This window comes from Oncorhynchus keta, chromosome 4, assembly GCF_023373465.1.
Source record: "Oncorhynchus keta strain PuntledgeMale-10-30-2019 chromosome 4, Oket_V2, whole genome shotgun sequence".
NCBI classification, from domain to species: Eukaryota; Metazoa; Chordata; class Actinopteri; order Salmoniformes; family Salmonidae; genus Oncorhynchus; species Oncorhynchus keta.
The window spans coordinates 38,757,767-38,901,945 of NC_068424.1; the positions used below are offsets into that span (position 1 = coordinate 38,757,767).

The 144,179-nt window shown below is 43.9% G+C and overlaps 2 protein-coding genes across 9 annotated transcripts in view; one reads left to right on the plus strand and one right to left on the minus strand.

Moving 5' to 3' along the window:
* The window catches only part of LOC118374643 (zinc finger protein 438-like), a 107,500-nt gene extending 102,371 nt beyond the window's left edge, over positions 1 to 5,129 (minus strand). For 4 of the 8 annotated variants that reach the window (XM_035761107.2, XM_035761114.2, XM_035761121.2 and 1 more), the window contains exon 1: positions 4,829 to 5,129. The gene's annotated coding sequence lies outside the window, so the exon portion shown is untranslated. Of the gene's footprint in view, positions 1 to 856; positions 959 to 4,759 lie in introns of all 8 variants that reach the window. The other 4 variants (XM_035761130.2, XM_035761161.2, XM_035761137.2 and 1 more) reach the window with 3 other exon arrangements.
* Positions 5,130 to 27,797: 22,668 nt separating this feature from the next.
* LOC118374690 (zinc finger E-box-binding homeobox 1-like) lies at positions 27,798 to 118,951 on the plus strand. The gene is made up of 9 exons (XM_035761173.2): positions 27,798 to 27,954; positions 92,456 to 92,611; positions 102,185 to 102,343; positions 103,508 to 103,710; positions 103,982 to 104,087; positions 104,554 to 104,996; positions 105,687 to 107,039; positions 114,804 to 114,984; positions 115,916 to 118,951. The coding sequence occupies exons 1-9, from the start codon at positions 27,897 to 27,899 to the stop codon at positions 116,824 to 116,826; spliced, it is 3,570 nt and encodes a 1,189-aa protein (XP_035617066.1). The 5' UTR covers positions 27,798 to 27,896; the 3' UTR covers positions 116,827 to 118,951.
* The last annotated feature ends 25,228 nt before the right edge of the window (positions 118,952 to 144,179 follow it).

The following is a 144,179-nucleotide window of genomic DNA, read 5'->3' on the forward strand; positions in this document are numbered from 1 at the left end:
ACACACAGGTGGATTGTATTTATTATCATTAGTCATTTAGGTCAACATTGGATCATTCAGAGATCCTCACTGAACTTCTGGAGAGAGTTTGCTGCACTGAAAGTAAAGGGGCTGAATAATTTTGCACGCCCAATTTTTCAGTTTTTGATTTGTTAAAAAAAGTTTGAAATATCCAATAAATGTCGTTCCACTTCATGATTGTGTCCCACTTGTTGTTGATTCTTCACAAAATAATACAGTTGTATATCTTTATGTTTGAAGCCTGAAATGTGGCAAAAGGTCGCAAAGTTCAAGGGGGCCGAATACTTTCTCAAGGCACTGTATATACTGTACTCTATATCATCTACTGCATCTTTATGTAATACATGTATCACTAGCCACTTTAACTATGCCACTTTGTTTACATACTCATCTCATATGTATATACTGTACTCGATACCATCTACTGTATCTTGCCTATGCCGCTCTGTACCATCACTCATTCATATATCTTTATGTACATATTCTTTATCCCCCTACACTTGTGTGTGTGTGTATAAGACAGTAGTTTTGGAATTGTTAGTTAGATTACTTGTTGGTTATTACTGCATTGTCGGAACTAGAAGCACAAGCATTTCGCTACACTCGCATTAACATCTGCTAACCATGTGTATGTAACAAATAAAATGTGATTTGATTTGAAAAAAGGGAGTCTCCTCTGTTGTTTGGAACTGGTTTGGCTTTAAGATATCTGACCTCGACCAACAAACAGTACTGTGTAAGTTGTGTCAAGCATTGTGCTAACGAAAAGTGGAAACACCAGCAATCTTTTTCACCACCTGAAAACAATGCATGTCTGCGAATATGAAGAATGTACCAGAATGCGTGCAACAAACCGCAGAGCAGCAGAGCTGAAGACATCTTCAAGCCAGATCCGCACTCAGCTATCACTCAAGGTATCATTCGTTAGTGGTACTCCCTATGACAAGAAGAGCAAGTGGAATGAGATAACGAGTGCAATTACATATCACATAGCGAAAGACATGGAACCAACTCAAAATGTGGAGAAAGACGGTTTCAGAAAGTTGATTCAAACTCTAGACCCAAGATAAGAGATCCCGAGCTATAAATACTTCAGCAAAACATGTCTGCCAAAACTCTACACAGAATGTTGGGACAGAGTTGCCAACGAAAGCAGGAATCAAGAGGATAAAATGGTCAGATTTGCCAAATGGAGGGCGAGGGAGAGCTTTGTATGCGTCTCTGTGTGTGGAGTAAAGGTGGTCTAGAGTTGTTTTCCTCTGTTTGCATATGTGACATGCTGGTAGAAATTAGGTTAAACGGATTTAAGTTTTCCTGCATTAAAGACCAGTCACTAGGAGCGCCGCTTCTGGATGAGCATTTTCTTGTTTGCTTATGGTCTTATACAGCTCTTTGAGTGCGGTCTTTGTGCCAGCATCGGTTTGTGGTGGTAAATAGATGGCTAATAATAATATAGATGAGAACTCTCTTGGTAGATAGTGTGGTCTACAGCTTATCATGAGGTTTACAGCTTATCATGAGGTTTTCTACCTCAGGCGAGCAATACCTTGAGACTTCTTTAATATCAGACATTGAGCACCAGCAGTTATTGACAAACAGACACCCCTGCCCCTCGTCTTACCAGACGTAGCTGCTCTGTCCTGCCGATGCACAGAGAAGCCAACCAGCTCTATATTATCCCTATAGTCGTTCAGCGATGTCTCTGTGAAAGATAAGATATTACCGTTTTTTAATGTCCTGTTGGTAGGATAGTATTAATCGTAGATCGTCCAGTTTGTTTTCCAATGATTACACATTGGCCAATAATACGGATGGTAGTGGTGGTTTACCTAGTCGTCGGAAAAATCTTACAAGGCATCCTACCCTCCTCCCACATTTTATTTTCTTCACGCGGATGATGGGGATTTGGGCCTTGTCTCGACAAAGCAGTATATCCTTCGTGTCGGACTCATTAAAGAAACAATCTTTGTCCAGTTTGAGTTGTTCTGATGTCAAGAAGCTCTTTTCAGTCATAAGAGACAGTAGCAGCAATATTTTGTATAAGATTGAGTTACAAACGATGCGAAAAAACAAACAAAATAGCAGTTGATTAGGCAGCCATCCCCTCCGGCGCAATTACCTTCCATCTTCTAAATTAAGTTCCAGACTCATTTAAATGCATCCTCTGTGTTTTGATCACCCTTTTGTGAACCCTTTTATTTGTATAAATATGCCAGCCTTGCCTGGTTTAAGACATGCCTCTGTATTGAATCTCATTGTTCCTCATCATTGTCATCCAACCAGCCACACCTAGTGATTCATTACATAGGCTCATTTAGCAAAATGGTAATACTGAATTTTTCATTGTGTAAATTTAGCTAAGAATCATACTGGGGTATAACCATTTTGACAGCAAGATTACACCATCAATGACCATATCATTGAGAATGCATTACACACAAAATACAGAATGTACTGTGTATGTGTATATTTTTGCATGTAGTCTCACCTTGCATAGCAGCTCTCAGTTCATACCATGAAATGATACTCTTCCTGTATAATCTAACTATTCTCCAGAACTCACTATTCTCCAGATTTGGCACGCGTCTAACATACTTTCTTGTTCTTTCATTTAAAATGTACTGACTGCATTTAAGATGAGTAGAGTTGATCTCTAGTTCAGGGTTGTACTAATTAGTCCAAACACCTCAAATGTTTTGTTTTGTAACTAAAATTAGGGTTTCTATTAGACAAATCCAGGGAGGTCCTTCCTGGTTTCGTTCCGTTTAAGAAACATTTTGCAACAGAATCGGTGGAATGAATACACCTCTCCTTTCTTTCTTGAGATTTGGGTTGTGATATAGTTGAGATTCAAACAGTAGAGTTGAGCACTAGTTCAATTTCAGTAAAGCAATTTCTGTCCTACATCATGCAAGCGATATTGACTTGGTTATGATTGACCGGAAATGTTATATAAACAGCCATTCCTCCTTAACTCTCTCTCCCCTCCCTCACTCCTCTCGCCACATGTGAAACCACACTGTAGCGCCTAACATGCCAAAGTAAATGACTCACATCTTTCAAACAGTGTGTTTACACTAGATCAGAGTAAAACATTTCCACTGGATAACACTGTACTGTATCTGACCTTCTTACTAAAAAACTGAGGGAATTTATTTTCAGTGTTACAGGAAAGCAATGCGTTAGGCATAATTACAAATACTTTATCATTAGCAATTAGCATTGCATGCTATTTGTTTGCCTGGCTACCCAAACGTTATGCCACGACAAGTTTCTTCTCCATAAGGAGTCTGGATCTGATTACAACCCCGACGACATCCCATTGTAGACTGTCTGATTAGTCGCAGAAACCGATGGGTTGGGCCAGAGCCAGAACACACGTGGGTAAAGCGGCGTTTAAAAATGTGTCATTGGCTTTGATATTCTGATAGGATAAGGTTAGATATTATCCAATCTCTTTGTTCTGTACAACACTCCTCATTTTGATGTCACCACAAACGACTTCAATTATAGCAGTCTCACACGGACGTATGCTAGCTAGTGAATGATAGAGCAGCAGAATAAATCAGTTTGAGTTGTCAGGCAAGCTATTCGTAGGACTGTGGTCCATTTGATAGAGGTAGAAGTAGGTATATTTGTCCACATGCTGCTTGAGGGAAAGCAAAACAAACGCCATAGATTTGTAAGGAAATCACCCTGGAACACAACACAAACATGTAAGGAGACATTGTCATCACTCTGTCCAGGGCTAAGATTTGAGATGTCTTTCCCATTAGTGGAAAGTTCTCCCCTGCCATCATAAAGCCACCTCAGTGAATCACACCATAGCCCTCCCTTGCAGGGAACACTGACAGTGCATATTCAGTGTTGCTCCAGACATTTAGGCCTACTGCCATTCATCTGACTGCATGCTGTTCTTTTCCTTTGAAATAGGACATGCAATATTTTAAGGGGGGCATGTTTAACAATAACATGTATCATAATAAATTAACATTGCGCTAACAAATGGCAGTACCTTCAGAGTACTTCAGAGACGTAACCTCTTCCCCAAGCTAATTGCACATGCGTGGAAGTGAAATCATCCCGTGAGAAAAGCCTTGCTACAGGTGGGCCTCCAATTCTCAATTACAAAACAACTTAGTGAACTTTTCTACTGTGTTTTATTTTATTAGAAAAAGGTACGATTGAATTAATCGTACCTATTAAACTATTGCACGGGGGATTTGTCTATATAGGCCAGGCAACCATCAGTGCAAACAAGCATTTCGCGACACTCGTAATAACATCTGCTAACCATATGTATGTGACCAATACAATTTGATATTTATGGCACCTGTAGCCCTATAAATGAAGCGCGGCGTCATTTATAGGGCTATGGCACCTGCACAGGTAAATGTAGTATCAGTATACAGTGCATAAAACTACCCAGTTACATTATTGGTATCATATAGATTTTCTAAATGCAACTACGAATGGCATAAAGCTAATCTGTTTTCTTATCTTGTCTGATCCTGAAAGTGCCATGGACGACTGACCTATATGACGTGTGCTGATATGACTGTAAATACACGGCTGTCGTGTTTGCAAAGGAGAGGAAAGCACACATTCGCAAATATTTCGCACACCTAAATAAACGGATAGTACAATGGTTATTTATGATTTCCTGATATACAATGTTATGGAAAGGCCTAAGCCTGCTATCGCTCTCTATCGTTACAGTCCTATTGGCTGACATTACCTCCGCAATACAGCAAGCCCATTGGATTACGCTTTGACGAAATTGTCGAGGTATTTTAAGACATCTCACCTGTATCCCCAGTTGTTTTGGAGGCTTCTTCGTTAATTTGTAAATTGCGACATGTTCAATTCTTGCAGAACGGCCGATCTTCCAAACTGTTTCTCGACAGACATTTTGAGCAGTACCTCCAGCCAGGGACGGCAGGTGAGAGAGTAGTAAGTAGACCGTTTTTCAATCCAAATTGCAGTCAAATGTCTGTTTTTAATAGTGAGAAAATGCGAAACTGTAAATATAGTATGCTTTGATTACGATATGTTTCATGCATTTTGTAAAGAATGGCATGTGTCGCAGTCGCATAGTTTCCCGAAACCCTCTTTTCGAGTGGAATGGTATGGCTCGTAGAATGTAGCCAATGAGCGGCGTTGAAATGCAAACCTCCAATATTGTCAAGAGGAAAGGGGTTGTCCTTTGCCTGACGCTTGCACGTACAGTGGAGTGAACAGAGGGGAATGAGTACATGTTTCAGAGGACAGCTTCACATAGGTATAGGTCTAGGTTTAGGTTTATTAGAACATCTTGGTAAATACTGCAGAAACATCCATAAGTGACTGTAGTTGGACCCCAAACAGTTTGGGTGTCATTATTTTTCATAAAAATAAACACTACAGTAGGTTTAATCAAATAATGAGAAGCCTTATTTTTCTGTTATGTTAGTAAAGTATAGTAGTTGTAGTAGTACTAGTAGTGATAGTGATAGTAGTAGTGGTAGTACTAGCAGTAGTAGGCTATTCTGATGACAGTTCCATGATAGACGCACACCATGTTGCTTCTGTAACATGTATGTGTATTCAGTTACACACACACACACACACACACACACACACACACACACACACACACACACACACACACACACACACACACACACACACACACACACACACACACACACACACACACCAACAGAACACACATTCGTTCACAGCTTCTGGGTCCCTGGCAGCTCCCTGAGGGTGTAGAACAGTATGCTGCTGACTTCCTGGATGTATTCAGGCGTAATGTTTTTAGTTTTGCTGCGATCAGAGTCACTTCAGGCTACACATGTCCTGTTCAGTTAACCACTGTCACAGGCTTTAGTGAATGGTCCCTGGCAGGTGGTGTTGCTCACTTCTGCGGCTGTGAAGTGAGGCAGAGAGAGATAGAGGGGGTCTTTCAAAGTCTGAGCGAGAGAGACACGCTGGGGCTGCCCTGCTGCTGAGGAATCCCCTTCACACAGACATACATGAACGCAGGCACATGCACGCAAAGAGGCACACACACACACACACGCATTCTCTCTCACTCTCACATACAATATAAGGTGTACAGATGTTATTATCGAAAACACATATTTCAGACTAAAGCATGGTTTGCTTCCTATAGGATATTTTTTGTGTTGGTGAAATACAGTTACAGGTAGTGTATAATGAATGATGTGGTCGTTATCTTTCATGCTGATAGCGATCCAGAGGCAGCTTATCAATATTTCACATCTCCCAAAGCAGCAAGTGAAAAACATAGGTGACTACCTTCTAATGACTTACTGAGACAGCATTCATTTTTCCCTCAGACAGATTATTGACGTTGAATAGATTACCATGCCCAGCGATCCTATGAAATTATTAATATGTTTCAATATGAAATTCTATGTTACTATATATTACTAGTCACCTATTTTGAGCAAAGCCATGCATAGAGTTCCTGTGCCTATGCACAATAGAATTGGGGAAAGTAGGTGGCACTATACAACTTTTTGTGATCAATACCTAAATCTTTGCTTCATCACTAAATAGAATTAAGAATGGGAAGTGCTGTGGCAGTAATGACAATATTGATCGGTTCACAGAAGCCCTTTCAGGTGTTTGGCTGGAAATCACAAAGTGTCTTCCATGGATGGATAGGGTGAAGGAGGAGTGAGAGACAGAGACAGGAGGTTTGCCAATTTAGTCAGGCAATGCTTCCCCATTACGAGTCACATACATATATTCAGACCCCTTGACTTTTTCCACATTTTGTTACGTTATAGCCTTATTAAAAAATCCTCAGCAATGTATACACAATACACCATAATGACAAACCCGAAAACAGTTTTTAGAATTTTTTTATTTTTATTACAACTAAAAAACAGATACCTTATTTACCTAAGTATTCAGACCCTTTGACTCAAAATGGAGCTCAGGTGCATCCTGTTTCCATTGATCATCCTTGTTTGATGTTTCTACAACTTAATTGGAGTCCACCTGTGGTAAATTCAAATGATTGGACATTATTTGGAAAAGCACACGCTTGTTTATATAAGGTCCCACAGTTGAACATGCATGTCAGAGCAAAGACCAAGCCATGAGGTCGAAGGAATTGTCCGTAGAGGCACAGATCTGGGGAAGGGTATCAAAACATTTCAGCAGCATTGAAGGTCCCCAAGAACACAGTGGCCTCCATCATTCTTAAATGGAAGAAGTATGGAACCACCAAGACTTCCTAGAGCTTTCCGCCAGGCCAAACTTAGGAATCGGGGGAGAAGGGCCTTGGTCAGGGAGGTGACCAAGAACCCAATGGTCACTCTAACAGTGCTCTAGAGTTTCTCTGTGGAGATGGAAGAACCTTCCAGAAGGACAACCATCTGTGCAGCACTCCACCAATGAGGCCTTTATTGAAGAGTGGACAGACGGAGGCCACTCCTCAGTAAAATGCACATGACAGGCCAATTGGAGTTTGCCAAAAGGCACCTCTCAGAGAGACTCTCAGACCATGAGAAACCAGATTCTCTCATCTGATGAAACCAAGATTGAACTCTTTGGCCTGAATGCCAAGCATCACGTCTGGAGGAAACCTGGCACCATCCCTACGGTGAAGCATAGTGATGATGGCAGCATCATGCCGTGGGGATGTTTTTCAGCAGCAGGAACTGGGAGACTAGTCAGGATTGAGGCAAAGATGAACGAATCAATGTACAGAGAGATCTTTAATGAAAACCTGCTCCAGAGCACTCAGACTGGGGTAAAGGTTCACCTTCCAACAGGACAATAACCCTAAGCACGCAGCCGAGACAAGTGGCTTCGGGACAAGTCTCTGAATGTCCTTGGGTGGCCCAGCCAGAGTCCAGACTTGAACCCGATCTAACATCTCTGGAGACACCTGAAAATAGCTGTGCAGTAACACTCCCCATCCAACCTGAGAGCTTGAGAGGATCTGCAGAGAATAATGGGAGAAACTCCCCAAATACAGGTGTGCAAAGCTTGAAGTGTCATATCCAGGAAGACTCGAGGCTGTAATCGCTGCCAAAGGTGCCCAGACGGCATCCCCAGCCGCGCCCTCAGAGCATGCGCAGACCAGCTGGCCGGTGTGTTTACGGACATATTCAATCAATCCCTATACCAGTCTGCTGTTCCCACATGCTTCAAGAGGGCCACCATTGTTCCTGTTCCCAAGAAAGCTAAGGTAACTGAGCTAAACGACTACCGCCCCGTAGCACTCACTTCCGTCATCATGAAGTGCTTTGAGAGACTAGTCAAGGACCATATCACCTCCACCCTACCTGACACCCTAGACCCACTCCAATTTGCTTACCGCCCAAATAGGTCCACAGACGATGCAATCTCAACCACACTGCACACTGCCCTAACCCACCTGGACAAGAGGAATACCTATGTGAGAATGCTGTTCATCGACTACAGCTCGGCATTCAACACCATAGTACCCTCCAAGCTCGTCATCAAGCTCGAGACCCTGGGTCTCGACCCCGCCCTGTGCAACTGGGTACTGGACTTCCTGACGGGCCGCCCCAGGTGGTGAGGGTAGGCAACAACATCTCCTCCCCGCTGATCCTCAACACGGGGCCCCACAGGGTGCGTTCTGAGCCCTCTCCTGTACTCCCTGTTCACCCACGACTGCGTAGCCACGCACGCCTCCAACCCAATCATCAAGTTTGCGGACGACACAACAGTGGTAGGCTTGATTACCAACAACGACGAGACGGCCTACAGTGAGGAGGTGAGGGCCCTCGGAGTGTGGTGTCAGGAAAATAACCTCACACTCAACGTCAACAAAACTAAGGAGATGATTGTGGACTTCAGGAAACAGCAGAGGAACACCCCCTATCCACATCGATGGAACAGTAGTGGAGAGGGTAGCAAGTTTTAAGTTCCTCGGCATACACATCACAGACAAACTGAACTGGTCCACTCACACTGACAGCGTCGTGAAGAAGCGCAGCAGCCCCTCTTCAACCTCAGGAGGCTGAAGAAATTCGGCTTGTCACCAAAAGCACTCACAAACTTCTACAGATGCACAATCGAGAACATCCTGGCGGGCTGTATCACCGCCTGGTACGGCAACTGCTCCGCCCTCAACCGTAAGGCTCTCAGAGGGTAGTGAGGTCTGCACAACGCATCACCGGGGGCAAACTACCTGCCCTCCAGGACACCTACACCACCCGATGTTACAGGAAGGCCATAAAGATCATCAAGGACATCAACCACCCGAGCCACTGCCTGTTCACCCCGCTATCATCCAGAAGGCGAGGTCAGTACAGGTGCATCAAAGCTGGGAACGAGAGACTGAAAAACAGCTTCTATCTCAAGGCCATCAGACTGTTAAACAGCCACCACTAACATTGAGTGGCTGCTGCCAACACACTGACATTGACACTGACCCAACTCCAGCCACTTTAATAATGGGAATTGATGGGAAATGATGTAAATATATCACTAGCCACTTTAAACAATGCTACCTTATATAATGTTACTTACCCTACATTATTCATCTCATATGCATACGTATATACTGTACTCTATATCATCGACTGCATCCTTATGTAATACATGTATCACTATCCACTTTAACTATGCCACTTTGTTTACTTTGTCTACATACTCATCTCATATGTATATACTGTACTCGATACCATCTACTGTATGCTGCCCTGTACCATCACTCATTCATATATCCTTATGTACATATTCTTTATCCCCTTACACTGTGTATCAGACAGTAGTTTTGGAATTGTTAGTTAGATTACTTGTTGGTTATCACTGCATTGTCGGAACTAGAAGCACAAGCATTTCGCTACACTCACATTAACATCTGCTAACCATGTGTATGTGACAAATAAAAGTTGATTTGATTTGAAGTACTGAGTAAAGGGTCTGAATACTTCTAAAAATATATTTGCTAAAATGTCTTAACCTGTTTTTGCTTTGTCATTATGGGGTATTGTGTGTAGATTGACGAGGAAAAATAACAATGTAATCAATTTTAGAATAAGGCTGTAACATAACAAAATGTGGAAAAAGTCAAGGGGTCTGAATACTTTTAGGGGGCACTGTACATGCCTAACTGACTGATAGGGCACCATCTGGCAGTGTACCGCTCTCTTCTCTTTATCTTACCCAATCTGGAGTGTTTCTCACCACAACGGCAGTCCTGCTACTTATGCTGAATGCAGTTTCTGGCACCGTCCCTTTTTTGATAGTCCCAGCCTATAGACAGAAACTAAAACAGGAAGCGCCCGTGCTCAGATCTGTTCAATGCTGGTCCGAACAATCTGATTCCACGCTTCAAGATTGCTTCGATCACGTGGACTGGGAAATGTTTTCCGCATAGCGTCGGACAATAACATTGATGAATACGCTGATTCGGTGAGGGAGTTTATTAGCAAGTGCATCTGTGATGTTGTACCCTCAGCGTCTATTCAAACAACCAGAAACCGTGGATTGATGGCAGCATTCGCGCAAAACTGAAAGCGGGAACCACTGCTTTTAATCAGGGCAAGGTGACTGGAAACATGACCGAATACAAACAGTGTAGCTATTCCCTCTGCAAGGCAATCAATCAATTTAATCGTCAGTATAGAGACAAAGTACAGTCGCAATTCAACGGCTCAGACACGAGAGGTATGTGGCAGGGTCTACAGCCAATCACGGACTACAAAAGGAAAACCAGCCCCGTCACAGACCACAATGTCTTGCTCCCAGACAAACTAAACAACTTCTTTGCTCACTTTGAGGACAACACAGTGCCGGGTACCAAAACCTGCGGATCTCCTTCACTGCAACCAACGTGAGTAAAATATTTAAACGTGTTAACCCTCGCAAGGCTGCCGGCCCAGACGGCATCTCCAGCCACGTCCTCAGAGCATGCGCAGACCAGCTGGCTGGTGTGTTTACGGACATATTCAATCAATCTTTATCCCAGTCTGCTGTTCCCACATGCTTCAAGGGGGCCACCATTGTTCCTGTTCCCAAGAAAGCGAAAGTCATTTAGCTCAGTTACCATTGCCCCGTAGCACTCACTTCCCTCATCATGAAGTGCTTTGAGAGACTAGTCAAGGACCATATCACCGCCACCCTACCTGACACCCTAGACCCACTCCAATTTGCTTACCGCCCAAATAGGTCCAAAGACGACGCTATCGCAATCACACTGCACACTGCCCTAACCCATCTGGACAAGAGGAATACCTATGTAAGAAGGCTGTTCATAGACTACAGCTCAGCATTTAACACCATAATACCCTCCAAACTCGTCATTAAGCTCGAGACCCTGGGTCTCGACCCCACCCTGTGCAACTGGGTCCTGGACTTCCTGACGGGCCGCCCCCAGGTGCTGAGGGTAGGTAACAACATCTCCACCCTGCAGATCCTCAACACTGGGGCCCCACAAGGGTGCGTTCTCAGCCCTCTCCTGTACTCCCTGTTCACCCACGATTGCGTGGCCATGCACGCTTCCAACTCAATCATCAAGTTTGCGGACGACACTACAGTGGTAGGCTTGATTACCAACAACGACGAGACGGCCTACAGGGAGGAGGTGAGGGCCCTCGTAGTGTGGTGTCAGGAAGATAACCTCACACTCAATGACAAGAAAACAAAGGAGATGATTGTGGACTTCAGGAAACAGCAGAGGGAGCAGCCCCCTATCCACATCGACGGGGACAGTAGTGGAGTTGGTAGTAAGTTTTAAGTTCCTCGGCGCACACCACGGACAAACTGAAATGGTCCACCCCCACAGACAGCGTGGTGAGGAAGGCACAACAGCGCCTCTTCAACCTCACGAGACTGAAGAAATCCGGGCTTGTCACCAAAAACACAAACTCACAAACTTTTACAGATGCACAATCAAGAGCATCCTGTCGGGCTGTATCATCGCCTGATACGGCAACTGCACCACCCATAACCGTAAGGCTCTCCAGAGGGTAGTGAGGTCTGCACAACGCATCACCGGGGGCAAACTACCTGTCCTCCACGACACCTACACCACCCGATGTCACAGGAAGGCCAAAAAGATCATAAAGGATAACAACCACCCGAGCCACTGCCTGTTCACCCCGCTATCCTCCAGAAGGTGAGGTAAGTACAGGTGCATCAAAGCGGGTACCGAAAGACTGAAAAACAGCTTCTATCTCAAGGCCATCAGACTGTTAAACAGCCACCACTAACATTGAGTGCCTGCTTCCAACATACTGACTCATCTCTAGCCACTTTAATAATATTTTTTTTTGTGATAAATGTATCACTAGCCACCTTAAACAATGCCACCTTATATAATGTTTACATACCCTACATTTGTCATCTCATATGTACATTGCTCAAAAAAATAAAGAGAACACTAAAATAACACATCCTAGATCTGAATGAATGAAATATTCTTATTAAATACTTTTTTCTTTACATAGTTGAATGTGCTGACAACAAAATCACACAAAAATTATCAATGGAAATCAAATTTATCAACCCATGGAGGTTTGGATTTGGAGTCACACTCAAAATTAAAGTGGAAAACCACACTACAGGCTGATCCAACTTTGATGTAATGTCCTTAAAACAAATAAAAATGAGACTCAGTAGTGTGTGTGGCCTCCACGTGCCTGTATGACCTCGCTACAACGCCTGGGCATGCTCCTGATGAGGTGGCGGATGGTCTCCTGAGGGATCTCCTCCCAGACCTGGACTAAAGCATCCGCCAACTCCTGGACAGTCTGTGGTGCAACGTGGCGTTGGTGGATGGAGCGAGACATGATGTTCCAGATGTGCTCAATTGGATTCAGGTCTGGGGAACGGGCGGGCCAGTCCATAGCATCAATGCCTTCCTCTTGCAGGAACTGCTGACACACTTCAGCCACATGAAGTCCAGCAATGTCTTGCATTAGGAGGAACCCAGGGCCAACCGCACCAGCATATGGTCTCACAAGGGGTCTGAGGATCTCATCTCGGTACCTAATGGTAGGTAGTCAGGCTACCTCTGGCGAGCACATGGAGGGCTGTGCGGCCCCACAAAGAAATGCCACCCCACACCATGACTGACCCACCGCCAAACCGGTCATGCTGGAGGATGTTGCAGGCAGCAGAACATTCTCCATGGCGTCTCCAGACTCTGTCACGTCTGTCACATGTGCTCAGTGTGAACCTGCTTTCATCTGTGAAGAGCACAGGGCGCCCGTGGCGAATTTGCCAATCTTGGTGTTCTCTGACAAATGCCAAACGTCCTGCACGGTGTTGGGCTGTAAGCACAACCCCCACCTGTGGACGTCGGGCCCTCATACCACCCTCATGGAGTCTGTTTCTGACCGTTTGAGCAGACACATGCACATTTGTGGCCTGCTGGAGGTCATTTTGCAGGGCTCTGGCAGTGCTCCTCCTGGTCCTCCTTGCACAAAGGCGGAGGTAGCGGTCCTGCTGCTGGGTTGTTGCCCTCCTATGGCCTCCTCCACGTCTCCTGATGTACTGGCCTGTCTCCTGGTAGCGCCTCCATTCTCTGGACACTACGCTGACAGACACAGCAAACCTTCTTGCCTCAGCTCGCATTGATGTGCCATCCTGGATGAGCTGCACTACCTGAGCCACTTGTGTGGGTTGTAAGACTCCGTCTCATGCTACCACTAGAGTGAAAGCACCGCCAGCATTCAAAAGTGACCAAAACATCAGCCAGGAAGCATAGGAACTGAGAAGTGATCTGTGGTCACCACCTGCAGAACCACTCCTTTATTGGGGGTGTCTTGCTAATTGCCTATAATTTCCACCTGTTGTCTATTCCATTTGCACAACAGCATGTGAAATGTATTGTCAATCAGTGTTGCTTCCTAAGTGGACAGTTTGATTTCACAGAAGTGTTATTGATTTGGAGTTACATTGTGTTGTTTAAGTGTTCCCTTTATTTTTTTGAGCAGTGTATATACTGTACTCTATACCACCTACTGCATCTTGCCTATGCCGTTCGGCCATCGCTTACTCATATATTTTTATGTACATAGTCTTCTTCATTATTTTACACTTGTGTGTATAAGGTAGTAGTTGTTAAATTGTTAGATTACTTGTTAGATATTACTGCATGGTCGGAACTAGAAGCACAAGCATTTTGCTACATTCGCATTAACATCTGCTAATCATGTGTATGTGACAAATAAAATTTGATTTGCATATATGCAATCAGCCATTCATATAATTTAATTTGACCCAAAACCAAAACAAGGAGTTACTTTTCATAGCAATTGTTTTGCAGCTTTATGCAGGTAGAGGATGATCTTGCAAAGATTCCCATGCCAATTCTCTCTTACCACAAATACAAATAATTTAGGCTCCAGTACCATGCTCATTATGTCAGTGTAGTGAGGGGGTTTTGATGTTTGGAGATGAAATGCTTTGAGATTAAATATGCATTTTTAGGTTAATTATGTATATATGTGTCCACTGTCAAGTTGAAACCCATGCTCCTGTGATGGTGTTATTTCAAGCGCACCTTTATGCCAATGGTGCGGAATACATTATAGGGATTTCTTAGGTAAACTCATATGCAACCTTATGGTAATGAGGAGAGTGTATAACACACCTCATTGGTGTGTTTCAAACATATTCTATCTATGGACAGTTTTGTCCTATCCAAGCCATGCTGTTAAGGTGGGTTGAGCTTTAGATATTTTCCGTGGGGCCATGTTCAATAACAGATCTAGAGGCACTGAAGGAAACAGCATATTGACTCAAATAGGGATGTCTATTCTAGAAATTATATTTCTATGGCCGAGAGGCTCAAACATCTGGGACCTGGAGGGATGAACAAAATTAGATTCTGTCCCCACCGCCTCTTTCTGTCCCTCTCTCTCTGCACCTCTATTTCTCCTCCCAGCGATCAAGGCAAGGCAGTATGCCCTCCCTCGATCACACTCTCCAGAGCTGTAAAACATTAAAATGAAACACTTGACTCTTCTCAACTTTTGACATTTTCAGTGTGCCGTAATAGAGAGACTATTGGTGTATGGCTTGCGTTACTCCACGGAGTGTACATATACTCAGTTGGTGGTCATGGTTTTACTCTTTAGGTGCAGGTCTGTGTTGAGTGAGTGTTTCACACAACTTATTACAAACTGTAAGTGATCATTTTGAAACATAAAAAAACAAATTTAGTGCTGTAGAAGGTTTCTATCCCACTTCCTGTCAACCAATCCATGAGTTATTGGGAGAGGCTGGATTAGGCACCAATTATAGAATTCATGCACTGCTGAACTTCTATTTTTCCCCCGTTTACCATCTTTATTATGAATAATAAACGAGAATATCATTGTAGGATGTTTATTTCCAGCTAGCCCTTTGACAATGTTGTGTTATTACAGTCGTTTCCTGTTCTGGAATTTAAACTGTGGCTTAGGGTTTCCCTTACTACCCATACTCCCCGGCGGTCCCGTGTAACCCTTTCAGCACCTCGCCGGTCGGTGCTTGTAAAGGTGTGGGTGGTCGGGCTCAGTCTTAGTCAGGGGTTTGGACCCTGTAGCGGACGCGTGGACTTTGAGATGTGAAATTGCATTAAGTCGCCAGTTCTAAAGTCATAATGGTAAGGCGAGGAGCCCAGGCAATCCTCCCTTTAATGAAACCTAAGTTACTTTACAGAGTAGAGGACCAGAGAAGGTCTGTTGGAGTTTGGCAACTGGGATTTATAAGGGGGAGGTTAAATGGAGGGAAACTGCAGTCATTCACATGCAGTTATGCCCATGGTCATCTAAGACGAACACATACTTTATGACTCGGAACACTACCTCCGTTACAACAGCATATAGAGTAAACATGCAATGAAGCCACGGGAACGGATTTGAAATGTCTTACTCTTGTGGCACATGAACGGATCTGAAATGTCAGTGGATGTTGTTTTATTCTACTCATCATAATCATACATTTGGTTGTTTTGTGTGGTCGTACATGCTTATACCATGGTAACTGACCGTAAAACCATTGTGGAAGACCCTTTCCCATCGCCACAACGGAAAAGAACGGAGCTGCAGTCAGATACGCCATTTTGGAAGACTCTCATTTTAGCACGGCAGATCAATATTAAAGTACGGGTGAAGGGAGAAAGAGAAGAGTGGTCTGGGAAAATATCCTTCCTTCTGCCTGTAACACCTGAGTAATAATTTCCTTCTCACTACATCTCACCCCACAGGTATTATTTCATCGCAGAGCGATTTTAAAATGCGAGAAGATGCCTCCAACAATAACACCTTGATATACTGAGCTTGACGTCTTTGCAAAACGTAAGGGTGGCCGTTCCAGGAGCAGAAACAAATGAGCAGTAAAATACAACAGGCGCTCCAATAAACACAGTATAAATTTAAAACAGTGGTTTCCAGGGGACGGCTGTCTCTTTTGACAATCACAACAGGGGGAAGACTGAGGAAGGAAAGATTGTCTGGGGCTCAGCGTCTGAGGCACACGTACACACATGCATACACACACACACATATGTATGCACACAAACACACGTGTGCTTTCCTTGCCATAATCGAAAGCTCCAAAGTCTCCATTCACGACACACACGCATGTACCACACACTGTCACAGAGCGAGCGAGAGAGCGCTGTACTGAGCGGCCAAGGTAAGTATGTATCTTGGATAGTTGGGCTGACAGACGTTACTGTATCCACCCTGAGGTTAGAAGACCTCAGTCACTCAGCTAATGACACAGTCAGTGTAAATTCATACAAGTGAGTTTGTGTTTGTTTATTTAAGTGTGTGTGTGTGTGTGTGTGTGTGTGTGTGTGTGTGTGTGTGTGTGTGTGTGTGTGTGTGTGTGTGTGTGTGTGTGTGTGTGTGTGTGTGTGTGTGTGTGTGTGTGTGTGTGTGTGTGTGTGTGTGTGTGTGTGTGTGTGTGTGTGTGTGTGTGTGTGTGTGTGTGTGTGTGTGTGTGTATAGATGGGTGATATTGGTCCCTTATCCAAAACCTCTTCAGGTCTCATCTTATACAGAGAGAAAAATATGAGGCCATTTGAATGTGATTCCCAAATGAATAGAAGGTGGTGCACTCAGATGACCAGTGCTGTCCTGCATTACTTCACAACAATGTGTGAATGCCCTGGATCTTTCCCCCTGTCCTGTCTGGATTGTTTGTGTCAGTCAAATATTTCCTGTTGAGGAGAAAAATCCATAGAGCAGAAAGGAAGGTAGCCAAGCGGTTAGAGCGTTGGGCCAGTAACCGAAAGGTCGCTTGTTCGAATACCTGAGGCCACAAGGTGAAAAATCTGTCAATGTACCCTTGAGCAAGGCACTTAACCCTCATTTGCTCTAGTACTACTATTGCTGACCCTTTAAAAACAACACATTTCACTGCACCTATTTGGTGTATGTGACAATAAATTAAATTAGGTCATAGCAGACAGGAAGTGAGTTCAGAATGACCTGGCGTTTAGGAGGGAAACGGACTAAGATTGAAATCTAGTCCTCAAACATTGTTGGGTTTGCAGGGTGTGTGTGTGTGTGTGTGTGTGTGTGTGTGTGTGTGTGTGTGTGTGTGTGTGTGTGTGTGTGTGTGTGTGTGTGTGTGTTCAATAGTTATGGTATTTGTTCTGGAATGTCCCTTCCCAAGGGTTGGGTTTGACCTGTGAGACTCGGTCGGAGAGTATGGATGAGAAACATTTGCAAGAGTATGTATGAGATAAATGTGGCAATATGATTTGTTTATTTGTGTCATTTATTGTTTGTTCATGACAAACTATCCAGTAATATACATTTGTATTTTGGTAGTAGTAAATATTATTGCTTATTAGTAGGGACGTCAAAGGTGTATAGTCACTATGGAAGCTCTAGTCTAGAGCCCCTGGTGGTTAAATTGTATTTAGGAGCATTTTCTTTATTCACTCCATGATTAAAGTAGTATGAAATATATGTCATTGTTGGAAACATTATTTTGACATATTGTATTATTTTATTTTACTTTTATTTCCCCATGGTGGCGCAGGCTGACTTTTTTGAATTCGCTGGAATTAACCAGTAGAAAAGTGTTGTATTTCCTTCTGTAAGACTTGTTCTACTGGTTAACTTCAGTAAATCATATTCTCACGTCGATTTCTAAATAGCGACAGGGGCTAGCATTCATTTGAGTGATAATTTGACCCTCAAATCCGTATGTGTTATTAAGGCCAGAGACGTTTGTAGGAAGAGCGCCGCCATTTTTCTTGTGACCGTAGTCCCAGTTCCATTGGGCCGATTCGATTATGCTGAACCATAGGGCACTAGTCTATGGCCTGAGACGTGAACGGGCAAAAGTGGTGAGGGAGGAGCGCACTTTTCGAATCAAACAGTGGTCTGTGCCACTCAGTCATGTTGTCAACATGGCAGCAATGTGCGTCGTCCAGAAACATAACTATTTTCCATAAAATATTTGTTTTAATTTTCATAACAGTTTTCATTGAAGGCAGATAAAGCATTTGTATTGAAAATCAGAATCCTACTCATTACTCCACAAGCTTAATTACGTCGCTTTTGTTTGTTCCTTTCCGACTTCGCCAAAAAAACAAATGCAATCAACTTTCACCCGGTGCAAAACACGTCTACCAGGACGCCCGTGCCAGATTAATCGAATCCCCTCATTGATTTCAACACCAATATCGACGTGAGTGATTAATTTGCGCACGCTATTGATTACAGTAGAACAAGCTAATCAATTCCAGTCTTGAGTGACTGCCTGGTAAATGTTGAGCAGTTTATAATGTACTAATTAAGCAAAATACAAGTTATCTGAACACAAGTGTGACACGTGTGTAGGGAGTCCTTTTTATGTCTTTGTCTTTACAATATCAAGACATTTCAGCATATTGATTATGCATTTGGACATTTAAAACCAGTGTTTTGACACTCGGCTATAAATGAAAAGGAATATAGGAATATAATTGGTACTTTAACATTACTTTCAACAGGATTCTACTTAATCAGGTCAAATCTACAGAAGGAGCCCAAATATGTGCTGTGATTGATTGATGTTGATGATATTAGTGAAGTCTTGAAAATGAGTTTGTCTGGCCTATTATTGGTAATGGATCTCTCTATTATTATCAATAACCATCTTTGCCCCACCCGGGCAGCTGGGGGTGTGCAGTACACTCTCCTCTAGTTTGTTATCATCTATCACCACGACTCTGAGTCTGGTGTGGTGATGTAAGGGATGTGTAGAGGAAGGCCTGGGCCTCACATTTAGCTGTGCTCTCCTGGGAGAGATTAGCCTGTTTAGGCTCTGGTGTCTCTCTCTCTATCACCGCCACACTTTGACTGCTCACTGCTGCTGGCCTCTTTGTTTTATAACCAACGGTGTGTTATTCTCTGTCTCTGCTCTCTTTTTGTGCTTTCTGTTTCTCTCTTCTTTGCTCTCTGTTCCTCTACTCTTGCTTTCCTTCTTATCACGCATCCCCATTTGTCACTGTCTCAACCTGAACTGTTTCTATTTTCCTTTCCGTGTCTATTTCTCGCTCACTCCCTGCCTCCCTCTCTCTGTTATCTTGAAGTGTGCCAACACTACCCCTTTCTCATTTTAGCTCCATCTATTCCTCTCCCTCCCCCCCATCTCTCTCTCTCTCTCTCTCTCTCTCTCTCTCTCTCTCTCTCTCTCTCTCTCTCTCTCTCTCTCTCTCACTCTCTCTCTCTCAGTCCCTCCCCAGCAAAGCTGATGCTCTTAACTGACAGCCCAGATGGCTTGGTGGGGTCCAGGCCCAGACTGGGCCCCTCTCTGCAACCCAATCCCACACCAGGTCTGTTGTTCTGCTCCAGAGCCCTCTACTACAGGTCTATCTCAAAATGGAACCATATTGCCTATATAGTGCACTACTTTTGTCCAGGGCCCTGGTCAAAAGTAGTGCACTATATAGAAAATAGAGTACTGAGCCCTCCTTCACAGAACCCCAGGCCCACCGGCAGGCTGCTAGCTATGTTCCTGTCTCCTGCCTCCTGCTCTGTCTAGGCCGGTAGGAGCTCCACTGCACCACACCGCTGTTAGCATAAAACTCCTAAACGACCCCAGCCATAAGAGGATCAATACTGTCTCTCAACAGGAGCCATCACAAGCAGCTCTAGTCATCCTTTTATTTCTCTCACTTCCTGGGATGGGGTTAGTTAGTTAAAGACAATATCCTCTTTTATTGCTGATGTCATTATTTCTGTGAATTGTGCTAGTTTAAGAACATCTGTAGTAGGTTATTCCGTGTTGGGAGGCTGTTCGTGAATTTTAGATTCATGAGAATGCTGTATCTTTCAATATCTGTATTAATAGCTACAATATTGCTTTTGGTCCTTGGTGCCAATTTTTTTTATAAATGAAGTCCATGCATTGTAATTGACTTCTTTGAACCATCTTACTCTAGCTGTAGGGTCAACTTGAAGGGTGTCTGTATATAATAGCATAACCATCAGTCTTCATCCCCCAGTATATGAATTTATCCTAATACTTCTGCCAAAGAAAATAAATTGACCTGTTTTATTCGAGTTGCTTTTAAACACACCAGAGAGCACTCTCCCTCTCTTCAGACCGTTTCATTATTGGTAGTCATATTATTATTATTCTTTGTTTTCCACAGATGTTTCGTTTAAAAAATGACTTCACGCTAACAGTGGCATAATCCAAGGAAAATGGGAAAGATTTGAGAGAGTTTCCATTGGATAACAACCATCTCTTTTTCCAGTCAGTCGTCTTTGTATTGCACGAGCAGGGTATGAACAGGAACAGAACGTGGTTTAGCTAAACGCCTCATCATTGATCTTTGCTGATGTAGACTGTTTCTGGGCCTTTTTTCAGCAGGGATGGAGGGAGGGAGGATGGGGCGTGGGTGAAACCGCTCTACTCTCACCTCCCCCATCCCCTATCCAACATGGCCTGGCGGGTTGACTGCCGTGGGAAACTGAAACAGGTTAGGAGGGACTCATTGGGTATGCTAAAACTATTATTCCCTGTCAGGACAACCGAGGCCCCACCGCATGGCCGTTCCTGCAGTCACATGAGCAGTCAGTTTATCTCTAGTTTTCTAATTAATCAATTGCAAGTGAGATGTGACTCTTCAAGAGGTGTTTGACCAAACAGTGAATGATATAGGTGACATGATAATAGATGTGTGGTTAGTTACAAGCTGAACAGGTAAAATATATTTGCTGTAAAACAATCTGAGTGTAAAATCTGTCTTATGTTTAAAAGCTGAAATGTAGTTTTTTTTTTTTTACCTTTTCGCTCTTGGTTAAAATATACTAAGTAGACATAATGCCAAGCTTTCTCTCTCTACACAAAAGGAATGCCTCAAGTCTGTGTGCAATAAACCCTATAGTCTGTAGGTATAAGAATAGCTTGGCCAAACAGCAACAGTTGCTCCTGTGTGTGACCTATAATTGCCTGCCTACCATGGGACCTCAAGAAGAATTTCATTTTGACCTTAGCAAGCAGGATTGTCCTAAATCCAGAATTGAATTGAGAATGCCTCATCAATTCCAATTCAATTCTTGAATTTAATTTTAATTTAAGTGGTAAACAGGATACAGAATTGCAATTTGAATTAAAAGGAAATATAATTCAATTCAATTCAATTCAAATGCCTCTTCTATCCCCCTTTCCAGCGCTCGACATCACCGGTCTAATAACCACCAGTCCTGGCACCATCATTACACACACCTGATCCCCATTATTATGCACACTTTGACCTCATCATCACCTTGATTACTCTCCATTTATTTAGCCCTGAGTAGCCTCAGTCATCAGGCTGTATTGGTTTGGTCTCGTTTAGTACGCTACTCCTGTTTTGTTTATCTGCGTTTTATAATGATTAAACTCACCTTCTACACCTGCTTCCTGACTCCCAGCTTATACATTACAGAATAATGCCTCACAAACTATGGAAGCAGCAGAAGAGAAAGACATCTCCCAGATGGTCGGAGAGGGACACCTACCCGCCAACAACACAATCAGCTAGCGCAACTGAGTGCGGCTATGGGTGAAGTCCTCCGAATCGTCCACCCGAGAGGATTCGCCTCCAACTAGCGGAGGGCCTCCTACCACGAGTCGTTCCAGCAAGCCAGTCCCCCAACCTAACCAGCAATCTGCCCAGGGAGGCGATGCCTGACCGTACCTCCCGGACAAGTATGACGGGACGCCATCCAAATGCTGTGGCTTCCTACCCCAGTGTTCCCTCTATTTCGGCCATCAGACGGGAGCCCCCATCACTGAGAGCGCCAAGGTGGCCACAGTAATTTGCCTGCTGACCGGGAGGGCGTTGGAGTGGGCTACAGTTGTCTGGGAGAGTGGAGAGGAAGAGCTGAGTTCCTACGAGAGGTTCATGGCTCTGTTCAGGGCGGTCTTCAATCATCCACCGGATGAGAGAGGGAGGTGAGCGACTATTCCAACTCCGACAGGGTGCCCAGACCGCTGCTGAGTACACCCTCAACTTCCAGACCGTGGCAGCCTGCAGCGGATGAAATGAACCGGCGCTCTGCACCCTATTCCAAAGAGGACTGCGTGAGGAGGTCCAGACAGAGTTGGTGTGCCGGGATGACGACCTTTCCTTAGACGCGCACACTGCGATGGCCATCCGTCTGTACAAACTTTTTCAAGAATGCTGGCACCTCCCTTCACCCCTCGCTTACATGAGGCAGAGTCTGAACCCATGGAGGTAGGGCCCACACCACACACCTCTCCACGGCAGAGCGGCATCACCAGAGACAGTTGGGGCTGTGTTCCTATTGCGGCCAGTAGGGGCACCAGCTTCAGCGGTGTCCGGTGTGTCCCAACTCGGGGCGACTGGGCAGAGGGGTGGCCCCATGATAATCCGTCTCCCAGGGTAGGCATGAGTATTCCATCATAATGTTTTTCCTCCAAACCCTTCCTGGTTTCCATTTTACTGGCTTGTCTGTCCCTCAGCTGTTGTCTCTACAGCTCTAGTGGACTCATCAGGAATTTCATCGACCAGGCCCTCGCCTCCTCTCTGAACATCACCTCGTACCCGCTCTCGTCTCCTTTACCGGTCCATGCCCTGGATAATCGACCATTGGGATCCGGCACAATCACGCACATCACTTATGTCAGTAACCTCCGGTAGCCGCTAGATGCAGTTGCAATAAACTTAGTGGTTTCTGTTGTCTTCCTACAAATGTAGCTCCATATTTTGAACAATAATATGACCCCATCACTGAAAGACAAGACTCTCAGGTACAAAATGTTTTCCTCTACTATTCCCACAAGCCGTTAGAACCAAGTAGACAAAACCAAGCACTAAATCAAACTGGGGGGAAAAGAATATCATTTGTGCAAGTTCTCCCAATTAAAAACATGAGAGAGGCCTGTAATTTTCATCATAGGTACACTTCAACTATGACAGACAAAATGAGAGAAAAAAATCCAGAAAATCACATTGTAGGATTTTTAATGAATTTATTTGCAAATTATGGTGGAAAAGGCCTCCCGGGTGGCGCAGTGGTTAAGGGCGCTGTACTGCAGCGCCAGCTGAGCCATCAGAGACTGGGTTCGTGCCCAGGCTCTGTCGTAACCGGCCGCGACCGGGAGGTCTGTGGGGCGACGACCAATTAGCCGAGCGTCGCCCGGGTTAGGGAGGGGTTGGCCGGCAAAGACGTCCTTGTCTCATCGCGCACCAGCGACTCCTGTGGCGGGCCGGGCGCAGTGCGCGCTAACCAAGGTTGCCAGGTGCACGGAGTTCCCTCCGACACATTGGTGCGGCTGGCTTCCGGGTTGGATGCGCGCTGTGTTAAGAAACAGTGAAGCTTGGTTGGGTTGTGTATCAGAGGACGCATGACTGTCAACCTTCGTCTCTCCCGAGCGCGTACGGGAGTTGTAGCGATGAAACAAGATAGTAGCTACTAAAACAATTGGATACCATGAAATTGGGGAGAAAACGGGGTAAATAAAATTAAAATTATAATAATAAAATAAAAAAATATGGTGAAAAATAAGTATTTGGTCACCTACAAACAAGCAAGATTTCTGGCTCTCACAGACCTGTAACTTCTTCTTTAAGAGGCTCCACTGTCCTCCACTCGTTACCTGTATTATTGGCACCTGTTTGAACTTGTTATCAGTATAAAAGACACCTGTCCACAACCTCAAACAGTCACATTCCAAACTCCACCATGGCCAAGACCAAAGAGCTGTCAAAGGACACCAGAAACAAAATTGTAGACCTGCACCAGGCTGGGAAAACTGAATCTGCAATAGGTAAGCAGCTTGGTTTGAAGATATCAACTGTGGGAGCAATTATTAGGAAATGGAAGACATACAAGATCATTGATAATCTCCCTCGATCTGGGGCTCCACGCAAGATCTCACCCCGTGGGGTCAAAATGATCACAAGAACGGTGAGCAAATATCCCAGAACCACACGGTGGGACCTAGTGAATGACCTGCAGAGAGCTGGGACCAAAGTAACAAAGCCTACCATCAGCAAGGGCATTGAAGATAAAACGTGGCTGGGTCTTTCAGCATGACAATGATCCCAAACACACCGCCCGGGCAACGAAGGAGTGGCTTCGTAAGAAGCATTTCAAGGTCCTGGAGTGGCCTAGCCAGTCTCCAGATCTCAACCCCATAGAAAATCTTTGGAGGGAGTTGAAAGTCCGTGTTGCCCAGCAACAGCCCCAAAACATCACTGCTCTGGAGGAGATCTGCATGGAGGAATGGGCCAAAATACCAGCAACAGTGTGTGAAAACCTTGTGAAGACTTACAGAAAACGTTTGACCTCTGTCATTGTCAACAAAGGGTATATAACAAAGTATTGAGAAAAACTTTTGTTATTGACCAAATACTTATTTTCCACCATAATTTGCAAATAAATTCATTAAAAATCCTACAATGTGATTTTCTGGATTTCTTTTTCTCATTTCGTCTGTCATAGTTGAAGTGTACCTATTATGACAATTACAGGCCTCTCTTATATTTTTAAGTTGGAGAACTTGCACAATTGGTGGCTGACTAAATACTTTTTTGCCCCACTGTAAATTGGGGTGGCAGGTAGCCTAGTGTTTAGAGCGTTGGGCCAGTAACCGAAAGGTTGCTGGATCGAATCCCCGAGCTGATAAGGTAAAAATATGTCGTTCTGCCCCTGACAAAAGCAGTTAATCCACTGTTACCCGGTAGACCGTCATTGTAAATAATAATTTGTTCTAAACTGACTTGCCTAGTTAAATACAATATTTTAAAATACTCTAAATTAAGCATATACTGTCTGAGGATCTGTTACTTTGTGAACCGCTCAATGCAGAATAGTGTGGGCATTCCCTCAGAAATGTATTTTATTCAGCTACAGTGCATTCGGAAAGTATTCAGACACCTTGACTTTTTCCACATTTTGTTATATTACAGCCTTATTCTAAAATGGATGTAATATTTTTTTTCTCTTATCAATCTACACACAATACCCAATAATGACAAAGCAAAACATGTTTCTTACAATTTTCTTACCATTTTTTTACAAACAGAAATACTATATTTACATAAGTATTCAGACCCTTTGCTATGAGACTTGAAATTGAGCTCAGGTCCATCCTGTTTCCATTGATCATCCTTGAGATGTTTCTACAATGTGATTGGAGTCCACCTCTGGTGAAATTGATTGATTGGACATGAGTTGGAAAGGCACACACCTGTCTATATAAGGTCCCACAGTTGACATTAAATGTCAGAACAAAAACCAAGCAATGAGATCGAAGGAATTATCCGACACAGGATTGTGTCGAGGCACAGAAGTTTGGAACCTCCAAGACTTCCTAGAGCTGGCCGCCTGGCCAAACTGAGCAATCGGGCAATCGGGGGAGAAGAGCCTTGGTCAGGGACGTGACCAAGAACCCGATGGTCACTCTAACAGTGCTCAAGAGTTCCTCTGTGGAGATGAGAGAACCTTCCAGAAGGAAAACCATCTCTGCAGCACTCCACCAATCAGGTTTTTATGGTAGAGTGGCGAGACGGAAGTCACTCCTCAATAAAAGGCACATGAAAGCTTGCTTGGAATATGCTAAAAGGCACCTAAAGGACTCTCAGGAGTGGCTTGAATGTCCTCTGGCCCAGCCAGAGCCCGGACTTGAACCTGACCTAACATCTCTGGAGAGACCTGAAAATAGCTGAGCAGCGACTCTCCCCATCCAACCTGACAGAGCTTGAGAGGATCTGCGGAGAGGAATGGGAGAAACTCTCCAAATACAGGTGTGCCAAGCTTGTAGAGACATACCCAAGAACACTCAAGGCTGTAATCGCTGCCAAAGGTGCTCCAACAAAATACTGTGTAAAGGGTCTGAATTCTTATGTAAATGTGATATTTGAGGGGTTTTTTTTCATTAATTTTCAAAAATGTCTAAAAACCTGTTTTTGCTTTGTCATTATGTGCAGATTGATGAGGGGGAAAAAACGATGTAATCCATTTTAGAATAAGTCTGTAACGTAACAAAATGTGGAAAAAGTCAATGGGTCTGAATACTTTCCGAAGTCATACAGTAAGTGGGGTTAAATTTTTCTTTTGATTGGAAAAAAAGTGTTTGGGAAGCCCTGCCCTATTCCCTATCTAATGCACTACTTTTGACTAGAGCTTTTGACCAGGGCCTTTAGGGCCCTGATCAAAAGTGGTGCACAGTCACACAACTCTTATCACCCACATGTTGCATCCCAAATGGTTGCAATTGTGAGACTGTGGAGGGTCAGGAGGTGGGATTTGCAGTTTGAGAACTAGCCAGGCAAACTCAATCAAGCATAGATAAAGTAGTTGAGGTGATTTTGAATAGTATTTGAAACCAGGTGTGGGCCCTGTTGTCCCCAGCGCTGCGGTGAACCCTGGTGCTACAGGAGAACAGCCAGACCTTTCTTTTGGTAGGAGGCAGGAGGCTTGAATCACCGCTGGGCTGGCTGGCTGGCTGATGGTCTCATGACCCCCTCTCTCTCTCTCTTTCTCTCTCCCTCCCTCTCTGCAGTCTCAGAACAATCGCATCGCATTCCTTCATCCTACACGTGCCCTCTCTTCTCCCAGAGAGTAAGGTATGAGATTTGTGGAGAGAAAAGCTTGTTTAGATGCATCATACATTTGATGGTATCCTAAGCAAATGTATTCCAATTTTGGTGAAAAACCTCTGAAACATTCTTCATTTATGTTATTATTTTTGTTTAAACAATTACAACAATTCTATGTAAAAATATATACATTTATTTTGTAAGTCTTTTGCATTTTAAAATGTTTTTTTGATTGTTTCATCTTGCTCCATGTTATAGCCTTACTCAGTCCATGCGACCAAAAACAACACCCACAGAGGAGTGATATAACAGGTGCAAGCTGTTAAGCTCCACCCACCACTACATGTACCAGCTGTGTCACTGTCATAATGAACCTAAATTAAAACATAAGCTCTACTAAGGATTTTTTTTAACCATAAGACTCACTAGAGTCTTGGTCAATTACTTTTAAGCTTCCATAATGACATGGCCCCAACCCTACCAGAAACTCAGAAGAGTTTATATATATATATATATATATTTTATATAAGCATGTTGAAAAGTGCGATGATCACAGGCAGAAAGAAAGCATGGAGTAGGAGTTTAGGTTTCTTGGTCCTATGGTTTGGGTCACTAGGGTCCTTAACCTTAACCCTTACCCTAACCATAACCCGTACCTAACCCTTACCGTAACCCTTTTAACTGTAAACTTCATTGGGATAGGGACGTCCCAAGGATCCCGGATACCATAGGACGCACCCTAGGGTTTGGGAGGTGGAAGGTAATGTCGTAAAGCAGAGTGTCGTAAACCAGGTGCAGGGAGGGGAGGTGAAGCGGGGGGAGTGGGGGAGAGAGAGGAGGTGACTCTCCAGCAGCATTTAGACACAGCGAAAGGATCATGGCGGATGGCCCCAGGTGTAAGCGCAGAAAGCAGGCAAATCCGAGGAGGAATAACGGTATGTAAAACTACTTCAATGTCCCTTCTTTTCGTGTGGTGAAATGGACTATAATATGTTCTATCGAATTCTCTATTCTCCGAAGACTTTAGTACCTCCGGAGTCCCAGTTTTAGTGGGTCAAAGTGCTGGAAAGTAGCAAGTAAGCGCACCATTATAGCCCTATGTGGCGTACCGTTATACCTGTCTCGCGACTCTCCCTCCGCCTAGCGGTTGAGTGCACCACCCTGGACCGTTATACGCACCTAATCCCATCACTTCACTGGCTTTTGGCTTTTGTTTCCCGTTCAGTCCCTTTTCAATTCTATTTAAATTCACTTTTCTTTTTTTTTTTTTTCAACTTGAAAGCTTGTTTCACCGTCTCTCGCCTTTGGGTAGCTTTTTGAAACCTGTGTCTGGGAAAATAACGTTACCTGGTTGTTTTTGCGGACTGCGGTATTTTTTCCATCAATATGGAATATAGATTGATGTTCTGAAATGAGTGAATATGTGTATAAGGCAATGCACTTTCGAGAAAAATAACTGTTTCTGTCGCTTTTCTCTTTGTCGTACTGTGGCAGGTAGCGCGAGTCATGACAAGACACTGTTGCTACATTGAGGGCTCGGGCTTCAGGAAATGTTTTTACTGTGGAAATTGTGCTGTTCTGCTGCTTCATATAATATTAAATGGATGATGTTATGTTTATGTAGACTACACATCTATTTTCTCACTACTTTTATTTGTAAACGATGTGTCGGCGCGATGCACGCGTTTTCACAATTCAATTGGTTTTCACAATGCAAGTGTGCATTTACAAATCATTCGAAAAGTTATTGCTAAGATAAGTAGACAATATGCAGAACAAGGTAAAGTAGCTATAATTAATAAATGCAAATGAACTAAGAACGAAAAACGTTGTTTCTGTAGCATGCATTGTTGGGTAACGTTTCAGAGAATGGGAAGAATATATCAAGCGCTGTTTGTGTAAACAAGGCACAGCCTATATAAACAAGGCACAGCCTATATAAGGAGTGTGGGTTTACATCCACAGTCCTGCGCTGGGAATTCTGATTTTACACACTCAAGGTTTGGTGGTGTGGGAGCGAAACTTGAAGTTGGAGCCAATCTGTTCATCCAGAGTTTCTATACTTAAATAATTGTTATTATTTTGTTTTTGTTTGTGCTTTTGTGTTTGTGTGTGTGGTTAAAAGGCTGCATTGTAGGGTCGTCCGGGTAGCCAGTGCGTTTCTCTGAATAGTTTTTTTTCTCGCCAGTAATTTAATACATGTAATAGTGGAAGGCTTTTATCTGGAAATCATGTTAAACCCTATTTGACTTGCAAAGATCATGATCTTCGGGTTGCTTGTATTTGCCTTGTGCGTTTTATTAGTCTCGTGTGTTCTCATTTTATTTAGTCAAGGGACTTGTGACTTTTGTTTCAACATCGGAGGTGGTAGTTTTTCACACATAGGAATAATGTTTGTGTTGTAGGCTGTTTGGAGGCATATGGGTTTTTCTTCTGTAGGCTAGCTGACGACATGCGTAGTCTCCTTACAGCCTGGTGAGAACAGTCACCGGCACAGCATCGCAAGTGGTCGAGCCACCCAGCACAGCTTGCAGGAACTGAGAACATGTTTACCTGATCCGGAAAACGGGTATTTTGGTCTTTGTAAACACCCCTCTGTCAAAACATAAAAACAAACCAGCAGTCTGATTTCGGGGGACTGAATACGCTGTTAGATTCCCGTGAGACGATTCCTTCTCTATCTTCCCTTTCCAAAGCAGCGGAGAGCGGTCCCTGTGCCGTGCGCCGCAACAAATGGCAACTTGTGCAGGTAGAAAAAGCAACGGTGTCTGTAGGCGCTGCATGCTGTCATCATGAGTGCATTTGCTGTGATTTTTCTCTTGGAGTCGCTTGTTGTGCTTACTCTCCTTGTTTGTTGTCGCTTACTGTCATTGATTGTATGACAAGGACATATTTCGTGTGCTCCTTATTGCTTTTTTTTGTCTGAAAAGGTGTTGGTCACCGGTCCATATCATGTCAGCTCTTGATTGACGACGGTTCATTTTGTGCATTCTGTAAGGTACACACCTTATAACGGACCTGTTCTAGCGCATTTGCACCTCAGTCATGGTAGGCCTACATTATTTATAGCCTAGGCTACATTTACAACATTTTGTCACTGTCAACTTTGTCCATCTGATGTGCATTTCAGAAATAAATTGAGATCTGTTTTATTCCTTATTCTTTGTGTTCATGTTATCCATTTTAAATGTTCTATGTTTTCAAATACATAGACTACAATATAATACATCAAGAGGGGGGGATCGAACATAAAGTTCAGGAGACCATAGTGATGTTTTAATCATGTGATATGGGTGCATCAACCTGCTGAGTGGAAGAGCTCAATATACTGTACCACTACAATGAGAGACAGAGAGAACCTGGGTTGATCTAATACCTCATATTTGTCGGGGGTGTTATGTTTGTCATCAGGTTAAAAGCCTTTTTAGGAGCAGGTTACTGTTGGTTACTGAATCCAAAAGGTACTTAGTTGTCTGGCCCTGTCCTGTGTTGGTTGTCTTCCTGGGTCTGACAGAGCAGAGCAGGCTAAGACCAAGGTGAGCTCCTGTCACAGCTGTAAACATGGAGGCGCTAACAGCCGACCAGCTGGCAGGACGACAGGTGTTTGCAATCTGTGGGATACTAGTGTTTCCACTGGCTTCCTTTGTCACTTCTCCTATCCAGTCCAAGTCTGGCTCCCATCAGGAATAGCAGTGACCATTTCCTGGAATGGCAATTTAACACGTCAAATTTGTGAAAAGAGGAATGTGACACTGTATTAACCTTAACAGTCTTGGCCCGTATTTTGTAGATGAGTGGAGGGTATTGGGCCTACATTTCAAAGGAACTGAGTATACAAAACATTCAAGACCTAGACTGACCAGGTGAATGCTATGATCCCTTATTGGTGTCACTTGTTAAATCCACTTCAATCAGTGTAGATGAAGGGGAGGAGACGGGAGAAGGATTTTTAACGGGATATGGTTGTAACTGGTTTGAATGTGTCAAGAACTGCAACACTGCTGGTTTTTCACACTCAGCAGTTCCTCGTGTGTTTCAAGAATGGTCTACCACCCAAAGGACATCCAACCAACTTGACACAACTGCGGGAAGCATTGGAGTCAACATGGGCCAACATCCCAGTGGAACACTTTCAACACCTTGTAGAGTCCATGCCCTGATTAATTGAGGCTGTTCTGAGGGGAAAAGGGGGTGCAGCTCAATATTGCTCCTAATGTTTTGTACACAAGGATGGATTTCTATTTCTTTGAATTTATCAAAGGAGTCTCTCTCTCTCTGTCTCTCTCTCTCTCTGTCTCTCTCTCTCTGTCTCTCTCTCTCTCTCTCTCTCTCTCTCTCTCTCTCTCTCTCTCTCTCTCTCTCTCTCATTCTCTCTCTCTCTTGCTCTGTCTCTCTCTCTCTTGCTTTCTCTCTCTTGCTGTCTCTCTCTCTTGCTGTCTCTCTCTTGCTTGCTGTCTCTCTCTGTGTCTCTGTCTGTCTGTCTGTCTGTCTGTCTGTCTGTCTGTCTGTCTGTCTGTCTGTCTGTCTCTCTGTCTGTCTCTGTGTAACACACACACATACAGTACAAAACAGTTTTGGAAGTTTTTTGTCTCAATGCTACAGAAGAAGAATGGGTCTGTGGGTCTAGTTTTGGCTACTGTAAAGCTGTATGATGTAACAGAGGATGTTTATTTGGCTGTCAAAAGTATAATTAGTGTGCTGGACTCATTTTTCACCCTAAATAATATTGAATGTAACCACACGCTGTAAAGTTGTGTGAGAACAATAAAGAAGCACTGTGGTTAAGCTAACACTCTTAAGAAAATAAGATGTTTTGGCCATTCCAAAGGCTTCAGGGGGAGAGGGGTGGTGTTCTGTGGGCCGGCATGCTGCTTTAGTGTTTTAAAAGCCAGCTGTTAACATTTAAAAGGTCTACTACCCCTGGTGAGTGGAGTTTAGCAGGAGAGGAAATTTTCATTTATCAGTTATTTTGCTTTGGAGCAACTTCCTCTGCTGCATATGAAAGTGCCAAGTGAGAGGAAAATCCCCCGCCCCCTCTTCTCATCACCCCCCTCTCCTCCACCAATCCTTTATTCCAGCGGGAGACACAGTAGCCAGGGATGCTGTTGATTGCCCCCTGACCTAGGCACCCATGCGTGCCTCCACTATGACTTCACTTTCCCCCCCTGTGCCATTGTTGGGTTCCTTCCAGCATGTCCAATTGCGTTTGTGTTTAAGTCCTTTCAATAAAAGGATCCTGAGGGGTAAAAACCCTTGTCCCAACTCCCTCAATCCCTCTCGTGTCTCCCTCCATCCCCCTGACCAGTACAGCCCTTCAGTCCTGTGGAGTTTGGTGGGGAGGAAGAGGGACAAGGGAGAAGGATAAGGGGGGAGAGGGGCTGTGAGAGCTGGCAGAGTGACACTTAGGTGCTGCTGGAGACGAGAGCCAGTGGGAAGAAAGGTGGACACTCACTCACTCTGTCAAACATGACAGCTCCTTTTACATTAGAATAGTGTGAGTGTTTCTTATGGAACGGAATGGAGAGGATTCATTTAGGTTAGTGAGGCAAACTATAGCCTTGTCTTGCCTTGTCTTGAAAGTCTTTATAGACTTTCTGTCTTTTATAGAGGTTCTGTCTTGTGTCTTGAATAATCCGTTTCTTTGTTATTGCTTGTCACTTTTATGCATCTCCAGGCTTTTTCAAATGTATGATATGAAATTCTAATTTACACCATTCAATTCACCATGTCACACAGTTCAATGATTTCCCAGCAGACAATTCTGTTTGTGCCCATAATCTGAGGTACCGCACTCAAACCCTTTCCCACTGTTGTTGAGGGAGCTTAATGATTAGCAAGCTCCTATAGGGGCATTGCATTACCCTATAAAAAGGTGCTTTCTCTTGCCTTAGAAAAGCAGTTTTAAAACCCAAGTCAGTTTCACTAACCCCCTTAACTGTGTTTGAATGTGCTTTATTGGGGTTGTATGTGGATGAATGCTTAAATGAACCATTGTGTGTTAAGGCTTTGGTTGGAGAAAGCCTGAGGAGAAAGAGCCTAGTTACCTTTGCAGTCTGCCTGCTCTACTTCATACACTTTCAGTGGAGGAAGAAAAGGCCCATTGAGTGGGGCTGGCGTGGGGAGGGAAAGGCCTTTTCACACTCTGCTTGTGGGAAACTTCTATCTGTACTGGGCATGGCCATTTGCATATGACCCATTCTCTTCCCAGAGACCCCAAGACTGACAGAGGAATCTGTGGAACACTCTGAGAATTCATCACAATCTTCCTCAGTCTCACGACACGCAATGCTCAGGTTCTTGCGTTTGCGTGTGAATTTTTTGGGGGCATATGCGCACCCCTCTTTTGTTTTGAGAATGTGTTTAGGCTATTTGTCTGTGTCGTGCACACTTTTTTGCTGAAGGCTTGTTTGTGTCTACTGCCGATGCCTCCTGACTGTGTCATTTGTGTCATGTGTTTTGTTTTTCCTGCGTGTCGTCTAAGCCACGTATTTAGTGTGTTAAAACTGAGGATGAGTCCTATGTGCTCCAGCAGCAGGCAGGAGTACCCCTCTCTATAACCCGTATAGGGCCCACGACGGAGCTGCGTGACTGGGCTGCCAGGGCTGGAGGTGCCGGGGGGCTATGCGGGGGCCAAGGCTGACATAATGAATGAGGAGGAATAAGCAACGGAGTGTCAACACTGTTGTTGAAAGGACAGAAATATTGTGTAGTTATTCAGTTGGGGGTTGGCGGGACAGTGAGGGGGAGAGGGAGGTGTGTGTGTGTGTGTGTGTGTGTGTGTGTGTGTGTGTGTGTGTGTGTGTGTGTGTGTGTGTGTGTGTGTGTGTGTGTGTGTGTGTGTGTGTGTGTGTGTGTGTGTGTGTGTGTGTGTGTGTGTGTGTGTGTGTATCAAGGGGAGTAGGCTATGCAGCGAGGCATCAGGTCCACTGAACTGAACAAAAACATGCCGGGGGGGCTCAGAAGGATCGAGAGGGAGACTGGGCTCCAGAATAGAATAGGATAGCTCCTTGTAGCTAGATCAGGTCAGGAGCCTTCCTCAGTGGTTCAGATCCACTCAAGGGACTGAGAATGGGACCTTGAAGGAAGCAATGAGATATTGTCAAGCTCCCTGCTATCACTCTATTGAGTGATTCATATAGGCCTATTTTCCTATTTTTGTCCATCAGCAACTGAAAAAAATGCATTGATTTGACCAATGACATTTCCTCCTCTCCTCCTCCACTCTGACATGCCAGACAGGTATGTTGGTAAGATGACCTCACCCAGCCCACAGGCCTAAGGATTTGTCATGTATCCCTTCTAAGGGAAATAAATTCAATGTCTACTCTTCCCTCTCTCTCTCCCTCTCTACCTGGATAGTGAGACAGATGGGAGTTGAAATTACAGTCCAAAAACATATTAAGTGTCTGCACCTCCCTCCCTCCCTCCCTCCCTCCCTCCCTCCCTCCCTCCCTCCCTCCCTCCCCCCCTCCCTCCCTCCCTCCCTCCCCCCTCCCTCCCTCCCTCCCTCCCTCCCTCCCTCCCTCTTTCTCTTTTGTTCTCTCTTTCCTCCTACCTGTTCCATATTACATAGAAACAGGTGGGAGTTGAAATGATAGTCCAAAACCAAATGAAGCCTGTTCCGCAGACCAGTGTTTCCCAAACTTTTTCACTCAGGCCCCCCCTTATATCATTGGGGAACATCCCACGCCAGGTGGGAGCTGAAATTATAGTGTACCGTTGTGTATAGCCTATACCTGGGGGAGATGGCAGCTCTAAATTGCCATCCTTTGGGGGTTATTCATTGTGAGCAGCTTGGGCTTGGTTTATGTGTCTTTTTTAATAATGTGTTTGGTGGCTGATCTTTAGGCTGGGCTAGTCCTGTTGGGTGTTGACACTACTGTCTGTAGCTTCAACCTCCCCTTTCCTCCCTCTACTCTACCCTCCCCTCCTGTCCTCCCTCTTATCCCCTGTTCCTCAGTGTCTTTTGCTTCAGCCTCTCTTCCCTCTCTCTCTTTCCCTCCTCCTCTCCCATTCTCCCCCCTCCCTCCCTCCTCACTATGTATTGCCTCAGCCTCTCCTCCCTCCTCCTCTCCTCCCCTGTTCCCCAGTGGAGCGGTTAATGAAAGGCCTGTGTTAACAATAGGCAGGCAGCAGGCGCTGGGCCGCCAGCCCTCTTCATGCCAGCTTGTGTTTGGGCCACAAACTCATCAGTGGAATCTTTGTTCCTCACATTTAACCTGACAATTCACTACCATTTCTTCCCCCCTCAAAACTTGACAATGCACAACTGTTGAAACAATATGTCGGCTGGTATGTATGCAGAGATTATAAAGTTGTGTACCTGCATCACATTTGTTTAAGTTACTATATCATTAACCTTTACTGCAGTGGGCTAAATCAGGGTCACACGGAGTGTTTCTTGGTAGTCTTAAACAAATCTACTTTGAAACAAAAGTATACACCTCACACACATGGTTATGGGTTTACATAAAATAACACACCTGTACCATGTCAGATGTAGAGTTGACATGTATTCAATGTTGAGTTTGCATCCCAATATTACACTTTATATACATCACAGAAGACTGAAATATAACAAAACTGTTTGTTGCTTTTCTCTTCCTGAAGCAGACTGATTGATCATGGGAGTCCCAAATGGCAACATAATCTCTATTTAGGTACTACTTTTGACCAGGGCCTATAGTGGCCCATAGTGCACTTTAATAGGCATAGGGTGCCATTTGGGAGGAAGCTTTAATGACAGAATGTGAGAGCAGTCTTGTCTCACACACTGACTACACCTAGCATTGAGCTCTGCTGAAAAATACTATTCACCCACTATATCTCTATCGCACTGGCAGGGCCAGGCCGGGCCGGCACAGCTGCTCACTCGCTCACTCGCTCACTCACTCACTCACTCACTCACTCACTCACTCACTCACTCACTCACTCACTCACTCACTCACTCACTCACTCACTCACTCACTCACTCACTCACTCATTAGTCCTGTGTGTTGTGATGTTTACAGACTCTGACATTCAGCGTAGCAGCCAGCCTCTCTCCTCTCCACTCCTCTCCGCCTGACTTACAAAACAAGGTGACTCAGGGTTTCTGTTAAAGCTGAAGGCTGGCTAGCTACCTATCACAGTGTGACTGTGTGGCCCTGTGTTAGTCACTCACTGTATCCTGGGGACAGGGACATCACAGGGGCCATTTTCGTCTCTGTCAACATTTTCATATCATTAGGATGGCTCTGGATACACACATCCCTCTGGCTGTGTCCCAAATAGCACCCTATTCACTATATAGTGCTCTACTTTTGAGCCCTATGAACCCTGGTCAAAAGTAGTGTAATATATAGGGAATAGGGTGTCATTTGGGATGCAGCCCGGTTGATGAATGAGTTTGGTCTAGAAACAGCATTATAAGCTTCATTCACCACGATGCCTGTTGATCAGAGGCTGTATCGTCTCATTTGCTTACGGTCCTTAATTTGATCAGGTTTTGGTGTGTCTAACTACCGACCTAATACTCACCTTATGTCATTGACTCGAGACTAGAGCAAAGTACACCTAGTCTGTCCAAGCTCCAACCCCTCCAACTCTCCCTGCCAACTCCGGGAACAGAGAACCCAATGTGAACCAGTACAGATGATCTTTATTTAATCCTGCAGCAATTATGCAGCAATTATGTGGATTATATTAATGGACATTTTTGTAGGGGCTGATAATTTTTTTTGTATCTATCGTTCAGGTGTTGGCTATCAAAACACACCATGGCCTCAGCCTCGCTACACACGTTTCACCCACAGAGTTGGGATGGACTGAGACTAGGAGTAAAAACGAGGTCAGCCATATAGCCAGACAGTACCACATCTGTCCTCCTCTTACTCATAGAGATATCATCCTGGTCATGCTCATTATTCTGACAGACTGGCACCCAGCCTCCTGTCTCATTTAGACAGAGGGAGAGCCAATTAACTGTGGGTTCTAATTTATCATGTTTAGAGTCATATGACACCATTTATTTAGTGCTTGTAGTCTTTGGGTGTTTGTTTGTGTGTTGGTTAGTTGTGTCCTGCTGTTGATCTATGCACGCCTACCACCGTCGTTACGCGCATCTGCACTTCATGAGACTCACCTGGACTCCCATCACCTTCCTGATTAGGAAAGGGGGGGATACCAAGTCAGTTGTACAACTGAATGCCTTCAACTGAAATGTGTCTTCTGAATCAGAGAGGTGCGAGGGGCTGCCTTAATCGTCTTCGGCGCCCGGGAACAGGGTTAACTGCCTTGCTCAGGGGCAGAACGACAGACTTTTACCTTGTCAGCTCGGGGATTCGATCCAGCAACCTTTCGGTTACTGGCCCAACGCTCTATCCACTACCTCCCTTATATCTGTCACTCCCTTAGGTTCTTTCCTTAGGCGTTATTGTTTCTGTTCCTGTGTTTCATGTCTCTACGCTACTCTCATTTCTTGTTTTGTTGCATGTTTAATTTATTTATTAAATTCACTCCCTGTACTTGCTTCCCGATTCTTAGCGTACATGTTACACCCCGGCATCATTAGGTGTCTCATCTGTTAGCTGCGCAGCACTGAGTTAACATCACATGCCCGGTGTTGCACTAACTCTGTCTGTCTCCATCTCTCGATCGCTCTCTTTCCAAATTTCTCTTTCTCTCTTTCTTTCCCCATCTTTCTCTCTGTGTGTGTATGTCTTTCTCCATCTCTCTTATCTCTTTCTCTCGGTCTTTCTCGCTCTCTCTCTTCCTCCTTTCTCTCTCTCTTCCTCCTCTCCCTCTCTCTGGCAACTGCCAGGGTTATCATACTCCAACATGAGCAGGTGCTGCGGGCACCAGAAACTCACTACAGCACTCATAAATAACACCTAACAAAAGTATGAGAGAGTGGGAAGGAGGGACAGAGCGAGAAAGAGCGATGGGGAAAGAGATTTAAAGTTTCGTCTGGCAGTGGAGCTAGCCTAGACCAAGCAGGGTGTGGCTCATCTCATGGTCAGGCAGTTCCTCAGTCCTCCTGCAGAAGGATATGCTGCTGATCACTGAGAGCAATGTGAGCTTCTTAATATCTTCTGTCAGTTTGAATGAAGTGCCTGCCCTTCTCAAATGTATTTGTTCACTGCTTCCCCTCCCTTTTTCTACCAACTACCCATAAAACGTTTCAGCTGTAGCCTACTCTTTCATGCCACATCAAATTAGTCCCAAAAAAACAACTTTTAAAATGAAAAGGGCACCACTTAGTGAACACACAAAGAGGAAGTTGGTAGAAAGAAAGACGTAAAGTATTGTCATTCAGTTATCTTTTGCTGTCATTACGAATCTAAGAGCTTCCGAACAATGTTAATTGCCCAGTGCTCTACAAGAAAATGAAGTGGTCAGAAAGGAATTACATTTAATGCACACTTTAATAATCTCCCACAATAATGAACCTTTTCCCCAAAGAACTGAACCCCATAAATACATCTAAATGGAAGAGTATTAATTAACATTAATGAAATGAAAAGTATAATGCAAGAACATGTGTTTATACCCTAGGCTACTTCAAGTCTTTAGTCTGTCTTCAGCCACTTCAGCCAATCACTTCTCTGAATCATCACCCTATGAACACAACCAGGAAGTCTGTGTGAGATTGCAGCTCAGGATACAACCCTGAAAGGGCTTTATCTCTGTCAAAACAACAGTCTTCCTGGCCTGGGGATGTTTCCCAAATGGCACCCTATTCCATAGGCCTATCCAGTGCTAAGGTTTATTCAACGCTGGTCTGACCAATCAGAATCCGTGCTTTAAGATTGTTTTGATCACAAGGGACTGGGATATGTTCTGGGTTGCCTCTGAGAATAACATTGACGTGTACACTGACACGGTGACTGAGTTCATCAGGAAGTGTATAGGGGATATTGTTCCCACTGGGACTATTAAAACCTACCAAAACCAAAATCCGTGGTGGATAGATGGCAGCATTTGCGCCATAAAAGTAACATCCACCGCATTTAACCACGGCAAGGTGCCTGGAATATGGTTGAATACAAACAGTGCAGTTTATGCCCTCTGTAAGACAATCAAACAGGCAAAACGTCAGTATAGAGACAAAGTGGAGTCTCAATTCAACGGCTCAGACACAAGACTTATGTGGCAGGGACTCCAGACAATCACGGATTACAAGGGGAAAACGAGCCACCTTCGCTGGCTTTGACACACAGTGTCACCGACGTGGCCCGCTCCCGAGGTCTGTGGACCCTCGTTCTCCGGGGCAGACATTAGTAAGACATTCAAGCCTTTTAAACTTTGCAAGACTGCCAGCCCAGACGGCATCCCTAGCTGCGTCCTCAGAGCATGCGGAGACTAGCTTGCTGAGTGTTTATGGATATATTCAATCTCTCCATATCCCAGTCTGCTGTCCCCACTTGCTTCAAAATGTCCACCACTGTTCCTGTACCCAAGAAAGCAAAGGTAACTGAACTAAATGACTATCGCCCTGTAGCACTCACTTCTGTCATCATGAAGTGCTTTGAGTGGCTAGTAAAGGATCATATCACCTCCACCTCACCTGACACCCTAGACCCACTTCAATTTGCATACCAACAGTTCCACAGATGATGCAATTGCCATTGCACTGCACACTGCAAACTGCCCTATCCCATCTGGAATACCCACAGTATGTAAGAATGCTGTTCATTGACTACAGCTCAGCCTTCAACACCATAGTACCCTCCATATTCATCATTAAGCTCGGGGCACTGGGTCTGAACCCCGCCCTGTGCAACTGGACTTCCTGATGGGCTTCCCCCAGGTGGTAAAGGTAGGAAACAACACCTCGACTACTTTGATCCTCAACACAGGAGCCCCACAAGGGTGCGTGCTCAGCCCCCTCCTGTACTTCCTGTTGACCCAGGACTGTGTGGTCTTGCACACCTCCAACTCAATCATCAAGTTTTCAGACAACACAACAGCAGTAGGCCTGATTACCAACAATGATGAGACAGCCTACATGGAGGAGGGGAGGTTCCTGGAAAATAACCTCTCACTCAACATCAACAAAACAAAGGAGCTAATTGTAGACTTCAGGAGACAGCAGAGGGAGCACGCCCCCATCCACATCCATATTCACAGGACCGCAGTGCAGAAGGAGAAAAGCTTCAAGTTCCTTGGCATACACATCACTGACAATCTTAAATGGTCCACCAACACAGACAGTGTGATGAAGAAGGTGCAACAGTGCCTCTTTAACCTCAGGAGGCTGAAGAAATTTGACTTGACCCCTAAGACCCTCAAACTTTTACAGATGCACCATTGAGAGCATCCTGTTGGTCTGTATCACCACCTGGTACGGCAACTGCACACCCCGCAACCGTAGGGCTCTCCAGAGGGTGGTTCGGGCTGCCAAACTAGTCACTTTAATAAAGTTTACGTACTGTTTTACTCATTCCATATGTACAGTGCCTTGCGAAAGTATTCGGCCCCCTTGAACTTTGCGAACTTTTGCCACATTTCAGGCTTCAAACATGAAGATATAAAACTGTATTTTTTGTGAAGAATCAACAACAAGTGGGACACAATCATGAAGTGGAACGACATTTATTGGATATTTCAAACTTTTTTAACAAATCAAAAACTGAAAAATTGGGCGCGCAAAATTATTCAGCCCCCTTAAGTTAATACTTTGTAGCGCCACCTTTTGCTGCGATTACAGCTGTAAGTCACTTGGGGTATGTCTCTATCAGTTTTGCACATCGAGAGACTGACATTTTTTCCCATTCCTCCTTGCAAAACAGCTCGAGCTCAGTGAGGTTGGATGGAGAGCATTTGTGAACAGCAGTTTTCAGTTCTTTCCACAGGTTAAATTTTGGTTTCATCTGACCAGAGCACCTTCTTCCACATGTTTGGTGTGTCTCCCAGGTGGCTTGTGGCAAACTTTAAATGACACTTTTTATGGATATCTTTAAGAAATGGCTTTCGTCTTGCCACTCTTCCATAAAGGCCAGATTTGTGCAATATACGACTGATTGTTGTCCTATGGACAGAGTGTCCCACCTCAGCTGTAGATCTCTGCAGTTCATCCAGAGTGATCATGGGCCTCTTGGCTGCATCTCTGATCAGTCTTCTACTTGTATGAGCTGAAAGTTTAGAGGGACGGCCAGGTCTTGGTAGATTTGCAGTGGTCTGATACTCCTTCCATTTCAATATTATCGCTTGCACAGTGCCCCTTGGGATGTTTAAAGCTTGGGAAATCTTTTTGTATCCAAATCCGGCTTTAAATTTCTTCACAACAGTATCTCGGACCTGCCTGGTGTGTTCCTTGTTCTTCATGATGCTCTCTGCGCTATTAACGGACCTCTGAGACTATCACAGTGCAGGTGCATTTATACGGAGACTTGATTACACACAGGTGGATTGTATTTATCATCATTAGTCATTTAGGTCAACATTGGATCATTCAGAGATCCTCACTGAACTTCTGGAGAGAGTTTGCTGCACTGAAAGTAAAGGGGCTGAATAATTTTGCACGCCCAATTTTTCAGTTTTTGATTTGTTAAAAACGTTTGAAATATCCAATAAATGTCGTTCCACTTCATGATTGTGTCCCACTTGTTGTTGATTCTTCACAAAAAATACAGTTTTATATCTTCATGTTTGAAGCCTGAAATGTGGCAAAAGTTCGCAAAGTTCAAGGGGGCCGAATACTTTCGCAAGGCACTGTACATATGGAATGAGTAAAACAGTACGTAAACTTTATTAAAGTGACCAGTTGGGCAGCCCGAACCACCCTCTGGAGAGCCCTACGGTTGCGGGGTGTGCAGTTGCCGTACCAGGTGATGATACAGACCAACAGGATGCTCTCAATGGTGCATCTGTAAAAGTTTGAGGGTCTTAGGGGTCAAGTCAAATTTCTTCAGCCTCCTGAGGTTAAAGAGGCACTGTTGCACCTTCTTCATCACACTGTCTGTGTTGGTGGACCATTTAAGATTGTCAGTGATGTGTATGCCAAGGAACTTGAAGCTTTTCTCCTTCTGCACTGCGGTCCTGTGAATATGGATGTGGATGGGGCTGTGCTCCCTCTGCTGTCTCCTGAAGTCTACAATTAGCTCCTTTGTTTTGTTGATGTTGAGTGAGAGGTTATTTTCCAGGCACCACTCCGCCAGGGACCTCCCCTCCTCCATGTAGGCTGTCTCATCATTGTTGGTAATCAGGCCTACTGCTGTTGTGTTGTCTGAAAACTTGATGATTGAGTTGGAGGTGTGCAAAACCACACAGTCCTGGGTGAACAGGGAGTACAGGAGGGGGCTGAGCACGCAGCCTTGTGGGGCCCCTGTGTTGAGGATCAATGTAGTGGAGGTGTTGTTTCCTACCTTTACCACCAGGGGGAAGCCCATCAGGAAGTCCAGTTGCACAGGGCCGAATACTTTCGCAAGGCACTGTATATACTGTATTGTACTTCTATTCAATGCCACTCCGACATTGCTCATCCTAATATGTCTTAATTCCATTATTTTACTTTTAGATTTGTGTGTATTGTTGTGAATTGTTAGATACTATTGCACTGTTGGAGCTAGGAACACAAGCATTTCTCTACACCTGCAATAGCATCTGCTAAATATGTGCATGTGACCAGTAAAATTTGATTTGAATTTGATTTGATTGGCACAAGTTTTGATTAGCATCTTATGGGCCCTTATTAACAGTAGTACACTATATAGGGAATCGGTGCCATTTAGAATGTAACCTTGGTCTGGTCCTGATCAGCTAAAGTCAGCAACCTCAGCACCTGTGGAAGGCAGCAGCCTATTTAAGGTGTCTTGTTTGGAGTGGGCACCCCAGTCTGGGAACAGCATAAAAGTCTTTAGCTGGGAGGAATAGCTGTGCTGCGCGTATAGGCTAGTTTTAAAACCCTTGTGAACTAAGCAGAAGAAAATAACTTTTGTGATAACAGAAGTATTCCAATTTTAGTTGTGTAAATTAAGGGGTACTGCAGGAATGAGAGGGCATTTTTTTCCAAATAGCAGCAGACAGGTTCATAAAGGAGGTCTGACTCCTGACACTGCAGAATGTATAGAGCTGCCACCTGTAATCCCAGAGTCTCGATGCACGCATTGTTCAAGTGATTTTCCCTTCCGTCTTAGATAGACCTGACTTAGGCTGACTTAAGGTGGTTGGGTCATTTGGAGGAGTCATTCAAAGTTGGTGCTCGTTTTATTGATAGAAAATTGTCTATTAACCCTGTCACCCAATGCTGTATCAAGTCAAATCTTCATGCTTTCTCCTTTTGATTGTGTGCCACTGGCATCCAATGTTTCCCAAACACCAACCTGCCTTGAATACAAATGACCCGGTCCTTATTCTGGCAGCTATGCTAACTGCCCCCCTTCACTGCAGAAGTCTGGAGGATAAAGAAGCTTCATTCAACCAGTAAACAGTGTGTGATTGTGCCTTCCTTGTTCTAGTGCCAGGATGTAGCACGTCTCGTGGCACGATGCCCTCACCCATCTGCCCTGTACCATTAACTGATAAATGCATCTCTGGTGAGTGTCGAAACTAAATTAGCTTCTGGTCTTGGGTCAGTTTTACGCCCCGGTAATGTTTAGGATTTGTGCAAGCTGATCCTTTCTACCTCGAAACTCCTTGTAGCTAACAGGGCTGAGAGGTGCGTCAGGGTCAGTGGAAGCTCACTTCCCGTTGGTGATGGTGCTGCAGCTGTTGTGTGAACAAGGTTAGGAAAGGAAGGTAAGGAGGGAGATGCACCCATATGAGATTACCCCATGAGAATCCTAGGGTTCTCTGCATGGGTCTAAGGCTGTGTGTGTGTGTATGTGCATGTGTGTGTGCCTGCATTTGTGCGTGTTTGTAGGTGTGTGTTAGTTTGCTAATGCACACCTGACCTCCAACTGAATGCTAACCCGTGAGTTTCTTCCTGAGGCCTCATGCCTTGTGCCCCCCTCCCATCCAGCCCAGGCAGTAAACCTTAAAAAGAGTCACAGAGAAGCGTTTCACATGGGGGGCTGTTACTAATATATAATTGGACCACGGCTGCTTTGCCACTCAATAACATGAGCATGTATTTTGTCCCCCACCTGTCTCTCTGGAATGCATACACATACTTTGTGGGCACTGTTACATTGTTTAACATGATCCACTAATGTAAAATACCACCATACTTGAAATAATAGAATGCTTTGCTTGATCAGATTCAGAGTGATCTATCTACGACTCAGGAAGAGGACATTTTTCTTTGAATCTGGCAATATAAATTATTATGTGATGTTATTTCCCCCAAATGGAAATGTCTTAACATGGTAAAGGCCATGGCAAGGTAAAGCATAGAGGGCACTGACTCTCCACTTAGGCCTTAATTCCCTGAGTTAAGCAGCCCCTGTTTCCTCCCCCTGGCTAGCTAATTTAAAGCAGTGGCTTCCTAATCGAATGTCTGTCTAATAAATCTATTAGATCAAAAGGAATCTCTTCACTCTGGCTGGCGCGTGGGGACAGAACGTCTAGACAGGGGGAGAGAATGTTGCTACGCAGTTGTAGTGTCACAACTGAAGTAGTCTTACTGTATCATCTCTGTCAGGAAACACGGAATTAGAACAGAAGGAATCTTGCCTACAGACAGTAGGCTTTGATTCCATCTGCAGGCATGGAATGAGTTTTAATTCAGTCATTTCCACAAAGCTGTATTTATATCCTATATATAGGAAGGTCCGATTAAATCTCTGAAAACAAGGATACTTTTTAAGGTAGCCGTAACAGTAACAAGTTCTCAAAATGAAGTGTTTCCTTTTGCACTAACTGGGGGAGGAGGATCTCCTAATGTACGATTAGAATAATATAAGATTATGTATATGTGCCCCAATTGTAGATGCTGTTGTAGATGATGAGTCCATTGAGCCAAATCATAATCATGCTCCTATCCTATAGTCCTATCCCTGGATTGCTAATCTAATCCCCTAGAGATGCATATTAAAGCCTGCTTTAAATGGGGTTGTGTGATCAACAGCCAGATTAACATACCAATAAAGCATACATCATGATATAGGCAAGTGGGGGGCTAGCTTGCTATTAAAATATGGATAAGGAGGATTACGGTCTCTGTCTGTCTGTCCGTGGAAAGGGGATTAGGTGGCGGAGGGCAGACAGATTGGATTTAATGTGTGTGTTCGACTAAATGATTACTGATGGATCGCGAAGCCCTCATGTAGGGAATGATCTCTGCAAGTCTGCCCCTTACCCCCTTCACGGGTATACACACACACGCTCGCAACCACACAAACACACACACCTCCCTTCCCTCCTTCATGCATGGGTGATAATTACAGCATCACAGGGCCCCTACTTTAGAAAACACAACAAGAGCGTGACTAGTCTGTCTGTCGGGACAGAAAATATCCTCATGATGCTTAGACAGACAGTAGTAGGCACTAAGCATGACCTCCTGCTCAGCCCACAAACAGAACCAGAGGTTTCAGAGGTTTCATAATCACACTTGGATCATTAAGATTAGGATCTGGATATCTCTATTTCATAGTATTTATTTTGTTTATTGATCAGATATTATGCATTTGTCTGAATCCTGGCTTAGGAAGGCCACAAGAACCCTGACATTTCCATCCCTAACTATAACATTTTCCGACAAGATATAACTGCCAAAGGGGGCGGAGTTGCAATCTACTGCAGAGACAACCTGCAGGGTTCTGTCTTACTACCCAGGTCTGTACCCAAACAATTTGAGCTTCTACTTTTAAAAATCCACCTTTCTAGAAACAAGTCTCTCACTGTTGCAGCTTGCTATAGACCACCTTCTGCCCCCAGCTGTGCCATGGACACCATATGTGAATTGATTTCCCCCAATCTATCTAAAAAGCTTGTGCTGTTATGTGACCTAAACTGGGACATGCTTAATACCCCGGCCATCCTACAATCTAAGCTTTATGCCATCAATCTCACACAAATTATCAATGTACCTACCAGGTACAACCCCAAATCCGTAAACACAGGTACCCTCATAGATATCATCCTAACCAACCTGCCCTCCAAATACACCTCTGCTATCTTCAACCAGGATCTCAGCAATCACTGCCTCATTGCTTGCGTCCGTAATGGGTTGGTGGTCAAACAACCACCCCTCATCACTATCAAACGCTCCCTAAAACACTTCAGCAAGCAGGCCTTTCTAATCGACCTGGCCCTGGTATCTTGGAAGGATATTGACCTCATTCCGTCAGTAGAATATGCCTGGTTATTCTTTAAAATTGCTCCCCTCACAATCTTAAATAAGCATTCCCCATTTTAAAAAATTGAACCAGGAACAGATATAGCCCGTGGTTCACTCCAGACCTAACTGCCCTTGACCAGCACAAAAACATCCTGTGGCGTACTGCATTAGAATGTAATAGCCCCGGCGATATGCAACTTTTCAGGGAAGTAATGAAACAATATACACAGGCAGTTAGGAAAGCAAAGGCGAGCTTTTTCAAACAGAAATTGGCTTCCTGCAGCACAAACTCCCAAAAGTTCTGGGACACTGTAAAGTCCATGGAGAATAAGAGCACCTCCTCTCACCTGCCCACTGCACTGAGGCTAGGAAACACTGTCACCACCAATAAATCCACAATAATTGAGAATTTCAACAAGCATTTTTCAACGGCTGGTCATGCTTTCCACCTGGCTACCCCTACCCTGGTCAACAGCCCTGCACCCCGACAGCAACTCGCCCAAGCATCCCCCATTTCTCCTTCACCCAAATCCAGATAGCTGATGTTCTGAAAGAGCTGCAAAATCTGGACCCCTACAAATCAGCCGGGCTAGACTATCTGGACCCGCTCTTTCTAAAATTATCTGCCGAAGTTTTTGCAACCCCTATTACTGGCCTGTTCAAACTCTCTTTCGTATCGTCTGAGATCCCCAAAGATTGGAATGCTGTCACGGTCATCCCCCTTCTTCAAAGGGGGAGACACTCTAGACCCAAACTGCTACAGACCTATATCCATCTTTCTACGGCTGGCCATGCTTTCCACCTGGCCACCCCTACCCTGGTCAACAGCTCTGCACCCCCCACAGCAACTTGCCCAAGCCTCTCCATTTCTCCTTCACGCAAACCCAGATAGCTGATGTTCTGAAGGATTTATGGACAAACAAAAGGCGAAAATGTAATACAAATAAATAAGGCACTGTGCCATTAACTAGGTGTCTTAGTCTTCAGAATCATAGTTGATTGTTGCAGATGCATAATGGTTTTATAACTCAAAATGCTGCTGCCATGGTTAACTGGTTTTATGAGAATCATCCAAGTGTGTAAAGGATGCAGTGGAGGGAGACAATTTAAAAAAAGATCACCTTTATTTAACTAGGCAAGTCAGTTAAGAATAAATACTTATTTACAATGACGGTCTACACCGGCCAAACCCGGACAACGCTGGGCCAATTGTACGCCTCCCTATGGGACTCTCAATCACGGCCGGTTGTGATACAGCCTGGAATCGAACCAAGACGTCTGTAGACACACCTCTAGCACTGAGATGCAGTGCCTTAGACCGCTGCGCCACTCGAGAGCCCAGTGTTGGTTTGGTCTGGTCTGGTTACTCCTGAATAATGCCTGTGAATCATCATCCCTACATCCTGTTGGAAATAGAGAAAATAACCTCCAGAGATGTATTTGTAAGTCCTGCTTCCTTCCAGTGAGTGTCCTAGACCTACCCACTTGCCCTTTCCCTCATTTCTCCTATCTACTCACCCAGCTCTGCTGTAGGCCCTTCCTCTCTATTGCACCTCCATCCTCTTGCCCCCTCATCTTGCTATAGACAGGGAAGTTTTGAGGAAAGACAGATCAATCAGGGAAGATGTGTGTCTTTTCTTTTTTTTTGGTAGTATGTGTTGTGACATCCTATAGGGAGGAGGTCAGAGACCTGACAGTGTGGTGCCAGGATAACAACCTCTGGCTCAACATGGCCAAGATAAAGGAGATGATCGTGGACTACAGGAAAAGGAGAGCCGAGCACACCTCTATTCTCATCGACTGGGCTGTAGTGGAGCAGGTCGAGAGCTTCAAGTTCCTTGGTGTCCACATCACCAACAAACTGTCATGGACCAAATACACCAAGACAGTTGTTAAGAGGGCACGACAATGCCTATTCCCCCTCAGGAGAAAAGATTTGGCATGGGTCCTCAGATCCTCAAAAACTTCTACAGCTGTACCATCGAGACCATCCTGACTGGTTGCATCACCGACTGGTATGGCAACTACTCGACATCCGACCGCAAGGCGTTACAGAGGGTAGAGTGTACGGCCAAGTACATCACTGGGGCCAAGCTTCCTGCCATCCAGGACCTCTATACCAGGAGGTGTCAGAAGAAGGCAACCCTAATCATAGACTATTCTCTCTGCTACCGCACGGCAAGCGGTACTGGAGCATCAAGTCCAAAAGGCTCCTTAGCAACGTCTACCCCCAAGCCATAAGACTGCTGAACAGTTAATTTAAAGGCTACCAGGACTATTTGCATCCCTCCCCCTGTTTTTACACTGCTGCTACTCACTGTTTATTATCTATGCAGAGTCATTTTACCCCTAACTACATGTACATATTACCTTAATTACCTCGACTAACCTGTATCCTCACGCATTGACTCGGTACCCGTACCTCCTGTATATACAGCTTTGTTATTGTTATTTTATTGTCTTACTTTTTAAAAACTTTAGTAAATATTTTCTTAACTCCTTATTTTTCTTAAAACTGCATTGTTGGTTAGGGGTTGCGAGTAAGCATTTCACGGTAAGATCTACTACACCTGTTGTATTCGGCGCTTGTAACAAACACAATTTGATTTTGATAAAAGATTTTAGGCCGGTGAGAGACGTAGTGTTAGGTGGAGGTAGTGAGTGTGTGTAAGTACATACACATGTAGTATCACAACACCCAGATGTCCTCCAGATAGGCAATGTGTGTCCCAAGAGATGCACACGGTGTGTGTGTGTATATGTGTGTGCTTACGTGCATATTTGTTTGTTGATGTGTGAGTATTTGCGATCTGTGTGTGTGTGAGTCAAACCTTTTGCCTGAGTCTGTCCCTAGCTTGTTTATCCCCAAGGGTGCCTATTTGCAAAGCAGAGGAGGTTTAATCATCTCACTGACACATGTCCTCGTTATCACCCTAGATTAATGAGCTCTCCATTAATGAAAAAAGCAGGAGGTGCTATCCTCCACACGTTTAACACCAGCCTGTACGGGAGAGGGTGGAGGAGGGAAGGAGTGAGGGGGGCAGAAATATGATGCTAAGCACTGAGCACTCTCCAGGTAGAATGACATCACTCTCTGAGGGAGATATGATATCTATCAGCTCTGTGTTTATTATCCATTACAGAGAGGGTGTGTCTGGGTATTACAGCCCTTACTGTGTTTTTGTCTGGATCAGAACCTCTATTCTTTCTTTTTGTGTTATTTTTCTGTTCTTACAGTCATCTCTCTCTCTGTATTGTTGAATATAATGTTGCTTTATATGTATCTAGTGTGCTGATTACTAAGTGAGGTTTCCTGTGTGACAAAGCCCATGGGATGTACTTTGTTTGACCATGGCACAACATAGGGAATAGGGTACCATTTGAGATGAAGACAAAGCCAATGGGTTGATGGATAAGGTGTGGATGAGACAGGGAGAGATGGGAGGCAGGTGCAGCTAACGGGGAGTGCAATCATCAGATACCAGGAACCAGCAACAGGATAGCAAGGTTGCCATGGCAACCTGGCGTTATTGATTAAACGGTCATCTCTGAGCTCATGCAGCAACCAGGGTTCCCAGTGGAGATGGTACTGGTCCTTTTACAAGGAGAGGAGGAGTGATGCACTGCTTTCTGTCTCTGAAGAGGGGCTCAAAAACATGTTTACATCTGTGCTCAAAGGCTCTAGTCCTCTTACTCTTTACTCTTCTCTGTACCAAATACTTTCTTTCTTTCTTTCTTTCTTTCTTTCTTTCTTTCTTTCTTTCTTTCTTTCTTTCTTTCTTTCTCACTCCCTCCCCCTCTCTCTCTTCCTCCCCCTCTCTCTCTCTTCCTCCCACTCTCCAGCCTGTGTCTCTATATAAGGGTGTGTGCTGAGACGTTTCATTGGGTGTTCCCACAGCCTTAACTCACATGGTTCAGTCGGATTCACGGGGCTGTGGCATACATGGAGATTTTGCTTTCCCATTTAACTAGAATAGAGGGACACCCGACCAGACCAGCCCTACCCAGACCCAGTGATTTAAGGCATTTGCTGTAAATGCAATGATCGTGATGTACTGGAGGCCTATAGGTTAAATCCTATTCATAATTAGCTGCTGGCGGTGTATAGGCCTACAACTTTTGAATAGTTGCCTATAGGTTAAATCCTATTCATAATTAGCTGCTGGTGGTGTATAGGCCTACAACTTTATAGTTTGCACTGTGTTTGGCTGACTTGAAAGTTGACACCCTCGTGGTATCTTCTTTCAGTGTAAACCAGATTACCCCCCCTTCTCTCTCTCTGTAGAGCAGAGGGTGCAGGACAGGGTCACCGGTCATCTTGCCCAATCTCAAATCCCTACCAGATGTCTCTCCTCTCCCGCTCACACACCCAGTGCTTTGGTCATGCCTGGCTCTTGCTCTGGCTGTGGAGTGCTAGGCTATAGGACACTGTGACAGTGTATAATGGAGGAATGGTGTAGCCCCGACGCAATACTCAGTACAACAGCCTGGTTGGCAACTGGAGGGGCGTGGGGGAACAATGAGTAGGAGGCCTAGGCTATACCTTTTAATACTGCCCTGGGAACCTAGGTTTCTCCTGGGTTTGCCTCTGTAACTTGGTATAAATGGGTCTTCTCAGTTGGGGAGTTTTCTGTACAATATCTGGTGTGTTGAGGCATGAGTGACGTTGCGGTCTTGTACTTTCTAAATATCTTTGCTTTGAGAGAACTTCATCACACATAGGCAGACTTGCTTTGCAAGGAAGAGAAGCATGGAAATTGAGGCAAAGGAGGCAGAAGTACTCCCTTGTGTACCACTCAAAGACAGGATTTCCTGCTAGCCTTAACACAGGCCTACTGTGATGATCATCCCTGATACAGCCCAGGTATGCAGGAGATAGCAGCACAAGCTCCTTCCCCTTCTCCCAGATTAGGAGTTGTCTCTAGCTCCTCACCCCCCCTCCCCAGTCACACTACACTAGAAGACAGAGCAGTTCTCTGTCTGTGGCTCATCTGTGTGATAGGCGTGACCCTGCCCTGTTAACCTTGACTGCGGAACTGAATACCAGCCCCCAATACACTTAGGCTACTTCCACACCAATGTTGAGAGCTTGGTGTGATGACTAGAGAGGTTAGTTATAGTGAGAATTAACCCTAGAGTCTGGAGTAAAAGTACGCATTGTAGCAGTGAGGGTTCTGGACCTACAGCTCAGTAAATCAATGTCCTGTTTAATGAAAATCTGTCCCAGCTAGCACATAACTTTCTGAGAACCATATGTTTTTTAGAGCTTGGTGAGAGCAAGGCTGTCCAAAGGTTATTTGCATACAACCTTCCCACAATGTTCTGGGAATGGTGCAAGGTACCCAGCAAGCGCACAACGCTCTGAGAACCATATGTTTCTTTTGTGGGACTTCAGCATAGCATTTCCTCATGGTCCAATATAAAGTAATGTTCTTAGAATGTTCAGGGAACGTTAAGAAACAACATTCTGTGGGAATTTCAGTACTTCAGCATAACATTTTATGTAGGTTTCCTTATGGTTTTATTTAAAGTCATGTTATCAGAACATTAAGACAACCTTTCATAAACACCAAAAAAAGAATGTTCTAAGAATGTTATTTAAAAGCATATACATTCCGTTCTCTGCTTCAACAAAGCTCTCTGTCTATCTTGTTAAGTGTGTTCAGGTGTGTTGGCCGTGCCCACTAATTGGCCACACTTGATCTTAATGAGTGCTTGTTTCCTGAAACGGGGTCTGTTTGAATAGACTAAAATAACAGCTTTGTATGAGTAAAAAAAACATAGTATGCTAGCTACATCCTGGTGAAGCAGTGGACTAATTCCATGGATAGAGAACATAAGATCATAGGTTTGAATCTCACTGATGCCACAATAAAACAGAAATGTGTTTGCATGATTAATACCTAAGAATGAATTTCCATGTGTCGTACCTGTGCTTGGAGTTCAAAACAGATAAACTAAGCTAGTAGCAGTGTTATTAAATGTATTTGAATAACAAAACGTTATTTAATTACCTTCAAATAACCTATAATTTATGTTCTAAGAAAGTTAATAAAACATCCCAGGAAAAATTTCAGGGAATCACATTATAACATAATCAGAACCTCCCTGCAACCTTAAAAAATGTACATTCCCAGAACAGGTGAAAGTTTTCCTAAGATCCCAGAAGGTTTACAAAATGTTCCATTTTGGCTTATGGCTTCGTTCCCAGAACCAATGGGAAACCAAAAACGTACGTTCCCACAACTTCCAAAGAAGCAAATGTGCTAACTGGGTTGTGACTCAGCATTCATTAGATGTGCAGACAGCCAGACAGCATTCTCCTGGAGGCTAGAGAGGAAGCCAGCCAGTCAGTCAGTCTGAGGACGATTGGTAAAGAGCTTGGTTTAAATGCTCAGAACGTCCTAGCGGGCCAGTTTAGCCAGTGTGTCGGCTCCCATTAACCTGGGCCAAGCCTGAGTGACAGGTAGACAGCTGTACCATCCCCACTATGTCTGTACTGTTTAGCCTCCCGGCACTGAGAAATACAGTGGCCTTTGTCACGTAGTAAGACATGGGAGATTCTGCTTTAGATGTTATTTTTTGTGTGCAGCTCGTCTGTCTGTGTTTTGATTAGTTGTTGTGTAATTTGAATTTATTTGATTACTTTATTATTCAATTCCAAGTCATGATCTCATCTCTATAGAGCTGCTGCCTATGCTGTATGACAAAACCACTATTTTAGTAGTTCTTAAAAGTAAATAAGGCATACTTTTATGACTGCTGAATACCATCTGTCAAGCACTTAGATCATGTATTGTCTGGTAGAGATACCTCACGAAGCAACTACTCGTATCTCTCTCGAACGTGCATTCTTCTCTCGATCTCTGTGTCTGCACCACCACACTAACCTAACATAGCAAGCGTAAATGAGGTGTGCAATCGATTATGATCATTGTATTTAATGACCATAATTTCTGTGCTAAACTGTGTAAAATGTTGGCCAGTTGGAAACTACAACTCCCTACTACATCACACAGTTCGGGCTTGATCTGATTTGATCTCTAGAGAAACTGCAATGTGCGCATTGAGCTCACAGAAAAAATGGAATTCAAATAATTTATCCAATGTTGGTCAATTATAGTAGCTTAAAAAAAAACTGACATTTCGGTTAATTGCTAAGCATTAATTGGTGTAAAAGCTGTGTGTGGATTGGTGTGTCTCCCAGAAATCCTCAGCAGAGGAGAGAGGGCCCAGTCAGTCATTCCCAAAGAGGGAGAAGCATGTCCAGCTGCTGTGGAGTGTAAACAGGGAAGCTAAATAAACTGCTGTATGGGGTGGAGGAGTGCTCTGGAGAGAAGAAGGGGAGAGAGACAGAGGGTAAAGGCGTCACCATACTTCAGTTCAGCTGGCGGCAAGCCGAAGTCAGCTAGGCGAACCGAACGAGTGTGCTCTAATACTCCCTGAAAAGGCCTTCACTTGAAAAACGTGAAAAAAGTGGCAATAGTACTGTTTGTCCATTTTTAGATGCCGTAGCCAGTATACACTTCCTAAAAAGATAACTCAAGAAATCTGTCATTCATTTTGATGTTTTTACCGAGGAGATCCCATACAGCAACTTTACATCTAACTAAGATGTTTGGTGCAGTATTTCTCAATGAAAAATGTGCATTAAAACGAGTCACCTCTTGTTGAATGACAAAGACTTTAGTGAAGAATCCCTACTGTTGACCAATCACCAATGAAGAGGCGTAGACTTCGGAAAAATGTTTGTGTGACCGAACAACCAAGAAAACCCTTACCGAAGTCCAAAACAAAGACAAACGTCACAAAATGTTGTCATAATATATGCACAAACTCTTCCAAACTGTTTTGGCTAGGAAGCATGCAGACGCCTTAAGAGGGAAGAAGAGATAGAGGGTGGGGAGCCCAACTGGAGAGAACCACTGACTCTACGTACCTCAGGCAACAGAGAGCAAGAGTCAAGTTAGGTTAAAGAGGACTAAAGGAGTGAATAGATAGATAGATAGATAGATAGATAGATAGATAGATAGATAGATAGATAGATAGAACAGGGGGCATGTATAGGGAGAGCAGAGAGCGCTAACTAGTTGCCCCCCCCTAAACACCTTATCCTCACCCCTCACTCTAAATAAGATGCTATGACAGATGTGTGACACCTTGTCTTTGACACCGGTCCCATGAGTTCTCAAATACTCTCACCCCTTTGAAGTGCCATATGTTAAAACGAGCTTCCCCAAAATTATAGTTTATATATCTTCCTTAAACAGAGGTAGGATGTATACAGTAGTCTTACTGTAATGTAACATGCTAGCTTGATGAGTAGGCCTGACCATGCCTGAGACCTGAATACTTAGCTACGCTTTAGTTTAGCAAACAGTCTTTTGATAGCCCTGGTCTGTTGGGCAGCAGAAGCAGTTGGTAGCCATTACATGAAAAGACAGAGGTGAGGTTACTCAGAGATGTTGCAGACCATTCTGCTTTCTCTGCCCGCAATGGGTTCTGAGGTGTAGCTATTGACTTAGCTGACTAAGCTACTCTGTGCAGTGTTCTACAGAACCACCCCCCCCCCCCACACACCTTCCGAAACTGACAGAAAGACACCTTGGGAATGGAACAGAGGTATTTCACTTTGTTTTTCTTTCCTTTTTCTGTTATTTTTCTTCCTTTTTTCTTTCCCCTTCCATGTGGAGCTCTTTTTACTTCTTCCCAAGGTGGATCAAAGACAAAGGCCTGTGGAGGCGAACAAAGTATAGACCCAGTGACAACAAGCACCCTCTCTCTGTCTCCTTTTTCTAGGAGGGCATTCTCTTGTAATGTTTGTGTTTTGGCCATGGTTTCTTTGGAAATGGCGTCACACAGCCTTCTTTACCCACGTAATAACTTTCATTTGTGAAGTTTTGGGGAAGTTGAAAAAGTTTCCTTTACATTTAAAAAGTGACAGCCTTTTACACATATTGCCTATACATCGGGGGGGGGGCTAGCAAAAATAGTAATTTCTCTGCTTCAGTCTGATGTACCATTAAACCATGTTCGGTTCTATTCTGCCATCCATCCTGTGTATGTGTGTGTTGGGGAAGATAAATACTACTGTCGTATCTGTCGGTCTCTGAGACCTCATTCTTTATTCATATCCATTAAAACAGCATGAGAATTGCCTTTGCCAGTTGTTGCTGTACCTCTCTCCAATAGACAGGAAAATGCACACAGCGAAGTACATTATTGATAGGTGTGGAGTGGAGAGGGGTGGAGGGAGGAGGGGGTGGAGGAGGGAGGATGATGAAATAATAATCATATTGGTTCGGGCGGGCCATATACTGGTGGACACTGGTGTTAGATGGACAGAGTTTGTTATGGTTGGAGAGAGCCAGGCAACCTCCTCCCACCTCCCAACTTCCATACCAACATACACTATGCATAACTTGGCATATGCACATGGCATCATGCACCTACTTTTTCTGGGCAGGCACTGGTGGCCAAATATGAAATCTTTGAATTGATTAGGCCAATGAATACAATAGACAATATGGTGTATATTCGGCTTACAAATGGACAAACTGTTTCAATCGGCATGGCACCCCTGTCTGTGTCTCGTGGCCTGTCAAACCAAAAGGCTTCCATAGTCAGCCCTAGCCCCAGGCTGCATATTACAAATAGGGCCTACCAGGCGACATCAGATCAGCCTCTACCTACCTTTCTCCTCCACAGTTTAGTGGGCCATGGGACTGCTAAACAGAGACATAAAGAGAAAGAGAGAAGGACAGAGGTGGGAGAAAAGAACAGAAAAGGTAAAGCAAAATGTAGATGAATTTAGATGAAGTGCATAGCCAGCAAATCTCCCAGAGCAAGTTCCTCTGGCTACTGGAATTCGAGGTAAATCGAATCAGCACTTCCTGTGGGCTCACTGCTAGCTACGCTGATGCTGTCAGGGTGATATCCATCCTCTTTCACTCTTTAAGTCGTATATATATCTCTCTCTCTCTCAGGGGTTAGGTTAAATGCGGAAGATACATTTTGGTTGAATGCATTCAGTTGTGCCATTGACTTGATCAGGTATTCCCAATGCTGTCGGGGGTATGCCAAAAAAAAATGTGATTCACCAAATAACAACAATGTCAAATACAGGTAGCCTAGTCAAATAATTAACATCCAATCACATTAACCGTTACTCTCTCGCGGGAATTCCACTAACGTAGCTGCTGCTCATGTTAAATGGCGCAAAAGCCATGACAGGGAGACATAGTGGAGTAGTGACGTGCGTACAAGCAGTTGCTCCCGACGCCACTTGGGTACACTGCAGCATCCACCGAGTGGCTCTTGCTGCCAAGGGAATGCCTGACAGTTTGAAAGACGATTTGGACACTAAAGTGAAAATGGTTAACGTGTTGAGGATCAGCGGGGTGGAGATGTTGTTACCTACCCTCACTACCTGGGGGCGGCCCGTCAGGAAGTCCAGTACCCAGTTGCACAGGGTGGGATCGAGACCCATGATGACGAGTTTGGAGGGTACTATGGTGTTGAATGCTGAGCTGTAGTCAATGAACAGCATTCTCACATAGGTATTCGTCTTGTCCAGATGGGTTAGGGCAGTGTGCAGTGTGGTTGAGATTGCATCGTCTGTGGACCTATTTGGGCGGTAAGCAAATTGGACTGGGTCTAGGGTGTCAGGTAGGGTGGAGGTGATATGTTCCTTGACTAGTCTCTCAAAGCACTTCATGATGACGGAAGTGAGTGCTACGGGGCGGTAGTCGTTTAGCTCAGTTACCTTACCTTTCTTGGGAACAGGGACAATGGTGGCCCTCTTGTGGGAACAGCAGACTGGGATAGGGCCTGATTGAATATGTCCGTAAACACACCAGCCAGCTGGTCTGCGCATGCTCTGAGGTCGCGGCTGAGGATGCTGTCTGGGCCTGCAGCCTTGCGAGGGTTAACACGTTTAAATGTTTCACTCACGTTGGCTGCAGTGAAGGAGAGTCCGCAGGTTTTGGTTGTGGGCCGTGTCAGTGGCACTGTATTGTCCTCAAAGCGGGCAAAAAAAAAAATTTAGTCTGCCTGGGCAAGACATCCTGGTCCGTAAAGGGGCTGGTTTTCTTTTTGTAATCCGTGATTGACTGTAGACCCTGCCACATACCTCTTGTGTCTGAGCCGTTGAATTGCGACTCTACTTTGTCTCTATACTGACGCTTAGCTTGTTTGATTGCCTTGCGGAGGGAATAGCTACACTGTTTGTATTCGGTCATGTTTCCGGTCACATTTACCTGGTTATTCTGCGAATTCTGCCATCAATCCACGGTTTCTGGTTTGGGAATGTTTTAATCGTTGCTATGGGAATGACATCGTCAATGCACTTTCTAATAAACTCGCTCACCGAATCAGAGTATTCGTCAATGTTGTTGTTGGAAGCAATGCAGAACATATCCCAGTCCACGTGATCAAAGCAGTCTTGAAGCGTGGAATCAGATTGGTCGAACCAGCGTTGAACAGACCTGAGCACGGGAGCTTCTTGTTTTAGTTTCTGTCTGTAGGCAGGGAGCAACAAAATGGAGTCGTGGTCGGCTTTTCCGAAAGGAGGGCGGGGGAGGGCCTTATATGCGCCGCGGAAGTTAGAATAGCAATGATCCAAGGTTTTACCAGCCCTGGTTGCGCAATCGATATGCTGATACAATTTAGGGAGTCTTGTTTTCAGATTAGCCTTGTTAAAATCCCCAGCTACAATGAATGCAGCCTCAGGATATGTGGTTTCCAGTTTGCAAAGAGTCAAATAAAGTTCGTTCAGGGCCATCGATGTGTCTGCTTGGGGGGGAATATATACAGCTGTGATTATAATTGAAGAGAATTCCCTTGGTAGATAATGCGGTCGACATTTGATTGTGAGGAATTCTAAATCAGGTGAACAGAAGGACTTGAGTTCCTGTATGTTGTTGTGAACACACCACGTCTCGTTAATCATAAGGCATACGCCCCCGCCCCTCTTCTTACCAGAAAGATGTTTGTTTCTGTCGGCGCAATGCGTGAAGAAACCAGCTGGCTGCACCGATTCTGTTAGCGTCTCTCGAGTGAGCCATGTTTCCGTGAAGCAAAGAACGTTACAGTCTCTGATGTCTCTCTGGAATGCTATCCTTGCTCGGATTTCATCAACAATGTTGTCAAGAGACTGGACATTGGCGAGTAGTATGCTAGGGAGTGGTGCGCGATGTGCCCGTCTCCGGAGCATGACCAGAAGGCCGCTTCGTTTGCGTCTTTTACGACGTCATTGTTTTGGATCGTAGGCTGGGATCCATTCCGTTGTCCTGGGTGGAAGGCAGAACACAGGATCCGTTTCGGGAAAGTCATATTCCTGGTCGTACTGATGGTGAGTTGACGTTGCTCTTATGTTCAGTAGTTCTTCCCGACTGTATGTAATGAAACCTAAGATTACCTGGGGTACCAATGTAGGAAATAACATGTAAAAAAAACAAAATACTGCATAGTTTCCTAGGAACGCGAAGCAGCCATCTCTGTCGGCGCCAGACATACAGAAGTGCGCTGGTTATCAAGGGGCAAAGTATTGACACTTTTTTAAAATTGAGAGACGAGCTTAAAGTTTTCTTTACTGACCATAGTTTTCACTTGTCTGACCGCTTGCATGATGACGAGTTTCTCACCTGAATGATCTGAATCTATGATTACAGGGACTCTCCGCAACTATATTCAATGTGTGGGACAAAATTGAGGCTATGATTAAGAACTTGGAGCTCTTCTCTGTCTGCATTAACAAGGACAACACACAGGTCTTTCCATCATTGTATGATTTTTTGTGTGCAAATTACCTCAAGCTTACGGACAATGTCAAATGTTATACAGCGAAGCACCTGGATTCGTTATTCCTTTCATGCCCTGCCTCCAGTCTACCGATATCTGAACAAGAGAGCCTCATCGAAATTGTAACAAGCGGACTAGATATTTATCGAGAGAGAGAGGCCATTAAAGTAAGCAGAAAGTATAAAGGTAAATGTTTTCCATAATCCCTCTCTCGTTTCCTCTCCTGGCAGTAGAGCAGCAAGATTATTTGGGGGCTTACTTTGGATTTGTGCCCTGTTAAAACCCACCAGGGAGTAGGCCTATACCATTATAGGGGTAGCACACACATTTTAATGTTCCAAATGGGATCACACACGCATGGGTGCACACACACACACACACACACACACACACACACACACACACACACACACACACACACACACACACACACACACACACACACACACACACACACACACACACACACACACACACACACAGAGAGAGCCAAGATACACAATCCAGTGACCAAATGCAAACAAACAAACAGTGGATGGAAAAGGAGTAAATATATCTATCTACCTCAATAGATCCCTAGACTGTACTAGATCCTAACGTTACCCCACAGAAATGATCAATGAACCCACCAGGTACAACCCCAAATCCGTAAACACGGACACCCTCATACTACACCTCTGCTGTTTTCAACAAAGATCTCAGCGATCACTGCCTCATTGCCTGCATCCGTAATGGGTCAAACATTCCCTAAAACACTGTCAAACATTCCCTAAAACACTTCAGCGAGCAGGCCTTTCCAATCGACCTGGCCCGGTTATCCTGGAAGGATATTGACCCCATCCCGTCTGTAGAGGATGCCTGGTTATTCTTTAAAAGTACCTTCCTCACCATCTTAAATAAGCATGCCCCATTCAAAAAATGTAGAACCATATATAGCCCTTGGTCCTCTCCAGACCTGACTGCCCTTGACCAGCACAAAAACATCCTGTGGCATTCTGCATTAGCATCGAATAGCCCCCATGATATGCAACTTTTCAGGGAAGTTAGGACCCAATATACACAGGCAGTTAGGAAAGCTAAGGCTAGCCTTTTCAAGCAGAAATTTAATCCTGTAGCACAAACTCCAAAAAGTTCTGGGACACTGTAAAGTCCATGGAGAATAAGAGCACCTCTTCCCACCTGCACACTGCACTGAGGCTAGGAAACACTGTCTCCACTGATAAATCCACAATAATTGAGAATTTCAATAAGCACTTTTTGACGGCTGGCCATGCTTTCCACCTGGCTACCCCCACCCTGGTCAACAGCCCTGCACCCCCCACAGCAACTCGCCCAAGCCTCCCCGATTTCTCCTTCACCCAAATCCAGTTAGCTGATGTTCTGATAGAGCTGCAAAATCTGGACCTCTACAAGTCAGCCGGGCTAGACTATCTGGATCCTCTCTTTCTAAAATGATCTGCCGAAGTTGTTGCAACCCCTATTACTAGCCTGTTCAAACTCTCTTTCGTATCGTCTGAGATCCCCAAAGATTGAAATGCTGCCACGGTCATCCCCCTTCTTCAAAGGGGGAGACACTCTAGACCCAAACTGCTACAAACCTATATCCATCCTACCCTGCCTTTCTAAGGTCTTCGAAAGCCAAGTTAAACAGATCACCGATCATTTCGAATCCCACCGTACCTTCTCCGCTATGCAATCTGGTTTCAGAGCTGGTCATGGGTGCACCTCAGCCACGCTCAAGGTCCTAAACGATATCATAACCTCCATCGATAAGAGATATTACTGTGCAGCTGTTTTCATCGACCTGACCAAGGCTTTCGACTCTGTCAATCACCACATTCTTATCGGCAGACTCAACAGCCTTGGTTGCTTCTCTGATAGAGTTCAATGTGTCAAATCGGAGGGCCTGTTGTCCGGACATCTGGCAGTCTCTATGGGGGTGCCACGGGGTTCAATTCACGGGCCGACTCTCTTCTCTGTATACATCAATGATGTCGCTCTTGCTGCTGGTGATTCTCTGATCCACCTCTACGCAGACGACACCATTCTGTATACTTCTGGCCCTTCTTTTGACACCTCCAGACAAGCTTCAATGCCATACAACTCTCCTTCCGTGGCCTCCAACTGGTCTTAAATGCAAGTAAAACTAAATGCATGCTCTTCAACCGATCGCTGCCTGCACCTGCCCGCCCGTCCAGCATCACTACTCTGGACGGTTCTGACTTAGAATATGTGGACAACTACAAATACCTAGGTGTCTGGTTGGACTGTAAACTCTCCTTCCAGACTCACATTATTAAGTATCTCCAATCCAAATTAAATCTAGAATCAGCTTCCTATTTCGCAACAAAGCATCCTTTACTCATGCTGCCAAACATACCCTTGTAAAACTGACCATCATACCGATCCTAGACTTCGGCGATGTCATTTACAAAATAGCCTCCAACACTCTACTCAACAAATTGGATGGAGTCTATCACAGTGCCATCCGTTTTGTCACCAAAGCCCCATATACTACCCACCACTGCGACCTGTACGCTCTCGTTGGCTGGCCCTCACTTCATACTCGTCGGAGAACCCACTGGCTCCAGGTCATCTACAAGTCTCTGCTAGGTAAAGCACCGCCTTATCTCAGCTCACTGGTCACCATAGCAGCACCCACCCGTAGCACGCGCTCCAGCAGGTATATTTCACTGGTCACCCCCAAAGCCAATTCTTCCTTTGGCCGCCTTTCCTTCCAGTTCTCTGCTGCCAATGACTGGAACGAACTGCAAAAATCACTGAAGCTGGAGACTCATGTCTCCCTCACTAGCTTTAAGCACCAGCTGTCAGAGCAGCTCACAGATCACTGCACCTGTACATAGCCCATCTGTAAATAGCCAATCTGTGACAAGATTGCGTTTAGAGGTAGGTGAAGAAGTCAGGCGCAGGAGAGCAGAGATGTCCGAGATGCGTAATTTTAATGGGCAAGTCCACCAACATACAGGTACAATATCAAAATCAAACGCCCTCGACAACAGAGAAACCCGTTACTCACGAAAGGAGGAACAAACAAAGCTCCTAAATGTATACACACTCAGTATAAATACGTGAAGCAAAATGGCCACAACCTAAACGAGCAACATCACAATAAATAATCCCGCACAAACCTAGACAGGCAACAGGGTTAATTAAACACACAGAAATGAAGGCAAATGAAACCAGGTGTGAAATAACCAAAGACAAAACAAACAGAAAAGGAGAAAAGGATCGGTGATGGCTAGTAGGCCGGCGACGCCGAGCGCCCGCCCGAACAGGGAGAGGAACTACCTTCGGTGGAAGTCGGGACACCATCCAACTACCTCATGCCCATACTGTATTTATTTATTTATCTTGCTCCTTTGCACCCCAGTATCTCCACTTGCACATTCATCTTATGCACATCTACCATTCCATTGTTTAATTGCTATATTGTAATTACTTCGCCACCATGGCCTGTTTATTGCCTTACCTCCCTTATCCTACCTCATTTGCACACACTGTATATAGACTTGTTTCTACTGTATTATTGACTGTATGTTTGTTTATTCCATGTGTACCTCTGTGTTGTTGTATGTGTCGAACTGCTTCTTCCTTATCTTGGCCAGGTCACGGTTGTAAATGAGAACTTGTTCTGAACTAGCCTACCTGGTTAAATATAGGTGAAGTAAAACCTCTACGCACCTACATGCCCCTTTGTTGGAACCCTAATCAGAATCCTACGGGTGTTACAGCAAAGTTGCAGATGTGTGGCCGTCACAAACAGGCAGGCTGTGTTCGGGCTTTGATCCTACGGCTTATTTGAAGACAAGATTGATTCTGTAACAACCTGATTGTCAGTTTAAAGAGGATGACATTGTGTCATACATAACCTTTCACCTTCAGTCATTTTGAGCATTTTATGTTACTGTGTTGATCTTTGTTCTGCATGGCTACATAACTGTGTGTGTGCATGTGTGTGCGTGTGCGTGTGCGTGTGCGTGCGTGTGCGTGTGCGTGTGTGTGTGTGTGTGTGTGTGTGAGAGAGAGAGAGCAGGTAGCCATCTGCCACATTAGTAACATGATCACTTCACGGTTAAAGTGGTCCTCTGCATCAGTGACAAAGTGGAACCTTTTTTTCAGTGTCTGTTTGTTTGTTTAAGATGATATGGCTGACTGGTACAGAGGCTGGTGTGTTGCTGGGTGAGACAGTCCTGAACACTTACAGGGATGGAGTGTTTTTAATATATTAAGTAGGGAAACAAGGTCGAGTGGAGCGTGGTCACTTGGCACACACACACACACACACACACACACACACACACACACACACACACACACACACACACACACACACACACACACACACACACAATAGTATAGACAACACATCGCTGACAGTGTCTATAATAACCAGTACAGCCAGAAGAGTTACAGTTACAAGTTTGATCCCAACAATTCATAAAACAAAGCCTCCATCACCAGCACCATAAATACAGGCCTGAGATCTGCTGACAGGTGCAATTACTGGGTCTACGCTATAGCTAGGCTATGTTTTAGCTCTAAGCCAAGAGTTTTAGTGTGCATGTCCATGGCTATAGTTATAGAGCTAGACTATAGCCCTGGGCAAGGATAAGGGCCAGATTTATCCCTGCCCAAGGAAACAGCCTCCACTCTTGCGTATAGAGGCATGTCCACAAACTGTAGTGAACGAAGCACACTAGACACACTTAAAAAACATCAACCACTGTGAACTCTAGCTAGACTCTATAGCTATAACTATAGCTTATAGGAAGAATACAGACCTCAACAGGGGTGAATAAGCACCATAGTTACTGTCCATATCCGCACAATGTAGTGTATCTATGGAACACCACACTACAGCTGGGGCCTTGTAAAGGTACAGTATAGGCCAGGGACATGGTCTATAAGGTAACAGGCTGTGTATACAGTACTGTATGGTATCCGCTAGCCAGGCCTATATTAACTGTAGCAGTGAGCTCGGGATGACTGGTGGATGTGGCTGGCTAGTAAAAGTGCTGTACAGACTGAAAATGGAGTGAGCGGAACAGGGGCGGCTGACTAGCTGTGGATGGTGACATGGCTCCTGGGCGGCAGCATTTTTTATGTGACAATAATAGGAGGATGAGTTACTGTGACGCCCCGTTGTGCACCCTGCCCTCCCCTGTGGGAAAAATGTATTGCAGCACCACTCTGTGTGTGTGTGTGTGTGTGTGTGTGTGTGTGTGTGTGTGTGTGTGTGTGTGTGTGTGTGTGTACTGTGTGCTAGTGTGTGTGTGTGTGTGTGTGTGTGTGTGTGTGTGTGTGTGTGTGTGTGTGTGTGTGTGTGTGTGTGTGTGTGTGTACTTGTGCTAGTGTGTGTGTGCGTGCGTGCATTTGTGTCTGTATGATAGTGTCCTTGTGCGTGTGTGTCATGGCGTTTCAATCAGCGGTACAGTACCTTGACCTTGCACGTCTAAAGGCCTACGGTAGCCTATGTGTTTAGCACACTAATGTTATGCTAAGGCACCATTTCATTAACATGGACCACTTCAGCTCATTAGCTAGTCTCGGAACTAAGTGAAGAAACGCTTGCTTGAGTTAACAACGTTAGGTAATCGACATAGCCTAAACACGCACCTCTTCACTTCTTGTTTACATACAGTACATGATTAACATTGACTGTGGCCATGTGAAATATTCTGGTTCAAACATAAATTATATACAGTCAGGTCCATAATTGTTGTCACTGCCCTCCATAGCCGAGCCGGACCTAGAGACTTAGGCTACAGTACATCCCAAATGGCACCCTATTCCCTATTTCTTATGAACCCTGGTCAAACGTATTGCACTATGAAGGGAATAAGACATAGTAGAGTTTCGGACCTGGCATCCTAACACTCAGGTTGTGGAAGTATGGTGTCAGCTCTGTGATCCCTTCTAATCGTCCTTCTGCTATGACCACTTCTTGTCCCAGTCCCAAGCCGTTGCCCACTGCCAACTAGGCCCCTACAGCCTCAATCACTACATCCTGAAGGGGAATGTAGTGTGACCGCTTAGCAGACTGGGAAAATGTGGTTGTGTTCATATGATAGGCCAGCCTACTGTTTTTTTTGTACCAATATCTTGGGTCTGTGAGTTGACATGATGACAGCCAAATTCCCAAATCCCCACTTCCAGTTTAATTGGTCCTTTCAGAGGCAATCTATCTAAAATGTACCTAAAATGTACCCAGTTCTTAATGTGACTCTTGTTGCTGTCTTAATTTGTCCTTTTCTCTCCCTCCCCACCTCAGGAAGCCACTGGAGGTTCTGATTACACTTCTCCTTCTCCTGCCCGGCGTGTCTCTTACGTCTTTCAGTTTTGTTTTTTTGCAGGTCACATTGTCTAATAGTGTGTTAGGTTTCCTATTATCCTCGTCATTCCTTAGAGCCACTCGTTACTTCCCCCCAAGACACCTGTAGACAGGGAGGAATGAATAACCATGAGGTTAGTCATCACACCAAAACATACTCATATCTCGTTGCCTGTCTGTCTACTCCGAAAAATGTTCAAGTTCTTAAATGGTTCTTCCTCACTCTTAAGGTTTCTTGAAGAACTCTTGCCAAATAAATACTCTTTGAGTTAAGTGTGGGGTTCTTGACATAGCATCTACGGTTCTTAAGAATGATTAAAAGTTCCTGAAATGTATGGAAGCCTATAGATGTATCCCTTTCATAACACACAGTAAACTGGCCAGTGTTGACGAGTATAGATTTTACATACATATCTAGTGTTGATTCAAGAGTTAAATTTAACACTCTATGGTGTAAAAGAACACCAGAGTTTGTGTTAATTACCAGGGTTGAACCAAAACCACACCCATCATTATCATATTTCCCAGCATGCTTTATTGCAGGTTTATTTTTAGAATAGTTTGTTTCAATATCTATGTTTTTGCATGTACATTGATTCCTTAATCCTATGCTACTCAAATATAAATAACATACATTTTTCTAAACTATTTCAATCTGTTATTTGGACTTATTGCACCTGTTACTGAAATGGTTGTTCAACTTTAGATGTTTAACTTTAGCCTCACATCTTAGTCTTCCCAATCCTGGCTGTCAAACCCCTACAGCAGGTTCGTCACTAGTTCCCACAGCCACAAAGTCATAAACTCGCCTATTTATACAATTTATCATCTTCAAATGTGATTTTAAACCTAACCTCCTTAACCACACTGCTAATCTCATGCCTAACCCTGACCTTAAATGAAGACCAAAAAACAAATGTTATTTTTTATAACATTTTTTGAATTAGACATTATATTTTGTGGCTGTGATATCTAGTGGAAACCCTCTCTCTCAGTGTGTGTTTCCAACCTGTCTTACCATGTAAATAAAATGACTAATTCCCAGACACAGCTCATCAATGTTGAAGACCGGACAGGGGCCTTCGTTCGCATGGATGAGCAGAGGGATGAATAATGTTATCAGATCGTCAGTGTAGACCTCCCCTCCCCCCTCTCTCCTCTTCCTCTTCTTTCTGTGTGTGCGTGTTTACAGTAAGGAGGATCGGTGCTAGGCCTGCCATCCATCACACCACCATGGCCTTTCAGCACACCTCGCGGCCGGCCACTCCCGTCCGCTGGGTTTATTAAAAGCCTGAGTGTGATCGCTGATCTGGCTGACAAAACACACACACACACAAGCATCACACTCACATCCAGCAGTGGCAACACTTATAGATCTTTGAAGAAGCAAACAAAAATCCCAAACCAGAAAATGTTTTGGCCTTCCAGCAGGCAGGAGTGAGGTGTATTCACTAGATAGCACAGCCGCAAAGTAACAAAAAATCTTTAGACTCCCATCACTTCTAGTCAATCTCACATTGGCATGACCAGTCTAGTTGCTGCTCATCCTTCACTCTGCACAGAACATTCTTTATTTCCTCTTTCTATTGGTCGATGAGAACATCATAAGTGGTAAACAGGAAGGCCACTGTTCACGGTCACATTGCCTCATGGAATTCCCCCAGCCAGGGAAGTTCAGATCACACAGTCAGTGCTATGTTTGTCCCTGTGCAGCCACCATACTGAACTCCTGTAGGACAGATATGGAGAAATTGAAGCAAGATAAGTATTCATAGTTCGTATCCTTGACATTTCTGTGTTTGTGTCAGGTTATATCAGATGGGTGAGGCCTAGATAGAGCAGGGCTATGCTCGTATTAGTACTGGCTGGGTCAGAGGCAGACAGGCAGTCAGGGAGGGAGGGAGGGGAGAGGGAATGAGAGATCTGTGACTATTGACTGCCCCCAGAGAGTGTTGATGCTCTCTTCGATTTCTGCCACAGAAAGCTAATGGTCCCTCTGCCAGTGGTAATGACCCCCCCTCCAGCTCCACACACACACACACACACACACACACACACACACACACACACACACACACACACACACACACACACACACACACCTACACACCTACACACCTACACACCTACACACACACACACACACCTCCATCTCCACTGTGTAGTGCAGCACTTCTGGTGTGTAATAGGCAAAAGAAGGCTGTTAATACGTCAATAACTGACAACAGAGCTTACCTGCTAAGACAGCTCTTTGACTCTGTTGTTCACATCAGCACCAGTCCAGGGAAAGGGCATTTACAGTGCATTTGGAAAGTATTCAGGTACCTTGACTTTTTCCCCCCAAAAAGTATGTTACAGCCTTATGTAATGTGTACACTGGGAGTTGGGAAGCAAGTTCAGGGAGTGTATTCAATAAATAAATGAACGTAGAACAAAACACACAGGAAGTGTACCGACATGAACACTGGAACAGAAACAACAACGCCCAGGGAAAGAACCAAAGGGGGTGACATATATAGGGAAGGTGGCAAGTGATGGAGTCCTGGTGAGTCTGATGAGGCGCTGGGACGCGTAACGATGGTGACAGTTGTGCGTAATAATGAGCAGCCCGGTGACCTCAAACGCCAGAGAGGGAGAATACGTGACAGTAAACCCGCCCTGACGCGCGGCTCCAGCCGCAGGATGCTGACCAGAGTAGTGGGCCGAAACCTGACGAGCCGGCTGAGGCACGGGAGCAGAGAGGAATATACTTGACACCTTACTCTAAAATTGATTACAAAAAAATTGTTCCTCATCAATCTACACACAAAACCCCATAATGACAAAGTGAAAACAGATTTTTTTTTAAATTTTGCAAATGTATTAAATATGAAAAACGGATTTACCTTATTTACCTAAGTATTCAGCCCCTTTGCTATAAGACTCAAACTTGAGCTCAGGTGGATCCTGTTTCCATTGATTATCCTTGAGATGTTTCTACAACTTGATTCGAGTCTAACTGTGTTAATTCAATTGATTGCACATGATTTGGAAAGGCACACCTGTTTATGGGGTGGCAGGTAGCCTAGTGGTTTGAGAGTTCGGCCAGTAACCGAAAGGTTGCAGGATCAAATACCCTAGCTCACATGGTAAAAAAACGATGTCCTGTTCCTGAACAAGGCAGTTAACCCACTGTTCCCCGGTAGGCCGTCATTGTAAATAAGAATTTGTTCTTAACTGACTTGCCTAGTTAAATAAAGGTTCAATTAAGGATATATAAGGTCCCACAGTTGACAGTGCATGTCAGAGCAAAAACCAAGCCATGAGGTCAAAGGAATTGTCTGTAGAGCTCTGAGACAGGATTGTGTCGAGGCACAGATCTGGGGAAGGGTACCAAAAATGTCTGCAGCATTGAAGGTCCCAAGAACACCGTGGCCTCTATCATTCTTAAATGGAAGAACTTTGGAACAACCAAGTCTCTTCCTAGAGCTGGCTGCCTGGCCAATCTGGGGAGATCCCATCTGGGAAGTGACCAAGAACCTGTTGGTCACTTTGACAGAGTTTCTCTGTGGAGATGGGATAACCTTCCAGAAGGACAACCATCTCTGCAGCACTCCACCAATCAGGCCTTTATGGTAGAGTGGCCAGACGGGAGCCACTCCTCAGTAAAAGGCATATGACAGCCCGCTTGGAGTTTGCCTAAAGGCTCTTAGACCATGAAAAACAAGATTCTCTGGTCTGATGAAAGCAAGATTGAACTCTTTGGCCTGAATGCCAAGCGTCACGTCTGGAGGAAACCTGGCACCATCCCTACGGTGAAGCATCGTGGTGGCAGCATCATGCTGTGGGGATGTTTTTCAGTGGCAGCGACTGGGAGACTAGTCAGGATTGAGGGAAATATGAACGGAGCAAAGTACAGAGAGATCCTTGATGAAAGGTTCACCTTCCAACAGGACAATGACCCTAAGCATACAGCCAAGAAAACGCAAGATTCGGGACAAAACTCTGAATGTCCTTGAGTGGCCCAACCAGAGCATGGACTTGAACCCGATCGAACATCTCTGGAGGTACCTGAAAATAGCTGTGCAGTGACGCTCCCCATCTAACCTGACAGAGCTTGAGAGGATCTGCAGAGCAGAATAGGAGAAACTCCGCAAATATAGGTGTGTCAGGCTTATAGCTCCATACCCAAGAAGACTTGAGGCTGTAATTGCTGCCAAAGGTGCTTCAACAAAGTACTGAGTAAAGGGCCTGAATACATATGTAAATGCGATATTTCAGTTGTATTTTTTTAAATACATTTCTAAAAAAAACATATTTTTGCATTGTCATTATGGGGTATTGTGTGTATATTGATGAGGAAAAAAACGATTTTAATACATTTTAGAATAAGGCTGTTACGTAACAAAATGTGGAACAAGTTAAGGGGTCTTGAATACTTTCCAAAATGCACTGTAGGCTAATATAAGACCGTGTTTCTTTGAGGTACGATTTCTTATTTTTCATTCGTCATTGATGGGGTTAATGTGTGTGTTAGTCTCCTGTACAGATGTAGGAGCTTAATTTAATCACCCTGTTGCAGGAGAACCTTCCTGCAATGCATGACATTTTAATCTTGTAGTGTATTTGAGGTTTACAAAGCCTTCTGATGTTTGTCATTTCTACTTAGGAAAATATATCAACTACTACAAAAATGTCCATTAATTATAATGCACATAATTATTCACATTTCCTGTTACAGCAGGATTATTTTCCTGTTGTAGAAAACTGGCTCAAAGTAAGTTCCTATAGTAGACACCCATAGAGTTTGTCAGTCACTCCCAGCACAGAACAGCACAGTGATTGAAGGTGTCATCAGGGAAAAGCTTTTTCAAGTCAACCTTGTCTTCACTTTCTCCTACCATCTACCCCCTCACCTGGTTTAACAAGATGGATTTCCCCAGCCGGCCGACGGAGGGTTTAAGTGATGGTTGTCTTGGTCATTTAGGAGCAGTGCAATGGTCTTAGCTGTGCTGGCTGACTGCTCTAATGATTGGGGTAGGGCTGAAGGATAGGCGGGTGCTAGGGCCTGGGGGTGCTTAAACCCTGCTTGAAAGCCCAGTGAGGGGGCACTACGCCTGGGGTAGAGTGGTAGGGAGTTGTGGGGGTCTGTGTTGGGTATGGTAGGGTTGACAGAAGGACTCTTTGTTGATTAAAGTTGATGGCGTTAACCCTTTCTTTACAGCTCTGCCTAGTAACAAGTGACTAATGTCACATGAGAACAGCAGCACAGCTTGTAGTGTTGTGAAGGGGGTAGGCAGGGTTTGTAACCAGGAAGTGAGGTCATCGGAGGGTCATCTGCGACGGCTGACATTCTAGAACTGAGAGAAGGGGAGATTTCTCAAACGTCCTTATAATATATGCCATTTAGCAAACTTAGAAGTTTGACAAAGCATTTTCTCAGATATAAATAAAAAAAATGCTTATATATGCCATTTGTGTAGGTGTCCGAATTAGTCAAGCTAGGCTGTCTACATGAATCCTGGTTGTCGGGGTTTTATAGGTGTGCTGATCATAATTCTAACGTGCAGGTTGCAAGGGTTGTAGAAATACAATTTTGCAGACAAACAAAAAGTCACTTCTGTTTCGTTATTTCAACGTTTCCTCCTGTTTCAGTGTGTGTGTGTGTCCAGTTGTGAGTGTGTGCGTGCATGTGTGTGTGTGTGTGCAGCAGCCTGTGTGTGGTGGTTTTGACCTGCCTCTGGGGCTCTGCTCAGCAAGGCATCTGTCAGGCCTTCTGACTACTACTCTGCCACCGCATCAACACCTGACCTTTAACTGGGGACCAGGGAACCACAGAGAAGAGGAAAGGTGAAGGAAATGCCAGTTGCACAACTGAATGCATTCACCCGAAATGTGTCTGCCGCATTTAACTCAACCCCTGTCGAGACAGACAGAGACAGGGTTACATGGACTACTGCCACCCTGGAACTCTGGGTGCACTTTCAGTAAGCTATATCTCCTTATCACATCGTCTTCTCTCAGTCTAAAGTCGTCCGCATGCTTCCCAGCCGAAACAGTTCATAAGAGTTTGTGCATATATTATTATTATTATTAATATATATATTTTTTTTTTTGTGCATTTTACCCCCTTTTTCACCTCAATTTCGTGATATACAATTGCGATCCAATTACGATCTTGTCTCATCCCAACGGGCAGCGGAGAGGCGAAGGTCGAGTCATGCGTCCTCTGAAACATGACCCGCCAAACTTAGATTAATTCAGACTATTTTGAGGAAGTGAATACTGGCTACGGCATCTCAAAAATTGTCTCGTTTTTCAGGTGAAGGTCTTTTAAGGGAGTATGCAAGCACACTATTTCGGTTCGCCTAGCCGTCTTCGGCCAGCATCCCGCAGTCGCCTCTTCACTATTGATGTTGAGACTGGTGTTTTGCGGGTACTATAATGAAGCTGCCAGTTGAGGACTTGTGAGGCATCTGTTTCTCAAACTAGATACTCTAAAGTACTTGTTCTTTTGCTCAGTTGGGCACCGTGGCCTTCCACTCCTGTTTCTATTCTGGTTAGAGAAAGTTTGTGCTGTTCTGTGAAGGGAATAGTACACAGCGCTGTATGAGATCTTCAGTTTCTTGTCAATTTCTCACATGGAATAGCCTTCATTTCTCAGAACAAGAATAGACTGACGAGTTTCAGAAGAAAGGTCTTTGTTTCTGGCCATTTTGAGCCTGTAATCTAACCCTCAAATGCTGATGCTCCAGATACTCAACTAGTCTAAAGAAGGCCAGTGTTATTGCTTCTTTAATCAGGACAACAGTTTCAAGCTGTGCTAACAATTGCAAAAGGGTTTTCTAATGATCAGTTGGCCTTTTAAAATTATAAACTTGGATAAGCTAACACAACGTGACATTGGAACACAGGACTGATGGTTAAGTATATTTGAGTTAGTATATTATGTTTTTTCAGGTGGATTCAACTGAAATTGCAACCAACTTTGAGGCTTTTATAAAAAAATAACTATATTTTGGAGATGATCTTATATTATCTCCAATGTATCCATGTAAAACACCTGGATAAATAATATCTGACAAAACCTTTTTAATTCTATGCACCAAGCATTTAGCTTGAATTTTTGCATCACAACACTGAAGTGTAAGAGGCCTCCATTTTTTAAAATGGACTGGATCTTTATATAGACACCACTTGGATCCTGGTTCAGTAATAATGAAATCAGATCTTGTTGCGTGTCCGATAATCTATAGGAAAAATTATGTGAACCCTTTGGAAATACCTGGATTTCTGCATAAATTGGTCATACAATTTGATCGGATCTTCAACTAGGTCACAACAATAGACAAAACACAGTTTGCTTAAATTAATAACACACACAAGAAATGTACGTTTTCATGTCTTTATTGAACACACCTTTTAAACATTCACAGTGCATGGTGGGGAAATTATGTGAACCCCAACTGGTTGACCCTCCTTTGGCAGCAATAACCTCAACCAAACGTGTTCTATAGTTGCGGATCAGACCTGCACAACGGTCACAAGGAATTTTGGACCATTCCTCTTCACAAAACTGTTTCAGTTCAGCAATATTCTTGGGATGTCTGGTGTGAACTGCTCTCTTGAGGTCATGCCACAGCATCTCAATCGGGTTGAGTTCAGGACTCTGACTGGGCCACTCCAGAAGGCGTATTTTCTTCTGTTGTTGATTTACTTCTGTGTTTTGGGTCGTTGTCCTGTTGCATCACCTAACTTCTGTTGAGCTTCAATTGGTGGACAGATTGCCTAACATTCTCATGCAAAATGTCTTGATAAACTTGGGAATTCATTTTTCCGTCTATGATAGCAAGCTGTCCAGGCCCTGAGGCAGCAAAGCAGCCCCAAAGCCATAATGCAGGGAGCATTACTTTACAGTTGGGATGAGGTTTTGTGGTTGGTGTGCTGTGCCTTTTTTTTCTCCTCACGTAGTGTTTTGTGTTCCTTCCAAAACAACTCAACTGTAGTTTCATTTGTCCACAGAATATTTTTCCAGTAGCGCTGTGGAACATTCAGGTGCACTTTTGCAAACTTCAGACTAGTCAACAGAGATGTTAGCATGTTCCAGTGAATTCTGTATGTCTTTAGCTGACACTCTAGGATTCTTCTTAACCTCATTGAGCATTCTGTGCTGTGCTCTTGCAGTCATCTTTGCAGGTTGGCCACTCCTAGGGAGAGTAGCAACAGTGCTGAACTTTCTCCATTTATAGACAATTTGTCTTACCGTGGATTGATGAACATCAAGGCTTTTAGAGATACCTTTGTAACCCTTTCCAGCTTTATGCAAGTCAACAATTCTTAATCTTAGGTCTTCTGATATTGTTTTTCTTCAAGGCATGGTTCACATCAGGCAATGCTTCTTGTGAATAGTACACTCAAATTGTGAGTTTTTTATAGGGCAAGGCAGCTCTAACCAACATCTCCAATCTCGTCTCATTGATTGGACTCCAGGTTAGCTGACTCCTGACTCCAATTAGCTTTTGGAGAAGTCATTAGCCTAGGGGTTCACATACTTTTTCCAACCTACAGTTCACTGTTAATGTTTAAATGATATATTCAATATACACGTGAAAAATACAATGTGTTATTAGTTTAAGCACACTATGTTTTTCCATTGTTGTGACTTAGATGAAGATCAGATCAAATTTGATGATCAATTTATGCAGAAATCTAGGTAATTCCATAGGGTTCACATATTTTTCTGTATTCAAAAAGGTTTGTTATACTTCCACTGGTAAACCATCCCGCCCTGGAGTTTTCCCAAACTTAAAGGCTTTAATTGCATCAATAAGTTCCTCCTCTGTAATTTAGCCTTCACATGAGTCTTTCTGTATAGATGTTAATTTTACATTATTAATAGGAAGAAAAAAAAACATAAAGTTAGCTTCGGTTAGTGGAGATGGGGGAGACTGAAACTAAAATATTTTCTTAAAGTACCTTACACTCCTTTTCCCAAATATCGTTCGGTGAATCAAAACATTTTTTTTTTTAGCATTTCTGTGTTGAAGATTGACAGATAATTTGGTGCATTTCTCCCCATATTCCATCCAGTTCGCTTTATTTTATAATGTTTTACACTGGATCTTTCTTGAATAAGTTCCTCCATTTATTTTTTATTTATCGTCCAACTTATTCTGTGCCTCTATGGTACAGTTTTTATTGCCATATATTTTTACTGTTAGTCCTTCAGTTTCCTTTGTTAACATGGACTCTTTTGACCTAAATTGCTTTTGTTTTACAGATGAGTACTGAATTGCATTGCCTCTAAAGGCACATTTTAAAGTGTCCCATACAATAAAGGGATCTTCTGTACCTATGTTATGTCTGAAAACGTCTGTTATAAATTCTTCTGTCCTAGTTAAAAACAAGTTATCATCCAGTAGGCTTCGATTAAATTTCCAATATCCTCGCCCATGTGGAAATTCTGTAAGAGTAATATATATACCATTTATGTAATGGTCCGACCGCATTCTGTCCCCTATCAACACTTTTAAAACTTTTGGTGGGTAGCAGAGAGAATGACATAAGAAAGTAATCAAGACCACTAGCTTGATCAAGCCTCCGCCATGTGTATCTCACTAGGTCAGGGTGTTTAAGCCTCCATATATCCACTAATTCCAAAATATCCATGACATTCATGATTTCCTTAAGTGTCTGAGGGTGATTAGTTTGTAGTGTCAAGTCTCGCTCACTGACTCGATTTCTTCGAGTTATTTTTTCTTCTACTCTTTCTATCTTTTTCTGTTCTTACAGTCCTTTTTCTGTTCTTACAGTCCTTTTTCTGTTCTTACAGTCCTTTTTCTGTTCTTACAGTCCCTTTTCTGTTCTCACAGTCCTCTCTCTCTTTTTCTGTTCTTACAGTCCTCTCTCTTTTTCTGTTCTTACAGTCCTCTCTCTCTTTTTCTGTTCTACAGTCCTTTTTCTGTTCTTACAGTCCTTTTTCTGTTCTTACAGTCCCTTTTCTGTTCTCACAGTCCTCTCTCTCTTTTTCTGTTCTTACAGTCCTCTCTCTTTTTCTGTTCTTACAGTCCTCTCTCTCTTTTTCTGTTCTACAGTCCTTTTTCTGTTCTTACAGTCCTTTTTCTGTTCTTACAGCTCTCTCTCTCTCTCTCTCTCTCTCTCTCTCTCTCTCTCTCTCTCTCTCTCTCTCTCTCTCTCTCTCTCTCTCTCTCTCTCTCTCTCTCTCTCTCTCTCTCTCTCTCTCTCTCTCTCTCTCTCTCTCTCTCTCTCTCTCTCTAACATGTTTACATTGCCAAAGCGAGTGAAATAGATCAAACAAAAGTGAAGTAAATAATCAGAATGAACAGTAAACATTACACTTACTAAAGTTTCAAAAGAATAGAGACATTTCAAATGTCATAGTATATTATAGTCCCTCCCTCCCTGCTCTGCTTGGCAGGGAGTCACAGACTCTGACCGTTTGTGACACTGCCTCCCTCGGGCAGTTCCAGGCACAGATGAGCAATTGTATCTGACAGGCCAGCTTTGTCTTTGCAAGTCATTAGCAGTTTCTTGGCGGATTCTCCCTCCTCCCGCCACTGTCGCATAGCTGCCTCCTCCCCCCTTCCCTCTCGTCATTTAAAAAATATCTCTCCGTCCCCTCTTTATTCTCCACCTGTAGCCAGATCCACAGGGTAAAGAAGAGAGAGGGGGATACATGCGAGGGTGGTAGGGGGGCTCGGTTCTGTGATATGGAAGTGATTTTATATATTAAGAAAATGACAGTGGGGTGTGTGTGTGTGTAAACTCTGAGGAAATAAACTGTTATTGCCTTGTGTGTGTGTGTGTGTGTGTGTGTGTGTGTGTGTGTGTGTGTGTGTGTGTGTGTGTGTGTGTGTGTGTGTGTGTGTGTGTGTGTGTGTGTGTGTGTGTGTGTGTGTAAACTCTGAGGAAATAAACTGTTATTGCCTTGTGTGTGTGTGTGTGTCTATGTTTGTGTGTTTGTGTGTGTCCTCCCCATAAGAACTGTAAGCAAACAAAAATTTGACCAGCTGGGAAGCAAATGCTATTTCTAGGGAGTTTAGTTAGTTTTAGGGTTAGGAGCTTGGATTAGATTTAGGGTTAGGGTTAGGTTTTTAGGTTAAGGTTAGGGTTAGTAATAAGGTTAGGGTAAGGGTAAGAGTACAGGCTATGGTTAGGGGTTAGGAAAAATAGGATTTTGAATGGGACTGAATTGTGTGTCCCCTCTTACCACATCACCTGTGAACCTGTTGTGTTACATTAGCATGAGGACATTGACTTGACAGAGTGCTGTTGAGGTAAAAGAGAATGGCAATAGACGTGCGTTTGCGTGCACATGCACTCTACTGTTTGTTACCATGGCTCGGTAGTATCACACCACCTGCCCTACGTACTTCTCGCTTGATGTCCAATGGCCTTACACCCACGGCCCTACTCTATTACTCTACCGTACCCTACCCTACTCCACCTCCTCTACAGTCACACGAGCAAGGATAATAGAGCTTGGAAGGTTCAGTCTCCTGCTACTAGCCTGGCCAGGCTTCACACTTTAGCCATTTATTAGGCTACAGAAATAGTATATGGACAGTGTATGGACGGACGATGGAGACTACTTTTTTGTTGTTGTTGCTGTCCTTTCATGATGAGTAGCTAGCTAGGCTATTCAAAGTGGTGAGAGCAGAGCAGCAATTGAAACAGCTGATCTGATTCTAGGTGATGGTGATGCCGTGTGCCCAATGGTGTGTGTGTTTGTTCAGACAATCAATGCCACATCAGTACATGCCTGGAAAGCCCCAGGAAGCTGCTCTAATATTAGCCTCCCAGAGACAACCTCCTCTGTCCTCTCTCGCATCAAGTCTCAGTTAGGGGGGAAAATGTCAGAGAAAAGTAACAAAGTATAAGGGGAAAATTAAGAGAAATTCACAGATTTTGTTTTTACATTGGTGTCTGTCTGTCTGTCTGTCTGTCTGTCTGTCTGTCTGTCTGTCTGTCTGTCTGTCTGTCTGTCTGTCTGTCTGTCTGAGTGATCTGACAGTGGAGAGGGACACTGGACAACACATTCTGTCACCCCTGAGGGTGGAGGGGTTTGAAGGCATAGAGTAGCTAGGCCTATATATTTAACTGCTTTTTCAGTGTATGTGGCTCTGTACGGTGTTACAGTTAAATCCTTTGCCCTAGAGGTGTTACAGTTAAACTGGTCCCCGAGGAGAGGAAGAGTTGTTTATCCAGGTGTGTGATAGTAATATTGCTATCACAATATTTGGATTGCTGGTGTTGTTGTTGTGGTGTGTTTTTTAGTAACTGGAGCCATCAGGTTTCTCTCAAATTGGCTGACGAAACAAAACATGTACCAGCTGGAGAGGTATGAAAGGTAGAAAAGAGAACGAGCGTTCTGGAGCAAGATAAATAAAGGGAGGTGGTGAGAGAAGTGAAGCAGACCAAGGCAGTGAGAGGTTGCTGGAGCGAAGGTGCAGGTACTGTACCTCCCAGAGGCTACACCAGATGTTTCCTCTCCTCTACATCTCACTGCCCTGCTAGAACACTCACAGCCACCTTGGCTTTATATAGACGGGCTATAAAAAAACAGCCAGACTCCACCCAGTACAACCGATTAAACAATGGAACGATAACATCAGGTCTCGGTATGGCCCTGCTTAGTGTTCGGAGCTAGACTTATGTGTGTGTGGGGTAAGGGGTGTTGCAAATGCTCATATTCAAATGTAAAGTGTTGGGTTTGTGACTAGGTTGGCCTATAGGTGTGTGTGTGTGTGTGTGTGTGTGTGTGTGTGTGTGTGTGTGTGTGTGTGTGTGTGTGTGTGTGTGTGTGTGTGTGTGTGTGTGTGTGTGTGTGTGTGTGTGTGTGTGTGTGTGTGTGTGTGTGTGTGTGTGTATGCATATGACTGTCCACTCCCTTGAAGCTTGTCCTTGTTGAGGTCATGTGACACAGTGTGCTCCATCTACTTCTGATAGTGACGGAGGGCTTTTTGCATACCAGGCATGCCTTTTAACAGCTTCATGTAGGCCACAGTGCACACACACACTTTCCCCTGCCTGTGGAGCATAACGCACTGCCATACGCACACATTCTCCAGTCCGCGTAGCACGATGTACAGTACACACACATTTGTCCAGCATTGTCCTAGAAGTACACAAACGTATACACACACATGCACCTACATGCACACAGAGTTTGCCCACCACCCAGCCACACACTGCTCATTCCATTCCCTTACGAGGTGAGCAGCTTATTAAGGTACGCTGTTATTGCTGTGGATGGGGTTGTCTCACCTCTAACGTAAACAGGTGGCGTGTGAGTGTAAACACCTTGGCAGGCAGGGGCATTTCTGAGGAACGTGTCTGAGCTCTGAGTGGTGGAGTAGCCCAGCTAACGTCACTTACACCGGTCTACCTGGCCTTATTTAGAAGAGCTCTGGAGAGCCAGGCAAACACTACTAGGCTGAGGACAAAGATTGTCTATGTGTGGCTGTGGCTCATCTTAATGTTCATTGGGTAGGCCTATGTGGTTTAAAGGTTTTTATCTCCAGGTACTAATAGTCTTCAGCTTTTCTTGTATGAAAATTAGGCCTATGCTATGTCTTCTTCAGGTATTTCAGGTTAAACTTAAACACTTTATCATATAGTTTTCTCATGTTCTGTAATGTTTTTGTATTCCTAACCTAAACAACAATGATTATTTCTTCAGTGAGAAGCCATTCATTTTCTGGAGTTATTGAAAAGTAGGGCCAGGACGATACCAGTATCGCAATACTCGTTGGTATCGTGGCACGAAGCAGATTTAACAGCCCCAGTGTTGGAAACAAACATCATTATGTTGTCATCCAGAGCCGTATTGATTTATTTTCCAAGCTATATAGCACACTATTTTACATACAGCATGTTTTTTAAAGGACCAAAAAAGTGTGTCTGCTTCGTGTTCTCATTTATGCCATGGAAGAAATATTGCAATACTGGTATCGTCACAGCCCTATTGAAAAGCCTTTCTCCCATAGAGATATGGATAGAGCATTCATCTTTGTATCTGTACCGTTATAGCATCTGTGACAGCATGGGCAGTGCCATTCTCCGGTTTGAACTAGACTATTTAGCTTTTTTTTTAACGATTGGCTGATCCCTCTGATGACCTGGTTGGACATGACTAGAACAGGGTCACTAGGAGAAATCAGGCAAGGAAGTTGGAAGTCATACTCAGTTAACAAACATTAAAATGGTGGAAGAAGAATTATCTCCATTAACCACCCTCCCTGATGAACAGCGCCTTGCAAAAGTATTGATCCCCCTTTGCTTTTTTCCTATTTTGTTGCCTTACAACCTGGAATTTTATTTGGATTTCGTGTAATGGACATACACAAATTGATGAAGTGAAATGAAAAAAATAAAAACTTGTTTACAACATTTTAAAAAAATAAACGGAAAAGTGGTGCGTGCATATGTATTCACCCGCTTTGCTATGAATCTCCTAAATAAGATCTGGTGCAACCAATTACCTTCAGAAGTCACATAATTAGTTAAATAAAGTCTAAGTGTCACATGATCTCAGTATATATACACCTGTTCCTGAAGGCCCCAGAGTCTGCACCACCACTAAGCAAGCAGCACCAAGAAGACCAATGAGCTCTCCAAACAGGTCAGGGACAAAGTTGTGGAGAAGTACAGATCAGGGTTGGGTTATAAAAAAACATCCAAAACTTTGAACATCTCACGGAAAGAATATGACACCACAACAAACCTGCCAAGAGAGGGCTGCCCACTAAAACTCACAGACCAGGCAAGGAGGGCATTAATCAGAGAGGCAACAAAGAGACCAACGATAACCCTGAAGGAGCTGCAAAGCTCCACAGCGGAGATTGGAGTATCTGTCCATATGACCACTTTAAGCCGTACACTGCAGGGCTGGGCTTTACAGAAAAGTGGCCAGAAAAAAGCCATTGAAGAAAAAAAACAAGCAAACACATTTGGTGTTTGCCAAAAGGCGTGGGGGACTCCCCAAACATGTGGAAGAAGGTACTCTGGTCAGATTATGCTTTTTGGCCATCAAGGAAAACGCTATATCTGGCGCAAACCTAATGCCTCTCATCACCCTGAGAACGCCATCCCCACATTAAAGCATGGCGGTGGCAGCATCATGCTGTGGGGATATTTTTCATCGGCAGGGACTGGGAAACTGGTCAGAATTGAAGGAATGATGGATGGTGCTAAATACAGGGACATTCTTGAGGGAAACCTGTTTCAGTCTTCCAGAGATTTGAGACTGGGACAGATATTCATCTTCCAGCAGGACAATGACCCTAAGCATACTGCTAAAGCAACACTCGGGTGGTTTAAGGGGAAATATTTAAATGTCTTGGAGTGGCCTAGTCAAAGCTGAGACCTCAATCCAATTGAACATCTGTGGTATGATTTAAAGATTGCTTTACACCTTCGGAACCCATCCAACTTGAAGGAGCTGGAGCAGTTTTGCCTTGAAAAATGGGCAAAAATCCCAGTGGCTAGATGTGCCAAGCTTATAGAGACATACCCCAAGAGACTTGCAGCTGTAATTGCTGCAAAAGGTGGCTCTACAAAGTATTGACTTTGTGGGGTGAATAGTTATGCACGCTTATTTCTTGTTTGTTTCACAATATAACATATTTTGCATCTTCAAAGTGGTAGGCATGTTGTGTTAATCAAATGATACAAATGACCCCAAAATCTATTTTAATTCCAGGATGTAAGGCAACAAAATAGGAAAAATGCCAAGGGGGGTAAATACTTTCGCAAGCCACTGTAGTGCAGTGTAGAGCCCTCAGCCTCAACACACTCTACCTGAAGACATACTGTAGGAGCATGTAACCTGTGGGGAGACTCATTAGCTTCTATGCTAAAGCTGATTAGCACCATTAAGATGACAAATCTTTTGTCTTCTCACTTGATGAATATGAGGAGCCCTCTGCTGCTTCTTAGATTTCAATGATTCACTGCTGAAGCCCCCTTGGTGTTACTATTATGGCAACGGTGTTGTTTTTTCTCCTTTTTAGGGCTAATATTAAACTTAGAACAGTGATTCAGACTTGTATGATTCTTTCTGTGTTGTGTAGTCATGGAAAGATAACTGATGCTGGATATGACTGCTCTCAGGCTATCTCCGCTGAGTTGGGGGCTCTGATGGCTGGGATAGCCTATCTGTGGTGAAGTGGGTGAATGGGTGAATGTTAGGCTGAGAATATGCTAAGTCAGGGGTTCTCAAACTGGGGTCGCGGAGGTACTGCAGTGGTCTGCGGCCATGTAAAAAAGTATTATTACTAACAACTGATTGAACACATTTTAGCCAAGGGATCCATGGAACATGTTTAGAGCGTGTTATTCAATGTAATATTATTAATCTACAATATATGTTCTTAACCCTGGTCAACATGGGCTTGGGAGGCTCACAGGGACATTTCTATCCACAGTACTCCACCAATTATACATTTTTTCAACTACTTCGTGTTTTTTAAAAATATTTTTTTACATAAATGCACTGTAATTTTAAGCTCTAAAACTGTTTTCTCTCTCCCTCATGAAAAAAAATGTAGAATTGCAAGATATTATCTGCAAGAACAGAACATCTCTCTGCCCCATGACAAAATGTGTAGAATTCGAGAATTCCTTCAGAGGACCCGAGACTTTGGCCCGGTTTGTCCGGTCATGCACTGCCAAAGTTATAGTAAAACTCCTTGTATGCTATTTCTATCTCACTCGAGTTGTGTTCTCATTATGAGGGGGTCCCTGATGACACAGTAAGGGTCCCCTGCCCCAAAATGTTTAAGAACCTCTGGGCTCAGTAGCAGTAGCAATGTCTGGGTAAAATCACTGGGGAAGCCAAGCCAGAAAAAAAGCGATAATCGCATTGTTTGCTTTTCAACCTGTGAGTTAATATGCCTTGCGACCGTGATAGTTTCGTTATTTGTATTATATAACCTTTATTCAACTAGGTAAGTCAGTTAAGAACACATTCTTGTTTTACAATGACGGCCTACCTATATATGCCTATGGCCGAGACAATAAGAAGACACAGTGGCAGAATAAATTCAACCACACCTTTATTTCATCACAAAACCATCTTTTGTAAATAATGTCTGAGTGTTGGAGTGTACCCCTGGCTATCCATTTATTTTTAAACAATACAATTGTGCAAATTCAACTTCTACATATGAATGTTTTTCACGTGTGAAAGTTTGTAACATGCGAGGTGAACATGTTATTCTCCTAATGAAAAAAGTTGATGTTAACATGTGAACTGTAAATGTAATACATGTGAACAACTGTTTTTTGACGTGAACATTTCAGCTCAACATGTGAAAACAGCTATTTCACATGTTTTTTGTGTGTTTAGGTATGTAATAAAGTGGCATGGCGTTGAAAAGCAAGTGATACACTGTTCAAGATAAAATATTGTAAACATCTTTAATCAATATGATTACATTTGACATGATCACCTAGACCTGATCTTTTAATATGACCCCACCTAGGATTTGAACTCAACATCTCTGAATTTGTGTTAGACTGAACTTTCTGTTGTGCCACAAAGTCTGTAAAATGTTTAGAAGCGGCGAAGGCTGCTGAGGGGAGGACGGTGCAAGTGGAATGGCATCAAACACATGTCAACCATGTGTTTGATGTATTTGATACCATTCCACTAATTCCGCTCCAGCCATTACCACAAACCCATCCTCCCCAATTAAGGTGCCACCAACCTCCTGTGCTCAGAAGTCCCCTACAGATTCACTACCTATAATACATCTCTGCACGTAGCAAAGAGTGCCATCTGCACTTCTATTTTAGTTATCAGTTAATCTGACTATTCTTTCATCATTGATTTCATTTACTTATTTCAGCAATTTGAGTTTTTGCGTGTGTATAGTTGTCTAATGTTGGTGGGGGAAATGATTCTGTTTCAATGTTACTCCTGAATCAATATGATAAATATACTTTTTTTTTTTTTTCACAAATCTGAGATTTACTTTGAAGTCCAAAGTGTAGGAATCCAAGTAAAATGTGTTATTGATATGGCGTCGTAGCAGGAAGATCAGAATACCGTGAACCAAAAAGTTTTGAGTTCAAATCCCAGGTGAGGACATGTTGAATAATAATTGCTGTATAAATAAACATACACAATGTAATTGTGTGTGTCAAATATATCAGTTGAAAACACTTTGACTGCGTGACATTCCGGGGACATCCTAACGACTCATTTATATTTGCAGGGCATCACCTGTGTAATCTCATGTGAAAAATATCCACTTGTGAAGTGTTCCAAAACCACATGGTTTCATGGGAAATATTTTGTTACGGTAAGAGGCTTGATAGAGAGTTCATAAAGTGACGGCCCACCATGGCCATCAGAGGAGGCTGGTAGAGGAGCTATAGGACAACGGGCTCATTTTAATGTCTAGACTGAAATGGTACCAAACACATCAAACACATGGAAACAACGTGTTTGACTCTGTTCCATTGATTCCCTTCCAGCCATGACAATGAGTCCAGTCCTCCTATAACTCCTCCCACCAGCCTCTAATGGCCATATTCACAATTCCTGGAACCGAGCTAAGCATTTGCATTGGTTTAGTCTCGCATTGCCACTCTTCCAAGTCTCATTCCTTCAGCAAATGTTTGATTTATTTTACCTTTATTGAACTAGACAAGTCAGTTAAGAATAAATTCTTATTTTCAATGACAGCCTAGGAACAGCGGGTTAACTGCCTTGTTCAGGGGCAGAATGACAGATTTGTACCTTGACAGCTCTGGGATTCGGTCCTGCAGCCTTCCCGGTTACTAGTCCAACGCTCTAACAACTAGGCCACCTGCCGCCCCAGCTATTGTAGCAAACGTGAGAAAGTCGGAAATCAAGGTTCATATTGGTTAAACCTATGTGTCTTTTTGAAGTGAGGTGAGAAGGTGCCTTTTAATAATAAAAAAATGTTTCGTCACCTTAACTGTTTAGGTGACCTTCCTGTCTAGTCCAATCTGGAGTGCATGGTTTTGTTTTAAATAACAGTACCGTTGCCTCAGTCAAGTACAGGGCGTCTCACCTTGAGTCTGCATACTGGGTTTTGAATGGCACGGCTTTGTTTTAGTTTGGTTTGTTTCATTTTTGTGGGTTCCGTGAGGAAAGCAGAGTACCTTGCTCTGCAGCAGACTGTGACGGCGCTGGTTTGTTCTCTTCAGAGGGGGATGCCTGTGGTGTTTTCACCGTCCGTTGACTGCCTGGCAGCGCTGTTCTGTGAGTTGCTGTGCTGCGTGGCCTTTCTAAAATAAGTGGTGTACCTCAGTATGTGTGTGTGTATAAATGGTATACTTCAGCGAGAGGAGAGTGTAGCCTAGTGGGTTAAATATAGAAGTGGTGTGAAAGCTGCTCCAGCAGGATGTAGCCTGTCCAATCACACAAACTAAACGCTGCAGCAAAGGATCCTGAACGAGTGAAAGTGATTCGTTTTGTAGAGAGCGAGAGGGAGAAAGCGCGCACACACACACACACACACACACACACACACACACACACACACACACACACACACACACACACACACGCACACACACGCAGATCTGTCTCTTTAAGGCCCAAACACTGTGGAGGTGTTTTGGTTGGACATTCCAGGCATAGTTCAGACACCATAGTGCAGTATGTGTTGTGCTGTAGGTTGCATTCATCTAAAGACTTCCTTTACTCTTGGTTTCCATTTCTTGCACAGTATCTTCCAATAAGAACTGTTGTTCCAGAACTGTTTCACCCCAATTCAGTGCCCACCCAACATCCACTCTAGAGAATGTCCTAGGTACAGTAGGTACTCCGATTGAACGTCCATCACTGAGCTAAGAAGGTAGTTCTGTGACATAACATCATATCAGAATTTTTAAGTCTGTTGAAATGATCCTAGTATACGGAGGTTACAGGGGCTTGTGAGGGGGCCAATGAGGTGGTTAGGTTATCACAAAAGGATTGTCCCGCCCTGCTCCTGTTTCACAGGCTTTTATTGACTCAGCTTGGCATGTGTCAAAACAGGGTTTCTGAGTCCCAAAGGCGCATGGTACACTAGGTGACAGTAGGTGTGGGCATTGGCAGGGCAGGGCCGCCATCGGCTAGGTTTTAAGTATGCACTTCACAGAACAAAGCAGAGCAGGCCGAGGATATTCGGGGAAGAAAGGCTTGATCAGACTTGCCCTATCCCCTTTACAGTGTACTACTTTTAGCCAGGGCCCATATAGCTCTGTCCATATTCCCTGTATGGTGTATTGTGCACCACACCGGGAATAGTGTGCCATTATTCGGGACACACAATTTAAAAGGGTTGGCCTGGTGGCTACGAAACCAGAGAGGAGCGGATGTGACTGTTGTGTAATGGTAGACCAGTCTAGAGACTAGTCAAGAGTTTTACTGACTGCTCTGTTCTGTTCTTAAAGAACAGGCTTTCATTCACACACCCATGTTAGGTGGTCTCTTCATCTCCTGCACTAGGTAGTTTGTGAGAAACACCAATGTATGCATTGGGACCAGAGAACTGGATGTCTTCCCAGATAAGCTGTGAAAATTTGGTTGACTTTTGGCTTAGGTTTACATCATCTGTATAGCCTAACTAGTTATTCTCAGTGGAGCGTATTTCCTACTGGTTCTGTATTTGCCGATTTGGATCTGGGTGCCAAGATTAGAGGAAATGAATGTAAACATTTTCTTTGGTGTTCTAAGTTAAGGGGTGGTAGAGGTTTCTCCTCTCCTTCAGATGAGTTGCAATAGAGTCCTGTTGTGTGTTGGTGTCTGTTAGCGTGCTAGTGCTAATGAACACAGCTGTCTAAACAGGTCAGGCTGACAGAGAGAGGAGAGGAGAGGAGGGAAAGGGACCTCTGTTCTTGCTTTGTTTTCCCTAGGTGTTGCTTACCTACCGCTGTTAGAAACACACTATTGTGGCCCAGAGGAATTCACTCCTTATCCAGCTAATGGTCAGTGCTAAGCGCCACCCTTTTACTCTTGTCAGTTCTGAGGTGACGCGAACAAACATGGCTGTGTCTAGTGAGGATTTATCATTTCGGAGGATTTTTTCCCCCCTCACTACCAGCAACCCCTTTCACTTTTATCTATCCATCAAACGACTTTGTGGTGGCTCTGGCTTGCCATTTGTCATTTCTCTGACACATCTAAATCCACTCTCAGTGATGCTCCTGTACATGTTTTTATTGCTGACTTTAGCACCTATACCTCTGACTGTATGGCTCTTGTTTCAGATTGAAGAGTCACTCAGCACTGCGGCTACTACTCCAGCCAGAGGGTCTATACATCACCTGACTCAGCCTGACAGGAGTGTGGGGGTGGGGGTTGGGGAGATAAAGAGAGGGAGAACAGAGAGATGATAGACAGAGAGATGAGTCTCCTGATGATACTGTAGCTGTGGAATTCTGCAGATGCAGAGCCGTGTTGACCCTGGGAACACACTCCATATAATGACCTCCCTCCATCCCTCTCTTCCTGAGCTGTGTGTGTGCCTATGGGGAGTCTCTGTGAATATCAACCATGTGTACTCTATGCAGAAAACGAACCCCCCCCCCCCCGTGATTCTCAGCTCTACAGAACTATTCTTACAGAAGATCATTCCCCAGCCACAGGCTGCCGCATCTCTACATTATCATCATCCACCACTATGCTCCAGAGAGAGAGAGAGAGAGAGAGAGAGAGAGAGAGAGAGAGAGAGAGAGAGAGAGAGAGAGAGAGAGAGAGAGAGAGAGAGAGAGAGAGAGAGAGAGAGAGAGAGAGAGAGAGAGAGAGAGAGAGAGAGAGAGAGAGAGAGAGAGAGAGAGAGAGAGAGAGAGAGAGAGAGAGAGAGAGAGAGAGAGAGAGAGAGATGGAGTGGGGTTAGGAAAGAGAGAACCACCAAATCAGCTTAATGTAAATGTGGGCGATGAAGCCAGAGAGTGTGGGCTGGGGAGAGAGTGTGTGGGGGTGGTTGTGTAGTGTGTGTGATCTGTGTTTTGGCGCTGCAGCGTGAGCCCACTGCTGACTGGGCGCCTCTCAGAGGAGAATTGATTTGGCCTGAGAGAGGCACAGTGCTGAGAGCTGGGGAAAAAGAGATGGAAAGAGAAAGTGAGAGAGAGGGGTTGACCACAGGTGGAATAGAGAGAGAGAGGGGGTGACCACAGGTGGAAAAGAGAGAGGAGAGAGAGAGATATTGGAGAGAGAGGTGGGAGAGAGAGAGAGAGAGAGAGAGAGAGAGAGGTGGGAGAGAGAGAGAGAGGTGGGAGAGAGAGAGAGGGGGGAGAGAGAGAGAGAGGGGGAGAGAGAGAGAGAGAGAGAGAGGTGGGAGAGAGAGAGCGAGAGGTGGGAGAGAGAGAGAGAGAGGTGGGAGAGAGAGAGAGAGGAGGGAGAGAGAGAGAGAGAGAGAGAGAGGGGGAGAGAGAGAGCGAGAGGTGGGAGAGAGAGAGAGAGAGAGAGGTGGGAGAGAGAGAGCGAGAGGTGGGAGAGAGAGAGAGAGAGAGGTGGGAGAGAGAGAGAGAGGTGGGAGAGAGAGGTGAAACAGGTTGAAATGAAAAGAGACGAGAGGCAGTGTGAAGTATGATTACTCCCATGACTGTGAAGCTCAATAGCACACACACTAGTGATGCACATGTAGACGTATAACCCGCAGTCCCCGCGGTTGTATTTGAGGTACGGGTGGATTAAGGGTCATTAGCGATTGTGTGGAAGAAGGGCAGGTGTGTGGCGGATGAATAAAGATCAAACAATACCTTAATAAATCTAAATGTATCATTCTTGGTTTTTTTCTTCATTCTTTTAGGCTATCTGGCATTAGTGCATAAGCCTAAGCTTTAGGGCCTAACCGTACGCGCACCAAAAGCTTTTTGGAATGGGCAGAAAAGTTAGTTGTTCCACGGAGGCAAAAGGGACAATGTCGGAGTTTAATTAAATCAGAGAAAAGCAGCGAAATAGATTTTTGACCAAAGGAGGGACATAAAAGTAATGTTTTGGTGAAGTGGTAAAAGAGAATGTTATGTGTGATGATTGTGAGGTGCTATACAAATTCAACAGTCACAAGACCGGGATTTCAAATAGGTCTATGGCACGTCAAGGGGACTGTAGCCTACTGTTCAGATGGGTTTAATGGAAACTGGAATCTGGACATAACCTCTCACATACCTTTAATATTAACTCCTTGAGACAGTGCAGTAATATTTAACAAGTAATCTAACAACTTCCTAGTACATACAAATCTAAAGGGGTGAATGAGAATATCTACATATAAATATATGGATGAGCAATGGCCGAGTGGCATAGGCAAGGTGCAATAGATCGTATAAAATATAGTATATACATATGATATGAGCAATATATGATATGTGAGCATTATTAAAGTGGCATTTAAAGTGGCATTGTTGAAAGTGACTAGTGATCCATTTATTAAAGTGGCCAGTGATTGGGTCTCAATGTCGGCAGCAGCCTCTCTGAGTTAATGATCACTGTTTAGCAGCCTGATGGCCTTGAGAGAGAAGCTGTTTGTCAGTGTCTCAGTCCCAGCTTTGATGCACCTGTAAAGACGTCGCTTTCTGGAGGGTTGCAATGTGAGCAGACAGTGGCTCGGGTGGTTGTTGTCCTTGATGATCTTTTTGTCCTTCCTGTTACATCAGGTGCTGTAGGGGTCATGGAGGGCAGGTAGTTTGCCCCCGGTGATGCGTTGTGCAGACCGCACCACCCTCTGGAGAGCCTTGTGGTTGAGGGCGGTGCAGTTGCCGTACCAGGCTGCGATACAGCCCGACAGGATGCTCTCGATTGTGCATCTGTAAAAGTTTGTCAGGGTTTTGGGTGACAAGCCAAATTTCTTCAGCCTCCTAAGGTTGAAGAGGCGCTATTGTGCCTTCTTCATCACACTGTCTGTGTGGGTGGACCATTTCAGTTTCTCTGTGATGTGTACGCCGAGGAATATAAAACGTATCACCTTCTCCACTCCGAGTGCCCTCACCTCCTCCCTGTAGGCTTTCTCGTCGTTGTTGGTAATCAAGTCCACTACTGTTGTGTCGTCTGCAAACTTGATGATTGAGTTGGAGGCGTGCATGGCCACGCAGTCGTGGGTGAATAGGGAGTATGAGCTCTCCCCAGTGTTTAGGGTCAGCGAAGTAGAGATGTTGCTTGCTACCTTCACCACCTGGGGGCGGCCCTTCAGAAAGTCCAGGACCCAATTGCATAGGGCGGGGTATTCCTCTTGTCCAGAAGGGATAGGGCAGTGTGCAGTGTGATGACGATTGATTTGCATCGTCTGTGGACCTGTTGGGGCGGTATGCAAACTGAAGTGGGTTTAGGGTGGCCGTGATATGATCCTTGACTAGTCTCTCAAAGCACTTCATGTTGACAGAAGTGAGTGCTACGTGTCGGTAGTCGTTTATTTAAATTCTTTGCCTTCTTGGGTGCAGGAACAAAGGTGGCCATCTTGAAGTATGTGGGGACACCAGACTGGGATAGGGAGCGATTGAATATGTCTGTAAACAGACCAGCCAGCTGGTCTGTGCATGGTCTGAGGACGCGGCTAGGGATGTTGTCTGGGCCAGCAGCCTTGCGAGTTTTAACATGTTTTACTCCCGTCAGCCACGGAGGAGAAGGGGGGCACTGTCCTTGTAGTGGGCCGCAACGGTGGCACTGTATTATCCTCAAAGCGGGCAAAGAAGGTGTTTAGTTTGTCTGGAAGTGTGACGTTGGTGTCCATGACGTGGCTGGTTTTCTTTTTGTAGTCTGTGCTTTCCTGTAGACATAAGTCTCACGTCTGAGCTGTTAAATTGCTACTATACTTTGTCCCTGTACCGGCATTTTGCTTGTTTGATTGCCTTGAAGAGGGAATAACTGCACTGTTTATATTCAGCCATATTTCCAGACTTCTTTTCATGGTTTAATGCGGTGGTTCGCACTTTCAGTTTGGTGCAAATGCCGCCATCATCCACGGTTTCATCATCAATATCAGCATCATAAAAGCTGATATTATTTCAACCACTTAAAATATGCATCCAAGCCGAACTGAAATCAGAAACATGTTGGTTTGTTTTCACAACTTTCTATTTCCTTACAACCGATCATTTGAAAATGTTGCACGTAACCTTTTTTGTTTGTTTTGTTATTGCATTTTATTCCCGGTCCCTTAACACCTTTGCTCTGTGTAAGAAGCAGAGATGACAGAGATATCTTTACCGCTGTCAACTAGATTGAAGCATTCAATTCTATCGATTTATTACATTCTGGTGAGTAAGGGTTTATTTAGTCTTCTAGGGCAACATTTTAGAAACTGCATGTATGTAATTATAGACAAGTTGACTAACAAATAGCCTATCTAAATGTTGGAAATTATAAGCAGAAACATATCTAAATCAGGCAACAACAAAAAAAACTGCCTTTCCTGTAAAAAAAAAAAATTGAAATTGACTGTAGCCTATAGAGCATTTGCTATATTAGCGGGTTAGGGTCAGGTGCGGGCCTCAGATTTTCACTTTATCACATATAATCAGGTAGTTGCTGATAGATTATTAGCAATTGCGGGCAGGTGTGGGTGAACAAACAGCTGACCTGCGCACAACTAGCGCACTCACAAGCAACCACACCCACCTGCTGTAGAGCATCAGTGTTATGTATGTCTCTAATAATCACTTCTGTAGACTGAGGCTCTCTTAGCGCTCTAACTCTGTAGCACACACACACACACACACACAGAGAAAGAGACCCTTACACATCTCACTCTGCCAGTAATAATGTAGACGTAAAGATGTACACATGGATGGAGGAGGGGAGAGTTCAAGGTTTAATATGGAGTCAGCCTTGGATTAGGTTATGTTGACTATAAGCTATTTATATAGGCCATTGGCTATTAGTAAGCACATGAGTCTCAATATATGAATATTTCCCTTTACTGTACATCCGATTATGGGTCTGAACACGTCATTACATATTTATAACCCATACAGATCATATTCATAAGCCGTACATAACCATTTCACAGAGCGCTCTGTTCTCCTGCTGTATAATAGTGTCAGTGTGCGATGCTAGGCTAGGCTAGCACGTACCTTAGCATACCACAGACAATTAGACTTTAGGCCACTTCCCTTATCACCCATTCCACTGTGTAAACTATCGCTGAAATGGAATGGATGTCGCTGGCTATGGGCACCTCCAGGAGAAAAATACTGAATTTAGAGAGGTGGTTTGAGAAAAGCCGCCCTGTGTCGAGAAGATACCATTCAGAAGTGCTCTGTTTCCTTGGTTGTTAGTAATGACATGCTTTGGCTTTAGCCTGCATTTCATTTGTTTGCATATTTTCGGTCTAGATTTGGCTAATCTGCAGGCATAATTGACTATATTCCAAGACTGGAGACTGTTCATGGTTAACCGTTAATCGGTTAGCTGCCTGAAAATACATTTGACCACCGGTCATGCTTATGGTTTATAGATTTTCATCTCTGTCACATTTGGAACTGCCGGCATTAGGAGCTCTGTTTAGAACTGTGTTTCCCGCAAACTGCATTTTGGCAAATGTTTGAAAGAAATAACGTTTCATTAGCTGCTTCATTACAGGAGTTGCAATGTTCAATAATAGACTATAGCCTTTTGCCTGTAAGACGGTAGGCTTGCTATTGTTGCATGTTTCCATTAAGCTCTTCATGAAAAATGTCCAGTCCGTGTATGCATGCATGTACTGTATGTATCAGAGAGGAAGAGGCGAAGTGAGAGGTTTCACTCTCGCCAAAATATGTCCAAAATATGTCCAATGCGTTTCTATGGGCTTATTTTGGGCCTAAGCTTGTTTCCTGCCTTCCTGCCTTCCTGCCTTCAGACGACTCCCATTGTTAAGGCAGAAACATAAGCATCTCATCATTATATGAAGATCTCTGATCGTTTTTTCTGTTGGCCACGTCATTATACTGTTTGGAAAAAATGTAACCGTTTGTTGACCGGTTAATGATGGTCAGTTAGTTGGCTTACTGGGGACCATTCTCTCATCCAATACAGCACCTTCCATCTTCATTGTCTTAAATCACGTCTCATTTCTATCATATTAACGGTTGATAGACAGTGAAATGACCAAGCCCTCTCCTCTTTCTCTGCCCACAGTAACCAACTACAGTAATGTAGTGAAGGCCCCAGGCTCAGATTCAGATGATGAGGACAAGCTGCACATTGTGGAGGAGGACGGGAGTCTGGCAGACGGGGCTGACTGTGACAGCAATGTACCCAGTGAAGATCACAACGGAGACCGCTGGGATGAAGGTGATGGTCTCACACACACACACACACACACACACACACACACACACACACACACACACACACACACACACACACACACACACACACACACACACACACACACACACACACACACACACACACACACACACACACACACACACAGATCTCCATCTCCCTCTCTCCGTGTCTGTTTCTCTGTGTGCTTTTTGCTGAGCGTTTACTGATGTACCGATTTACTGATTTTTCCTTGTACTGAACTCAGTAAAGGTGATGTCAATAAAGGATACCTAGTACCTTGACCGGGCTCTACCTACCGTGTAACTGTGATACATTGAAATGAAACGGGTACTACAGGCTGCAGGGTTAATTCTAAGACAGGAATCCCCGTCTTTAAACAGGACAATGCCACCAGGGTAGAGACCTTCAGCTTTCCAAAATAGACCTGCCATGGTGAGAGCTTCAAACCCTTTACTCAATACTTTGTTGAAGAACCTTTGGCAGTGATTACAGCCTCAAGTCTTTTTGGGTATGACGCTACAAGCTTCGCACACCTGTATTTTGGGAGTTTCTTCCATTCTTCTCTGCAGATCCTCTCAAGCTCTGTCATGTTGTATGGGGATCCAGGCCCCTCAAGGACTTTCAGAGACTTGTCCCGAAGCCATTCCTGCATTGACTTGGCTGTGTGCTTAGGGTTGTTGTCCTGTTGGAAGGTTAACCTTTGCCCCAGTCTGAGGTCCTGAGCGCTCTGGAGCAGGTTTTCATCAAGGATCTCTCTGTACTTTGCTTGTTCATCTTTCCCTCGATCCTGACTAGTCTCCCAGTCCCTGCCACTGAATAACATCCCCAAGGCATGATGCTGCCACCACTATGCTTCATCGTAGGGTTGGTGCCATGTTTCCTCAAGACGTGACACTTGGCATTCAACATAAAGAGTTTAATCTTGGTGTCATCAGACCAGAGAATCTTGTTTCTCATGGTCTGAGGTGCCTTTTAGCAAACTCCAAGCGGGCTGTCATGTGCCTTTTACTGAGAAGTGGCTTCCGTCTGGCCACTCAACCATAAACGCCTGATTGGCGGAGTGCTGCAGAGATGGGAGAACCTTCCAGAAGGACAACCATCTCCACAGAGGAACTCTGGAGCACTGTCAAAGTAACCATTGGGTAGTTGGTCACCTCCCTGACCAGGGCCCTTCTCCCCCTATTGTTCAGTTTGGCCAGGTAGCCACCTCTAGGAAGAGTCTTGGTGGTGGAGGCCACTGTGTTCTTGGGGACCTTCAATGCTGCAGAAATGTTTTGGTACCCTTCCCCAGATCTGTGCCTCGTCACAATCCTGTCTTGGAGCTCTACGGACAAATCCTTCGACCTCATGGCTTGGTTTTTGCTCTCACATGCACTGTCAACTGTGGGACCTTATATAGACAAGTGTGTGCCTTTACAAATCATGTCCAATCAATTGAATTTACCACAGATGGACTCCAATCAAGCTGTGGATACATCTCCATGGTGATCAATGGAAACAGGATGCACCTGAGCTCAATTTTGAGTCTCATAGCAAAAGGTCTGAATACTTATGTAAATTACATTTTTTTCTTTTTCTTTTTTCAATACATTTCTAAAAATGTTTTAATACAATTTCTAAAAACCCGTTTTCGCATCGTTCATAATGGCATATTGTGTGTAGATTGAGGACATTTTTTTGTAACGAAATAAATACTTTCTGAATGCATTGTACATGCAATGTTACAGGTCATTTGCGGGGCTGTTTGATTTGGATCGTTGATTATATTGTTTGGAGCTGGTTCAGTTTGCCCAGTGTCTTAGCTATGGTATGTGCGGGTGGGTGACATTTACTAAGTATGTTAGCTAGTGGATGACATGGAAGGGACAGGTTATTTCACACAGTGTGATGTGACAGAGTTGTGTTTAGATCATGGTGACTATGTATGTAAACAGACTTATAGGACAGAATGTTCTTCATGGTTAGATAGAGGTAATCAGCATAGCTGCCAATACAGAACAGAGTTGAGCAATTATTTTTGTGATGCAGACAGTTTTAAGCTCCCAACAGCTGTCTCACACCTGACTGACATACTGTAGCCTACTCTGCAGACAGATCCTGCGGTCATTGATATCACTATTATGCCATATCCACCCGTCTATCTGCATCGTCCCTCTTAAAGGGGAAGTTGGGGAGGAATGCCATTGGTCTCTGTGAACATTAAACACTTCAAAAGCATGAGTTCTACTTAAATTGCAGAGGCTTTAGAAAGCTGGCTGCTGGCCAGATCCATGCCCGATCAGGCACATTCCTTCTCCCTTCCTCCTTTCTCCCTCCTAATTCTCTCTCTCCCTCTTTCCCTGCTCGTCTTCCACTCTCTCTCCTCGTCCCTCTCGCTCTCCTTTTCTCTCTCTCTCTAATAAACGCCAGCTCTGTGGGAATAAACTGATGAAACATAACGCAAGTCTCAGCCCTTTTCCTTTTAAAACCAACACACCTCCACACCCATTCTCTCTCTCTCTCTCTCTCTCTCTCTCTCTCTCTCTCTCTCTCTCTCTTCTCTCTCTCTCTCTCTCTCTGGAAAACAGTTGTCGGTACTCCAGGTCGGCGTAACCATTGAAAGCTGCAGCCACCCACTCATCTTTCGCTCGCTCAAATTAAAGCCTTGACGTGGTTTTCACTCTGCTGCAGTCCCCTCGCTCCCTCCCTCCGTTTTCCCCCTCTCTTCCTGAATCATTCCCCCTGATCATATGGTATCACTGGCCCCCTGCTCACTGTCATTACTCATTTAGTTCTAAATGAATATCCACTGTAGTACTGCCACAGCCCTTGGAGTAAAGCATTGCCTTTACCCACCACCTCAATGAAGAGGCCGGATTATTCTATGTACCAAGGAGAGGTGAAAAAAATGTATTGAGGTGGGATTTGTTCCATTACTGATTCATTAATGACAGTATTCTCTGTTCAGTTCAGAGTGAACGGGTAGGGAGGAGAGGAAAGGAGAATGTGTGGTTTAATACTAGGAGGTAGCCACTAATATATAGTCAGTGGAGGGAACTAATACAATGATCTCATGAAACCCAGGTTTAACTGACCTGCCTTATGGAAATATACAGAGTTCTTTCCACGCTGTAAGATTAGCGTGTTATTAGGCATGGCATGTGCTCACGTCATATGGTCGATACACAGTATGATGATTTCGTTTGAGTAAATTCCTTCTGTCTGGTCACTGCTGTTCACCTAATAGCTCGTCTGCAATGGGCCATGCGTTTCCCCTGAAGATGAGTCTCAATAAAACATTTGAATGCCCTAACTCAGGATAATAGCTACAGCAGGAGTCATGGGCATTGGGGAGCACATAATAAATTCCTGTAGGGCTTAAGTCATGATACTCTCAGTCAGTAAGTTAAGACACCATGGAAGAACAGGAAAGGAAAGGGAAACCGACAGAGAGAGAGAGAGAGAGAGCACTGGGAAAGTTGTGTGGTGGATACTCAGGGACTGACTCTCTGATAATACTGAAGTTAAGTTAAGTAAATCATCCCGAGCATAGATAAGATAAACCTCACATTCATCCCAGATCCCACTGGCTTCCATCCTGTTGTTTCAAGATTATTTTAACAGACTGGGTCTATCACTCACTGCTTATCTCAGAGACATGCTGGCTCCCCCTCTCCTTCCCCGATAGAAGACACCTAGTAGGGGCAGGATGCACGGCCACAGGAAGTAGGGGTCAAAGGTGAGTCCAGCTCACCCAGGACAGGAAATGCTGATGTGGTCGTCTTGTATAGTTAGGCTCATGGGACCCCTCAGTATCAGGTTACAGAGATAGTGTGTGGGTGTTCTGATGATTCTGGCCTTCTAGCGTAAGCTAGAATTGAACTCTTTATTTAAGCACAACAAGGGAAAGGGATTTTTATATCAAGGATCAAGGTCGCTATTCACGTAATAAACAAGTAGTCCCTGAACAACGGCCACCATGGGGGAAAACAGCTGCCGTTCCCGATCTGCTCTCATACAGCATAGCATAGATGTACATAGTTATTACTTCTAAACATACGCTTAGGGTTCTCATACGCTTTTTGGGGTTCTCATATGCTTACAATGTTGATTTGATTATTGCTTGAACAGTCGCTAAGATTATATTTTGTTGGTATTTTTGCAAAATACCTATTTTGGATGCAGTAGTTGTTAGCTAGTATGCTAGTTAGTTAGCCAAAGGGCATTTATACTGGTTGAAGTGTTTTTAAAGTATAATGCAGTTGATTGGCAACGATGACACAAACATTATATTAAGCAGGAGTAGGCAGAAGATTCATACGAGTCTTACAATCCAATTATAATCCAATTATAATCCAAAAGCAGTTTATTTACCTTTATTTAACCAGGTAGGGAAGTTGAGAACAAGTTCTCATTTACAATTGCGACCTGGCCAAGATAAAGCAAAGCAGTTCGACAGATACAACGACACAGGGTTACACATGGAGTAAAACAAACATACAGTCAATAATACAGTATAAACAAGTCTATATACAATGTGAGCAAATGAGGTGAGAAGGGAGGTAAAGGCAAAAAAGGCCATGGTGGCAAATTAAATACAATATAGCAAGTAAAACACTGGAATGGTAGTTTTGCAATGGAAGAATGTGCAAAGTAGAAATAAAAATAATGGGGTGCAAAGGAGCAAAATAAATAAATTAATTAAATACAGTTGGGAAAGAGAATTCCCCCACGGTGGGGATGTTTTAATACTGACTCAAATCAAATGTTATTTGTCACATGTGCCGAATGCAACAGGTGCAGACCTTACCGTGAAATGCTTACTTACAAGCCCTTAACCAACAATGCAGTTCAAGAAATAGAGGTAATAAAATATTTATTCAATAAACTAAAGTACAAAATAAAAAGTAACACAATAAAATAACAATAGCGAGGCTATATACAGGGGGTACCGGTACGGAGTCAATGTGCTGTACCCCCACAGGTTAGCCGAGGTAATTTGTACATGTAGGTAAAGTGACTATGCATAGATAATAAACAGCGAGTAGGGGCAGTGTAAAAACAAATGGTTGGGCCATTCCTCTGACACACCTAGTATATAGGTCCTGAATGGCAGGAAGCTCACACTGAGGGAGAGGTTGTTGTCCTGGCACCACACTGCCAGGTCTCTAACCTCCTCCCTATAGGCTGTCTCATCGTTGTGTCGTCAGCAAACTTGATGGTGTTGGAATCGTGCTTGGCCACGTAGTCGTGGGTGAAAAGGGAGTACAGGAGGGGACTAAGCACGCACCCCTGAGCCCCAATGTTGAGGATCAGCATGGCAGATTTGTTGTTGCCTACCAGTTGCAGAGGGAGGTGTTTTGGGTCCTTAGCTTCTTGATGAGCTTTGTGGGCACTATGGTGTTGAATGCTGAGCTGTAGTCAATGAAAAGCATCCTCACATAGGTGTTCCTTTTGTCCAGGTGGGAAAGGGCAGTGTGGCGTGCGATTGAGATTGGGTCATCTGTGGATCTGTTGGGGCAGTATGCGAATTGGAATGGGTCTAGGGTTTCCAGGATGATGGTGTTGATGTAAGTGCTACAGGGCAGTAGTCTTTTAGGCAGGTTTCCTTCGCTTTCTTGGGCACAGGGACTAAGGTGGTCTATTTGGGGCGGCAGGGTAGCCTAGTGGTTAGAGCGTTGGACTAGTAACCGGAAGGTTGCAAGTTCAAATCCCGAGCTGACAAGGTGCAAATCTGTCGTTCTGCCCCTGAACAAGGCAGTTAACCCACTGTTCCTAGGCTCTCATTGAAAATAAGAATTTATTCTTAACTGACTTGTCTAGTTCAATAAAGGTAAAATAAATAAAACATTTGCTGAAGGAATGAGACTTGGAAGAGTGGCAATGCGAGACTAAATCAATGCAAATCTTTAGCTCGGTTCCAGGAATTGTGAATATGGCCATTAGAGGCTGGTGGGAGGAGTTATAGGAGGACTGGACTCATTGTCATGGCTGGAAGGGAATCAATGGAACAGAGTCAAACACGTTGTTTCCATGTGTTTGATGTGTTTGGTACCATTTCAGTCTAGACATTAAAATGAGCCCGTTGTCCTATAGCTCCTCTACCAGCCTCCTCTGATGGCCATGGTGGGCCGTCACTTTATGAACTCTCTATCAAGCCTCTTACCGTAACAAAATATTTCCCATGAAACCATGTGGTTTTGGAACACTTCACAAGTGGATATTTTTCACATGAGATTACACAGGTGATGCCCTGCAAATATAAATGAGTCGTTAGGATGTCCCCGGAACGTCACGCAGTCAAAGTGTTTTCAACTGATATATTTGACACACACAATTACATTGTGTATGTTTATTTATACAGCAATTATTATTCAACATGTCCTCACCTGGGATTTGAACTCAAAACTTTTTGGTTCACGGTATTCTGATCTTCCTGCTACGACGCCATATCAATAACACATTTTACTTGGATTCCTACACTTTGGACTTCAAAGTAAATCTCAGATTTGTGAAAAATAAAAAATGGTATATTTATCATATTGATTCAGGAGTAACATTGAAACAGAATCATATCCCCCACCAACATTAGACAACTATACACACACAAAAACTCAAATTGCTGAAATAAGTAAATTAAATCAATGATGAAAGAATAGTCAGATTAACTGATAACTAAAATAGAAGTGCAGATGGCACTCTTTGCTAAGTGCAGAGATGTATTATAGGTAGTGAATCTGTAGGGGACTTCTGAGCACAGGAGGTTGGTGGCACCTTAATTGGGGAGGACGGGTTTGTGGTAATGGCTGGAGCGGAATTAGTGGAATGGTATCAAATACATCAAACACATGGTTGACATGTGTTTGATGCCATTCCACTTGCACCGTCCTCCCCTCAGCAGCCTTCGCCGCTTCTAAACATTTTACAGACTTTGTGGCACAACAGAAAGTTCAGTCTAACACAAATTCAGAGATGTTGAGTTAAAATCCTAGGTGGGGTCAATATTAAAATATCAGGTCTAGGTGATCATGTCAAATGTAATCATATTGATTAAAGATGTTTACAATATTTTATCTTGAACAGTGTATCACTTGCTTTTCAACGCCATGCCACTTTATTACGTACCTAAACACACAAAAAACATGTGAAATAGCTGTTTTCACATGTTGAGCTGAAATGTTCATGTCAAAAAACAGTTGTCCACTATATTCACATGTATTACATTTACAGTATTACAACCACTGTTCCTAGGCCGTCATTGAAAATAAGAATTTGTTCTTGACTTGCCTAGTTAAAGAAAGGTTAAAACAATATATATATATTTTTTGAAACATGTAGGTAATAAAGACTCGGTCAGGGAGAGGTTGAAAATGTCAGTGAAGACACTTGCCAGTTGGTCCGCGCATGCTCTGAGTAGACGTCCTGGTAATCTGTCTGGCCCCGGGGGCCTTGTGAATGTTGACCTGTTTAAAGGTCTTGCTCATATATATATATATATATATATATATATATATGCCATTTACTATGGAGAGCGTGATCACACAGTCATCCGTAACAGCTGGTGCTCTCATGCATGCTTCAGTGTTGCTTGCCTCAAAGTGAGCATAAAAGCCTTTTAGCTCGTCTGGTAGGTTTCCCTTTGTAGTCTGTAATAGTTTGCAAGCCCTCCCACAGACAATTACAAAATACATGTTTTATAAATCTTCTTTAGAGTCTAGTCAGATAACTCCAGAACCTGTCCAAGTTTTTCACTCATGCTTCAGTGAGTTCACGTCCATGTGTCATGTTTGGCCATGTTGAAACATGCTGATAAACTGACTTTTCATAGACTGCCTGACTGGCTTTGACCCTTGTGGCCTTCAGCTCTTATTTACTGTAGCAGAGGTCTGAGAGAGACGGTGAATGGGGCCGTAACCGTAACAACCAGAGACCTGTAACACCAAGGTGCCGACCGCCAGAGCAACCCTATCTCACACACACACTCTACATTCAGTCTCCCGGGTTGGTGTGTGTGTTGGAGATGTAGGCTGTTACATCATTCTGAGACCCTGAGTGAGGCAGGGATCAGGTAAATCAGGCCAGGGTAGTGGACTGTAGATACAGAAAACAGCAACATGTGTGACTGTTGAAATAGGTTGTTATTTAGCTGCTTAATGGTATTAGAAGAACATTGAACTGCAAGATAAATGAAATCTTACAAATCTAGCTCAACGGTGAAAAACTGAAGACATTTCTGAATGGTTGAGAGGGAGAGAGTGAGGGATCCATTGAGGCCATGGGAAGTAACGCTGTGGCTTAATGTGAGGGTTGGGAGGCACTCATCTGTTTCTCCCCCTCCATCCTATATTGAGGGTGGATATAATCCTGCAGTCAGACTTTCTCAGCACCTGATGATTACATCTCTCTTTTTCTCCCCCTCTGTATCTCTTGCTTTCTTTCTCTGGTTCTCGTTCTTACATACACTGTGTTGGCCACTGGATTTTTCTTCACACCCACTTTCACTCGCTCTCCTTCTCCTCCCTCTCCTTTTTTTTGCTGTGAGGCGGCGGGATGGAGGAGGTTCGGCTGAATGTGTTTAATAACCATGGTAACCAGTAACTGTGTGTGTGTGTGTGTACCGTGTCGTTGGCGTAGGGATGTGTGTTCCGTGTAGTGGAACAGTCCATTTCTCACCTTGTCTCATCACTGTTATAGTGCACAGGAGAGAGCTAGGAGAGAGCCAGCCAAGGGATGGGCCCTGTTAAGTAGGAGGGCTGTTGGAATTTACTGGGCCTGCCTGGCTGAGTCACGGAGCGTACAAGCTCCCCTCTGACATAGCAACACACAGCTGGGTCTCACTATCACAGCTCTTTACACGCTCGGAAAAACCTTGACACTTAAGAAACTAACAGGAGAATTAAATTCCCCTTGACTGATACATCTGCTCAGTAAATAAAAGTTGTCTCTCTTTAGGGAGGTAAACAATGCCGTTAGGTGTTTTATAATCATACTCTCTCACTTCCTGTCAAAGTGAATGTGTTCCTACTATGTCAACCTACCTGGTAAAATAAGGGTTAGTAATAATGATAATAACTCTGTGTATTTCTTTATTGTTTTAACTGCTGACACGCTATACCCTGTTGTGTACGTGCTTCAGGAAGCGAAGCCGAGCAGAGAGACGGAAGCGTTCCACTTCCTAAATGTGTCCTCGAGTTATGCTGTTTCCTACAGCCTTATTTAGCTCCTTAATTAGCCCTCATTAGTGGCGCAACGGCAGCAAATGTGATGCGGAGGAGAGAATATGCTCCCTGATAACGAATCTCATTTACTGGTGTATTAGGATATTAGTTCCCACAGTGGCCAGGTTGTTCTTTCTTATCCAGAGAGGAGGTTGATCTCGGCCTGGGGTTTGAGGAGGCAGTGAGGCGTTTATGTTTGAAGTCTATTGCATTGGGATTGGTTGATTCTAGGAATACATCAGATGTACTAACTCACCGAGTTGTAGGTCACAGTTATAATGTATTACAATTGTGATGTTTTATAACAATGGAGAGGATTTTTGATGTCCCTTTCCTCATGTTCTTGTCCAAATAGTTGCCTGTCCCTGTGTTTCAGCGAGGGAGGAGTGTGGTTCTGATGGGGAGGATGACGGCAGTACAGATGCTCTGGTGGAGGAGATACTACAGCAGGGAGACACGACCATCATCTACCCAGAAGCCCCTGAGGACGAGCCCTGCCAGGGGACGCCCGAGGCCAGCGGACATGACGAGAATGGTAAAGATAGAAACACACCTCACCTGCACACCTTTCTCACACACACACAACATACCTCACTTCATCGCTCCTCTGCTTTGTACTGGTTCAAAGTACCAGTTTTCATGAAATAGTTACACAGGTTAGCCATAGATTCCACTCTGAGTCAAGCTCAGCACAGGGCAGGGGTAGCACCCCCCATCCCCTACAGGTTTGCCTCCAGGCAAAACCTTGATTTGTTGTTCGGGCCTCTGTATCTCCCTCTAAAGGTGTTAACTCCCCCCACATTAACACACACACACGCACACACACGTAGGCACACACACAGCTGTGAATGGACACAGACTGGGCTTTTATGGCCTAAGAGCTTTTGGCTGTTACCTGTCATCCCCAGAGAGTTTGAAAACAGCAACACCTGAGCAAATGTCTCACACCTGTGTCAGTGATGATTCACTAGTACCTGGGCGATAATGTGTGTGTGAGAGACATTATGTGTGGCCAGTAGGGAGGCTTAATACATCACCTGTTAACAGGTAATACTTTACCTGTGTGGGACCCACTGGAGTAGGAAACAACCCTGGGGAACTGGAGCCCGGTGTGCATGATGTCTTCGCACCGTGTTCTACCGTGTCTCCAGCAGACTTTTATTGGATTGGGCATTCATTTGAAACCAGTGGATGTTTTTTTAGAGAAAGACATAGGCTTAGAGTTCCAATATTTCAAAGACATTACTCGTGTATACTAGTGCCGTTGATTGCACATTTACAACACCCACTATGTTATTAGTGAATTACCAACAGTATCCAGCTCGCTTGAATGCAAGTGAGAGTATGTTGCATCTGTCATGTAGTTCGTGTGGAAACTGTGAGTCTTAATAGAGGATCGCTTAGTACCTGGTGAAATAGGTTAAAAGAGAAAACAGTCCAGAGCTCCTGTGTCTATCAATAATCATAATCAAATGACCCTTACTATCTATTGACCCTCTGATTACTCTACAAACTAGCCCCCTTTCCATACTACACACACACACCCTTCTTTCACTCACTCACTCACACACACTCCCCCTTCTCTTACACACACACTCCCCCTTCTCTTACACACACACTCCCTTACACACACACACACACACACACACACACACGCTCGCTTACATGCTCCCTTCCTCTCGCTCTCCTCCCCCACCAGGCACTCCGGATGCATTCTCACAGCTCCTCACCTGTCCCTACTGTGCCCGCGGCTACAAGCGCTACACGTCCCTGAAGGAGCACATCAAGCTGCGCCACGAGAAGAGCGAGGACAACTTCAGCTGCTCCCAGTGCAGCTACACCTTCGCCTACCGCACTCAGCTGGAGAGACACATGAGTGCCCACAAAGCTGGCAGAGACCAGGTACCTGGTAACATAACACTAGATATGTAGTGTATGAAGATTATGTAGATAAAAGGTCATGTGATGTGAAAAACCCAGGAAGTGGGAAAGTAGGTGTTGATCAGTATTCCCTCATAACAATTTTTTTTAGACATTTTGAACATTTCATTTCCCAGGATTGGATTTTTTGGGGCCATTGTCCAATGTTACTCTTGCATACATTTTTACTAGTACAAAGTGAATTTTTGTGTGACTGACCATCCCCTCTCCCCTTTCTTCCTTTGTCTGACAGAGGCACATGACACAGTCGGGGGGCAACCGAAAATTCAAGTGCACTGAATGTGAAAAAGCATTTAAGTACAAGCATCACCTGAAGGAGCACCTACGCATCCACAGCGGTGAGTGGACCCCTCAGTCACCATGGCAGCCCTGTGTGTGTGTGTGTGTGTGTGTGTGTGTGTGTGTGTGTGTTTGTTTGTGTATGTGCGTATGTATTCTTTAATGTGGAAAAGCGTTGGGGTAATTGTAGAAGTTAGTTACTATTGGCCACGCCATCCGCCCAGATGTTTCTGTTTCCGTCAAACAAATATTTATGTTTAGTAACTCTGTGTATTTATGTGTCCTTGATTGAGTTTCAGAGCATTGTGCTCTGTCCTAATGTGATATAATTGTGTTTGCGTTGGCGAGCCGGCCAACAATTAAAGAGTATTTCCCAATGGTGCCATTACCTCAGCGTTTAAGCATTTTTGAAATGCATTAGACCCTTTTTCCCTGGGAGGTTTATTCATTTACTTCTGCTCCTAATGGAGGTCTTGTGTGTGTGTGCGCGCGGGTGCGTGTGCGTTTATGTGTCTGTCCCTACAGGAGAGAAGCCATACGAGTGCTCCAACTGTAAGAAGCGTTTCTCCCACTCCGGCTCCTACAGCTCCCACATCAGCAGTAAGAAGTGCATCGGCGTGATCTCAGCAGTCAACGGCCGACCCCTGCCCGCCAAGGCCTCCCAATGCCCATCCCCAGCCATGCCCGCCTCGCCCTCCTCCACCACACGCACCCAGACCCGAGACAAACCCTTGCAGGAACAGCTACCCCTCAACCAGATCAAGAGCGAGCCAATGGACTACGAGTACAAGCCCATGGTAGTGTCTCCAGCAGCGGGGGCAGCAGGAGTGAACGGTCACGGAGGAGGGGTGTTCAACGGGGGTGCGGCTGCTCCACTGCAGGGCGCGGTGCAGGCGGTGATGCTCCCCAGCATGGGCCTGGTCTCTCCGATCAGCATCAACCTGGCAGACCTACAGAACGTCTTGAAGGTGATTTGTGAATTTGTATATCGGATTAAAAATAGTACTCTGTATTTAGTGATGTATCTGTAATTCAAGTACAGGAGAGACTGGCTGTATCACTTCTTCTTTTTATAAGAAACATTAATGTGTTGAAAATCCCAAATGGTTTATATAGTCAACTTACACACAGCCCTGACACACACACACACTTATCCCACCAGACATGCCACCAGGGGTCTTTTCACAGTCCCCAAAAGCAGAACAAATTCAAGAGTATTATATATTATATTATATATTATATAGACCAATTATTGCATTGAACTCCGTTCCATCTAATATTGCTCAAATGAGCAACATACCTGGTTTACATACCTGGTTTAAAAAAACAGATAAAGCAACACATCACAACGCCTCCCCCCTATTTGACCTAGATAGTTTGTATGTATATGTATTGATATGTAGGATACGTGTGCCTTTTTTAAATTGATGTAGTTTTGTCCTTGAGCTATTCCTGTCTATTAATGTATTGTATTATGTCATGTTTTGTGTGGACCCCAGGAAGAGTAGCTGCTGCTTTTGCAACAGTTAATGGCTATCATAATATAATACCAAAATACAACTTTGAATTCATGAAATACTTGTAAATGTGCTTGTTGTTGCTATTTGTACAATGACTTATTAAACAATGCGCAAACCATTTTCATCTTAATCTTGAAGGTGGCGGTGGACAGTAACATGATCAGACAGATGTTGGAGAACAATGCTAAGTCAGCGGGGACTGGCATGGGGGCGACAGGTGTTCCTCACCAGCAGCTCATCTCAGCCATCAGTCTGCCCATTATGGGTCAGGATGGCAACGCCACCAAGATCATCATCAACTACAGCCTGGACCCCAGCCAGACACAGACCCAGCTCACTGCCCAGAACCTGAAAAAGGAGCCCCCGACCCTGGCTACAACACCAGGCCAGGCCCAGGCTGCCACAGAGCCCTCCAGCAAGACCCAGCAGAAACTCCCAGAGGACCTGACAGTTAGCAGGCCCCCCAGGAGCAAAGAGGAGAAGATGGAAGAGGAGACTACTAAGACCTGCCTGCTTTGTAATGAGTGCCCCAATGGTCTGGACGCTCTCCACACACTCAAGCACTGTAAGAAAGCCTCAGGCCTCAGGATCAATGGGGACAAATCAAAGTCTGCCATCGATTCATTATTGTCTGAGGGGTTCGGGGACCAGCCCAAGAACCTTCTGTCCCTCCTCAAGGCCTACTTCGCCTTAAATGTTGAGCCCACCAAGGAGGAGCTCAGCAAGATCTCCGACTCGGTCAGCCTGCCTGCCGACGTAGTCAAGAAGTGGTTTGACAAGATGCAGAGCGGTCAGGTCTCACTAGGGGCCCCGACCCCTCCGTCTGAGGAAGAAGGGCCCTTGTCTGAGTGTCATGGGGCCATTGTTGTGTCCCCTAAAGTAAGATCAGAGCAGAACACAGAGAGCCCCACCCTGATGCAGTCCAGCCCAGCTGAGGCCACTCCGGCTGAGGTTAACGGCTCTGGGCCCTGCCCGGCCTCCCCTACACCACTAAACCTGACCACCGGGCCAAACGTCCCAGCCAAGCCCTCCTCCTCAGACAGCACGGAGGTCCCGCTGGACCTGTCGCTACCAAAGCCCCTCCGAGAGGAGACCGCTGCCACCACGGCCTCTTACCAAGCCACTGTTTACTCCCATCAGGACGAACCCCTGAACTTGACGAAGACGTGCACAACCAAGAAAGAACTTCCGCTCTCTGCCGGCGCCGCAGGCCACCACATGACGAGCCAAACCTTGTCCTTTTACACCGCAGGCCCACAAAGTGCCAACCCAATCAGCATCATGACCACTCAGCTGCCCAGCGGGACCATCTATGCCATCACTGATCAGGGCAGCACGGGTGTGCCCTGTCTCCGGGCGCTCACCACCAATAACAACCAGACTATCCTCATCCCACAGTTGGCCTACACCTATACCACTACAGCTACAGCCAGCAGCCCTGCAGGGACAGAGACACAGGAGAAGACCACACTGCAGATCAACGGCATCAAGGTTTGTAAATCAGTGGATCAATCAATCCGTAATTTAAATGTATTCGTTTAGCTCTTTTCACAGCAACAGTCACAAAGTTCTTTACAGTAACCCAGCTTAGACCCCTAAAGAGAAAGCAGCAGTTTACATTTACATTACATTTTGGTCATTTACATAGCAGATGCTCTTATTCAGTCAGTTGCAAGGAAATCATCTGCTGTGTGTGTACGGCCTTCACTACATGTATTTGAATGTGTTTGCCGGTTAGAGAAAATGACCCTGTTATATGGAAACAGTCTAGCATGATCGGTATTGCAGGTGCATGACTGAGAATCATGTTCTCTTGCTTAAGTCTCTCCCCTGACTTGGCTCCGGGTTTAGTGAGGGAGGAGGTGCTGGAAGAATGGGAAGTTCTGAGATGTAATCATTCCTCCTATTTTTCATTCTACCCGTGTCTTATTTGTTTTGAGTGAAACAACAAGGCCTCAACACTCAGGAGTCAGTCTATTGCCCCTTTAGTGCATCAATTCTTTTGGCTCTGTTCCACTGCAGCTCAGCCATACTGAGAAGGTTAAGCTCCACCTATCGAGCTGGGAACTCTCCCAGCTGAATGAATTTCTCTCCTGTATAGCTCTGGGTGGAGGCGGTGGTGTTTTGGCACCACTGTCTGTCTCCTGTGATGAACTGTTTTGTTTCTGCGCTGGGAGGAGGAGGAGAGGGGGAAAGGTGGACAGGACTCTAGTGAGAAGACCTCGCTCTCCTCTCTTCTCGCTCACTCTCTCTCTCTTCCCTTCTCTCTCAGGGATGTAGGGAGAAATAGTAGAATGATATTAAGTGGGTATTCATGCTAGAGTATACTGCCAAACATTTCAAAATGTGAAATGACTAAAAGTGTTAGTGTCAAAATGTTTTGACAATGCTATACAACAGAGGAAAATGGCCTAATAAATTACTCTACATTATACAGAAAATGCTGAATTCTGCCAGCAAACTCTAATACAGTGGTAAAGTCAGAGCCAGGACATGTAATGAATCCATAATGATGGATAGATGTGTGAGAGACATCACTCCCCGGGCATAGACCTGAGCTGCTGCTGCTGTCACCCAGCCAGAAGACATGAGGCAGCACTTACTGTAGAGACCTATTGATCTGTAGGAATCTGTTTAAACGCCCAGCCTCCTGTCTCACCATTGACTTGTTGTTGCATTATGCTTAACTATTAAGTCGATTGGCATAGAGCATGACTTGTTAAAACCCATAACTGTACATAAAGCTATTATATATCAGTTCCTTAATGATGCTGCTGCCTGCCACACTTCCTCTTTCTCTCTGTGTCTCATTGCTGAATACTCAAAAGTTGTTGACTGTGTCCCAAATGGCACCCTATTCCCTATATAGTGCACTATTTTGATCAGAGCTGTATGGATCCTTGTCGAAAGGGAATAGGATGCCGTGCCATTTGCAACTCAGCCGTAGCCTACGCTCATGAATTTTTTTTACTCACCATTGATGAGTCATGATGAGGGTAAGGACTGGTTTTCAGGGCCAACACACCAAGGTGGGATGATGTCATCATGATGGTATTTTTCACTCAGCCAGTAAAAGATTAACTGTGAAATTGTTATGGCGAGGTTATGATTCCCTGAGAGCCATAAACAGGAAGTGGTATTAGTCAGCCTACCTACACCATCCCTTCCTGATACTCTCTTTTTCCTGGGAAACATAATGACACACCAATGAACTACTTAAAACTAAATCAGTTATAAATTCATTTTAGCTCCATATCACTTGTTTTGTATTATTGTCCTGCACATTTTGTTTGCTGTTTTAATCAGACAATGAAACTACTTCTCCAGGCTTCTCCATTGCTGTATTACTGTTAGAATTGATACTTAAAAACAGTAAAAACTATATTACATACAGTACCAGATAAAGGTTTGGACACACCTACTCATTCAAGGGTTTTTCTTTATCTTACTATTTTCTACATTGTAGAATAATAGAGAAAACACCAAACTGTGAAATAACACACATGGAATCATGTAGTTAAACAAATTCTTCAAAGTAGCCACCCTTTGCCTTGATGACAGCTTTGGTCACTCTTTGCATTCTCTCAACCAGCTTCACCTGGAATGCTTTTCCAACTGTCTTGAAGGAGTTCCCACATATGCTGAGCATTGGCTGCTTTTCCTTCACTCTGCGGTCCAACTCATCCCAAACCATCAATTGGTTTGAGGTCGGGTGATTGTGGAGGCCGGGTCATCTGATGGAGCACTCCATCACGCTCCTTCCTGGTCAAATAGCCCTTACAGAGCCGGGAGGTTTGTTGGGTCATTGTCCTGTTGAAAAACAAATGTTTAGTCCCACTAAACGCAAAACAGATGGGATGGCGTATTGCTGCAGAATGCTATGGTAGCCATGATGGTTAAGTGTGCCTTTAATTCAAAATAAATCCCAGACAGTGTCACCAGCATAGCACCATCACACCTCCTCCTCCATGCTTCACGGTGGGAACTACACATGCAGAGATCATCCGTACACCTACTCTGCATCTCACAGAGACATTACGGTTGAAACCGATTTCCACTGGTCTAATGTCCATTGCTTGTGTTTCTTGGCCTAAGCAAATCTCTTTATCTTATTGGTGTCCTTTAGTAGTGATTTCTTTTGACCAAATTCGACCATGAAGGCCTGATTCACGCAGTCTCCTCTGAACACTTTTGATGTTGAGATGTGTCTGTTACTTGAACTCTGTGAAGCGTTTATTTGGGCTGCAATTTCTGAGGCTGGTAACTAATGAATTTATCCTCCACAGCAGAGGTAACTCTGGGTCTTCCTTTCCTTTGGTGGTCCTCATGAGAGCCAGTTTAATCATAGCGCTTGATGGTTTTTGCGACTGCACTTGAAGAAACTTTCAAAGTTCTTGAAATTTTCCATATTGACTGACCTTCATGTTTTAACCTCTCTGGGATATGTGGGACACCAGAATCCCACCTGGCCAAAAGCCAGGGAAAATGCAGAGCGCCAAATTCAAATAAATTACTATAAAAAACAAACTTTCATTAAATCACATATGCAAGATAGCAAATTAAAGCTACACTTGTGAATCCAGCCAACATGTCAGATTTCAAAAAGGCTTTTCCGTGAAAGCAAACGATCCTATTATCTGAGGATAGCACCTCCGTAAACAAAGAGAGAAAAGCATATTTCAACCCTGCAGGCACGACACAAAACGCAGAAATAAAAATATAATTCATGCCTTACCTTTGATGAGCTTCTTTTGTTGGCACTTCAATATGTCCCATAAACATCACAAATGGTCCTTTTTTTTATTAATTCCATCGATATATATCCAAAATGTACATTTATTTGGAGCGTTTGATCCAGAAAACACAGGTTCCAACTTGTGCAACTTGACTACAAAATATCTCAAAGTTACCTGTAAACTTTGCCAAAACATTTCAAACTACTTTTGTAATACAACTTTAGGTTTGTAAATAAGAATTTGTTCTTAACTGACTTGCCTAGTTAAATAAAAGTTTTTTTTAAAAGCTGGTTGAGAGAATGCAAAGATTGTGAAAATCTGTCATCAAGGCAACTCAATATTTTATATTTTATATTTTATATATTGGCTACTCAAATATATATATATTTCTATTTGTTTAACTTTTTTTGGTTACTACATGATTCCATATGTGTTATTTCATAGTTTGATGTCTTCACTATTATTCTACAATGTAGAAAATAGTCAAATTAAAGAAAAACCCTTGAATGAGTAGGTGTGTCCAAACTTTTGACTGGTACTGTATATTCACGTAAATCACATATAAGTAAGATGGCGCCAACAGAGATGGCAGGATCGCGACGAGCTCTTAGGAAACTTTGCTCTTTTTGTTTTTTTTATGGACAATTCTTTTGCATTATTAGCTCAGGAAATGTTTTGTTTTATTACATACAGCCGGGAAGAACTATTGGATATCAGAGCAGCCTTAACTCATCAGAACTACCAGCATTACAACTTTCCTGTATCAAATCCTTTACTCACTCTCCTCAGAGCAATTTTTAATTTTATTTAACCTTTATATAGCTAGGCAAGTCAGTTAAGAACAAATTCTTATTTACAATGACAGCCTACCAGGGAACAGTGGGTTAACTGCCTTGTTCAGGGGCAGAATGACAGATATTTTGACTTGTCAGCTCGGGGATTCGATCCAGCAACCTGCGTTGAACTTGTTCAATTGAACTTATTCCAGAGGCCGAGCCAAAACATCGCCGGCAGAGGAGAGGCAATCGAGGCAGCCTGCTGGTTCGACATAGGAGGTGCGCACATCACCCACCACTTCTAAGTATATTACTCGCTAATGTTCAGTTTTTGGATAACGAAGTTGATGAGCATGGAGCAAGGATTTCTTTCCGGAGAGACATCGGGGCCTGTAACATCCTTTGTTTCACGGAAACATGGCTCTCTCTGGATAGTCTGTCGGAGTAGGTAAAGCCAGCAGGATTCTCAGTACATCGCGCACACAGGAATAAATATCTCTCCAGGAAGCAGAAGGGCGGAGGGGTGTGTTTCATGATTAATGACTCACGGTGTAATTCTAGAAACATACAGGAACTTAAGTCCTTTTGTTCACCCGACCTAGAATACCTCACAATTAAATGCCGACCATATTATCTCCCAAGAGAATTCTCCTCCTACATCGCCACGGCCCTTTATATCCCACCTCAAGCCGTTACCTCGACGGCCCTCAAAGAACTTCACTGGACTTTATGCAAACTGGAAACCACATATCCTGAGGCTGCCTTTATTGTAACTAGGGAATCTGAGGTCAAGGTTGCCACTGTTCTATCAACATATCGACTGTACTACTCGTGCTGCTAAGACTCCACCATTCCTATTCAAACTTACATAATGCTTACAAGGCCCTCCTCCGCCCTCCTTTTGGCAAATTTGACCACGACTCCATCATGCTCCTCCCGTCCTTTTGGCAGAAACTCAGGAAGTACTCATGCTTTGAACTATTCAACGTTGGTCTGACCAGTCGGAATCCACACTTCAGGATTGTTTTGATCACTTGGACTGGGTTATGTTCCAGGTAGCTTGCGAAAATAATCTAGACACATACACTGATTTTATAAGGAAGTGTATAGGCGATGTAGTACCCACGGTGACTATTAAAACTTACCCTAACCAGAAACCGTGCATAAATGGTAGCATTCGCACGAAACTGAAAGCGCGAACCACCGCATTTAACCATAGCAAGGTGACTGGTAATATGGCAGAATATAAAGTGTATTTATTCACTCCGCAAGGCAATCAAACAAGCTAAATGTCAGTTTAGAGAAGAAGTGGAGTTGCAATTCAAAGGCTCAGACACGAGACGTATGTGGCAGGGACGACAGACAATCACGGACTACAAAAGGAAAACCAGCCACGTCGCCGAGACCGGCGTCTTGCTTCCGGACAGGCTAAACACATTCTTCGCACGCTTTGAAGATAACACAGTGCCACCGACGCGACCTGCTACCATGGACTGTGGGCTCTCCTTCTCCGTGGCCAACGTGAGTAAAACATTTAACCGTGTTTACCCTCGCAAAGCTGCCGGCCCAGACGGCATCCCTAGCCTCGTCCACAGAGCATGCGCAGACCAGCTGGCTGGTGTGTTTACGGGCATATTCAATCTCTCCCTATCCCAGTCTGCTGTCCCCACATGCTTCAAGATGGCCGCCAATGTTCCTGTACCCAAGAAGGCAGAGGTAACTGAACCTAATGACTATGCCCAGTAGCACTCACCTCTGTCATCATGAAGTGCTTTTTAAGGAATGGATCACTAGTCACTTTAATAATGTTTACATATCTGGCATTACTCATCTCATATGTATATACTGTATTCTATACTATTCTACGGTATATTAGTCTGTTCCGCTCTGACATCGCTCGTCCATATGTATATAGTCTTAATTCATTTCTACTTAGCTTCTTGTGTATATGTTGTGCAATTTGTTAGATATTACTGCCCTGTCGGCGCTAGAAGAACAAGCATTTCGCTACACCCACAATAACATCTGCTAATCACTTGTATGTGACCAATAAAATTTGATTTGATTTTATTCCCTTCTATCCCAAGGAGGAAAGGCTGAACATCAGCTCAGACCGTTATAATAATCACATGATTACGTCTTTCTAATACATTATATAACATATACTCAGTTTATTAGGTACACCAATCGAGTACCAGTTCGAACCCCCCTTTGCCTTCAGAACAGCCTGAATTCTTCGGGACATGGATTCTCAGTTAGAATCAAAGGACCAAATGTGTACCAGGAAAACATTTCCAACACCATTACAAAACTGTCACCAGCCTGTAACGTTGACACCAGGCAGGATGGGGCCATGCTGCTTACACCAAATCCTTTTTCTGCTTTTAACATGACGCATCAGAAACTGGGAGTCCAGTGTTGGTGATCGCACGCCCACTGGAGCCTCTTCTTCTTATTTTTAGCTGATAGGAGTGGAATCCGGTGTGGTCGTCTGCTGCAATAGCTCATCCATGACAAGAACTGGCGAGTTTTGTGTTCCGAGATGCCGTTCTGCACACTACTGTTTTACAGTGCCGCTATTCGCCTGTTTGTGGGCTGCCTGTTAGCTTGCATGATTCCTGGCATTCTCCTTCGACCTCTCATAATTAAGCTGTTTTTTCCCACATAACTGCCGCTGACTGGATGATTTTTGTTTGTCGCATCATTCTCGCTAACCCTAGACACTGTCGTGCGTGATAAGCCCAGGAGGCTGGCCAGTTGTGACATACTGGAACCTGCGGCTGTCACCAACGATCATACCATGCTCAAAGTTGCTTAGGTCACTCGTTCTACTCATTCGAATGTTCAATCAAACAGTAACTGAATGCCTGGCTGGAGTCCCCAAAAAATATTTTTACCCCCTCAGCTATTGCGCCAGCCACTTTCCCTTGGGGGAATCCCCATCGAAACCGGATGCAGTTTGATTGCCATCTTCAGTGGAGGTCCAATTCACTTACCTTGCCCCCTCGATTTAGCTCGAGGGAGTGAGTGAACAACTTTGGTCACTTGCGGGGTTGATATGACCCACAATTCAATGTAGCAAACCCACAATTAAAAGTAGCAAACTGTAGTCACATGTCAAACTCTGGTGGCCGCAAAGTGTCAAATTAATCAACAAGGCTGCATTTTCGCATGTCAAAAAACGGTATGAAGCTAGTTTGCTAAAAATATATATAGACATGGAGTTTACCATTGGCAAATTGGCTTAGTCTCATAGTGAGGAGCTTATAAAACGTAGCTAGATTCATAAACATATTTTGGGGAATTCTGAAATGTATTGGAATAAATGACCAAAGTATAAAACTAGCTAGCCAGCTATGGGTAACTGTAGCTAGCTACCTGACAGGAGTGCTAGCAAGATATGTTAGCTTACTAGGAGGTACATTAATAGCTTTAGGTTGGTTGTTTTTAAAGCTCAACTTCCAGATTTACACCAAGGACGTTACCTCTCCGATCATCATTCTCCCTCGCTTGGCGAGGGTCATTTAAGGTACATTAGGAATGTGACGATGTTAAACATCATTACAGGGCAGAGGGCTGTCTACTTTGATTTTGAAATGCAGTCCCTGTCAGCCTGCTTTTATATAGCAAGCCACAGCCTCATGACTCACTGTCTGTAGGAGCGAACCATTTTTATGAATGGGGTGTTGTACCTAATAAAATGGCCGAGTGTATATTCACATGTATTTATATTTGTTGTTCAGGAGGAGCGTCAGGACACAAGCTCAGAGGGCGTGTATACCATGGAGGAGCAGAATGACTCAGACACCACCCCTTCCAGGAATAAGATGAGGAAAATGGAGAGTGGGTTGTACGCCTGCGACCTGTGTGACAAGGTCTTCCAGAAGAGCAGCTCTCTGCTCCGACATAAATACGAACACACAGGTACGTCGGGAACTAGAGCAATCAAATCTGGGTCATGTTCATTAGGGTGCAACGTAGCGAATCACTTTGCAACTGAAAATGAACGCGAGTGTTTGTTATTGGTTAAAGTTGAGATAGTACCTCCCCGTTTCAGACTGTTTTCTTCCATTTCATACCTACTGATTATCATCCTTACTGCACCTCCCCAGGGAAACCTCAGGGAAATATGAGGCAAAGTGAAACTGAAGGGGGTAATTTCAGAAATCACACACTGACTGACTGCAGTGTTGTCATTACTATTGTGTATTGCAGAAGGGTGGAGGACACCTCCAATACACATACACACAATATTGGGTAGCTATTATCCAATACACACGCAAACACATACACAGACTCATTCAAACACACACACATGCTGTAAAGCCTGGGAATTGCTTGCCGCCAAGCTCCCACTGCCAACGACATTACCTTCCCATGTGAAATGTTGGAGGGATGTTGCAAAAGAGCTCTGTTAGTAATTTTACATGAGAACATGGGTAGTGTTGTGGCCAAGCACAGGTCAACCCACTCTGAGGCGTTCTGTCTTTATGACTTTGATACCTGGCGTAGAATCACAGTTTTATATCCAAGTGACTTCACTTAGCCTGGAACTACCCGTTCCTCTCGTTGGTGTAATGTTCAGCCTTCAACCCTGAAGCATTTCTGGTCGGATTTCTCTTTTGTTGTGTGTTGTTTTAAGATATTTCCCATGGATACGTGATGATAAATAATATAGATTTCACCGACCTTTGGCGCTATAACAAACTGTTTTACAAGCACAACTGTCTGGGGAATTAAAACAATTTGACAGGAGAAGATTTCACTCAACAATAATCCTGCCCTGAATGATTTATCAATTTCTGTCTGAGATATCTTTTTATTTACTGTATATTTGTTTTCTCCCGTGCTACAGGCAAGAGACCCCACGAGTGTGGCATCTGCAGGAAGGCCTTCAAACACAAGCACCACTTGATAGAACACATGCGTCTCCACTCCGGAGAGAAACCCTACCAGTGCGACAAGTGTGGCAAGCGCTTCTCTCACTCAGGCTCTTACTCCCAGCACATGAACCACCGCTACTCTTATTGCAAGAAGGAGGCGCAGGGAGGAGGTCAGGGAGGTGTAGGGGAGGAAGTGCTGGAGATTGAGAGCCCCGTGGGGTTGGGCCTGGAAGGGGAGCAGCCGGAGCAGTCAGACAGTAGGCCCACCTCTTCCCCTCCCTCCCACCTGGACTCGGATGAGCGAGGGAGCAGCACCCGAGAGGAGGAGGAGGAGAGTGATGAGGAGGACATGGAGACAGTGGCAGGGGAGGCGGTGGAGGGAGATCCGGACAGCGTTCTGGATATGGATGATATACAAGTGGTACGGATAGGAGATGAGGGAGGGGAAGAGGAGGAGGAGAGAGAGGAGGAGGGGGAAGACACTGGTCAGGTGGGTGGAGAGAATGCAGAAGAGGAAAAGCAAGGAGTGAAGAGAATCGTGGTAGGGGGTGAAGAGGAGGAAGGAGAAGAAGAGGAAGAGGAGGTGTTAGTGGGGGTTGAAGTAAAGGAAGAGCAGGAAGAAAAGGAGGTTACAGGGGAAAAGGCACATACAAGGCAAGAGGAGGTGAAGGAGAACCGTGAGAAAGAGGAGGAACATGGAGGAGAGAAGGAGCAGGATGAGAAGGAAGTGGAGGAGGAGCAGTCAGAGCAGGCTCAGGAGGAGGTGAAGGAAGAGACAATGGACACAGAGGAAGCGGTGACCTCAGAGGAGAAGGAAGAATCAGGGGAGGTCATGAAAGAGAATGAAGGTGAAACAAACGGGAACACTGTTTCAGAAGACTAGAACCAAACACCGACCAGAGCAAAAGGAGATACAAAATAAAACAGGGAGGAAGCAGACCTGTGTTTCTTCCTCTATGAAATGGAAGGATCCTTTTTCTCCCCATGACGTTGGGGGAAAGAAAAGGGATAACGTTTGGGTTGCTCTGACGGATGCTGCATTTCAGTTCACTACTGTGTATGAATCCAGGTGTGCCTGAAAAAAATACTAGTGACTTATTCCACAGAAGGAGAAACCATTTTCAGTGTTAGAAAATGTATTTGTAAAAATCAAAAACAAAGTTTAAAGACAAAAAATGCATTATACGGACTTTGTAAGCTAGAACCGACACGTTTTAGATAATGTTTTATTACTAAAACAACCTTGGGTCATTTCTTTTTATCAGTGTTATCATTCATATTTTAACCTTTAAAAAGCTGTACAGTTGGGAGAGATTTCTATACCTTTTTATTGCCAATGAACAAAAAAAATCTGTATTTTATTAAGTTGGAGGGGAGAAAAAAGATCCTGTGCACTACAAGTGGCTTGGTTTACTTATGGCTCTAACAGTTATGTGTTGTCTACCCTTCAGTATTATCGCACTAGACCTACAGTATACAGCATCAGCACGTTAGCTGATAATGTTAGCATACCTTTTGTTTGTTTTACATGGATTGTGAGCCTTAAAGATAAACTGTTGTAAGGTGATGAAGTTCAGCCATGATGATGTTCCAGTAGTTGATTATTACCTTATAGATGAAGAAGACGTCAAGGGGAGTATGGAAGGAGGTACATAAGTCTGCAATGACACATTGTTCTAATTGTTTTGTTAGTTTGTTTGTTCATTTAATAAATCATTACTGAATCAGATCAAGCAGAAGAATAAAGAAGAACATTCATGATCTAGGCCTAGAGATCATTTGACCCTTAAGCCCTGGACCCTATTACCACTCCCAGCCTTATGCAAAACATTTTTTTTTTTTTTAAATTTTTAAATACACCATGCATATCAAAAGTGCCATTGCATACTGCTGTTTCTCCTTAGCAGCTGTTGTCAGGTTGTTTTAAGGCCCAGATTTGATAGTAGCTCAAACATGTCAACTCTTTCAGCTGATCTACTGTTTTTGGCCCACTACCACTAGTCCTGATGTTGTAGAAGATAGCATTACCATGACTTATAATTTAGACCGGAATTATATATTTGAGATAAAAATCTGCCTCTTTTATAATCAGAGCAATCAATGGCAAAAGGACTTGTAACGGGATGATGAAACATGATTTTGAAGTATTTCCTGCCTTGAAATGTATCCTTTTCCCCAGTCCAGTCCCAGTGCACTTGTTTAACACTTGTGAAACTCTCTCTTCAGGTAACAAAAGTAGGCAAATATGATACCAGAATGGTTATTCAGACAATATTTTTTACCTGTCAGTATTATTTTGTTGTTGATGTTTTTTTGTAATATGTTAAATGTGTGTACTGTATGTTTTCAGCAATGTCGGTATTATTACCATTCCCAATGATATGGGTTATTTGTTTAGTTATAGATCACTTTTGTATTTATGTGTCTTATTTTTTTATATTTCTTTATGGTTATTTATTACAGTGTAGTGTACAATACTGTAGTTTGTATTAATACAATAATATATTTTAGTATGAAAATAATTTGAAAGGTAAAATGACTACAACAAAGCTGGCACATAAAAAAGTCTGGCATTTTGTAAGTATGTTTTAAGAACAAAAATAAAAATGTACTGCTATCTCAAGTTGTCAACACACCCCACAAGCAGGAAATTGGAACATGTCACCTTCCTGCATCCATTAATTCTCATGTTAGTTTTTACCTTTTGCCCACTTTAATATGAAGCTACTGAAACTCTTTGAGAACTAACTGTATGTCTAATAGCATGAGTGTGCTGTTGTATTGACAGATGATCCTTAACCATGAATCTGTCCTTTTGCCAAGCCAAAATAATATTGACCTTTTTTTGTTTTATTTGTGCCAATTTGAACTTTGTATGTCTGCTACGTCAAGGCCACAACCTCTTTTTGTATGTCCCTGTTTTAATCCACAATCATTTTTATAGTGATAGTTTGTGCTTTTGTTCTTTTATGACTCCCCATCTCACAATAAAATACATCAATTACATACCCCCTTGTTTGTTGATCTATTTCTTATATTAGCTTGCGAAATAAAGCTTTAGGCTTTTTCCCATTATTGCATGCGCGATAGAACAGCAGGACGTGTACTGCAATTGTTTTTACCACGAAGCGAGACATTCCCCAGCTCTGCTCTGTCAACCAAACAAAAACAAAAACCAAAACAGCGGCCGTCCCATACTGCCGATTCAAGGTAAACGCTGCAGATGTAGGCTCAATTGAAAATGACCTTTCAATGTCAAGCATGCTATAGCCATCTATTTACCACCAAAAACTGATGCTGGCACTAACATGCTGACCACACCGCTCGCGTCGCGACCGTTGCAAGATAAATGTATACATACATATTATTCAATCACTGCACCCACAACACTTGCGAGCGTCTGAGTAGCCAGGCGCTAAAATAGAACTTGGTTCTATTTGTGATGCATATCGCGCTGGAAGTCCCGCCTCTCCCATCTCCTCATTGGTTTTTAGGAGCATATACTCACGTGCCATCTCCTCATTTGTTTTTTGGAGTATATACCCACGTGGGTGATTGCATAACCACTCCAGTCGGTAGTGGTTATGCACCTTAAAGCTGGTTGCCAACACATGTCACATGTGCAACCAGAGGGAAAAAACTCTAGACCACATTTATTCCACACACAGAGACACATACAAATCTCTCCCTCCCCCTCAAATTGGCAAATCTGACCATAATTCTACCCTCTTGATTCCTGCTTACAAGCAAACATTAAAGCAGAAAGTACCAGTGAATATGTAAGTGCTCAGATGATGTGGATGCTAAGCTACAGGACTGTTTTGCTAGCACAGACTGGAAAATGTTCCGGGTTTCATCCAATGGCATTGAGGAGTATACCACCTCAGTCATCGGCTTCATCAAAAAGTGCTTTGACGACGTCGTCCCCACAGTGACCGTACGTACATATCCCAAACAGAAGCCATGGATTACAGGCAACATCCGCACCAAGCTAACTGCTAGAGATGCTGCTTTCAAGGAGCGGGAGACTAATCCGGACGCTTATAAGAAATCCCGCAGACAAACCATGAAACAGGACTAAGACTGAGTCCTACTAGACCGGCTCTGATGCTCATCGGATGTGGCAGGGCTTGCAAACTATTACAGACTACAAAGCGAAACCCAGTCTCAAGCTGCTCAGCGACGTGAGCCGACCAGACGACCTAAATACCTTTTATGCTCGCATCGAGGCAAGCAACATTGAAGTATTCATGAGATCACAAGCTGTTCCGGACGACTGTGTGATCACGCTCTCCGTAGCCGATGTGAGCAAGACTTTTAAATGGGTCAACATTCACAAGGCCACGGGGACAAATTAATTACCAGGACGTGTACTCAGAGCATGCACGGACCAACTGGCAAGTGTCTTCACTGACATTTTTTATTTCTCCCTGACGAGTCTCTAAAGACAACATGTTTGTGGTGTGGGGGCTGTACTTTGGCAAAATGGGTGGGGTTATATCCTTCCTGTTTGGACCTGTCCGGGGGTGTCCTCGGATGGGGCCACAGTGTCTCCCGATCTCCTGTCTCAGCCTCCAGTATTTATGCTGCAGTAGTTTATGTGTCGGGGGGCTAGGGTCAGTTTGTTGTATCAGGAGTACTTCTCCTGTCCTATTCGGTGTCCTGTGTGAATTTAAGTGTGCTCTCTCTAATTCTCTCTTTCTCTCTTTCTTTCTCTCGGAGGAGGACCTGAGCCCAAGGACCATGCCTCAGGACTACCTGACATGATGACTCCTTGCTGTCCCCAGTCCACCTGGCCGTGCTGCTGCTTCACTTTCAACTGTTCTGCCTTATTATTATTGGACCATGCTGGTCATTTATGAACATTGGTCCTTCTGTGGCTCAGTTGGTAGAGCATGGCGCTTGTAACGCCAGGGTAGTGGGTTCGATTCCCGGGACCACCCATACGTAGAATGTATGCACACATGACTGTAAGTCGCTTTGGATAAAAGCGTCCGCTAAATGACATATATTAAGCAGACCACCATAGTACCGGTGCCCAAGAAAGCGAGGGTAGCCTGTCTAAATGACTAACACCCCGTACCACTCATATTGGTGGCCATTAAGTGTTTTGAAAGGATGGTCATGGCTCACATCAACACCATCATCCCAGAAACCATAGACCCACTCCAATTTGCATACCGCCCCAACAGATCCACAATTGATGCAATCTCAATCACACTCCACACTGCCCTTTCCCACCTGGACAAAAGAAACATCTATATGAGAATGCTGTTCATTGACTACAGCTCAGCGTTCAACAGTGCCCACAAAGCTAAGGACCCTGGGACCAAACACCTCCCTCTGCAACTGGATCCTGGACTTCCTGTCGGGCCACCCCCAGGTGTAAAGGGTAGGCAACAACACATCTGCCACATTGATCCTCAACACGGGGCCCCCCCAGGGGTGCGAGTTTAGTACCCTTCTGTACTCTCTGTTCACCCACAACTGTGTGGCTAAGCACGACACAAACACTATCATTAAGTTTGCTGACGACACAACAGTGGTAGGCCTGATCACAGACAATGATGAAACAGCCTATAGGGAGGTCAGAGACAACAACCGCTCTCTCAACATGAGCAAGACAAAGGAGATGATTGTGGACTACAGGAAAAGGAGGGCTGAACACACCCCCATTTACATCACCAGGGCTGTGGTGGAGCAGGTTGAGAGTTTCAAGTTCCTTTGTGTCCACATCATCAACAAACTATCATGGTCCAAACACACCCCGAGACAGTCGTGAAGAGGGCATGACAACACCTTTTCCCGCTCAGGAGACTGAAAATATTTGGCAATGGTCCCCAGATCTTCAAAAAGTTATACACCTGCACCATTGAGAGCATCCTGGCAGGTTGCATCACCGCCTTGTATGGCAACTGCTTGGCATCCATCCGTAAGGCCCTACAGAGGGTAGTGAGCATGGCCCAGTACATCACTGGGGCCAAGCTTCCTGCCATCCAGGACCTATATACTAGGCAGTGTCAGAGGAAGGCCCAGAACATTGTCAAAGACTCCAGTCACCCAAGTCATAGACCGTTCTCTCTGCTACTGCACGGCAAGTGGTACCGGAGCGCCAAGTCTAGTTTCAAAAGGCTCCTTAACAGTTTCTTCCCCCAAGCCATGATGAACAATTAATCAAATGGCCACCCAGACTATTTACATTGACCCCCCCCCTGCTTCTTCTTACACTGCTGCTAATCGCTGTTTGTTATCTATGCATAGTCATAGTTTACCCCTACCTACATGTACAAATTACCTCGACTAACCTATACCCCCACACATTGACTCGGTACCGGTACCCTGTTTATATAGCCTTGTTATTGTGTTACCTTTTATTGTATAAAAAAATACACAATAAAATACAAGTCAGTTAGTAAGTAAGGTCTACACCTGTTTTATTCGGCACATGTAACAAATACAAGTACTTGATTTGATTGTGTTCATTCTGCTGAACATTGCCCAGACCAGCCTAAGGTCATTCCTATTGATTTAGATCAGGTTTCCTGCAAGGAGAAGGAGGGTCGACCCTTAACATGAATTAGTAATAGAATGGACCCAAAATCTATAGTCTGATGAGGATCTGAAAATGATACAATACTCTCACATGTCCGTTACTGTTACTCTTCTCAACCTTAGGACTGGAAAAGGGATACTTTCAGGAGGGATTTGGTCCATGTCTGTAGGTCTGAGATAGTATACAATACATCCGTTTCTATGGTTAAAAGAAATTGAGAGCGGGTGTGGGTGTGTTTGTGTGGGAGGGGGGGTTCAACAATTGCTGTGCCTCCCTTGTCTATGTGGAGAGTGGGTATGATGAATGTGGAAAAGAGAATGGGGGGTTTTCTTCTCCAAACCCATATCACGCACTCACAAACTGAAATATATGTGTGTGTACATTGTACAATCAATCAGTGAGAGAGAGAGAAAGCCTCAAACATCACATTCATTTGTATAACCAAACAAGTCAAACCCCCCAAAAATATTGATTGGTTGACAAAAGATCATCCCACAATGCAGGTGATTTCTGTAGGATGAAGTCAGTGAAGAGCAACTGCAGAAACGTGTAATGAACAGCAGTCAAAACTTCATGACCTTTGATTGCATGAACTTCACAAAAATCATGTTGGACAATTTATATCCCATAATGCAACACACTTTGGAAGAAGGTGACCAAAGATGCCCAACGACTTGACAAAAGTGCTTTGCTCGAATGTTCCCAAAGTGTGTGTGAGAGAGTAATCTGTCACTCGGCACTTAGTGAGCTGGTGATTGTGTCTGCTGAGTAGGTGGGGGAGGAGAGATAAGGTAAAATCATTCAGTGCTACCATAACATTATGATAATGACATTACTTCTGTAACATTGTCATGTCAAACTGCCTTCACTAATTACGACATTTAAAAAAAATCAGTTTTATGATTTTGATGTCAATAGCAAAAATGTTTTTTTAAATGTAAGTCAGTAAAATCACAAGGTGTCAAAAGAGGTTGTTCCAGACCAATAGCATAAAGGTTTTCAGGGCCTATGAGCCCTGGTTAGTGCACTGTATAGGGAAAGGGTGCCATTTGGTACACAGGCTAAGAGGATAACTGCTAAGAGGATATGATGCACCAGTGTCAATAATGGAGCAGAAGCCTGATGAACTATCATGGCTGCTGTGTCTCTGACATGGAACCAAACCCAGGGGACAGTGTCCCAGGGGAAATTTAGAGAAAAGCCAATAAGAGAGAAAAAATGGTGCTCAGGAAATAGCACTCACTAAAATATCATGGCCATTTACTCAACCACTAAATACCAGATTGTATGGTATACAGTGTGTCTGTGTGTGTCTGTGTGTGCGTGAGTCCCATGAGTCCCGGTTGGTAGAGCGTGGCGCTTGTAACGCCAGGGTTGTGGGTTTAATTCTCATGGTGGACCAGAATGGGGGAAAAAAAAAAAAAGTCCTTCTGTAGCTCAGTTGGTAGAGCATGGCGCTTGTAATGCCAGGGTAGTGGGTTCGATTCCCGGGACCACCCATACGTAGAATGTATGCACACATGACTGTAAGTCGCTTTGGATAAAAGCGTCTGCTAAATGGCATATATTATTATATTATAAGAAGGATGAAAATGTATGCTCTCACTACAGTATGTTGCTCTGGTTAATAGTGTCTGCTACATGACTAAAATGTCAATGTAAATATGTATTTCCATATATACTATAGAACCATAAACATAAGTAGATACCATAAGAAGTTGTCTCGTCATAGCCGTCATAACATTAGAAAAAGACCCTCCACATCCAATGTCAATTCGTTGCATTGGTCAATGTGGAAGTCCTAAATGTGTGGATGGCAGTGATTGGATTGTCATTGTGCTGAATTTAGCATATTGAAATATTCTGTATCAACAAAACTGCTCTGAGAAAAGTAATATTGCAACATATTAGCCAACACGGGAGGCGGCCCGCGAAAATGTTTTTCCCGGGGCCAAGTTGTCTCTGTCTGATATTATTGGGTTGCCTACTCAGCATCTTGATGCTCATGATATAAAAAAAGACCCCTACAGCCACACTATAGCTAAATAATTTAGGAACATTTAACGACGTTTTGACAGTCAAATTAATCTAATCTAATTTTAATTAAGAAAGATGGACAAGCATGACTGATAGAGTGAGAGGTGGAAATGCATTATACCAGAGGCAGGTAGGCTACAGGTAGAGATGCAGGCAGAGGATGATGTAAGCCTACAGCAAGAACTTTTAAAAAGTTAGGCCAACTAGGTACTCATTCATTATTTGCATTATCTCAATTATCATTATGCCACTGCATGACAATGCACATTTGTTATAGCCTACAATTGTTTTAAGCCAAAAACAAGACATGTACTTTGGGGGAAATGCTCTCAAAAATCAAGTTTTTCCCAGGTGTTAATTTGCATACCAATAGGCCTACATGAAACCAAAAAGGCGCAAAAATAATAATAATTAGGTTTACAGCTATCACAATGTATATTTCAATAGTAGTAAAACAGATTTTGGTTTCGAATGGTCACCAAAATGGAGGGCTACCCAGCTCCCAATTACCATTTAGATTAACCCCTGGCTATAAAATTACAACAAGGTTTACGTGGAGCTGGATTTTATTTTGTGGTGAGCTACAGATGGCTGTATTGAACCGTAAAGGTGATCAGATTTCTGGGAGCACCACATACCTAACAGATACAAAGTCATAACAATAACAATGCATTGGTCTACTACACAACCCATGTATTCCCTGAGGCAGGATGGGAGGAGAGAAAGGGAGAAAGCGAGAGAGGGATAGAGAGAAGAAGAGACAGAGAGCTTCAAGTACCCTCCAGCTAAATAGAGCCGCCTCGTTCCTCGATACAGTGTTTCAATATTCTCAGAAACACCTTGTTGATGCAAAGCCTCAATATTCTCAGAATGTTTCCTTTCCCTGGCAAATAATGCACACAGGCAAATACAACAATTAGCTGAGCGCACACATTGTAAAAGACATTTCTCTGAATGCATAGCAAAAACTTTGGTGGGAGGCACACGAGACAATGACACTGTCATAGTACACTGTATGCTGTCACGTTCTGACCATAGTTCTTTTGTGTTTTCCTTGTTTTAGTGTTGGTCAGGGCGTGATCTGGGTGGGCAGTCTGTTGTATGTCTAGTTTGTCTATTTCTATGTTTGGCCTGATATGATTCTCAATCAGAGGCAGGTGTTAGTCATTGTCTCTGATTGGGAACCATATTTAGGTAGCCTGTTTTGTGTTGGGTTTTGTGGGTGGTTGTTTCCTGTCTTTGTGTTTTCTGCACCAGTTAGGACTGTTTCGGTTTTGCCACGTTTATTGTTTTGTATTCTGTTCATGTTTAGTTTTCTTATTAAAGAAAACATGAACTCTAACCACGCTGCGTTTTGGTCCGCCTCTCCTTCCCAGGAAGAAAGCCGTTACATAAGTGTGAGTTCCTATAGTAGGGGGTCTGTAATCTTTTTCATATGAGTGACAATTTATAATTGATCTTACAATTTCTAAAGATCTACATGCTAGTTAAGATTTTTATATAAGCATTGTAGGCTAGCTACTCAAGTGTGCTCAGAAAATGTCTAACTGTGCACAAACAACAAAGCTGAATTCGAGCTGCGTTTCAGACAGAGGCGCTGTCCATTCAGCCACACCCCACAGAGCTCCAACTATACCTGCCTGTACCAGAGGCGCTGTCCATTCAGCGGTGCTGAATCACGGGCGCGGCCTTACGCCTCGATCACACCAATAGTTTTTTTGCTACGCAGCGTCATCTGGATATGTGCACAACAAAAGTTCAACATTCAACTTCTGCCTCCATTTCCGTCAAGCCATCTATGCATACAGTTTGACTTTTACATTCGATAAATCCAACGTTTGCACCACACAACGCATTGCAACTAACTCTGCAACGCAACGCTTCAAGGCAAAAGCAGCGTCCCATTGGAAATGAATGTACTTCTGGTGTACCATAATGCAATGATGCTGTCGGTGCAATTGTGGTGTTAATGTGCAGATTTTATCTTCATTCCTTGGTTGAGTTTGTTTGTCTTCACGCTTCCTTGTCAATTGTATACCCAAGGCATTGCTTTGATGAATGCCTTTTATTCCAATGCATGTGTAGAATTTACCTGGCATAGTTTGCATTCGCAGTCAGCTGTTTTATGCTACGGTTATTTTCACATTGATGGTCATATTTGCAGTCGGCCTTGATGTGGTGTGTCACGACTGGCCTGTTCGGGTCATGTTACCGTGGATCACAGTCCTACAGAAACATCTCTATGACACCTCACGCCCAGTGTAAATCTTAAGTCAGCAAACAAATCATTTGTCCTCTCAGTGTGGTTTCTCAGTGTGGTAGTTTCTCTATGGAGAAACTACCTCAGGATGGTAACAGGGCATAAATGAACTTTGGGACAATATATTTCAACAGCCAAAATGGTGGTAACAATGATTATATGAAAATGAATGTCGTTTTTGTTATTAAAAGTTAAACGAAAACATTAACTTGAAGAATTTTCATATTTCATTGGGGCGGCAGGGTAGCCTAGTGGTTAGCGAGTTGGTATAGTAACCAAGTTCAATCCCCCGAGCTGACAAGGTATAAATCTGTCGTTCTGCCCCCGAACAGGCAGTTAACCCACTGTTCCTAGGCCATCATTGAAAATAAGAATTTGTTCTTAACTGACTTGCCTAGTTAAATAAATGTGTGTTACCCGATCAAAGATAATGTTTTTGTAAAGATGACCTGTGAATTTAGTTTTCCAAACTAGATCAGAGTAACAACCTTTCCTCATAACTACAGGTGAAGTTTGGAGTTTATATACGCTTAGGTTGGAGTCATTAAAACTCATTTTTCAACCACTCCACACATTTTTTTGATAAACTATAGTGTTGTCAAGTCGGTTAGGAAATCTACTTTGTGCATGACACAACACATTTTTTTAGACAGATTATTTCACTTATTTCACTGTATCACAATTTCAGTGGCTCAGAAGTTTACATACACTAACTGTGCCTTTAAACAGCTTGGAAGATTCCAGAAAATGATGTTGTAGCTTTAGAAGCTTCTGATAGGCTAAAAGACATAATTTGAGTCAATTGGAGGTGTGGATGTATTTCAAGGTTTACCTTCAAACTCAGTTCCTTTTTGCTTGACATCATGGGAAAATGCTTTGCTGCAGGAGGGACTGGTGCACTTCACAAAATAGATGGCATCATGAGGGAAGACAATTATATGGATATATTGAAGCAACATCTCAAGACATCAGTCAGGAAGTTAAAGCTTGGTTGCAAATGGGTCTTCCAAACTAACAATGACCCCAAGCATACTTTCAAAGTTGTGGCAAAATTGCTTAAGGACAACAAAGTGAAGATATTGGAGTGGCCATCACAAAGCCCTGACCTCAATCCCATAGAAAATTTGTGAGCAGAACTGAAAAAGCATTATAGGCAAGGAGGCCTATAAACCTGACTCAGTTACACCAGCTCTGTCAGAAGGAATGGGCAAAAATTCATCCAACTTATTGTGGGAAGCTTGTGGAAGGCTACCTGAAACATTTGGCACAAGTTCAATCTAAAGGCCATGCTACCAAATACTAATTGGGTGTATGTAAACTTCTGACCCACTGGGAATGTGATGAAAGAAATACAACTGAAATAAATCATTCTCTCCTATTTTGACATTTCACATTCTTAAAATAAAGTGGTGATCCTAACTGACCTAAAATAGGACATTTTTACTCAGATTAAATGTCAGGAATTGTGAATGTATGTATTTGGCTCAGGTGTATGTAAACGTCCGACTTCAACTATATATCTCTGCAGATCTGTCTATCTGGTCAACATTACTGATCCAGATCCTCCTACACCCTCTGGTGGTATGGATAACTTGTTATTATGTCTCCAGAAAATCCTAGATTCAAATAAAGGTCCTATATTGCAAGTTATTGTAGGCATAATTATATGTTTTTGGCTCTGGTCAAAATGATCCCACAGGACTTGAATTTATGTTTTAACATTCCCCACTGGGAATGTGATGAAAGAAATAAAACTGAAATAAATCATTCTCTCCTATTTTGACATTTCACATTCTTAAAATAAAGTGGTGATCCTAACTGACCTAAGACAGGGAATTTTTACTAGTATTAAATGTCAGGTATTGTGAAAAACTGAGTTTAAATGTATTTGGCTCAGGTGTATGTAAACTTCCAACTTCAACTGTAGATATGCCCCAGAGAACTTGCCATAAAGACAGAAATGCCCCTTTGTGACAATGGGGTATAAAACATTGTCCGGGTGAGAGGCTGCCCGGAAGTTACTCCAGCTCCGTCAAGACTCCTGCAGTGTGGCAGACTATGCAGTGGATGCGTCTCATTGACGGCCAAACCGGCATACACGGTGAGGCATCTCCTGTAGGTTTGACCTCTGGGCAGGGGGTTCCAGTACCTGGTTGACAGGGAGGGTTATGGCCCTGAGGAGAGGTGCTGGGTCCCCGCTAGGGACCTCCTGGACCCAGGCCTCATCACGGATTTCCAATGCCGGCATCCCGGTCAACCAGGTATGCGCCCATGTAGGACACCAGGAGGCACCCCTAGGGGGGGCCACCTAGATGTTTCTGCATGCCCTGACCCTGCCTCCCGTTCTGTACCTTGCCACACCACACTGGATTATTGTCCCCTGCCGTTCTGAACCCTATCTGAATTACTGATCTCTGCCTGCCCTTGACCTGTTGTTTTGCCTGCCCCTGTATTATTAATACACTTTTGTTACTTCGACACTGTCTGCATCTGGGTCTTACCTGAAATGTGATTGCCTCTCATGTACTTGCCTAAGAAAGTATTAATACCCATTGACTTTTTGCACATTTTGTTGTGTAACAGCCCGAATTCAAAATGGTTGAGAAAAAAAATGTCATCCATCTACACACAATAACCCATAATGACAAATGTAGATTATCTCATGTACATAAGTATTCACACACCTAAGTCAATACCTTGTAGAAGCACCTTTGGCAGCGATTACAACTGTGAGTCTTCCTGGATAAGTCCCTAAGAGCTTTCCACACCTGGATTGTGCACCTTTGTCCATTATTATTTTCAAAATTATTCAAGTTCTGTTAAATTGGTTGTTGATCATTCCTAGTCACCCATTTTCAGGTCTTGCCATAGACTTTCAAGCATATTTATGTAAAAACTTTAACTTGGCCCCTCAGGAACATTCACTGACTTCTTGGTAAGCATGTTCAGTGTATATTTGGCTTTGTGTTTTTGATTTATTGTCCTGAATTTATATATATATATATGCCATTTAGCAGACGCTTTTATCCAAAGCGACTTACAGTCATGTGTGCATACATTCTACGTATGGGTGGTCCCGGGAATTGAACCCACTACCCTGGCGTTACAAGCGCCATGCTCTACCAACTGAGCTACAGAAGGACCATTTTCTCGCAGTGTCTGGTGGAAAGCAGAATGGACCAGGTTTTCCTCTAGGTTTTTATTATTTTTATTATTTATTATTTTTTAGCCTAAAAAACTCCCAAGTCCTTAACGAATACAAGCATACCCATAACATAATGCAGCCACCACAATGCTTGTAAATATGGAGCGTGGTACTCAGTAATATGTTTGGGGCAAATCCAATAAAACACAACACTTTGTATTCAGGACAACCAATGTATTGCTTTGCTGAAATCTTTTGCAGTATTACTTTGGTGCCTTGTTGCAAACACACTGCATGTTTTGGAATATTTTTTATTCCATACGGTCTTCCTTCCTTTCACTCTGTCAATTAGGTTAGTATGGTGACGTAACTACAATGTTGTTGATCCAGCCTCAGTGATCCACTCCTGTCACAGCCATTAATTTCTGTAACTGATTTAAAGTAGCCATTGGCCTTATGTTGAAATCCCTGAGTGGTTTCCTTCCTTTATGGCAACTGATTTAAGAAGGACGCCTGTATCTTTGTAGAGACTGGGTGTACTAATATACCATTCAAAGTGCAATTAATAACTTCACAAGGCTCAAAGGGATTTTCAATTTCTGCTTTAATTATTTTTTTTTGACCAATTTACCAATAGGTGCCCTTCTTTGCGAGGCATTGGAAAACCTCCCTGGTCTTTGTGGTTGAATCTGTGTTTGAAATGCACTGCTTGACTGATGGACCTTATAGCTAATTTTATGTGTGGGGTACAGAGATGAGGTAGTCATTCAAAAATCATGTTAAACACTATTATTGCACACATACCATACAACTTATGTGATTTGTTCAGAGAGTGTTTATTCCTGAACTTATTTAGGGTTGCCATAACAAAGGGTTTGAATACTTAAATGACTGAAGGGCTAATCTAAAAAAAAAAATATTTTGAATTCAGGTTTCTCTGGAGACATAAGTTATACAAATCCTCAGAGGGTGGAGTGATCTTGACCTGATAGACAGATCACCTGCACAGATTGGATCACCTTATTTACTCGCCTATGGTTATAAGTGGTTATAATTAGGTATGATTGTGTACAACATCTAAATTACCTTAGATTACAGTGCCTTCGGAAAGTATTGAGATCCCTTGACTTTAAATTATTTTTTATTTTTTTAACGTTACAGCCTTATTCTAGAATTTATTAAATAAAACATTTTCATCAGTAATCTACACACAATACCCCATAATGAAGTTTGCAATATATATATATTTTTAAACACAAATACCTTATTTATGTAAGTATTCAGACACTTTATTATGATACTTGAAATTGAGCTCAGGTGCATCCTGTTTCCATTGATCATCATTGAACTGTTCCTACAACTTGATTGGAGTCCACCTGTGGTAAATTCAATTGATTGGACTTGATTTGTAAAGGCACACACCTGTCTACATAAGGTCCCACAAATGTCAGAGCAAAAACCAAGCCATGAGGTCGAAGGAATTGTCCGTAGAGCTCCGAGACAGGATTGTGTCGAGGCACAGATCTGGGGAAGGGTACCAAACAATTCTGCAGCAATTGAAGGTACCAAAGAACACAGTGGCCTCCATCATTCTTAAAAGGAAGAAGTTTAGAACCACCAAGAGACTTCCTAAAGTTGGCCGCCCACCCAAACTGAGCAATCGGCTCATTGACCAATTTAGCCTACTTGTGGAACAGTGAATACAGTGCAACATAAGATAGATGCATAATACACCTGTCGTAACGTTGTATCATTAATGTGACTGCTGTTTATCAAATAATTAACTGTTTATAATTACTTGATTAAATTAATCAGATAATCATTAACTCAGTAACCTTGGGCATCATGGAAAAAGTTTGTTTAATGAGTTTCCATTTCCCAAATTAACTCCAAGAATGTCAGAATATCGATTTTACAGCAGTCGCTAATGAATGAATTTCCTCTACAGTCTCATCCTGAAGTCGCATAATTCGTAATTCTACACAAACTCACTAAATCATTCTGTACCACATCAATTGAGTTGATTATTTATTTACTAACAAGCTAAATGATAATATAAGATACACATACACAAACACACAGTCTAGGCTATTAATTACAACTTAGTACAATGAAACAGGTCCCCAGGGGACCAGCACATTATGACACGTGTTTAGAAAGAGAGAGAGAGAGTGCACGAGAGAAAAGCACACTTGATACATATGTAAACTATGCATAGTTTAGCCCGAACACCTTGCCCCAAACTGCCGCTCTTATGGGTCAAAATTAGAATGATGTAATTACTTGTTGAAGGTCTCGTTGGGTATCTCTTCGTGGACCGAGTTCAGCTTAGTGGGCCGGTTCGACCTAGTGGTGTAAGTGTCCTTTCTATTAGTGGTCTGTTCCCTTGCACTCGTTCTGTGGACTTCTGCGGAGGCTAATCAGCTGTGTTGACAAGCCCAGCATGGGTAGGATGGCCGTGTAGACCAGCAGTCCCCAACCGGTTCATGACCGGAATATTGATTAGGCCTATAAGTTTAGTACAGCCACTTTTTCATAACATTTTAGTTTATATATATTATAAAAACATAAAGTGCATATTTTACTCTAATGACCGTATAATAAAAACATTGCAACTCACCATGTCGCTGAATCAGTGGGAGCCCTGAGCTTGTTTCCCGGCAACAAGACAGTCCCATCTAGGGGTGATGGAAGACAGTGGCATGTTCCTTATGTCCAGTCTGCTCCATAATTACATTTTTTTGGGGGTGCTTTGCTGCAGGAGGGACTGGTGCACTTCACAAAATAGAGTGGCATCATGAGGCAGGAAAATGATGTGGATATATTGAAGCAACATCTCAGGACATCAGTCATGTTATAGCTTGGTCGCAAATGAGTCTTCCAAATGGAAAATGACCCCAAGCATACTTTCAAAGTTAACTTAACTTCCGGCGCCGACAGAGATGGCCGCCTCGCTTCGCGTTCCTCGGAAACTATGCATTTTTTTTTTTTTTACGTGTTATTTCTTACATTGGTACCCCAGGTCATCTTAGGTTTCATTACATACAGTCGAGAAGAACTACTGAACATAAGAGCAGCGTCAACTCACCATCAGTACGACCAAGAATATGACTTTCGCGAAGTGGATCCTGTGTTCTGCCTTTCACCCAGGACAACGGAATAGATCCCAGCCGGCGACCCAAAAAAACGACTTCGTAAAAGAGGGAAACGGAGCGGTCTTCTGGTCAGACTCCGGAGACGGGCACATCGTGCACCACTCCCTAGCATTATTCTCGCCAATGTCCAGTCTCTTGACAACAAGGTTGATGAAATCCGAGGAAGGGTAGCATTCCAGAGGGACATCAGAGACTGTAACGTTCTTTGCTTCACAGAAACATGGCTCACTGGAGAGACGCTATCGGAGTCGGTGCAGCCAGCTGGTTTCTCCACGCATCGCACAGACAGAAACAAACATCTTTCTGGTAAGAAGAGGGGCGGGGGCGTATGCTTCATGGTTAACGTGACGTGGTGTGATCATAACAACATACAGGTACTCAAGTCCTTCTGTTCACTTGATTTAGAATTCCTCACAATCAAATGTCAACCGCATTATCTACCAAGGGAATTCGCTTCAATTATAATCACAGCCGTATATATTCCCCCCCAAGCAGACACACCGATGGCTCTGAACAAACTTTATTTGACTCTTTGCAAACTGGAATCCATTTATCCGGAGGCTGCATTCATTGTAGCTGGGGATTTTAACAAGGCTAATCTGAAAACAAGACTCCCTAAATTTTATCAGCATATCGATTGCGCAACCAGGGCTGGAAAAACCTTGGATCACTGCTATTCTAACTTCCGCGACGCATATAAGGCCCTGCCCCGCCCTCCTTTCGGAAAAGCTGACCACGACTCCATTTTGTTGATCCCTGCCTACAGACAGAAATTAAAACAAGACGCTCCCGTGCTGAGGTCTGTTCAACGCTGGTCCAACCAATCTGATTCCACACTGCAAGACTGCTTCCATCACGTGGACTGGGATATGTTTCGTATTGCGTCAGACAACAACATTGACGAATACGCTGATTCGGTGAGCGAGTTCATTAGAACGTGCGTTGAAGATGTCATTCCCATAGCAACGATTAAAACTTTCCAAACCAGAAACCTTGGATTGATGGCAGCATTCGCGTGAAACTGAAAGCCCGAACCACTGCTTTTAATCAGGGCAAGGTGACCGGAAACATGACTGAATGCAAACAGTGTAACTATTCCCTCTGCAAGGCAATCAAACAAGCTAAGCGTCAGTATAGAGACAAAGTAGAATCTCAATACAACGGCTCAGACACAAGAGGTATGTGGCAGGGTCTACAGTCAATCACGGATTACAAAAAGAAAACCAGCCCCATCACGGACCAGGATGTCTTGCTCCCAGGCAGACTAAATAACTTTTTTGCCCGCTTTGAGGACAATACAGTGCCACTGACACGGCCCGCAACAAAACATGCGGACTCTCCTTCACTGCAGCCGACATGAGGAAAACATTTAAACCTGTCAACCCTCACAAGGCTGCAGGCCCAGACGGCATCCCCAGCCACGCCCTCAGAGCATGCGCAGACCAGCTGGCTGGTGTGTTTACGGACATATTCAATCAGGCCCTATCCCAGTCTGTTGTTCCCACATGCTTCAAGAGGGCCACCATTGTTCCTGTTCCCAAGAAAGCTAAAGTAACTGAGCTAAACGACTACCGCCCCGTAGCACTCACTTCCTTCATCGTGAAGTGCTTTGAGAGACAAGGACCATATCACCTCCACCCTACCTGACACCCTAGACCCACTCCAATTTGCTTACCGCCCAAATAGGTCCACAGACGATGCAATCTCAACCACACTGCACACTGCCCTAACCCATCTGGACAAGAGGAATGCCTATGTGAGAATGCTGTTCATCGAATACAGCTCGGCATTTAACACCATAGTGCCCTCCAAGCTCGTCATCAAGCTCGAGACCCTGGGTCCCCGCCCTGTGCAACTGGGTACAGGACTTCCTGACGGGCCGCCCCCAGGTGGTGAAGGTAGGCAACAACATTTCCACCCCGCTGATCCTCAACACTGGGGCCCCACAAGGGTGCGTTCTGAGCCCTCTCCTGTACTCCCTGTTCACCCACGACTGCGTGGCCACGCACGCCTCCAACTCAATCATCAAGTTTGCGGACGACACAACAGTGGTAGGCTTGATTACCAACAACGACGAGACGGCCTACAGGGAGGAGGTGAGGGCCCTCGAAGTGTGGTGTCAGGAAAATAACCTCACACTCAACGTCAACAAAACTAAGGAGATGATTGTGGACTTCAGGAAACAGCAGAGGGAACACCCCCCTATCCACATCGATGGAACAGTAGTGGAGAGGGTAGTAAGTTTTAAGTTCTTTGGCATACACATCACAGACAAACTGAATTGGTCCACCTACACAGACAGCATCATGAAGAAGGCGCAGCAGCGCCTCTTCAACCTCAGGAGGCTGAAGAAATTTGGCTTGTCACCAAAAGCACTCACAAACTTCTACAGATGCACAATCAAGAGCATCCTGACGGGCTGTATCACCGCCTGGTACGGCAACTGCTCCGCCCACAACCGTAAGGCTCTCCAGAGGGTAGTGAGGTCTGCACAACGCATCACCGGGGGCAAACTACCTGCCCTCCAGGACACCTACACCATCCGATGTCACAGGAAGGCCATAAAGATCAAGGACAACAACCACCCGAGCCACTGCCTGTTCACCCCGCTATCATCCAGAAGGCGAGGTCAGTACAGGTGCATCAAAGCTGGGACCGAGAGACTGAAAAACAGCTTCTATCTCAAGGCCATCAGACTGTTAAACAGCCACCACTAACATTGAGTGGCTGCAGCCAACACACTGACTCAACTCCAGCCACTTTAATAATGGGAATTGATGTAAAATATATCACTTGCTACTTTAAACAATGCTACCTAATATAATGTTTACATACCCTACATTATTCATCTCATATGTATATGTATATACTGTACTCTATATCATCTACTGCATCTTTATGTAATACATGTATCACTAGCCACTTTAAACTATGCCACTTTGTTTACATACCCTGCATTACTTATCTCATATAGGGTAGCCTAGTTGTTAGACCATTGGAATAGTAACCGGAAGGTTTTAAGTTCAAACCCCCAAGCTGACAAGGTACAAATCTGTCGTTCTGCCACTGAACAGGCAGTTAACCCACTGTTCCTAGGCTGTCATTGAAAATAAGAATTTGTTCTTAACTGACTTGCCTAGTTAAATAAAGGTAAAAAAAATGATATACTGTACTCGATACCATCTACTGCCTCTTGCCTATGCCATTCTGTACCATCACTCATTCATATATCTTTATGTACATATTCTTTATCCCTTTACACTTGTGTGTATAAGGTAGTAGTAGTAGTTTTGGAATTGTTAGGTTAGATTACTCGTTGGTTATTATTGCATTGTCGGAACTAGAAGCACAAGCATTTCGCTACACTCGCATTAACATCTGCTAACCATGTGTTGATTTGATTTCTGAAACATTTGACCGGTAGTGTACGTACCCAACAAGACACACAATCAGGGGTCTCTTCAGAGTCCCCGAGTCCAGAACAGAGGCTGTGAGACTCACAGTAGAGTATAAAAAAAAGACTACATGGAATTCTCTTCTACCTCAGGTAAGTCAGGCAAACAATAAAATCAGTTTTTATAAAAACAGAAAAAACACGGACTGTGAAGAGACACACACATACACTAACACATACACTAACACACACACACACACACAAACACACACACACTAACACACACACACTAACACACACACACACACACACACACACACACACACACACACACACACACACACACACACACACACACACACACACACACACACACACACACACACACACACACACACACACACTTCAATGCTTGAGATTAGTATCGTTTGTTTCTTTATTTTTTCTTTCCTATTATTATTTTTTAAATAGTCGTATTGTTCTTTAGTCAAAGTGTTCTAAGTTACAATTTGTGTTGCTGTTATTTTCCTTTAGTGATCTGTATTTTGTCACGTTCTATGTTCTGTGTGGACCCCAGGAAGAATAGCTGATGCTTCTTGAATGGGGATCTGAATAAAAATCTAAAACAAATAAAAATCTATAGACCACAGCATATACATGTGCATAGTACATTGCGCACACAACCCATCGGGACTTCAGTGGTAGCGTACAGACCAGTCCGCTTTCTGTACTCCAGGTGTGATAAATGATGCAGTGAGTTAAGAGTGCTGAACAGTGACACTAATACAACACATCCTCTCTGCTCTCACAATCACTCTCACTCTCCTCATCCATGCCTCTAATACCCTTCACTTTCTCCCGCCATTTTGGGGCTCCATTCTAGAACTGGACTTTAACCACTTTGAGACTCTGAAATGCTCCCTAATTGAGCCTTCCAGAGATTACTGCTTTCAGTTTCATCACTTTTCATCACTTCCCCTGGAGTTACCAGTCAGGGATTCTGAGATCTGTTCGAAATACATTGGTGTGGCTGGCTTCCGGGTTGGATGCGCGCTGTGTTAAGAAGCAGTGCGGCTTGGTTGGGAGGACCCTTCGTCTCTCCCGAGCCCGTACGGGAGTTGTAGGATGAGACAATATAGTAGCAACTAAAAACAATTGGATACCACGAAATTGGGGAGAAAAAAAGGGGGGAAAGAAAAAAAGAAAGAAAAACATTTCAATTAACCACAACCACCCCGTAACCCTCTCATAATGTACCTACCTATAACTGACTGACCTAGTAGTGTGGGGCCTCCAGAGTCCATCCAAAACTCCCCTCTCTTCAGTATCTGTGTGTGTGTGTGTGTGTGTGTGTGTGTGTGTGTGTGTGTGTGTGTGTGTGTGTGTGTGTGTGTGTGTGTGTCTAGGGCTGTGGAGGTCATGCCATTTTGTCAGCTGATGATTGTCAAGCAAATAACTGCCTGTCTCACAGTAATTGACCGTTAATTAATATAAACATATTTAGCATCTCCTGGCTTCCACACAAACCACTGACGCAGAGCTTTGGAACATCTACAATTAAGAAAGTCTAATAAATACATTTAATATAGCCTACGCCTTAACAATAAATCCATTATTTATTTTAGACAGGTCTAAAGAAACATATGAAGAAAATGCAATCTATTTCGGAAGATCAGAATAGCATACTCTGAGTTGTCCTGATGTTAGGTTCTGATATAATATATATATCTATATATTTTTTTTAAACCTTTATTTAACCAGGCAAGTCAGTTAAGAACAAATTCTTATTTTCAATGACGGCCTAGGAACAGTGGGTAAACTGCCTGTTCAGGGGCAGAACAACAGATTGTCAGCTCGGGGGTTTGAACTCGCAACCTTCCAGTTACTAGTCCAACACTCTAACCACTAGGCCACCCTGCCACTAGGCTACCCTGCCACTAGGCTACCCCTGCTACCCTGACTAAACCATATGGCTGTGTGCTACACTAGTTCATTTAGCAGACAATATTTTTACATTTTTTTAGTATTTTATAGTATGAAGAATACAATTGAAGATAGCTTAATAAAATGAGAAAGGATATTTTCTCCAATCGATTTCAAAGGAAGTGCGCACATGCGGCTATTCTGTGTTGAGTGATAACAAAGAACTGGTCCTCATATATTTAGAGTTATTTATGCAACTTTAGTTGTGATACAAACATTAGGCAATGTTTAGACTTTTAATACATTCTAAGGCTGCATGATGGGACTCTAATAATGATCGGAAAAAAGTTGCAAGCTGCACAAACTTCATCAGTCTCTCATTCACAGTTTGACAAGCACTTGATAATATTCTCACCAGGCCTCAAATTTCCCGTCGGCATCCCCCTTGTGTGGCCATAATGCCCCCTAAAGATTCCATGTCTTTTGTGGCCAAAGTGGCAGTTGTGCCCATGGCTGAATATAATAATTATAATTCCCTTCCCCTGGCTGCCTTACTCCGAAGCACCTTTCACTCACATGGCTCTCTCAGATATTTCAATTCTTATTAGCCAACGCCCCTCATGTGATAGGGTTCTTCTCAGAAGTAGGCTACAAGTGAATGAAGACAGACACATCACGGACACAAATGCACGCGTCTCTTGAAGATGCTAGAACTGTCCACATTTAGCTGACTTTTCGTCAGCAAACAACATGTCAATCTACTATTCTCCATAGCACAAAGTTAACCTATTCCGTTGGTCAACTTGTCCTTCTGTGCAAAAAATACATGTTCCAAATATACTCTGGGACAGTTGTGGGATGCAATAGATCCCAAATTAATTCAACCATTCGCATCAAAACATTTTTAAAAGCAACGAAGCTGATGCAACAGATCAGAATGTTTAGTTTAAAATGTTGATAAACTATTAGGCTTTTTCTTCACATTATAAGCACAGCGATGCAGCATGTCAGTAGGATATAAGAACAAATGTTCCAAAATGCAATCAATTAGCGCGAAAACACTGTTCTCGAAAGTGACGCCAAATGCGATTACGTGTGTAACGTTTTATTAGAAATGTACATTTCTATTGTGAAAATTATCTTCCCCAAACTTGAAACTCATATGTAGCCTATGTATGCCAGTTAGGTTCTACACCGGTTAGAGTTTTTTGGGCTACTTTATTTGTGAAAAAAGCCTTATCAAAAACACATAGGCCTATGGGCTAGTCTACATGAGGTGTGCGACTATGATTTGAAAAAGTCACAAAAAAAAGGCATGCAATGTTTCTTGCCTTGCTGCACAAGCTGGGCATCATTCACAAGTGATAGCCTACTACATCATTCACAAGTGATAGGCTAATATTGTCACCCATCAGACCATTCTTAATTTAATATTGTCTTTACATATATTAAACAAGATGTGTGAAATGAGTTTTGCTTTAGAATGGACCATTATCATGCACCTCTTTCAGAACGGTTGCATGGGGAAAAATACATATCATCTATGCACTTAAATAGCCAATGGAGGACACTTTTCCAGTGGTTAGTTTTCAAGCCAGCCAGTTAGGCTATATTCCTGTTGTAATGCAAAGCAATGTGCTTAATATTAGGAACGTTGAAAAATAACCTATAGAGTATAGAAAGCTGATGAGATCATCCTCATTTTAATAGAGGCCATCAAATTTCTGTTTTCTCCCGCAATTGCATAGCCTATAGAAATGCTGCGCAACATGAGCTCTGATGAAGTGTTTGATTATATTTTCAATTACATTTGCATTGATGTCAGAGTGATTAGAGGGACAATAAAGTGCTGAGTACGAGGCAGTTAGCAAGCTTGGTAGGCTACTAATGACCATCAGTAGCATCTGAGCTTAGAGCCTAATTACTGTGACAAAACGGTCATGTGGAATTTGACTGCCGTCATGACTTGTAACCACCGGTGTGGCCATAACACGGTCACTGTAACAGCCCTATGACTGCCTATGTGAGCGTGTATGTGTGTGCGCCTAGGGCTTGTCACTGTCTCCAGGTGTGTGTCTGTTTCTGCACTCCTACACTGCTAGGAAAACACAGCAGAGCTTTCAATCATGACTGGAATTACAAGGCACAGTAGCTCCGCAGAATTCAATTAAATGGTATGACTACTCCTTTAAAGTGTGACCGCCACCAACCCACACACACACAGACACAGAAACACCTGTGCATGTGCACACAGACACACACTTTTGTTTTGCTGTCCTTGAACTTGTGGGACCAAACAATTGATTACCATTCAAAATCCCATTTACCCTAACCCCTGACCCCAAACCCTAATCCTAAAACAGTAACTAAACCTAAATCCTAACCCAAAACTTAACCCTGATTCTAACCCTAAGCCTAAAAAAAGCCTTTTTCCTTGTGGGGACCGTCTAAATGTCCACACGTCCGAATTTTCCTTGTTTCTGGTCCCCACAAGGATAGTACAGCCAAACCACACCCAGCCAATGGACATGTTTGCTTAGGAATAAATGCAATTATAAACTGGGTGGTTTAAGCCCTAAGTTCTGATTGGCTGACAGCTGTTGATATATCAGACAGTATACCATGGGTATGACAAAACGTTTATTTTTACTGCTCCAATTACATTGGTAACCAGTTTATAACAGCAATAAGGCACCTCGGGGGTTTGAGGTTATGGCCAATATACCACGGCTAAAGGCTGTATCCAGGCACTCCGCGTTGCATTCAGCCTTGCATAAGAACAGCCCTTAGCCGTGGTATATTGGCCATATACCACACACCCTCATGCCGTATTGCTTTGATATACCTCCGCAAGCACACACACACACATATAGTACACACACACAACAAGGATTGCATCTGTCCTTTACTTGACATCAATTATTCTCCATAACACTATCCTCTATTTAACCTAGTCTTTTTCTTCTCTTCTTTAATCCCATCGCCTCCCCTTCCTCATCTTCCCCCTCCTCAGGGATGCTGGGACCTTAGCGTGTAATCTCTGTCCCACCCAGTTTATAGGTCAGGGGATAAGCCCATAAAAGGGCATGACATGACAGCTCTGTTCACTCCCACAATACCTCACTAACCCTCCTGTCCTCTGGTCTCTGATGAGAGTTGCTACATCCTAAATGGCACCCTTTTCATTACAGAGTGCCTATGGCCCTGGTCAAGGGTGCCATTTAAGACACAAAAAGAGGTTAATAAGCAGGGCGGTGCACAGTATTAACAGCGTTACAGTATGTAACACTAACCCTAGCTTCAACCCTAACCCTAGCCTCAACCCCAATCCTATCTCTTTGACTGAAAGTAGAATCATCTGTTCGTAGTCTTTGTAGGCAACAACACACCCTGTACTGTAACACCTCTTCTAGACAGACAGCACCACAGAGACCTCCAGTGGTGACACAACATAACCCTGAGGAATCCCTCATATTTGACACAGAGCTGGGATCAAATACATGGAAATATTTTCAAATACTTTGAGCGTTTGCTTGAGTCTGCAGTGCCAGGTGGGCAGGTTTGCAGTTTTGTGACTTTTCTATTGTCCCATAGGGTTCTGGTTAAACGTAGTGCACTATATAGGAATAGGGTGCTATTTGGGACACAACCTATGTCAGTCAGTCCCCATGTGGAGGCAGAGCTCTGTATGGCACAGGTGGTATAAATGATCCCCAGCTACAGGCAGCCTCAGCCGGGAAGACAAACGGTGACACACCCCTCACAGGGCTGGATCTCCTCCATGGCCACGGGCAGGGCTGGGTAGTGGGCAGAAAGACAGGCAGCACCATGGGACCATATGGCTGCCCTGTATCACCAGCTACCTACAGCTCCTCAGAGCCAGGGGTGAACGATGGCTCATCTTTCTCCAGCATAGATTTAGTATGTCGTTTTTTTTGTCTCACTGCTTCACCAAGTACACCATTTTGACAAGGTAACAGGTAATTAACCAAATACATTCTAATCCTGGAATGCGAGGTGTAGATTTGATGTGCATATAACTGAGACCTCTCAGAAAGTTCATAATCAATCACTTCTAAACTGATGCGCTGGCCCTTCATCCAGGAAATGTGGCAAAGCTCTACAAGGAAAAGGTAATACTCAAAATGAACCGTGCATAATGACCCTCAGAAGAACCCGAGGATCTGGAATCTCGTAGTTTAGTTTTGGGCTTTCAGCAGCAGCACTGGCAGGCTGAGTGGCAGACCAGGGACCTCAGAGGTGGGAAATACCCCTGAAGACCTTCCAAAAAAAACTCAGCCTTTCCCCCCTTTCCATAAATCCTTTGATATTTCAAACCTGAAGGCAGCTTCATATTCTTGATTCGTCTGCCTGTACTATACCCGTTTTAGTGCGTCCCTCGTGTTGCTGACTACGTTTCCTTTCACAAATGAGATTCATAAAGAGCCTCTGCTTTATTCACAGTGGGATCGACTTCAATGCCTCTCTCTCTCTCTTCCCCTGGCAGAAGGTACAGAGAGAATGAGAGAGAGAGAGAGAGAGAGAGAGAGAGAGAGAGAGAGAGAGAGAGAGGGGAGAAAGAGAGAGGACAGGGAGAGGGGGGAGAGAGAGGCCAGGCTGCTGGTAAGGGGCGATACCTTTCCTAGCCTGCATTTGACATTAGTACTGTACCCCCTGATATTGTCAATGGCGATCAAGGGGCCTTGGTCAAAAATAGTGCACTATTTTAGGGAAAGGGGTTCCATTTCGGATGTGTCCAGAAAGGCCTTCTCTGCATGTTCTTCTTCTTATTTCCATCACACTGGTAGTATTCCCCTGAGTGCCTGGATGTTTGATGAAGTGCTGAATAGTATCATGGCCCTAGCATGTTTCACAATCGTGGTTGTCACGTGACAACTTTCCTGCTAAATGCATTATATTTTATTACATCATTGTAAAGGGTTTTCATCATCACATAAGTAAAATATGTTTCTATAACACATTGGATACATCAGTCTGTTGCAGGTTGGTTTCATTTAATATATTGTAATCCATCTCCCAAATGAGAGAATATATTTGTGTTGGAGGACTGTCCTGACAGACCTCAAGGGTTGTGTCCCAAATGAGCCCTGGTCAAAAGTAATGCACTATATAGGGAATAGGGTGCCATTTGGGACTCAACCAAGGTGTTGGTGATTGGAGATTATGGAGTGGAACCCTGAGGGGATGTTTAGCATTTGTCAGCTGAAGGAGGTGAAGGAGGGAGGGATGGAGGTAGGGAAGGAGAGCTGGAGGGCCCCATCTTTTCTCTCTTCACCTGAACTAATGGCCCTCGTCAGCTTGACAGTTCCCTGATTACCGCTTTTGAATCAAGCCTTTTGAGGAGAATGAGTGAGAGAGAGAGAGAACAGCCAGGTCACCCACGATACAAGTCAGTATTCGACATCCATGTCTGGAAATTACATGGAAATCAGACACCAGGGGCAACAGTGAGCGCTGTTACCTTCAAGTAGGTTCTGGCTTTGCTTGGGAGTTGTGGACAGGGATGGCGGATGGGTGTAAGCATCTGCCTCTGGTTGCAAGTTCGAATCCTGCGATAGAAAGTTGTTTTTGATTTTTTTTAATGAAGCCCATCCCAAACCTTAACCTTTCTGATTTAATGTCTGAACTTAACCTTAATCTTTTAAACCTATATTTAACTAGGAAAGTCAGGTAAGAACAAATTCTTATTTACAATGACGCCCTACTCTGGCCAAACCCGGACGACACTGGGCCAATTGTGCGCCACCC

Bases quoted from the DNA above. Each gene is read 5' to 3' on its own strand.
- LOC118374690 (XM_035761173.2), top strand. From the start codon at position 27,897: ATGGCGGATGGCCCCAGGTGTAAGCGCAGAAAGCAGGCAAATCCGAGG. The intron at 92,612-102,184 runs GTGATGGTCTCA...CCTGTGTTTCAG, and splicing joins CGGAGACCGCTGGGATGAAG to CGAGGGAGGAGTGTGGTTCT. The intron at 102,344-103,507 runs GTAAAGATAGAA...CTCCCCCACCAG, and splicing joins CAGCGGACATGACGAGAATG to GCACTCCGGATGCATTCTCA.